The following is a 144,179-nucleotide window of genomic DNA, read 5'->3' as shown; positions in this document are numbered from 1 at the left end:
TGTTTAAGGCCATAGAGCGCCTTGTTGAGTTTGTATACATGATTGGGGAGCTTGGGATGTTCGAACCCCGGGGGTTGTTTGACATATACCAACTCGTATAAAGGACCATTAAGAAATGCACTCTTCACATCCATTTGTTGTAATTTGAAATCATGATGAGAGGCAAATGCAAGAAGCATGCGAATAGATTCAAGACGAGCAACAGGGGTAGAGGTTTCACCGTAGTCGATACCCTCGATTTGGGAGTAGCCTTGAGCCACCAGTCTTGCCTTGTTTCGAACCACAATCCCATTGGCGTCTTGCTTGTTTTTGAATATCCATTTGGTCCCAATGACATTATGTTCCTCCTTTGGTCTTGACACTAACTCCCAGACTTGATTGCGCTCGAAGTTGTTCAGTTCTTCATGCATGGCCATAAGCCAATCCTCGTCATCGAGCGCTTCATGTACCTGTTGAGGTTCATAATACGAATCAAACTCGTGATGCTCACAATAATTTGAAATTTGTTGACGAGTGGATACTCCCCTTTTTAAGCTTCCAAGCACATTCTTCATAAGATTTTATTTAACCCTGATCTTGGATGCTATCTTGGTTGCGTGACGCTCTAGGAGTTCCGCGCTAGTTAATTGAGGAGCATCAACTTGATCATGCTGTTTGGGCTTGTTATTGGGTTTTGACTCTGCCTTGACACCGCGACCCCTTTTAGGTGCCGCAGTAGGAAATTGAGGAACAACCACCTGATCAACTTGATCTTCATCTTGAGCAAGCTCACTGGTTTGTTCTTTATCTTGTGGCTGCTCTTGATCTTGATCTTGGAGCTGCACTTGATCTTGAGCTTGAGCATATTCGGAACCTTGTGTTAGAACTCGGACATCATTTGGTGCATCATCATCTTCGTGTGGTTGATCTCGTCCTTGATTCCGTTCAACTGGTTGAGGGTCTTCACTTTGTTCATCGAAAGCATGTGGGGCTAGCGAGGGTGATGGCTCCACTTGAGTAGAGCATTGTCCTTCTCCTTCAGCCACAAGGGGTTCCTCAATGGGGAGTATTCGACCAATCCACATTCTTCTTATGGCTTGGGGAGGAATTTCATCACCTACATCACAAAGACCACTTTGCTCCACCTGGGAGCCATTATTTTCATCAAAATCTACATTGCATGTCTCCTCAATGAGTTTGGTGGACTTGTTGAGAACACGGTAAGCATGAGAGTTTGTAGCATAACCAACAAATATGCCCTCTTGAGCTCTAGAATCAAATTTAGCTAGACGAGCACCTTTCTTGAGAATGAAACACTTACACCCGAAAACCCCAAAGTACTTGAGGTTGGGCTTGTTTTCGGTGAGGATCTCATAAGGAGTCTTGTTCAAGCCTTTGCGGATATAGAGCCGATTGGATGCATGACATGCTGTGTTCATGGCTTCGGCCCAAAAGTTGTATGGAGATTTGAATTCTGCCATCATTGTTCTTGCAGGGTCCATCAACGTCCGGTTCTTCCTTTCCGCCACACCATTTTGTTGAGGGGTGTATGGTGCTGAATATTGATGCTTGATCCCCTCATTACTGAGAAACTCATCCAGGGTGTAGTTCTTGAACTCGGTGTCGTTGTCACTTCTAATCATCAAAATCTTTGCTTCATGTTGACGTTGAGCTTCATTTGCAAAGTTGATGACAGTGTGTCGAGTCTCGCTCTGCCTTTTGAATAAATACACCCAAGTGTATCTTGAGGAATCATCAACAATCACCAAGCAGTACTTTCTGCCCCCAAGACTATCAAAAGATGGAGGACCAAAGAGATCCATGTGAAGGAGCTCCAAGAGCCTCTTAGTGTAAATGAGAGTCGTGGGACGATGATCGGTTTCATGAATCTTCCCTTCAATACAAGCATTGCAAGCACGATCTCTGGCAAAACTCACATTTGTTAGTCCACGAACATGGTTCCCTTTGAGAAGACTTTGCAAAGATCTCATATTGACATGGGCTAGTCGGCAATGCCAAAGCCAGCCCACGTCAACTTTAGCCATTAGACAAGTCGCAATCTTAGTGGGTCGCTGTGAAAAGTTCACCACATAGAGACCATTTTCAACATATCCAATATAGGCTACTTTAAGAGTCTTGCTCCACAAAAGGGCCACGATATCAAGATTAAAGAATGTGTCAAAGCCTATAATTGCAAGTTGACGAACACAAAGTAAATTATAAGCAAGGGACTCAACAAGCGTGACCTTCTCAATAGATAAATCTTGAGAGATGACCACCTTACCAAATCCCAGTACCTTAGACGTTGAAGCATCAACAAATTGGACATGGGTGGGCATAGATGGGGTAGGATGCACGTCCACCACGAAGTCCTTGCTTCCGGTCATATGATTTGTTGCTCCACTATCGAGCAACCATGACACCCCACCGGAAGCAAACTCTTGCAATAGGTCAAGGCTTGGTTTTAGGTACCCATTTTTGAATGGGTCCTTTGATGTTAGAAACAAGGGTCTTAGGAACCCAAATAGCCCATTCAATGGACTCATAATAAGAACCAACAAATCTGGCATAGACATGCCCATCACCAGCACGACATAAAACATAAGAAGGATTAAATTTTCCAGCTCTGTTGGTAGGGATGGTTTTGCCCTTCTTGGCATTACTATCCCTACCTTATTCTTGTTCTCCTTCTGAGTCGCCTCACCCTCTTTGACAAATATGTCCTTGAGAGTAAGCGATCACTTGTTCCTGTTCTTCCTTTTTCTTTTCGACTTGGATGTAAGTCCAAGTCCCTCCTTTCCTACAACTTCCTTTTGATTACGCAAAAGGTCGTTTAGGTTCTTCTCACCTTGGATGCATGACACAAGGCCCTTCTCAAGTTGATCCTTCAACTTAGCATTTTCCTACACAAGATGTACATGCTCACAACAAGGGTTAGTTGCACAAGCATTATCAATTAAAACAAAAGGAGGACAGGTAGAGATCTCCTTGGTAAGCTTTGCTTGGAGTTGATCATGAGACTCCTTCAAGGAGAAATGTGCACCTTTCAAGACCTTGTGGGCCTTGTCAAGTGTATCAAAGTCTCCCTTGAGTCTTTCATGGCCAACCCCAAGTGCAGCCTTTTCAAACTTAAGCACACGGGTAAGAACAATTGCGTGATCTAACTCTTCTTGTAATTTAGCACAATCATCGCTGTGTGACTCCTCAAGAGCCAAACAAAGACTGTGCTCTTCTTCTAGAGCAATAGATAGTTCAGCAATCTCATCGGCATAGTCACGACTATGTCCTTGCAACTCGAAGATAGTCTCCTCATGAGACTCAATGAGGTCATTAGCCTCACCCAGTTGTTCCAAAAGAGCAACAAAATGCTTCTTGGACTCTCCTTTGATTTTACACAGAAATTTGTCAAAATCATGCTCGTTAAGTTCGACAACATCACTATTATCAACACAGTTTGACAATGAGGGAGCAGTAGTGATGGTGGTCTTAATGCTGGGTGTTACCTGATCGATACATTTGGCCATAAGGCACTTGGCGATGCGGTTGTCGTTGGGGGCGTCGAAGAGAGACACCTTGGGAGAGGAGGTGGCAATGACTACAGTAGCCGTTGCCACCGTATCATCATCATCATCATCGGAGGTGTACTCTTAAAATGCCACCATACCCTTTGGATGAGGTTTCTTGACAAAATCGTTCTTGTTTGGGAAAGACTTGGCTTTGTCTTTGCGAATGAGCTTGCCACCGTTGTCTTCCCTCTTCTCATAAGGACAATCTGCCATGAAGTGACTCACATTGCTGCAGTTATAGCATGTCCTCACACACTGCTTGGTCTTGGACCCACTCGAGTTATTCTTGGAGAAGTTAGGCCTTGAGTTTCTCCTGTTGCCCCAGAATTGCCTTGACGCAAGAGCCATGTGCTCGTGATAAGCATACTTAGTGTCTTCAGGACAGCCATCCTCTTCCTCTTCTTCTTCTTCATCAGAAACAACCTTGGCTTTTAATGCAAGATTGGGTGAAGCTGTCTTTGACCGAACACGAGCAAGAGCATTATCAACAGTCTTGTTCATGACATTCATTGCAATGAATTCATCCAACACTTCACCGGAGAACAAGGAGTGAAAATCTGGCCTTTGACGAATGACAGATGACATGGATTTGTTGAATGGCATGATGGCCTTGAGAAACTCACGCTTGATCCATGTGTCATCCACATCCTTGCTCCCGTGATCCTAGAGAGCAATAGCCAGAGCAGTCACCCTTTTATAGAGATCTCGAGGGTCCTCATCTTCCTTCATCACAAACTCATCAGCCGCATCAAGAACCACTTCATAGTTGGACCGTTGAATGCTTGAGCTTCCCTTGTACATCACCATGATGTGCTCCCAACAGTCCTTGGCACGAGTGAAAGGACGCAAGTGAGGAAGATCTTCAGGAGGCACTGAGGACTGAAGAATGAACAATGCGGAATGAGTATATTGATTGTACGCTTCTTCTCTTGGCGTGAGGTTGCCTGGGTCATGCAGGTAGAAGCCTTGCTCAATGATTCGTCATAAAATTGTTGAGCTGTGATTCAAATGAGACTTAATGCAAAACACCCAGTTAGCAAACTCCCCCTTAACAAGCTTAGGAGGAGGACCAAGATTATTAATATGCGGTGTAGTAACCGGTCCTCCATAGACCGGGGGAGGTGGAACCGAGGCAAAGGTTCCTATCCCATTCTTGTTGAGAGGGGAAGAAGGTTGCATACCTTTAGCCGCTTCCTTGGTGGAATTGGCCTCCGATTCCGAGTTGGTAGGTTTAACCACCAATGCCAGTTCGGGAGAAATTTTTAACCCCTCAAGCAACTCTTTAAACAGGGACTTGACTTCGTTCGTCAAGGATGACCTGAGGGAGGCCATAGCCTCATTCAAGTCGTCCCTTTTGACCGAATTCAAGTCCACGGCCTCGGGTGGTCCACTGACTCCCTCTTCATCGTCAACCATACTCTTCGGGTGGTAAAACCCTTAATAAAGAGACGTGGATCTGATACCAATTGAAAGGATCGATATGGTTGACTAGAGGGGGGGGGGGGTGAATAGGCAACTAGCAATTTTTAGCTCTACTTACCAAGTTAGAGAAAGCAACATAAATGTTCTCTAACTTAGCTACTAGATGAGCAACCTATATGATGATAACTACCATGACAACTAGTGCAAGCAAGAAATACATAGCAACAATAATATACGCAAAGTAAAGGTAAAAGATCACCGCAAGTGGAACCGAGGAAGACGAGGATGTGTTACCGAAGTTCCTTCCCTTTGACATGAAGTACGTCTTCGTTGGAGCGGTGTGGAGGCACAATGCTCCCCAATAAGCCACTAGGGCTACCGTATTCTCCTCACGCCCTCACACAATGCGAGGTGCCGTGATTCCACTATTGGTGCCCTTGAAGGCGGCGACCGGACCTTTACACACAAGGTTGGGGCTATCTCCACACAATGCTCGGAGGCTCCCAACAAGACCACGGAGCTTCACCACAATGGATATGGCTCCGAGGTGACCTCAACCGTCTAGGGTGATCAAACACCCAAGAGTAACAAGATCTGCAAGGGATTAGGGGGGGATCAAATATCTCTTGGTGGAAGTGTAGATCTGGGCCTTCTCAACCAATCCCTACAAAATCAACAAGTTTGATTAGCTAGGGAGAGAGATCGGGCCAAAATGAGCTTAGGAGCAACAATTAAGTCTTGGAAGGTCAAAGGTAAGGTTCTTGGAGTGGAAGAACCCTTTATATAGTGAGGTAACAAATCCAACCGTTACCCTCACTTACAACACCCTCAACACGGTACTATCGCTTGGAGGGAAGCGGTACTACCGCCAGCCCCAGCGGTACTACCGCTAGGCCTCGAGCGGTACTACTGCTAGGTAAGCATAAAGCCAATGTAGTAAAAATACTACTACGGGGTCTACCACCGTTGGAAAAGTACTCGCAAAAAGTCTGACGAAGTAGAACCGCTCAGAGAAAGCGGTACTACCGCTCAACTGGAGTGGTACTACCGCTCAGTGAGCGGTACTACCACTGGAACTTTTTGCAGAGGCTGGCAGAGACCAAACGGGATCTCCATTGTTGCAAATAAAAGGTGGTAGAAAGAAAAAGTGTGTGTGTGTGAGTTGATTCCACCAAAACCTTTCCGACGCGGACCCCCTCTTAATAGTATGGCTTTCCTACGACTCAAAACCACCAAAGAGAACCGTAGAATACACCATGCTTCAAAACCACTGAGGGGCGACTAATCATCTTGTGCCTTGCCATGTATAATTTTAAATGCTTAATGCACACGATTAGTCCACATTAGTACTGTCATCAATCACCAAAATTACTTAGGACAGAATATGCCCTAACATACTTCTCCAACGTATCTATAGTTTTTGATCGTTCCATGTTGTTATATTATCATTCTTGGATGTTTTACAATCTATTTATAGCAACTTTATATCATTTTTTGGGACTAACCTATTGACATAGTGCCCAGTGCAAGTTGCTATTGTTTGTTTTTTTACTTTGCATAAAATCAATATCAAATGGAGTACAAATGTCACGAAACCTTTTGGAGATTTTTTTCTGCCCAGAAGACATCGAGAGGAGCAAAGAACCACCGGAGAGGAGGCCCAGGCTGCCTACTAGGCACCAGGGTGCGCGTGCCCCCATGGCGTGGCCTCGTACCTAGTGGGAACCTCGTGGCCCATCTTAGAGTGATTCGAACACCAAAAATTCCTATAAATAGAGAAACCTCCAGAAATAACCCTAGATGAGAAGTTCCGTCACCGCAAGCCTCTGAAGCCATGAAAAATCAATCGGGAGCCCATTCCGGAACACTGTCGGAGGGGTAGATCATCTCCGGTGGCCATCTTCATCATCCCGACGGAGGCCATGACGAGGAGGGAGTAGTCCACCCTCGGGGTTGAGGGTTTGTACCAGTAGCTATCTGTTCAATCCCTCTCTCTCTCTCTCATGTTCTTGAGATGTCACTATCTTGATATATCACGGGCCTTGTTAATATAGTTGGATCATATGGTGTTTGTCCCATGATATTGTTGTGATGAATTGAGTTTTTCACTTTAAGATATCGTTATGTTGGATTAAATATTCAGGTTCGAGAGAACATGATGTATGTCTTGCATGCAGATACCCATAGTGACATTGGGGTATTCAAGGGATTCACTTGATATATGTTTTGGCACTGAACTCGGGGAATCCTCAGGTGACATTGGGGTAATATATGCATAGGGGTTGATGGATGTTTTCATACTATGTTCTCCGGTAGAAATCTTGGTGTGCTCCTTGAAGTTCTTTGTGTTGGATTGAATATGAAGAATATGGAATTGTTTGATGCATGTCATATAATTATCCCACGAATACTTGAGGTGACATTGGAGTATCTAGGTGGCATTAGGGTTGATTGATATGTATCAATGGTGTTGTTTTAGTACGAACTCTTGAATAGATCGATTGGAAAGGATAACTTGTTATTCTAGTACGAACTCTTGGAAAGAATAACTTTGAGGTGGTTTCGTACCCTACAAACAATTTCTTCTTATGTTCTCTGCTAGATAGGAACTTTGGAGTGATTCTTTATTGCATGTTGAGGGATTCTTATGTGGTCCAATTATATTAGCATTGTTGAGAGATTTCACTAGCGAAAGTACGGACCCTAGGCCTCACTTTCAAGCATTGAAATATCGTTTATGCTCACTTTTGTTACTTGCTACCTTGCTATTTTTATTGTTTCTATTACAAAAATCAATATCTACTATCATTACTACACTTGTATCACCATATCTTTGCCGAACTAGTGCACCTATACAATTTAGCATTATATTTGGTGTGTTGGAGACACAAGAGTCTTTTTATTATTTGGTTGCAGGGTTGTTTGAGAGAGACCATCTTCATCCTACGCCTCCCACAGATTGATAAGCCTTAGGTCATCCACTTGAGTGAAATTTGCTAGTGTCGTACAAAACTCTACGCTTGGAGGCCCAACACGAGTCTACAAGAACAAGTTGTGTAGTAGACATCATGAGACACCCCTCTGATCACCCCATCGAGCGGCTGGACTGTGTTGTCCCACACTGCATCACCACCGCTCCCTGCATTAGCCCCGCCAGCCCAACTGCATCGCCAACGCCAAGACATGCAATTGTTGGCGTCGTTGTTCTCCCCTTACAGAAGGCCGAACATGCCGGTGCCTCCTTGCAGCCCCTGCCGTTGGTGACCTCTACGGCTGGAGCAAGCTCGATGCCACGAGAGACCTTCGCTGGGCCCTTGTTGCCTCCTCAAGTAGTGCTGCTCCACCGCCTCGACCGAGCCATCGTCTGTTGCTGCCCTTCACCATGCACTGCCAACCTGAGCCATGTGTTGCATGTCCACTACCATTGCCATCAGCCTCGTTAAACTAGGGTTGCTCAAGTCATCTTGTTTCCTGTGTGTTCTTTTTATCACGACCACTGAATCGAGGCATCTTGTGTTGCTTTGTTTTGGATCGCCAAGTGTCACAGCCGCCAAGTTTGACTACATGAGCGCCAAGTACCACTACCTTCGCCCCCAAGACCTAGGAGTCATCAAGTTCCACTTCCACAAGTGTATGACTACCGGCGCCGAAGATCCATGTATAACTACTTGGTCTACCCTCGTGTGTACCACTACTTCAACAACGCCCATGAATGCCCGTGAATGACTACTTCTACGACGACCACGTGAACATCTACCACGCATCAAACCGTTTTGCCTCGCCCGCCCGCTTTGAAGGTATAACCGACCGGACGACCGCCCATGAACGAATGTTTGTGATGTATGGAATACTTGTGGTTGCACCCTATGATACACTCACACCCGCAATTCTTTTGAATCGATATCTCAACTGAGTTACCGGAACCATAATGTTGTTGTGGCACCGATTCCATTTTCGTTGTCGTGGCACCCAATTCTTTCCGCCATGGCGACAAATGCTCTATATCATGATATATGTCAACATTTTCACAAAATTGAATATAAATTGAATATGTCATCCTCATGCATGTTAAAAACAATTAACATGATGTTTGCACTAAAATTGCCTAATGCCATGTCGAAACGGTTTAATCCATAACCGGATAACTGTATTTTCAAATTAAATGAATTATATATGTAACTTGCCTAGAAAAATGTGTAGAATCACATGGTGAACTTTATTTCCATGTTTAAAAAGATACAAAATATGGTTAGGAAACACCATACCAAATTCATAATATGCATATGCGGTCATTTTGGAAATGCTTTATGTTGTTTTTGGCCTCATTTAAATTGAATAGATAGATAGTGTATTTATGCTCCACCTCTTTCGATGTTTAACAACATTTAATATTGTCATATAAATAAACGAGAGTGAACTAAACAATTCAAATGTGGAGTTTCGTTATTATGCAACTCGTTGCATATTGAGCTTGACTTACTATCTAGTATTTGTTGGAAATATGCCCTAGAGGCAATAATAAATTAGTTATTATTATATTTCTTTGTTCATGATAATCGTTTATTATCCATGCTATAATTGTATTGATTGGAAACACAGTGCATGTGTGGATACATAGACAAAACACTGTCCCTAGTAAGCCTCTAGTTGACTAGCTCGTTGATCAAAGATGGTCAAGGTTTCCTGACCATAGGCAAGTGTTGTCACTTGATAACGGGATCACATCATTAGGAGAATCATGTGATGGACTAGACCCAAACTAATAGACGTAGCATGTTGATCGTGTCATTTTGTTGCTACTATTTTTTGCGTGTCAAGTATTTGTTCCTATGACCATGAGATCATATAACTCACTGACACCGGAGGAATGCTTTGTATGTATCAAACGTTGCAACGTAACTGGGTGACTATAAAGATGCTCTACAGGTATCTCCGAAGGTGTTCGTTGAGTTAGTATGGATCGGGACTGGGATTTGTCACTCCGTGTGACGGAGAGGTATCTCGGGGCCCACTCGGTAATACAACATCACACACAAGCCTTGCAAGCAATGTGACTTAGTGTAAGTTGCGGGATCTTGTATTACGGAACGAGTAAAGAGACTTGTCGGTAAACGAGATTGAAATAGGTATGCGGATACTGACAATCGAATCTCGGGCAAGTAACATACCGAAGGACAAAGGGAATGACATACGTGATTATATGAATCCTTGGCACCGAGGTTCAAACGATAAGATCTTCGTAGAATATGTAGGATCCAATATGGGCATCCAGGTCCCGCTATTGGATATTGACTGAGGAGTCTCTCGGGTCATGTCTACATAGTTCTTGAACCCGCAGGGTCTGCACACTTAAGGTTCGACGTTGTTTTATGCGTATTTGAGTTATATGGTTGGTTACCGAATGTTGTTCGGAGTCCCGGATGAGATCACGGACGTCACGAGGATTTCCGGAATGGTCCGGAAACAAAGATTGATATATAGGATGACCTCATTTGGTTACCGGAAGGTTTTCGTGCATTACCAGAAAAGTTTCGGGCTCATCGGTAGTGTACTGGGAGTGCCGGGGACCATCAGGAGGGGTGTCACGCCCCAAGGGGTCTCATGGGCTATGGGAAGAGATAAATCAGCCCCTAGTGGGCTGTAATAAGTTCCCACTAAGGCCCATAAGGTTTGAGAAGGAAAAAACACAAGGTGGAAAGAGTTTCCAAGTGGGAAGGTGGAATCCTACTCCAAGTAGGATTGGAGTAGGACTCCTCCACCTCCAATTTCGGCCAAACCTTTAGGTTTTGGGGCTGCCTCCTCCCCTCCCTCCCTCCCTCCTATATATAGTGGGGTTTTAGGGCTGATTTGAGACAACTTTTGCCACGGCAGCCCGACCACATACCTCCACGGTTTTACCTCTAGATCGCGTTTCTGCGGAGCTCGGGCGGAGCCCTGCTGAGATTAGATCACCACCAACCTCCGGAGCGCCGTCACGCTGCCGGAGAACTCATCTACCTCTCCGTATCTCTTGCTGGATCAAGAAGGCCGAGATCATCGTCGAGTTGTACGTGTGCTGAACGCGGAGGTGCCGTCCGTTCGGCACTAGATCGGAGCGGATCGTGGGACGGATCGCGGGACGGTTCATGGGACGGTTCGCGGGGCGGATCGAGGGACGTGAGGACGTTCCACTACATCAACCGCGTTTCTTAACGCTTCTGCTATGTGATCTACAAGGGTACGTAGATCGGAAATCCCCTCTCGTAGATGGACATCACCATGATAGGTCTTCGTGCGCGTAGGAAAATTTTTGTTTTCCATGCGACGTTCCCCAACAGTGGCATCATGAGCTAGGTTCATGTGTAGATGTCTTCTCGAGTAGAACACAAAAGTTTTTGTGGGCGGTGATGTGCGTTTTGCTGCCCTCCTTAGTCTTTTCTTGATTCCGCGGTATTGTTGGATCGAAGCGGCTCGGACCGACATTACTCGTACGCTTACGAGAGACTGGTTTCATCGCTACGAGTAACTCCGTTGCTCAAAGATGACCGGCGAGTGTCGGTTTCTCCAACTTTAGTTGAATCGGATTTGACCGAGGAGGTCCTTGGATGAGGTTAAATAGCAATTCATATATCTCTGTTGTGGTGTTTGCGTAAGTAAGATGCGATCCTACTAGATACCCATGGTCACCACGTAAAACATGCAACAACAATTAGAGGACGTCTAACTTGTTTTTACAGGGTATGCTTGTGATGTGATATGGCCAACGATGTGATGTGATATATTGGATGTATGAGATGATCATGTTGTAATAGTTAATATCGACTTGCACGTCGATGGTACGGCAACCGGCAGGAGCCATAGGGTTGTCTTTAAACTAACGTTTGTGCTTGCAGATGTGTTTACTATATTGCTAGGACGTAGCTTTAGTAGTAATAGCATGAGTAGCACGACAACCCCGATGGCGACACGTTGATGGAGATCATGATGATGGAGATCATGGTGTGACGTTGGTGACAAGAAGATCGTGCCGGTGCTTTGGTGATGGAGATCAAGAAGCACATGATGATGGCCATATTATGTCACTTATGAATTGCATGTGATGTTAATCCTTTATGCACCTTATCTTGCTTTGAACGACGGTAGCATTATGAGGTGATCTCTCACTAAAATTTCAAGACGAAATTGTGTTCTCCCTGACTGTGCACCGTTGCGACAGTTCTTCGTTTCGAGACACCACGTGATGATCGGGTGTGATAGACTCAACGTTCACATACAACGGGTGCAAAACAGTTGCACACGCGGAACACTCGGGTTAAGCTTCACGAGCCTAGCATGTGCAGACATGACCTCAGAACACATGAGACCGAAAGGTCGAGCATGAATCGTATAGTTGATATGATTAGCATAGAGATGCTTACCACTAAAACTATTCTCGACTCACGTGATGATCGGACTTGAGATAGTGGATTTGGATCATGTACCACTCAAATGACTAGAGAGATGTACTTTTTGAGTGGGAGTTCTTAAGTAATATGATTAATTGAACTAATTGTCATGAACATAGTCTAATGGTCTTTGCGAATTACGATGTAGCTTGTGCTATAGCTCTACTGTTTTTAATATGTTCCTAGAGAAAATTTAGTTGAAAGTTGATAGTAGCAAACTTTGTGGACTGAGTCTGTAAAACTAAGGATTGTCCTCGTTGCTGCGCAGAAGGCTTATGTCCTTAATGCACCACTCAGTGTGCTGCACCTCGAGCGTCGTGTGTGGATGTTGTGAACATCCGACATACACGTTTCTGATGACTACGCGATAGTTCGGTGCAAAATACTTAATGGCTTAGAAGCGTGGCGCCGAAGACGTTTTGAAACGTCACGGAACATGAGTGATGTTCTAAAGAGATGAAATTGTGATTTCATGCTTGTGCCCTTGTTAAGAGGTATGAGACCTCCGACAAGATTCTTTGTCCATGAAGTAAAGGAGAAAAACTCAATCGTTGAGCGTTTGCTCAGATTGTCTAAGTACGACAATCACTTGAATCAAGTGGGAGTTAATCCTCCAGATGAGATAGTGATGGTTCTCCAAACTCACTGCCACCAAGCTGTGAGAGCTTCATGATGAACTATAACATATCAAGGATAGATACAATGATCCTTGAGAGATTCGTGATGTATGACACTGCGAAAGTAGAAATCAAGTAGGAGCATCAATGGTTGATGGTTAGTAAAACCACTAAGTTTCATGAAAGGCAAGGGCTAGAAGGGATACTTCGTGAAACAACAAAACAGTTGCTGCACTAATGAAGAGACCCAAGTCTAAACCCAAACCCGAGACTAAGTGCTTCTGTTATGAGGGGAACGGTCACTGAGGCGGAGCTACCCTAGATGCTTGGTAGATAAGTAGACTGGCAAAGTCGAAAGTAGTATATTTGATATACATGATGTTGATGTGTGCTTTACTAGTACTCCTAGTAGCGCGAGGGTATTGGATACCGGTTCAGTTGCTAAGTGATTGGTAACACGAAATGAAAGCTACGGAATAAACAGAGACTAGCTAAAGGCGAGGCGACTATACGTGTTGGAAGTGTTTCCAAGGTTGATATGATCAAACGTCGCACGCTCCCTCTATCATCGGGATTGGTGGTGAAACCCAAATAATTGTTATTTGGTGTTTGCGTTGAGCATGAACATGATTGGATCGTGTTTGTTGCAATACGATTATTCATTTAAAATAATAATAGTTATTCTATTTGCGTGAATAATTACCCTCAATGGTTTATTGAATCTCGATCGTAGTGTTACACATGTTCATAATATTAGTGCCAAAAGATAAAAAGTAATAATGATAGTACCACTTAGTTGTGGCACTGCCACTTGAGTCATGTTGGTGTAAAATGCATGAAGAAGCTCCATGCTGATGGATCGTTTGGACTCACTTGATTTTGAATCACTTGAGACATGCAAAACATGACACATGAAACAAGTAGAGTAACTTGTTGGGAGTAATGCATTTTTGATGTGTGCAGTCCAATAAGTGCTAAGGCACGTAGTGGATATCATTATGTTCTTACTTCACTGACGATTTGAGTACATACAGGAGTATTTACTTGATGAATCACAAGTCTGAAATGTTGGAAAGTTCAAAGCTATTTTAGAGTGAAGATCGTCGTGACAAGAGGATAAACAGTCTACGATATGATCATAGAGATGAATATCTGAGTTACGAGTTTTGGTACGCAGTTAAGACAATGTGGAAATTGTTTCGCAGTTCATGCCACCTGGAACACCATAGTGTGATGATGTGTCTGAACGTCTTAGCCACGCCCTATTTGATATGGTGCATACTATGATGTCTCTTATCGAATTACCACTATCGTTTATGGGTTACACATTAGAGACAACCGCATTCACTTTAAATAGGGCACCGCGTATTTCCATTGAGATGACACAATATAGACTAAGGTTTAGAGAAATCTAAGCTGTCGTTTCTTGAAAGTTTGGAGGTGCGATGCTTATGTGAAAAAGTTTCAGTCTGATAAGCTCGAACCCAAAACGGATAAATGCATCTTCATAAGATATCCAAAACAGTTGGATACATCTCCTATCTCAGATCCGGAAGCAAAGTGTTTGTTTCTAGAAACGGGTTCTTTCTCGAGGAAAGGTTTCTCTCGAAAGAATTGAGTCGGAGGGTGATATAACTTGATGAGGTTATTGAACCATCACTTAGACTAGTGTGTAGCAGGGCACAGGAAGTTGTTCCTGTGGCGCCTACACCAATTGAAGTGGAAGCTGATGATGGTGATCATTGAGCTTCGGATCAAGTTACTACAAACCTCGTAGGTCGACAAGGTCGCGTACTACTATAGAGTGGTATGGTAACCCTGTCTTGGAGGTCATGTTGTTGAACAATAATAAACCTACGAGCTATGGAGAAGCGATGGTGGGCCCGGATTCCGACAAATGGCCGGAGGCCATGAAATCCGAGAGGGGATCCATGTATGAAAACAAAGTGTAGACTTTGGAAGAACTACTTGATGGTCGTAGGACTATTGAGTAAAGATGGATCTTTAAAAGGAAGACAGACGACGATGGTGATAAGTCACTATTAAGAAAAGCTCGACTTGTCGCAAAGATGTTTCTGACATGATCAAACAGTTGACTATGGTGAGACTTTCTCACTCGTAGCGATGCTAAAAGTCTGTTAGAATTATGTTAGTAGTTGTTGCATTATTTTTGAAATATTGCACATAGGATGTCAAAACATTGTTTCCTCGACGGTTTCGTTGAGCAAACATTGTATGCGATACAACCAGAAGGTTTTGTCGATCCTAAAGATACTAACAAGTATGCAAGCTCCAGCGATCCTTCAATGGACTGGTGCAAGCATCTCGGAGTTGGAATATACACTTTGATGAGATGATCAAAGATTTTGGGTTTGTACAAGGTTTATGAGAAACTTGTATTTCCAAAGAAGTGAGTGGGAGCACTATAGAATTTCTGATAAGTATATGTGGTTGACATGTTGTTGATCAGAAGTAATGTAGAATTTCTATGAAGCATAAAAGGTTGTTTGAAAGGAGTTTTTCAAAGGAATACCTGGATTGAGCTACTTGAACGTTGAGCATCAAGATCTATGGAGATAGATCAAAACGCTTAATAGAAGTTTCAACAAGATGCATGCCTTGACAAGTTTTTGAAGGAATTCGAAATAGATCAGCAAAGAAGGAGTTCTTGACTGTGTTGTAAGGTGTGAATTTGAGTAAGACTCAAAACATGACCACAGTAGAATAAAGAGAATAGACGAAGGTCGTCTTCTATGCCTTAGCCGTAGACTCTAAAGTATGCCATGCTGAGTACCGCACCTGATGTGTGCCTTGCAGCAAGTCTGTTAAGAGGTACACAGAGTGATCCAGGATTGAATCACTGATCAGCGGTCAAAGTTATCCTTAGTAACTAAATAGACTAAGGATTTTTTCTCGATTATGGAGGTGGTTAAAGAGTTCGTCGTAAAGGGTTACGTCGATGCAAGCTTTGACACTAATCCGAATAACTATGAGTAGTGAAACGGATTCGTATAGTAGAGTAGATATTTGGAGCATTTCCGAATAACACGTAGTAGCAGCATCTATAAGATGACATAAAGATTTGTAAAGAACGCACGGATCTGAAAGTTTCAGAACCGTTGACTAAAACCTCTCTCACGAGCAAGACGTGATCAGACCCCATAACTATATGGGTCTTGGATTCGTTGGAATCACATGGTGATGTGAACTAGATTATTGACTCTAGTGCAAGTGGGAGACTGTTGGAAATATGCCCTAGAGGCAATAATAAATTAGTTATTATTATATTTCTTTGTTCATGATAATCGTTTATTATCCATGCTATAATTGTATTGATTGGAAACACAGTGCATGTGTGGATACATAGACAAAACACTGTCCCTAGTAAGCCTCTAGTTGACTAGCTCGTTGATCAAAGATGGTCAAGGTTTCCTGACCATAGGCAAGTGTTGTCACTTGATAACGGGATCACATCATTAGGAGAATCATGTGATGGACTAGACCCAAACTAATAGACGTAGCATGTTGATCGTGTCATTTTGTTGTTACTATTTTTTGCGTGTCAAGTATTTGTTCCTATGACCATGAGATCATATAACTCACTGACACCGGAGGATGTCTTTGTGTGTATCAAACGTCGCAACGTAACTGGGTGACTATAAAGATGCTCTACAGGTATCTCCGAAGGTGTTCATTGAGTTAGTATGGATCGAGACTGGGATTTGTCACTCCGTGTGACGAAGAGGTATCTCGGGGCCCACTCGGTAATACAACATCACACACAAGCCTTGCAAGCAATGTGACTTAGTGTAAGTTGCGGGATCTTGTATTACGGAACGAGTAAAGAGACTTTCCAGTAAACGAGATTGAAATAGGTATGCGGATACTGATGATCGAATCTCGGGCAAGTAACATACCGAAGGACAAAGGGAATGACATACGGGATTATATGAATCCTTGGCACTGAGGTTCAAACGATAAGATCTTCGTAGAATATGTAGGATCCAATATGGGCATCCAGGTCCCGCTATTGGATATTGACTGAGGAGTCTCCCGGGTCATGTCTACATAGTTCTCGAACCCGCAGGGTCTGCACACTTAAGGTTCGACGTTGTTTTATGCGTATTTGAGTTATATGGTTGGTTACCGAATGTTGTTCGGAGTCCCGTATAAGATCACGGACGTCACGAGGATTTCCGGAATGGTCCGGAAACGAAGATTGATATATAGGATGACCTCATTTGGTTACCGGCAGGTTTTCGTGCATTACCGGAAAAGTTTCGGGCTCATCGGTAGTGTACTGGGAGTGCCGGGAGGGGTGCCGGGGACCATCAGGAGGGGTGTCACGCCCCAAGGGGTATCATGGGCTATGGGAAGAGATAAATCAGCCCCTAGTGGGCTGGAATAAGTTCCCACTAAGGCCCATAAGGTTTGAGAAGGAAAAAACACAAGGTGGAAAGAGTTTCCAAGTGGGAAGGTGGAATCCTACTCCAAGTAGGATTGGAGTAGGACTCCTCCTCCTCCAGTTTTGGCCAAACCTTTAGGTTTTGAGGTTGCCTCCTCTCCTCCCTCCCTCCTATATATAGTGGGGTTTTAGGGCTGATTTGAGACAACTTTTGCCACGGTAGCCCGACCACATACCTCCACGGTTTTACCTCTAGATCGCGTTTCTGTGGAGCTCGGGCGGAGCACTGCTGAGATTAGATCACCACCAATCTCCGGAGCGCCGTCACGCTGCCGGAGAACTCATCTACCTCTCCGTCTCTCTTTCTGGATCAAGAAGGCCGAGATCATCGTCGAGCTGTACGTGTGCTGAACGCGGAGGTGCCGTCCGTTCGGCACTAGATCGGAGCGGATCGTGGGACGGATCGCGGGACGGTTCATGGGACGGTTCGCGGGGCGGATCGAGGGACGTGACGACATTCCACTACATCAACCGCGTTTCTTAACGCTTCTGCTGTGCGATCTACAAGGGTACGTAGATCGGAAATCCCCTCTCGTAGATGGACATCACCATGATAGGTCTTCGTGCGCGTAGGAAATTTTTTGTTTCCCATGCGACGTTCCCCAACAGTATTTGAATGTTGCACTTCACCATGCCTTGCATATCTAAGCTGGACATGCACCATCCTTGTTTGTGCATCATGTCATGAATATGTTGTGGTGTTTACCGTGTCATTTATTTGTTTCCGGTTTTCCTTCTTTCAATAGAGTTCCGAAACTGATTCCGGGTGTGAGGATTCGTTCGACTACGCCTGTTCGTCTACTTCATGGATCCGTTCTTCTCCCAAGCAGGATCTCGGGCAAGATAACCATTTTCATGGATACCACTACTATCATTGCTATGCTAGTTGTCTCGTTTCTATCGCTATGTCTCGTTGCCTACCACTTGTTTTTCAAGCCTCCCAAAACTGACATGATAAGCCTATAACCCTTCACATCCCAGCAAACCATTGTTTGGCTAAGTTACCACTTGCTCAACCTTCTTATAACATTGCTAGTTGCCGGTGTAGGTTGTTCCATGTGAAAACATGGATATCTTTGGGATATCACAATATTATTGTTGTTTAATTTAATGCACATATATACTTGGTAAAAGGTGTAATGTTTGACCTTTTGCTCGGTATTTTGTTCCACCTTTTCCGCCCTAGTTACTTGTGTTCTGGCGTTATGTTCCATATTGAGCGCTCCTAACATGCTTGGGATTGTCATGGGGACCCCCTTGATTATTCATTTTGGGATAAAACTCTTCTGGCAAGGCCCAACATTGGTAGTACATTTGCCTATTAACTAATAAACTGCATAGGGAGTAACTAACCTGAGGATATTAATCAAAAACCCGGGCGAGTGCTCCTCATGAGTGTTGGTACAAAACTGGCTGCCTACGGGGCTGCCTCGAGGAAACTTGGGGATTGGTTTTCCTCGTAGCTAGTCCCATCCGGTCGTGTCCCGAGGACGAGATACGCGGCTCCTATCGGGTTCATCGACATGTTGGGCGGCCTTGGTGGATTTGTTTTACCTTTCTCAAATAACTTGTGCACTCGGACTCCATGGATACTTTAGGATCGAAAGTATTTATGAAGGTGGGATGATTAGACTACTTGACAAGATAATTTGTTTGCATTTTCCCAATTTTACTTGAGAGGCAGCTACGACAGTTATAACAAGTCAAGTACACCCTACACATGCAGTTCTAATAGTATATCAGCGGAAAGTAAACATGCAAGTGTAAATAAAGGAGTAAGGTAGGGAGATCAAACGCATGAGGTTGACACAACGATTTTTGGCATGGTTCCGATAGGTGGCGCTATCGTACGACCATGTTAGTGGATATTTCAACCCCTGAAGGGTAATGGCTGCGAGAGTCCACAGAGGCCTCGACCCACGGAGGGTCCACCAAGAAGCGGCCTTGTCTATCCCACCACGTCTTCCGTCCATGGAGGACTAGCCTTACTCACGGTAGATCTTCAGGAAGTAGGCGATCTCCTTGCCCTTACAAACATCTTTGTTCAACTCCACAACACGAAGTAGGAGGCTCCCAAGCAACACCTAACCAAACTAGGAGGCACCACCCCCCAAATGTAATAGATGGTGTAGATCAATGAAATCCTTGCTCTTGTGCTTCTAAAGATAGTCTCCTCAATACAAATCACTCTCTCACAGAATATGCATGGGTAGGAGAGGTTGATTTGGTGGAAAGTAGTTTGGGGAGGCTAGAGATCAAGTTTCAAATAATTGGATTGGAATATCTTGGTCTCAACACATGAGTAGGTGGTTCTCTCTCTCAGAAAATGGATCTGGAAATGAAGTGTGTGTTCAGAGTGCTTCTCCCACGAATGAGAGGTGGGTGAAGGGGTATATATAGGTGGCACCCAAAATTCAACCGTTACACACAAAAGAGCAAACTCGGTGACACCGAAGTTGGAAACTCGGTGGTACCGACTAGCACTAAAGGTGTGAACTTTTGAATCTCGGTGAGACCAATATATACAACTCGGTGGCATCGAAAAGGTGACTAACGGTCAGATGGCCGAACTCGGTGGCACCAATACTCAAACTCGGAAATTCCGTTTTTGTGTATCTTGGCAACAGAATGTTGGTCATCCAAACTCGGTAGCACCGATGCAGTTTTGGTTGCACCGATTTGGTGGGAATGACTAGGTTTTGTGTGAGGTTCAAACTTGGTGGGTCCGATGTGGAAATGTTGGCGACACCAAATTTGTGAATGTGGAACTTGACACAGAGGATATGCGGGGAAAATGACTGAGTGTTTCAGTGGCTAACTTTGAGCATTTGAGCAATGAGTTTATTTTACTACCTCACCCCCTTTTAATAGTATTGGCTTTCCTATGGACTCAAAAGTGATTTCTCACAAATATAAAATGAAGAGTCTTCTAGCTTGAAGCTTGATCCAATATTATTCCTTTCTTGCATCAAGGGGCATCTCCACAAAAACCTTAAGCCATAGAATCTTTTGAACTTTTCTAAAATATACTTGGAAAACACATTAGTCCAATGATGCATATGTTGTGATCAATTATCAAAACCACCCTAGGGATAAATTGTGACAACATGTCAAAGCTTCGACAAAAGATATAATCAATGATTAGCATGGACGCTTTGAGAAGTATGTGAAAAGCAAGATCTCCCCCTAAATTTGTGCATTATTTAAAATTTGCGTTTGAATGCAAATGCACAATCGATTAGGATCATGGGTTACTCTTCCATGTCACATACATCTTGGTGGTGCGTAAAAATAATAGCAATGCACATGACACCAACAAGATAAGTGAGTGATCATCACAAGGATAGCTAAGAGATGATGTCGTAGCATCACACAGGATAAAGCGTATGATCAATCACACAGATAGGATAAAGTCATCCAACAACCAAAGTTTTCAAACCAAATGAGAGCAAATAAAGTCAAAATCTCTCTCACGCGAAGTCTATGATCTATACATTTCTCCCCCTTTGGCAACAAGTTACCAAAAAGTTCAAAAGTACAAAACTAATCGTCTCTCTGGGCAGCTGATGATGGAGTCGATAGAATAGCGTCTGCGAAGTCGTCTGCTCATGTCCCTGGAGCTGGAGGAGTTGATACTGGAGGTGCTTGAGCTGGAGCTAGTGCTGGAGGTGTTGAAGCTTGTGCTGAAGATGTCTGACCTGTCTCCTGAGCTGGAACGGCAAATGACCGAGGCCTGGTGATGAACCTAATAGTAGTGGGAGGAGGAGACTCATCCTCTTCATCATAATCATCTTCATCTTCATCTTCATCCTCTGAGCGTGGAATCTGCACACAGTCAACTTCATGTTGAAGTTGTTTGACAATGGTGGTCAACTCAGTTACCTTCACATCCATGTTGTGGAATTTTGTCTCCACAACTCTCTCAAGACTCTTCTGATTTTGTATGATCTCTTGGATGTTCTTATCCATGCCTTGGACTGTGCTCACTAGAAATGCCATTTGCTCAGCTGGGGTTCTGAGCTATGGAACAGGAGGTGGCCTATTTCTAGCAGCTTCAGCCTCTGTTGCCATTCTTGCTGCAGCTGAGTTGGGATCATTTTCATCCATCACAACCTCATTATCTTCAAATTCAGGCTGAAGAGGTAGATGGGAACAAGTAGATATGCATGCTTGCCTAGCTTGGCATTGATGAGCATATGAATGTAAGGTGCATATCCACATGATCTCTTCCGATCCGCAACAGTTCTCCGGATAGTCTCAACTATCAAGTCCATCACTCTAAATCTGGTATGTGTGTCTATCAGGTGCAGCGGGTTGATAGAATATCCTCTGATCATCTTATCATCACCTGACTTAGGAATGAGGGTGTATCACAGTATAGTGTTCATCGTGGGAATGTCAGCTTGAAGAAAATACACTTAACCAAGCTTGTGACTGGCCAAGTACTGACGTGGAATGGTCTTGTACATATTGTCCATGGAGTTGTGATCCTTCTTAGCGTTTGCATACACATCTACATCTGATTCTTCCTGCTCGGGAGCACCAATGATAGCAGCCCATTCAGCAATTGTAGCTTCGTACCTGTGTCCATCGGTCATCTAGACTAAAGAATCTATATAAAAGTGCACATATGCATAGAATTGCATGATCACCTCGTGATACGTCTCAAACGTATCTATAATTTTTGATGGTTTCATGTTGTTATCTTGTCAACTTTGGATGTTTTATGTACCTTTTATATCTTTTTTGGGACTAACTTATTAATTCAGTGCCAAGTGCCAGTTCCTGTTTTTTCTGTGTTTTTGACTCTTTTCAGATCTGATTTTAGAACGGAGTCCAAACGGAATAAAATCCCCGAAATAATTTTTTCCAGAATGGAAGAAGATCAGGGGACTTGAGGGCCAAGGCAGGAGAGCCACACGGGCCCCACAAGCCCAGTAGCCGCCACCGGGGGGGGGGGGGGTGGCGGCTACCAGGCTTGTGGCCTCCCTCGTGCCCCTTGACCTAGCTCCTTCGCCTATATATTCCCTAAAATCCAGAAAAAATAAGGGCATCCACGAAAACACTTTTCCGCCGCCGCAAGCTTCCGTTTCCGCGAGATCTCATCTAGAGACCCTTCCCGGTGTCCTGTCGGAGGGGACTTTGGAGTTGGAGGGCTTCTACATAAACATCATCGCCTCTCCAATGACTCGTGAGTAGTTCACTTCAGACCTACGGGTCCGTAGTTAGTAGCTAGATGTCTTCTTCTCTCTCTTGGATCTCCAATACAAAGTTCTCCATGATCTTCATGGAGATCTATCCGATGTAGTCCTCTTTGGCGGTGTGTTTGTCAAGATCCGATAAATTGTGGATTTGTAATCAGATTATCTATTAATTATATTTGAGTCTTTGCTGATTTCTTATATGCATGATTTGATATACTTGTAAGTCTCTCCGAGTCTTGGGTTTTGTTTGGCCAACTAGACCTATGATTCTTGCAATGGGAGAAGTGCTTGGTTTTGGGTTCATACCGTGTGGTGACCTTTCCCAGTGACAGAAGGGGTAGCAAGGCACGCAGCGTGTTGTTGCCATCAAGGGTAACAAGATGGGCTTTTATCGTAGATATGAGATTGTCCATCTACATCATGTCATCTTGCTTAAGGCATTACTCTGTTCTCATGAACTTAATACACTAGATGCATGCTGGATAGCGGTCGACGTGTGGAGTAATAGTAGTAGATGCAGAAAGTATCAGTCTACTTGTTTTGGACATGATGCCTATAGATATAATCATTGCCTTAGATAATGTCACGACTTTGCGCGGTTCTACGAATTGCTCGACAGTAATTCGTTCACCCACCGTCTACTTGCTTTCATGAGAGAAGCCACTAGTGAACACTACGACCCCCGGGTCTATTCACAACTATCGTTTCCACTTTCGCTTTTACTTTGCTTTGTTTCTTTTTGCTTTCAGTTCTCACTTGGCAAACAATCTATAAGGGATTGACAATCCCTTCATAGAGTTGGGTGCAAGCTCTTTGTGTTTGTGTAGGTACTTGCGACAATCCTTCACTGGATCGATACCTTGGTTCTCAAAACTAAGGGAAATACTTACCGCCACTGTGCTACATCAGCCTTTCCGCTTTGAGGGAACACCAACGCAAGGCTCCAAGGACACGGGGGAATCCTTTGCATATTTGCCAAGGAAGTCCCTAAAGGCGTAGCCGGAGAAGAAGGATTCCTGGTGCCGTTGCCGAGGAGTAAATAGTCTCCCGTCAGCACGCTTGTTTCTGGCGCCGTTGGAAGGTCTTTTGTTGCAGTAGCAGAAGTATTTCTGGCGCCGTTGCCGAGGAAGGAGAGATCAAGTCAAGATCTATCCAAGTAGGTGTCACAAACTCATCTCTTGCATTTACCTTTTTTGCCAGTTGCCTCTCGTTTTCCTCTCCCCCACTTCACATCTGCCTTTTTTGTTTGCCTTTTCCGTTTTCCTTTTCGTTCGCCCTTTTCTCTCGCTTGCTTTCTGTTCGCTTGTGCGCCTTGTGCCTTAAATTTTCTTGCATCTTTGCTTGCTAAAAATCTAGTGATATGGATCCTCACCCACTTGCTAATCTCTTTAAGAGATCCACTCATGTGGAACCAATTGCTAGTGAGTCGAGTGCAGTTGACTTCCTCTATGGAGTTTTGCTTGAGATGCGTGAATTTGAAAATCATGATGAAGAAATTTATGAAGTGATTCATGAGGGCTCCTTGAATGAAAAGCATGATTGCAATGCTTACACTATAAATTCTATTAGTGACAATCATGCTAAAAATATGCAAAACCCTAAGCTTGGGGATGCTAGTTTTGCTATGTCCACTACTTGTTGCAATGATCATGAGTGGGGCGATGATTTTTCTTATGATCTTGAAAATTTGTTCAAGCCTCATGATGAGTATGATATTTGCAATATTATTGAAAGTGGGTTTGGAGAAGTCATGACTTTAGATGATAATCCCACTATTTTTGAAGAGCGTCAACTTTGCATGCATGTGGATCATGAAAAGAATATCCTATGGGATAGCTATATTGTTGAATTTGATTTTGATCCCACATGTAATTGCTATGAGAGAGGAAAATATTGTGGTAGAAACTTTCATGTTACCCAATCACCTTTCGTTATGTCGAGATTGCTCTTGTCTCTTTCTTCTTCCTTGCATTTGGCAGTTATTGGTTGTCTTGACAATCTGTTTTCCTATAAAATGCCAATGCATAGGAAGTATGTTAGACTTAGATGTGATTTGCACATGCTTTATGTAGCGACCCGACTCAAGACGAGTCAAGCCTCTGTGTTTCTGTGCAGTCCCTGGATCGGTATGCTGGCACACACAGTACATCAATGTATATATCAAAGTGCAATCACATGTAAATAGCTTAAAACTGATATATACCTTAATTATTTCAGCGGAAGCAGTCAAGGGAGTGGAGTCCCAATAAACACCAACGGCAAGTTGAGTGTAGACCGTAACCCTGAATCATACTCTTACTCATCGAAGAAAATATCTGCAACATAAGACGTTGCAGCCGTGTAGGTCAGCATATTGAATATGCCGGCAAGTCACATAAGAGAGGGGTGAAAAGCAATCATCTATACTATATGCATATATGGCAGGTGGGGCTATAAGTTTTTAGCGAAAAGCAAGTTTTCTCCGACATCAAGAGAGGGCTAAAAGCAAAATGTTACTACATAGTTGGTTGTTAACGAGATGGTTCCGCCAACCAATTCTCGTACCCGAGTTGTCAATAATTACCCTCATCAAATATATTTAATGGTGTTGAGAAATCCAGATAACTTCAGTTCCTTTGGCTGAAGTTGTCCATGACCGTGGACACGGCTAATCGATTAGGTTTGAGTACTCTGCAGAGTTTTGCACACGTTCCCCACAAGATTTGATCGCCTCCGTGTATGTCCTCGCACTTCAGGGTGTTTGAAGACCGGATGATCAAAACACGGTCTTTCAACGGGTCCCTCTGAATCCCTGTCGGTGCCCATCCAATCCTACCGTTCTTCTACATCTGCTAGCACCGCCTGTCCAGAGTCGCCGCGTTGTCCAACCAAGCTAGAGCCCATAATGACTTGTGGCTGTGCAGGTAAGCCTTGGGTCTTGAAAATATCCGTCCGTCTCTTTGAGCCTGGGTGAAGCTTTCCGCAGGATGTCATGGCCTCTCCAGCATCCCGGGTCATCCACTGGGTTCTCCAGGAAGCCGATCAACCGTCCTTCACCCAGAGTTGCATTGCGTCTGAGGTCTTGAAAATCTTGTCTTAACCGGTCTTGATTATTTAATCAACCTCGCATCACTCGTGTTATGCACTGAACCGAAATCCCGTCTACTCAAGCATAGCAATATGAAATTTGTCATCCCGGGGCCAAGTAACGGGATTGTTGTGTGCCTACCACATGATACTACAATCTATACTAAAATTTCCAAGTACCTAAGCAGCATGCAATTGGGCGTAGGATGGTAGAACTACGATGCATAAAACATAGGTGATAGTATGATCAAAGTGACTTGCCTGGCGATGTTGACGAAGAAGAATTTCTCGAGAATTAACTTGATAGACTACTCGCCACTCTCCGATGAAATCTATATAACAAACATATCATTCACATAAGCACTCATACTAGCAATCATTCTAGCAATCAAAACAAAAGAGAGAGCGAAAAAGAATCCGAAAGAAACTTCAAATAAAACTAGGGAGTCTTCTACTACATCAACACTAAATAGTTTTTGTCTAACAGAAAATAAAATACTTAAATAACAGGGAACTAAGATATAAATTTAACTAAGATAAAATAAAGTATTTTTTTCACAAAACTATTTGAAAGTATTTCCAAACGGGATTTGAAACCGTGGAGAAACCAATTGCAAGTTATTAGAGAACTAGAATTGATTTCATGACAACATATAAAAATAAAAATCAAAACTTGTTGCAAACCTACTGTTATCTAACAGAAAACCAAATATAAACTTTCTCAAATATAAAAGAAACTAATTTAAAAACAAATATACAAAAAGAAATAGCTATAATCCTAAAAGAACTAAAACATAATCTGTTTTGGTAAACAACCCAATTAAAAATATTTTAAAACAATTGAAACTTAAACTACTGAAAGATATGATCAATAGGAAGCAGCAGCAAAAAGAATCAAATTAAAAGCTATTTTTAAACTCCCGGAATAAGCAAAACAAGCTTTAATTCAAATCTGATCTAACTCAATTTTTATAAATCCAAACATAGACAAGTTATATATCTACAGAAACTAAATAAAATTTGTGATCCAACGCAAAAAGAATCACCTAATTCAGAGTTATAGACTAATAGATATGAATTTTCTAAGATTGCAATTTTCTGAAAAAACGGCAATACGGGATTTTGTGAATCTCACCATGGGTGACAGAGAGGAAGAACTCCGACGAGGTAGCTGCTCCGGCGAGGTGGGGAGGTCGCCGGCAGGGAGGGGGAACGGCGGAGGGGGTCCCGGAGGCGAGGAAGGGGGCGTTAGGTGCTCCTGGGCGTTCTTTTGTTCGGCTCCTTGCAGGAACAACAATGGTGGGGGCGTCGTGGCTACGGGCAGGGAGAGGGCAAGCTGATGGGGAAAATGGAACGAGGAGAGGAGGGGCATTCTTATAGGGGTGGTGGGAGGCTCGGGAAGGAAGTGTAGCCCGCAAATCGGGGGAGGGAAGCTTCCTGGGAAGCTTCTGCCATGGCCACAGAAGGAAGCTCGTGAGGAGGAAGAAGAAGGTGGGATTGGGCGAGATTGGTTTCCTAACGTGGCCCAAGTACATTCCTAAAATAAGAGATCTCTTTTCCTTTTTATTAAAACAGGAATTAATATGATTAAAAGGAAATAGAATATCCTCGGAATATAGGGGTATAATATATTAAAATTTTCAGAAAAATAAATCCAAATAGATGGGCATTTTTCCACTACCAAAATAAATAGTTGAAAACAAATGTTTTTTCAGGAAATCCCTAAATGCTTTATTTATTTTTGCAAATATTTTCTCAAATAAATCTTGGGTTTCATAGCTCCAATATTTCAAAGAATATCCCCGGGTTTTGGAGGGTCATGTTTCTCCTCTCTTTTTCTTGCTTGACAAGATATGGTTCCGACATTCCGTGAGTGTGGAAGAAACAAAATGCAAAGCAAAATCGAAAGGAATTCCAATGCCACCTTGATTGAAATTATTTATAGTTGAAGAAGTCATGCTATCTCCTCTCGCTGATTTTTAAAAAAAGATGAATTTGAATTCACAGGAAAAAGGGGAAAGTCATTTTATTCCCTCTCATTCAAAAGTTTTGAAAAGTTTCAAATTTCACTCAAGTTTCAATCACTCAAGCAAACAAACAAACAATCCTATAATTTTATTAACATTCCAAAATTTGGGATCTTACAAACCTACCACACTGAAAATGAATCTCGTCCTCGAGATTCTAAGAGGCTAGAAAGAAAGGTTAGGGTTTGGTGGTCTTCTAACAAATCCAACCTCCGGCAAAGTGGGATGCTACCACATTTCAAAATAAGGATTACTGGTCCCTCAAAATGTTTTAACGATCCTCTGGGGTTTTGGCAACTGACTTCTCACAGTCTTCATACTAAATCCTTTGGTGATGCTCTCCCGTTATATTCATAACGTTTCCATCAAAATCGAGGGTTCCTCTGTTGATATAAGCTTCTTCCGTTACTGGGTCTTCTTTAACTCACAGTCTCGTGGCCAATTCTAAATAACATATCGATGGTTCTCATGGTGGTCTACCATTTGTGTTTATCCTGCAGAGAGAGAGAGGTCTTGTCTTCATCCTCACCGTAAAATTTACTACGCGTGACAACAAATGCCATGTACATGGGGCTTTCATCATACCATTCTAAGGCTTAAACAAAAGCTTCAAAGAACGTCTTCTCTCACTATGGGTTAGTCTCTCAATTTTACCATTCCGAATAGCAAGATAAATGATAAGAGTAAGTCGTCATGGTGATCAATCCATTCCGCACCCAAATCATTTCTCTGTATAAGGTTTAGCGAATCTCGCATTCTAACACTCGGGCATCCTCACAAGCATTGCATAATTTTTCTTGTACACGAACAAAGTTCGTACGAATCCATTGGTTCTGCAAGCTGAATAAAAATCTATCGCATTCTTCACCACTCTCAGGTTTTCGTATGCTCCTAAGAAAACGTTTGCTGATCCACCATAGCTTATCCCTTCATTCTCTTAGGATAACCTTCATGAAAATCTTGAGATGCTTCCTTGGTACGGGTTGTATTCCTTGAACTTATTTTCCTTGCCATTGGATTGTGTACCAACAAAAGTGTTTTTTCCTCATATTAAATCTCTCCTCAAATTTTCAATTCCAAGGTACACTATTCTTCTGTTGTCATCCCCATAATTTGATATGATCCAACATTTCCTTCGACTGTATTCAGTGGGTTTGGCTTCTTGGTACGCATGGTATATTCCTACTCCTTGGGTCCTGTGGGTTTACCGATTACTACCACACTTAAAATGAAATATACTCATGTCTGCATAGACCATATTTTCTCATATCCTCGAAATGGTCAGAGATATTTGTTCGAAGAGAAACAACGCATACCGTTTCAACATAGGCAATCATGAGACAATAAATTCCATTTATTCATGATGTTATTACAATCTCAGGGACTTCTGTTACAAATTTTTTCACTCCATGATCTCATGCAAAACAAGAGTTCTTCAGATTACACTAATTGCCGCGGTCAAAACTTAACTACTCCTTTTTAGCTTTCTTCCTTTGTGGACAATCGCTAGCAAAATGTCCTGCTTCCTTGCAACGAAAGCAAATGAGTTCTGACAAGTCTCGAGGCGTCTTAGTGTTTGCTTTTGCTCCTTGGGTTTCCGGCTTCCTTCCTGAGCACATGTATTTGTGGTGGCCAAATTCCATACACTTGTAACATCTCACATGACTCAGGTCTATGTCTGCAGAGATTTGGCTCTTCCGAGGGTAATTTTTCTTCTTTCCGGACTCCTTTATTTTGGCCAGTTCTTCTATTTCAAGTGGATCAAACTCCACTTCTTCCGTCGGGAAGTTTCCCAGATACTCTTGGCTTTCCTTCGTGCAATCCTGTGAATAATGTCCTTCTTCTCCACATGAGTAGCTTGCATTGGAGAAGAATCTGGTCAGACCTTGTCCATCAGGGTCTTCAATATTTTCGTTCATCACCGGCTCTTCTAGAATCTTCTTCTTGAGGGTTTCCTTCACTACATCTTTCTGCTGCTTGACAACTTGTTGCACCTTGGGGTAAATGTGACACTGAGCTGGGTAGTGGGTGGTTCCTTCACAAAGGAAACAAGTCACCTGACTACTTGGGCACTCCTCAGCTGGGTGATTTTCTTCACAATGAGTGCATCCATCCTTGTGTTCTTCCTGGGTGTGTCCTATTTCTCCACAGATCTTGCATGCACAAGTCCTCTCCTTCGGATTATCATAGCACTTCTGAATAAGTCGGGACCTTAACAGAGTGTTCTTGAATTCGTCCCAACTTTCTGCTCCACTAAATCCTTGTATGGCATGGTGCATTTTCCACCAGATTGCAGCACCTTGTGTAAAGTACTGAAGAGCGTGTTCCACTTCATGCTTCCTTGAGACCAAGTTGCTCCCGAAGTGGTTCTCCATGTTCTGAATCCATATTTCAGCCTCCAGCTGGGTCATTGGTCCAGAGACTACAAGTCCAGCTTCATACTCCATCTGGTAGGGTTGAGGTTTTAGGGATGAGACGGGTAAGAGAGGGAGGGAGATACACACAATACAACAATATTTTTTTGAGATAGGTTTTATTTGTTGCCGTCGGAAAACACACACCAATGACGGCTCACAAATCATCATAACTAACGTGGGTATATAACAGGGGTTTGGACTTCTAATGGTCATATAAATATTCGAACGCTTCAGGGTCTTTGAATTCTTTGGGTCTTGAGAGTCTTCAATGGGTGTAGCTTCAATTCTTCAAATGCATGGTGAAATCCTGTTTACTTTGAAGTAGAACTCCGTTGATTCTTCATGAGGTCGAAGGGGTAAGGGGATTGTCTAACTATTGGAGGTGAGAGGGAACAGTCGATGAAATCAGAAGAGATGAGAAGTAAAAGGTGTTCTTGAAAAATAGAAATTTTGAGAGATCCTATCCTAAGAAATTTCCAGTTTCTAGGGTCACGTCCTACAGTCAACATGTGCTCTGATACCATCTCTGTAGCGACCCGACTCAAGACGAGTCAAGCCTCTGTGTTTCTGTGCCATCCCTGGATTAGTATGCTGGCACACATAGTACATCAATGTATATATCAAAGTGCAATCACATGTAAATAGCGTAAAACTGATATATACCTTAATTATTTCAGCGGAAGCAGTCAAGGGAGTGGAGTCCCAATAAACACCAACGGCAAGTTGAGTGTAGACCGTAACCCTGAATCATACTCTTACTCATCGAAGAAAATATCTGCAACATAAGACGTTGCAGCCGTGTAGGTCAGCATATTGAATATGCCGGCAAGTCACATAAGAGAGGGGTGAAAAGCAATCATCTATACTATATGCATATATGGCAGGTGGGGCCATAAGTTTTTAGCGAAAAGCAAGTTTTCTCCGACATCAAGAGAGGGCTAAAAGCAAAATGTTACTACATAGTTGGTTGTTAACGAGATGGTTCCGCCAACCAATTCTCGTACCCGAGTTGTCAATAATTACCCTCATCAAATATATTTAATGGTGTTGAGAAATCCAGATAACTTCAGTTCCTTTGGCTGAAGTTGTCCATGACCGTGGACACGGCTAATCGATTAGGTTTGAGTACTCTGCAGAGTTTTGCACACGTTCCCCACAAGATTTGATCGCCTCCGTGTATGTCCTCGCACTTCAGGGTGTTTGAAGACCGGATGATCAAAACACGGTCTTTCAACGGGTCCCTCTGAATCCCTGTCGGTGCCCATCCAATCCTACCGTTCTTCTACATCTGCTAGCACCGCCTGTCCAGAGTCGCCGCGTTGTCCAACCAAGCCAGAGCCCATAATGACTTGTGGCTGTGCAGGTAAGCCTTGGGTCTTGAAAATATCCGTCCGTCTCTTTGAGCCTGGGTGAAGCTTTCCGCAGGATGTCATGGCCTCTCCAGCATCCCGGGTCATCCACTGGGTTCTCCAGGAAGCCGATCAACCGTCCTTCACCCAGAGTTGCATTGCGTCTGAGGTCTTGAAAATCTTGTCTTAACCGGTCTTGATTATTTAATCAACCTCGCATCACTCGTGTTATGCACTGAACCGAAATCCCGTCTACTCAAGCATAGCAATATGAAATTTGTCATCCCGGGGCCAAGTAACGGGATTGTTGTGTGCCTACCACATGATACTACAATCTATACTAAAATTTCCAAGTACCTAAGCAGCATGCAATTGGGCATAGGATGGTAGAACTACGATGCATAAAACATAGGTGATAGTATGATCAAAGTGACTTGCCTGGCGATGTTGACGAAGAAGAATTTCTCGAGAATTAACTTGATAGACTACTCGTCACTCTCCGATGAAATCTATATAACAAACATATCATTCACATAAGCACTCATACTAGCAATCATTCTAGCAATCAAAACAAAAGAGAGAGCGAAAAAGAATCCGAAAGAAACTTCAAATAAAACTAGGGAGTCTTCTACTACATCAACACTAAATAGTTTTTGTCTAACAGAAAATAAAATACTTAAATAACAGGGAACTAAGATATAAATTTAACTAAGATAAAATAAAGTATTTTTTTCACAAAACTATTTGAAAGTATTTCCAAACGGGATTTGAAACCGTGGAGAAACCAATTGCAAGTTATTAGAGAACTAGAATTGATTTCATGACAACATATAAAAATAAAAATCAAAACTTGTTGCAAACCTACTGTTATCTAACAGAAAACCAAATATAAACTTTCTCAAATATAAAAGAAACTAATTTAAAAACAAATATACAAAAAGAAATAGCTATAATCCTAAAAGAACTAAAACATAATCTGTTTTGGTAAACAACCCAATTAAAAATATTTTAAAACAATTGAAACTTAAACTACTGAAAGATATGATCAATAGGAAGCAGCAGCAAAAAGAATCAAATTAAAAGCTATTTTTAAACTCCCGGAATAAGCAAAACAAGCTTTAATTCAAATCTGATCTAACTCAATTTTTATAAATCCAAACATAGACAAATTATATATCTACAGAAACTAAATAAAATTTGTGATCCAACGCAAAAAGAATCACCTAATTCAGAGTTATAGACTAATGGATATGAATTTTCTAAGATTGCAATTTTCTGAAAAAACGGCAATACGGGATTTCGTGAATCTCACCATGGGTGACAGAGAGGAAGAACTCCGGCGAGGTAGCTGCTCCGGCGAGGTGGGGAGGTCGCCGACAGGGAGGGGGAACGGCGGAGGGGGTCCCGGAGGCGAGGAAGGGGGCGTCAGGTGCTCCTGGGCGTTCTTCTGTTCGGCTCCTTGCAGGAACAACAATGGTGGGGGCGTCATGGCTACGGGCAGGGAGAGGGCGAGGTGATGGGGAAAATGGAACGAGGAGAGGAGGGGTGTTCTTATAGGGGTGGTGGGAGGCTCGGGAAGGAAGGTAGCCCGCAAATCGGGGGAGGGAAGCTTCCTGGGAAGCTTCTGCCATGGCCACAGAAGGAAGCTCGTGAGGAGGAAGAAGAAGGTGGGATTGGGCGAGATTGGTTTCCTAACGTGGCCCAAGTACATTCCTAAAATAAGAGATCTCTTTCCCTTTTTATTAAAACAGGAATTAATACGATTAAAAGGAAATAGAATATCCTCGGAATATAGGGGTATAATATATTAAAATTTTCAGAAAAATAAATCCAAAAAGATGGGCATTTTTCCACTACCAAAATAAATACTTGAAAAAATGTTTTTTTTGGAAATCCCTAAATGCTTTATTTCTTTCTGCAAATATTTTCTCAAATAAATCTTGGGTTTCATAGCTCAAATATTTCAAAGAATATACCCGGGTTTTGGAGGGTCATGTTTCTCCTCTCTTTTTCTTGCTTGACAAGATATGGTTCCGGCATTCCGTGAGTGTGGAAGAAACAAAATGCAAAGCAAAATCGAAAGGAATTCCAATGCCACCTTGATTCAAATTCTTTATAGTTGAAGAAGTCATGCTATCTCCTCTCGCTGATTTTTAAAAAAAGATGAATTTGAATTCACAGGAAAAAGGGGAAAGTCATTTTATTCCCTCTCATTCAAAAGTTTTGAAAAGTTTCAAATTTCACTCAAGTTTCAATCACTCAAGAAAACAAACAAACAATCCTATAATTTTATTAACATTCCAAAATTTGGGTTCTTACACTTTATGATGCCCTCGATGTGCTTCAACTCTTGTCTTTTGTGTGAGCATCATTGATGCCTAGCTAAGGGCGTTAAACAATAGCGCTTGTTGGGAGGCAACCCAACGAATCTATCCTTTTTCTTTATGTTTTGTGTTTTCCACACTTTCATAATTCTGTTATGATTGTGTTTTTTGTGTTTTTTTTGTGTTTGTGCCAAGTAAAACCGTTATGATTAGTCTTGGGGATGATCGTTTGGTCATGCTGGAAAAGACAGAAACTTTCTGCTCACGAAAAGAATTTTCGTTTTTTTTCTGTAAGAGATTTTGAGTTGATTCTTTTTTCTGCTAATGGCTACGCAAAGTGTTCAGGCTGTCGTAAAATTTCAGAATTTTTGAAGTACCAGAAGTATACGAAGTATACAGATTGCTACAGACTTGTGTGCTGTTAACAGATTCTGTTTTTGTTGAGTTGGTTGCTTATTTTGATGAAACTATGAATAGTATCGGGGGGTATTAGCCATGGAAGATTGAAAATACATTAATCCAACATCAACATAAGTAGAACTTAAGTTTGCTACAGTACCTAAGGAAGTGGTGGTTTGCTTTCTTATACTAATGTTTTCACGAGTTTCTGTTTAAGTTTCATGTTGTGAAGTTTTCAAGTTTTGGGTGAAGTTCTTATGGACAAAGAGATAAAGAGTGGCCAGAGCTCAAGCTTGGGGATGGCCAAGGCACCCCAAGTTGATTCAAGGATGCCGTAAAAGCCTAAGCTTGGGGATGCCCCGGGAAGGCATCCCCTCTTTCGTCTTCAATCCATCGGTAACGTTACTTGGGGCTATATTTTTATTCACCACATGTTATGTGTTTTGCTTGGAGCGTCTTGTATCATAGGAGTCTTTTATTTTTGTTGTGTCACAATCTTCCTTGCTGCACACCTAGAGAGATAGAGAGACATGCACTCACCGTGATTTTGTCGAGCTTCACTTATATCCTTTGGGTAGACAATTCAGCTCACATGTGCTTCGCTTATATCTTTTGAGCTAGTTGATCTTGCTCTATGTGCTTCACTTATATCTTTTAAAGCACGGAAGCGCGTGGCTTGGTAGTTGATCTATGCTATGATAGTAGTCTCAAAAGGGGTAGTTATCCAAAGGGATATGAAAACTTCCACCTTCATGTGCATTGAATAGTTAGAGAAGTTTGATTCATGTCAATTTGTTTTGAGTTGTGGTTGTGGTAATATTGAAGTTATATTAGTAAGGTGTTGTGGATCTAGAAATACTTGTGTTGAAGTTAGTGATTCCCGTAGCATGCACGTATGGTGAACCGCTATGTGATGAAGTCCGAGCATGATTAGTATATTGATTGTCATCCTTTGTTTGGCGGTCGGGATCGCGCGATGGTTTATACCAACCAACCCTTCCCCTAGGAGTATGCGTTGAATGCTTTGTTTCGATTACTACTAAAACTTTTGCAACAAGTATATGAGTTCTTCATGACTAATGTTGAGTCCATGGTTTAGATGCACTTTCACCTTCCACCATCACTATCTTCTTTAGTGTCGTGCAACTTTCGCCGGTGCACAAAACCCACCATATAGCCTCCCCCAAAACAGCCACCATACCTACCTACTATGGCTTTTTCAAAGCTACTCCGAGATATATTGCCATGCAACTACCACCATGACATGTGCCACCACTTCTACATTGCCGTTGCATGATCGTAAGATAGCTAGCATGATGTTTCCATTGATGTCTATGCCATGCTAGATCATTGCCACGGTACACTACCGAAGGCATTCCATATAGAGTCATCATTGCTCCAAGTTTTGAGTTGTAAGTGTGATGATCATCATTGATGGAGCATTGTCCCATGTGAGGAAATAAAAGAGGCCAGCGAAGCCCATTTACAAAAAGAGGCCAAAGATGCCCACCAAAATAAAGAGAAATTATAAAAAAATAAATAAATAAGGAGGCCAAAGAGCCCACCAAAAAAAATGAGAGAAAAAGAGAGAAGGGAGAATGCTACTATCCTTCCACACTTGTGCTTATTAAGCACCATGATCTTCATGATTGAGAGTCTCTCGTTTTGTCACCACCATATAGCTAGTGGGAAATTTTCATTATACAACTTGGCTTGTATATTCCAATGATAGGCTTCCTCAAAATTGCCTTAGGTCTTCATGAGCAAGCAAGTTGGATGCACACCCACTAGTTTTCTTTAAGAGCTTTCACATACTCTTAGCTCTAGTGCATCATTTGTATGGAAATCCCTACTCACTCACATTGATATCTATTGATGAGCATCTCCACGGCTCATCGATATGCCTAGTTAATGTGACCATCTTCTCCGTGTTTGTCTTGCAACCTCCACCACACTCCATTCCACTTATAGTGCTAAAACCATGGCTCACACTCATGTATTGCGTGAGAGTTGAAAAGGTTTGAGAAAGTAAAAGTGTGAAAAAAATTACTTGGCCAATACTGGGGTTGTGCATGATTTTAATTCGTTGTGCAAGGATGATAGAGCATAGCCAGACTATATGATTTGTAGGGATAACTTTCTTTTGGCCTTGTTATTTTGAAAGTTCATGATTACCTTGCTAGTTTGCTTGAAGTATTATTGTCTCCACGTCAATAGCAAACTATTGTTTTGAATCTAATGGATCTGAACATTCACGTCACATAAGAGGAGTTACAAAGGACATCTATGCTAAGTAGCATGAAAGCATCAAAAATTCATTCTTTATCACTTCCCTACTCGAGGACGAGCAGGAGTTAAGCTTGGGGATGCTTGATACGTCTCAAACGTATCTATAATTTTTGATGGTTTCATGCTGTTATCTTGTCAACTTTGGATGTTTTATGTACCTTCTATATCTTTTTTGGGACTAACTTATTAATTCAGTGCCAAGTGCCAGTTCTTGTTTTTTCTGTGTTTTTGACTCTTTTCAGATCTGATTTTGGAACGGAGTCCAAACGAAATAAAATCCCCGAAATAAAATTATCCAGAATGGAAGAAGATCAGGGGACTTGAGGGCCAAGGCAGGAGAGCCACAGGGGGCCCACAAGCCCTATAGCCGCCACCAGGGGGGCGGCGGCTACCAGGCTTGTGGCCTCCCTGGCGCCCCCCCTGACCTAGCTCCTTCGCCTATATATTCCCTAAAATCCAGAAAAAATAAGGGAATCCACGAAAACACTTTTCCGCCGCCGCAAGCTTTCGTTTCCGCGAGATCTCATCTGGAGACCCTTCCCGGTGTCCTGTCGGAGGGGACTTTGGAGTTGGAGGGCTTATACATCAACATCATCGACTCTCCAATGACTCGTGAGTAGTTCACTTCAGACCTACGGGTCCGTAGATAGTAGCTAGATGGCTTCTTCTCTCTCTTGGATCTTCAATACAAAGTTCTCCATGATCTTCATGGAGATTCATCCGATGTAATCCTCTTTGGCGGTGTGTTTGTCGAGATCCGATGAATTGTGGATTTGTGATCAGATTACTATGAATTATATGTGAGTCTTTGCTGATTTCTTATATGCATGATTTTATATCCTTGTAAGTCTCTCCAAGTCTTGGGTTTTGTCTGGCCAACTAGATCTATGATTCTTGCAATGGGAGAAGTGCTTGGTTTTGGGTTCATACCGTGTGGTGACCTTTCCCAGTGACAGAAGGGGCAGCAAGGCACGCATCGTGTTGTTGCCATCAAGGGTAACAAGATGTGCTTTTATCGTAGATATGAGATTGTCCATCTACATCATGTCATCTTGCTTAAGGCGTTACTCTGTTCTCATGAACTTAATACACTAGATGCATGCTGGATAGCGGTCGACGTGTGGAGTAATAGTAGTAGATGCAGAAAGTATCGGTCTACTTGTTTTGGATGTGATGCCTATAGATATAATCATTGCCTTAGATAACGTCACGACTTTGCGTGGTTCTATCAATTTGCTCGACAATAATTCGTTCACCCACCGTCTACTTGCTTTCATGAGAGAAGCCACTAGTGAACACTACGACCCCCGGATCTATTCACAACTATCGTTTCCACTTTCGCTTTTACTTTGCTTTGTTTCTTTTTGCTTTCAGTTTTCACTTGGCAAACAACCTATAAGGGATTGACAACCCCTTCATAGTGTTGGGTGCAAGCTCTTTGTGTTTGTGCAGGTACTTGGGACAATCCTTCACTGGATCGATACCTTGGTTCTCAAAACTGAGGGAAATACTTACCGCCGCTGTGCTACATCACCCTTTCCGCTTCGAGGGAACACCAACGCAAGGCTCCAAGGCCACGGGGGAATCCTTTGCATATTTGCCAAGGAAGTCCCTAAAGGCATAGCCGTAGCAGAAGGATTCCTGGTGCCGTTGCCGAGGAGTAAATAGTCTCCCGTTAGCATGCTTGTTTCTGGCGCCGTTGGAAGGTCTTTTGTTGCAGTAGCAGCTCGTCATTCCATGGGGTCATCATCTTCCCTACAAATTTCTCAATGTCCACTCCCTTGAAGTTCTCTCGGACATGTGGATAGAAATCTTCATTATCCTTTATGTATGCCCAATCGACATACCTCATATCACTGACAGCAAGATGATAACCCACAAGTATAGGGGATCGCAACAGTTTTCGAGGGTAGAGTATTCAACCCAAATTTGTTGATTCGACACAAGGGGAAGCAAAAGAATATTATCGAGTATTAGCAGTTGAGTTGTCAATTCAACCACACCTGAAAGACTTAGTATCTGCAGCAAAGTATGAGTAGCAAAGTAGTGTGATAATAATAGTAGCAACGGTAACAGTAGTAACAGTGATAGCAGTAGCAGTAACAGTGCAGCAGCGACAGTAGTAGCAGTAACAATAGCAAAAATGACAGCAGTAGCGGCAAAGTAACGTAGCAAGGACTAGTAGGAAAAGACTCGTAGGCATTGGATCGATGATGGATAATTATGCGGATGACATTCATCATGTAACAGTTATAACATGGAGAGATATGTAACTAGCTCCAGTTCGTCAATGTAATGTAGGCATGTATTCTGTATATAGTCATACGTGCTTAAGAAAAAGAACTTGCATGACATATATTATCCATCCCTCCCGTGGCAGCGGGGTCCTAATGGAAACTACGGGATATTAAGGTTCTCCTTTTAATAGAGAACCGGAACAACGCATTAGCACTTAGTGAATACATGAACTCCTCATACTATGGTCATCTCTGGGAGTGGTTCCGGCTATTGTCACTCCGGGGTTGCCGGGTCATAACACATAGTAGGTGACTACAACTTGCAAGATAGGATCTAGAACACACATATATTGACGAGAACATAATAGGTTCAGATCTGAAATCATGGCACTCGGGCCCTAGTGACAAGCATTAAGCATGGCAAAGTAGTAGCAACATCAATCTCAGAACATAGTAGATACTAGGGATCAATCCCCATCAAGACTAACTTGATTACGTGATAGATCTCATCCAACCCATCACCGTCCAGAAAGCCTACGATGAGATTACTCACGAACGGTGAAGAGCATCATGGAATTGGCAATGAAGGAAGGTTGGTGATGACGATGGTGACGATCTCCCCTCTCTGGAGCCCAGAACGGACTCCAGATCTGCCCTCTAGAGAAAGGACAGGTGGTGGCGGCGCCTCCGTATCGTAAAACGCGATGAACTCTTCTCTCTGATTTTTTTCCGGATGGAAGGGACTAAATAGAGCTGGAGTTGGAAGCGGTGGAGCCCTGAGGGCCCCACAAGCCTGCTAGGCGCGACTAGGGGGGCCTGCGCCTCCTGGGCTTGTGGGCTCCTCGCTTCACGCCTCCGGTTGATTCTTGCGCTAGTATTTTTTATATATTCCACAAAAAATCCTCGTAAATTTCCAGGTCATTCCGAGAACTTTTATTTCTGCGCAAAAACAACACCATGGCAATTCTGCTGAAAACAGCGTTAGTCTGGGTTAGTTCCATTCAAATGATGCAAATTAGAGTCCAAAACAAGGGCAAAAGAGTTTGGAAAAGTAGATACGATGGAGACATATCAACTCCCCCAAGCTTAAAGCCTTGCTTGTCCTCAAGCAATTCAGTTGACAAACTAAAAGAGATAGAAGAAAAACTTTTACGAACTCTCTTTGATCTTGTTGCGGTAATTATGTCTAACTCATATTCAGATTTTCAGCAAGATCATAAGGTAAGCATATAAGCAATGACATTTAGGTCTCAAGAGGAACTCATATCAATGGCATAATCAACTAGCGAGCAATAATAATGAGTTTCGAACGTCAACACTTCAATCAAAACAATCATGAAGCAATATGAACAGATGGTATCTCGCTAGCTCTTTCTCAGACCGCAAAACATAAATGTAGAGCACCTTCAAAGACCAAGGGCTGACTGAACATTGTAATTCATGGCAAAGAAGATCCAGTCACAGTCATACTCAATAACAATTAAAAGCAAAGCATAAAAATGACTGAGGTGCTCTCTAATTGGTGCTTTTTGAAAGAAGAGGATGACTCAACAGAAACATAAATAGATAGACCCTTCGCAGAGAGAAGCATTGATTTGCAGAGGTGCCAAAGCTCAAGCTTTGAAGACAGAGATAAATAATTTTGGGTGGCATGCTTTCATTGTCAACGCAATGACCAAGAGTTTTCACCATCTTCCATGCTACACATGCTATAGGCGGTTCCCAAACAGAAAAGTAAAGTTTTGACTCCCCTACCACCGATCAATCACACTCCACGACTAGCCGAATACTCGGGTGCCGTCCATACCAACAACAATCCAGGGGGAGTTTTGTTTGCAATTATCTTTTCGATTTCAGCATGGAACTGGGCATTCCAATTACCATCCCCTTTCCCGTGAATGATAGTGAATAAACACATATTGAGGATAACACGCCTAGCATGGAAGATACTGATCGCCCCTTGTCACCACATGAGCAGTTCGGGCATGCAAAATAGATTATTCTTGAAGGTTTAGAGAGTGGCACATGCAAATTTACTTGGAACGGCAAATAGATACCACATATAGGTAGGTATGGTGGACTCATATGGAACAACTTTGGGTTTAGGGAAGTGGATGCACAAGCAGTATTCCCGCTTAGTACAAGTGAAGGCTAGCAAAAGACTGGGAAGCGACCAACTAGAGAGCGACAACAGTCATCAATATGCATTGAAATTAACCAACATTGAGTGCAAGCATGAGTAGGACATAAATCACCATAAACATGAATATCATAGAGGCTATGTTGATTTTGTTTCAACTACATGTGTAAACATGCGCCAAGTCAAGCCACTTGAATCATTCAAAGGAGGATACCATCCTATCATACTAGATCATAATCATCTCGAAATTCATGTTGGCAACCAAGACAAACCATTATAAGCTCCTAGCTAATTAAGCATGGCATCAGAAACTATGATCTCTAAGTTGTCATTGCAAACATGTTTCCCTCACAACAAAGCTGAATTAGGAACGATGAGCTAGTCATATTTACAAAAACAAAATAGATCAAGTTCATACCAGCTTTTCCAGGCTCAGTCACTTCATCATATATCGTCATTATTGCCTTTCACTTGCACGATAAAATGATGTGAACAATAATAAGAGTGTTCGTGCATTGGACTAAGCTGGAATCTGCAAGCAAACACAAAGGAGAAGACAAAGTAATATGGCTCTTTGACAGATAAACAGATATGCATGCGAGAGCCAAACATTGTAACCATGGTCTTGTACCTTGACCCAAAGAAAAAGAAAACTATTTACACGGGAAAGCTCCCAACAAGCAAAATAAGAAAAGGAAATCTTTTTGGGTTTTCTCAAACTAGACAAACACACGAGAAGAAAGCGAGAAAAAGAAATAAACTAGCATGGATGATACAGTGGCAAGGTGTGAACACCGACTAACAAAGTGAAAGCGTAAGCAAGAATATAAAGTCGGTGAGAAACACATACTCCCCCAAGCTTAGGCTTTTCGCCTAAGTTGGTCTACTCCCATGGCTGGTCCGGGCGATATTCAAAATCATAATGGGGGTTGTACGGGATCGCGGCAGCTACCGCCTGAATAGCCGCCTCACGGAGGCGAGCAGCCTTTGCCTCCCTCTCATACTCCTCTGCCTCTCCTCTGGTTATGTAATATCTCCGTTTTACCTGAAAGTCAAAGAAGGCAGGAGCAGGAAGGGTAATATGGAAAACACGCTGTCGGTTAAATATTAACCGGTATAGGAGGGATTTATTATCCCTCTCAAGGAACTGATAACGTGTCATAGCGACACGATCAAGGAAAGATGTATGGAGCGGGGGATCTCCTTCGCGGATGGGTACTCCAAGAAAATTTGCTATGCGAGTGGCATAGATCCCACCAAAGAAATCCCCTTCATTAGCATTATTATTTAGCCTCCTCGCTATTATAGCTCCCATGTTGAAACTTCTATCACCCGTTACTGCGCTCTTAAGAATACTAAGGTCAGGTGTACAAAGGTGACAATGCTCAATCTTGCCGTTAATGCATCTACCTATGAAGAGGGCAAAGTAATGCAAGGCAGGAAAATGAATGCTCCCCATGGTAGCCTACGTAATATCTCTAGTTTCCCCAACAATTATACTAGAGACAAAATCTCTAACCGAAGATTTAGGAGGATCATTGAGACTACCCCAATCAGGTATCTTGAAAATTCTATTGAAATCCTCTAAATCCATGGTATACGATTTGTCATAGAGATCAAACAGTACGAATGTGTCACGACCAGCTGAAAATTTGAATCTACGAATAAAAGAGGCAGTGAGAGTAGTATACTGTTCACATTTATCGAAGATGAATTCTTCAAGTCCAATGTTGTGAACAAGTGTATCAAACTCGTCTTGAAACCTGCATCAATCATGAATTCATCAGAAGGCGATTCACATGGTTGTACCTGTGCGTTCCTCGGTTGGTAAGGATCGGGTTCCCGAATCGCGAGACGGGGACCCCTCTTGCTTGAGGAACCACCATGATAGTTTCTCCTGAACATCTTCCTTTTCTGAAATTTTTAGTAACTCAAAGGAAAAGTGAACAAGGCTCAACAAAACTCATAGCAACTACTCCTTCAAGTGCCTAGAGGCCATATCATGCATCAAAACTACTTGGGACCAGCTAAAATTAGCATGCAAAGCTCAAGAACAGGGTCACCAAGGCAGCAAAAATATGCAACGAATAAGGCACTAGAGCAAAAACTAATTGGACCAATGGAGGAGTCAGATACCAAGGAACAATTTCCCCAAAACAGTTTGGTGAATGGGGCTTTGCACAAGGAGATCGAAAATTGCAGCAAGAAGAGCAAGAACACGGGTTTGAGCAGTAGAATGAATTTTTCTGGAGGTAGGAGAAGGAGATGGGAGCTGGAATACGTGGAGGGGGGACAAGTGGGCCCCACAAGCCTAGTAGGCACGGCCAGGGGGGCCCGCGCCTCCTGGGCTTGTGGCCCACTGGTGCATCCCCCTGACTAGCTCTCCGTCTCAGAATTTTTCAAAAATTCCAGAAAAAATCATACTTGATTTTCAGGGCATTTGAAGAACTTTTATTTTCGGGACATTTTTCTACGAGACGCAAAAAGGAGAAAATAGGAAAACCTAAAGCTAAATCTATCAATTTTCTTCTAAACAACCGAAGGTAAAGGTTTGGAACAGAGGGTTGTGACTCCTAGATTCATCCATCTCATGTTCATCAAAAGAAATCTGTCAATGAGGTTGATCAAGTCTCCTCGACAAACTTTTTTTTCTTCGAATCGCATAAAACCGGAGATTTTCGAATAGTCACTAGGTTACCTCAATGGGGATGTGCATATCCCCAACACGCAAATCGTACTTCATCTTAACAGTAGGTATAGGGCATTCAAAGCTCCCAATAATAATCGATGAAATTTTTTCAATAGCATTGACGCAATGTACTCGATATTGTTTCTTCGGAAAGTTCATCGTATGCTCATTACCATTGACATGGAAAGTGACATTGCCTTTGTTGCAATAAATAACAACCCCTGCAGTGTTTAAAAAGGGTCTTCCAAGGATGACCGCCATGGCATCATCCTCGGGAATATCCAGAATAACAAAGTCTGTTAAGATAGTGACGTTAGCAACCACAACAGGCACATCCTCGCAAATGCCGATAGGGAAAGCAGTTGATTTGTCGGCCATTTGCAAAGAGATTTCAGTGGGTGTCAACTTGTCCAATTCAACTCTACGATAAAGAGAAAAAGGCATAACACTAACACCAGCTCCAAGGTCGCATAAAGCAGTTCTAACGTAGTTTCCTTTAATGGAGCAAGGTATAATGGGCACTCCGGGATCACCTAGTTTCTTAGGAGTTCCACCCTTGAAGGTGTAATTGGCAAGCATGGTGGAAATCTCAACCTCAGGTATCCTCCTCTTATTAGTCACAATATTCTTCATGTACTTAGCATAAGGACACATTTTGAGCATATCTATCAAACACATTTGCAGAAAGACAGGTCTAATCATTTCAACAAATCGCTCAAAATCCTCATCATCCTTTTTATTGGATGTTTTGGGAGGAAAGGGCATGGGTTTTTGAACCCATGGTTCCCTTTCTTTACCATGCTTCCTAGTAGTGAAGTCGTTCTTATCGTATCTCCTATTCTTAGGTTGTGGGTTATCAAGATCCACACTAGGTTCTATCTCCACATCCTTACCATTGCTAGGTTGAGCATCTCTATCGATATTATCATTAGGCTCATGTTCATCACCAGATTGTGTTTCGGCATCAGAAACGGAGACATCGTTTGGATTCTTAGGTGTAACAGCAACAGGGTTGCTAGCATGCAAGTTCCTATCATCTTTCTTTTTCTTCCTAGGATGACTAGGTGCATCGGTGCTAACTCCTTTAGAATCTTGTTCAATTCTCTTAGGATGACCCTCAAGATACAAAGGTTCCTGGGTCATTCTACCACCTCTAGTGACGACTCTGACAGAATTGTCATTCATCTCATTGAGTAAGTCATTTTGAGCCTTAAGTACTTGTTCTACTTGAGTAGTAACCATAGAGGCATGTTTACTCAAAAGCTTAAGATCATTGACGTTTGTGTCCACACAAGCACTTAAATGACTAAGCATACGAGCATTCTGTTCCAATTGTCTGCTAACATAATCATTGAAACTTTGTTGTTTGGCAACAAAGTTATCAAATTCATCCAGGCATAAGCTAGCAGGTTTATCAAAAGGGATATCACTCTCATTGAATCCATGAAGAGAATTTACCTCTACTACCTGTGTCGGGTTATCAAGACCATGGATCTCTTCGATAGGTGGTAGATTTTTGACATCTTCAGATTTAATGCCTTTCTCTTTCATAGATTTCTTAGCTTCTTGCATATCTTCAGGACTGAGTAATAGAATACCTCTTTTCTCAGGAGTTGGCTTCGGAGGTGGTTCGGGAATAGTCCAAGCATTCTCATTGCACAATATATTATTCAATAGGATCTCAGCTTGTTCCACAGTTCGTTCCCTGAAAACACAACCAGCACAATTATGTAGGTGGTCCCTAGAAGCATCGGTTAGTCCATTATAGAAGATATCAAGTATTTCATTCTTCTCAAGAGGGTGATCAGGCAAAGCATTCAGTAGCTGGACAAGCCTCCCCCAAGCTTGTGGGAGACTCTCTTCTTCAACTTGCACAAAGTTATATATTTCCTGCAAGGCAACTTGCTTCTTATGGGTAGGAAAATATTTCTCAGAGAAGTAGTAGATCATATCCTGGGGACTACACACACAACCAGGAGCAAGAGAAGTGAACCAAGTCTTAGCATCATCCTTTAGCGAGAAAGGAAACATCTTAAGGATATAGTAGTGGCGGATCTTTTCCTCACTCGTGAATAGGGTGGCTATATCGTGCAGCTTAGTAAGATGTGCTACAACCGTTTCGGATTCATAACCATGAAAAGGATCAGATTCGACCAGAGTGATTAACTCAGGGTGGACAGAGAATTCATAATCCTTATCGGTCACAAAGATAGGCGAAGTAGCAAACTTTGGGTCATATTTCATCCTAGCGTTCAAAGATTTTTCTTTCCACTTGCACAGTAATTTCTCAAGATCATAGCTATCCTTACAAGCAATAAAGTCCTCAACTATCTCTCCCTCCATAACATAACCCTCAGGCATATCAGGCAATTCATATCTAGGAGAGCTAGTTCTAACAGGTGAAATAGCAGGTTCTATTTCAATAATCTCAGCAGTTTCAGAAGTATCATCACATTCAGCAGCAACTCTAGCAATTTGTGCATCAAGGAATGCACCTAGTGGCAAAGAAGTATCAAGAAAAGCATCATCGCAAGCATCATGGATAGAATAAGTAGCATCATCAAGCACAAGCGACATATCAGAATTTCTAGCAGGAGGTGGTGTCGCAAACTTACTCATAACTGAAGGTGAATCAAGTGCAGAGCTAGATGGCAGTTCCTTACCTGTCCTCGTAGTTGAGGGCAAAACTTTAGTTTTTGGATCTTTCGGATTCCTCATAGTGATCAACATACGTAAATCCCAAGTTAATCAGAGAATAGTGCTAGGCCTCCCCGGCAACGGCGCCAGAAAATAGTCTTGATAATCCACAAGTATAGGGGCTCGCAACAGTTTTCGAGGGTAGAGTATTCAACCCAAATTTGTTGATTCGACACAAGGGGAAGCAAAAGAATATTCTCGAGTATTAGCAGTTGAGTTGTCAATTAAACCACACCTGAAAGACTTAGTATCTCCAGCAAACTATCAATAGCAAAGTAGTGTGATAGCAACAGTAGCAACAGTAACAGTAGCAGCAGTGACAGCAGTAGCAGTAACAGTAGCAACAGCGACAACAGTAGCAGTAACAGTAGCAATAGTGACAGCAGTAGCGGCAAAGTAATGTAGCAAGGACCAGTAGGAGAAGACTCGTAGGCATTGGATCGGTGATGGATAATTATGCCGGATGACATTCATCATGTAACAGTTATAACATGGAGAGATATGTAACTAGCTCCAGTTCGTCAATGTAATGTAGGCATGTATTCCGTATATAGTCATACGTGCTTAGGGAAAAGAACTTGCATGACATCTATTGTCCACCCCTCCCGTGGCAACGGGGTCCTAATGGAAACTACGGGATATTAAGGTTCTCCTTTTAATAGAGAACCGGAACAACGCATTAGCACTTAGTGAATACATGAAATCCTCATACTACGGTTATCTCCGGGAGTGGTTCCGGCTATTGTCACTCCGGGGTTACCGGGTCATAACACATAGTAGGTGACTACAACTTGCAAGATAGGATCTAGAACACACATATATTGACGAGAACATAATAGGTTCAGATCTGAAATCATGGCACTCGGGCCCTAGTGACAAGCATTAAGCATGGCAAAGTAGTAGCAACATCAATCTCACAACATAGTGGATACTAGGGATGAATCCCCATCAAAACTAACTCGATTACATGATAGATCTCATCCAACCCATCACCGTACAGAAAGCCTACGATGAGATTACTCACGAACGGTGAAGAGCATCATGGAATTGGCGATGAAGGAAGGTTGGTGATGACGATGGCGACGATCTCCTCTCTCCGGAGCCCAGAACGGACTCTAGATCCGCCCTCCAGAGGAAGAACAGGTGGTGGCGGCGCCTCCGTATCGTAAAACGCGATGAACTCTTCTCTTTGATTTTTTCCGGACGGAAGGGACTAAATAGAGCTGGAGTTGGAGGCGGCGGAGCCCCGAGGGCCCCACAAGCCGGATAGGCGCGGCCAGGGGGGCCCCGCGCCTCCTGGGATTGTGGGCTCCTCGCTCCACGCCTCCGGTTGATTCTTGCGCCTGTATTTTTTATATATTCCACAAAAAATCCTCGTAAATTTCCAGGTCATTCCGAGAACTTTTATTTCTGCGCAAAAACAACACCATGGCAATTCTGGTGTAAACAACGTTAGTCCGGGTTAGTTCCATTCAAATCATGCAAATTAGAGTCCAAAACAAGGGCAAAAGAGTTTGGAAAAGTAGTTACGAGGGAGACGTATCACATTACTCTTGTGAAATAAGACAGCCTCATAAAAGTCTTGTTGTTCCTTGTTATGGAACCTTGGATCAACAATAGTTCTTCTTGTGACAACATATGGATCAAGCGATCTTCACTTTCTTAGCGTGGCATCCTTGCTCTTCTTCATAGCCTCTGCTATAGGATGAGCAACATTGTGGAGTTGTCGGTGAATACTCACAACATATGCCATGGGTAGGCTAAAGAAGGTAGGAACCAAAGTGGCAACGGAGGGCGCTGGGGGCGAGGTTGGTACAAGCATGGAACACGCGATGTACCCAGGTTCAGGGCTCTCTGTAGAGATAATACCCCTAGTCCGTCCGGAGTGTATGATATGTATGGATGGGATTACAAGGTTGCTCGTGGAGCTGTATTGTGGAGGAGGAAGAAGGAGCAGCCGGCTCGTCTCTACCTCTCCTATGTGGTTGGTGTGTGTGTGTGTGATCAGTTGACCGACCCTCTGCATGGAGGGGGGGGGTTTATAGACGAGCCCACCGGCCTACAATATGGATAAAGGGTACAAGAGTGGGACCCGGCCGGTAGCCTCGCCGGCTGGCCAGGGGGCCCACGAGGGTCTTGTCTTGTCGCTTGAGGGGCCCGTCGGCTGCGAGGTCCAGTCTGGATGCGGGACCCGCCGGCTAGCCAATGAGGCTCCTGCGTAAGGTTGACGCAGGACACGTATGGTACGTCCGGCATCGTCCAGCGAGATTAATCATGGGTAGATGGTACGGCCGCCTCCACTGTTCCCACGCCGAGTGCAGTAATGGAGTGGGAGTTTGACGGCCAACACTGTGCTGGGTGATGGATCAGAGCCGGGGGAGGTCAGCGGCGTGGCCGCCGACGCTGGTACCCGCCGTGCACTCCGATCGAGTACCTTTGGTGACGCGTAGCCACCTTTAATCGTAGGGTCTCGTCATGACCTACAATATGATGTGACTTGAGATCCCCGGCCGGCTAGCGTGCTTGGCTAGCCGGCTTGGGTACGACCGCCTCGTCCCTAGCCGGCTATTGGATATTGACCAAGGAGTCACTCGGGTCATGTCTACATAGTTCTCGAACCCGCACGGTCTGCACACTTAAGGTTCGACGTTGTTTTATGCGTATTTGAGTTATATGGTTGGTTACCGAATGCTGTTCAGAGTCCCGGATGAGATCACGGACGTCACGAGGATTTCCGGAATGGTCCGGAGATGAAGATTGATATATAGGATGACCTCATTTGATTACCGGAAGGTTTTCGGAGTTACCGGGAATGTACCGGGAATGACGAATGGGTTCCGGATGTTCACCGGGGGGGGGGGGGGGGGGGCAGCCCACCCCGGGGAAGCCATAGGCCTTGGGGGTGGCGCACCAGCCCTTGGTGGGCTGGTGGGATAGCCCAAGAAGGCCCTATGCGCCATAGATAGAAAATCAAAGAGAAAAGAAAAAAGGAGGTGGGAAGGAAGAGAAGGACTCCACCTTCCAATCCTAGTTGGACTAGGATTGGAGGAGGACTCCTCCTCCCCTTGGTGGCGCAGCCCTTGGGGCTCCTTGAGCCTCAAGGCAAGCCTCCCCTCCCCTGCTCCTATATATATGGAGCTATTAGGGTTGATTTGAGACAAGTTTTGCCACGGCAGCCCGACCACATACCTCCACGGTTTTTCCTCTAGATCGCGTTTCTGCGGAGCTCGGGCGGAGCCCTGCTGAGATTAGATCACCACCAACCTCCAGAGCGCCATCACGCTGCCGGAGAACTCATCTACCTCTCCGTCTCTCTTGCTGGATCAAGAAGGCCGAGATCATCGTCGAGCTGTACGTGTGCTGAACGCGGAGGTGCCGTCCGTTCGGCACTAGATCGGATCGGATCGTGGGACGGATCGCGGGATGGTTCGTGGGACGGTTCGCGGGGCGGATCGAGGGACGTGAGGACGTTCCACTACATCAACCGAGTTTCTTAACGCTTCTGCTGTGCGATGTACAAGGGTACGTAGATCTGAAATCCCCTCTCATAGATGGACATCACCATGATAGGTCTTCGTGCGCGTAGGAAAATTTTTGTTTCCCATGCGACGTTCCCCAACAGTGGCATCATGAGCTAGGTTCATGCGTAGATGTAATCTCGAGTAGAACACAAAAGTTTTTGTGGGCGGTGATGTGCGTTTTGCTGCCCTCCTTAGTCTTTTCTTGATCCGCGGTATTGTTGAATCGAAGCGGCTCGGACCGACATTACTCGTACGCTTACGAGAGTCTGGTTTCATCGCTACGAGTAACTCTGTTGCTCAAAGATGACCGGCGAGTGTCGGTTTCTCCAACTTTAGTTGAATCGGATTTGACCGAGGAGGTCCTTGGATGAGGTTAAATAGCAATTCATATATCTTCGTTGTGGTGTTTGCGTAAGTAAGATGCGATCCTACTAGATACCCATGGTCACCACGTAAAACATGCAACAACAATTAGAGGACGTCTAACTTGTTTTTGCAGGGTATGCTTGTGATGTGATATGGCCAACGATGTGATGTGATATATTGGATGTATGAGATGATCATGTTGTAATAGTTAATATCGACTTGCACGTCGATGGTACGGCAACCGGCAGGAGCCATAGGGTTGTCTTTAAACTAACGTTTGTGCTTGCAGATGCGTTTACTATATTGCTAGGACGTAGCTTTAGTAGTAATAGCATGAGTAGCACGACAACCCCCGATGGCGACACGTTGATGGAGATCATGATGATGGAGATCATGGTGTGACGCCGGTGACAAGAAGATCGTGTCGGTGCTTTGGTGATGGAGATCAAGAAGCACATGATGATGGCCATATCATGTCACTTATGAATTGCATGTGATGTTAATCCTTTATGCACCTTATCTTGCTTAGAACGACGGTAGCATTATGAGTTGATCTCTCACTAAAATTTCATGATGAAATTGTGTTCTCCCCGACTGTGCACCGTTGCGACAGTTCTTGGTTTCGAGACACCACGTGATGATCGGGTGTGATAGACTCAACGTTCAAATACAACGGGTGCAAAATAGTTGCACACGCGGAACACTCGGGTTAAGCTTGACGAGCCTAGCATGTGCAGACATGGCCTCGGAACACATGAGACCGAAAGGTCGAGCATGAATCGTATAGTTGATATGATTAGCATAGAGATGCTTACCACTGAAACTATTCTCGACTCACGTGATGATCGGACTTGAGATAGTGGATTTGCATCATGTACCACTCAAATGACTAGAGAGATGTACTTTTTGAGTGGGAGTTCTTAAGTAATATGATTAATTGAACTAATTGTCATGAACATAGTCTAATGGTCTTTGCGAATTACGATGTAGCTTGCGCTCTACTGTTTTTATATGTTCCTAGAGAAAATTTAGTTGAAAGTTGATAGTAGCAAACTTTGCAGAGGATTGTCCTCGTTGCTGCACAGAAGGCTTATGTCCTTAATGCACCACTCGGTGTGCTGCACCTCGAGCATCGTCTGTGGATGCTATGAACATCCGACATACACGTTTCCGATGACTACACGATAGTTCAATGCAAAATACTTAATGGCTTAGAAGCAAGGCGCCGAAGACATTTTGAAACGTCACGGAACATAAGTGATGTTCTAAAGAGATGAAATTGTGATTTCATGCTTGTGCCCTTGTTAAGAGGTACGAGACCTCCGACAAGATTCTTTGTCCAGAAAGTAAAGGAGAAAAGCTCAATCATTGAGCGTGTGCTCAGATTGTCTGAGTACGACAATCGCTTGAATCAAGTGGGAGTTAATCTTCCAGATGAGATAGTGATGGTTCTCCAAAGTCACTACCACCAAGCTGTGAGAGCTTCGTGATGAACTATAACATATCAAGGATAGATACAATGATCCTTGAGCGATTCGCGATGTTTGACACTGCGAAAGTAGAAATCAAGAAGGAGCATCAATAGTTGATGGTTAGTAAAACCACTAAGTTTCAAGAAAGGCAAGGGCTAGAAGGGATACTTCGTGAAACGGCAAAACAGTTGCTGCACTAATGAAGAGACCCAAGATTAAACCCAAACCCGAGACTAAGTGCTTCTGTAATGAGGGGAACAGTCACTGAGGCGGAGCAACTCTAGATACTTGGTAGATAAGAAGGCTGGCAAAAGTCGAAAGAAGTATATTTGATATACATGATGTTGATGTGTACTTTACTAGTACTCCTAGTAGCACGAGGGTATTGGATACCGGTTCGGTTGCTAAGTGATTAGTAACACGAAATGATAGCTACGACATAAACGGAGACTAGCTAAAGGCAAGGTGACGATACGTGTTGGAAGTGTTTCCAAGGTTGATGTGATCAAAGCGTCGCACGCTCCCTCTACCATCGGGATTGGTGTTAAACCGAAATAATTGTTATTTGGTGCTTGCGTTAAGCATGAACATGATTGGATCGTGTTTATTGCAATACGATTATTCATTTAAAGAGAATAATGGTTACTCTATTTGCTTGAATAATCACCTTCAATGGTTTATTGAATCTCAATCGTAGTGTTACACATGTTCATGATATTGGTGCCAAAAGAGACGAGGTAATGATGATAGTACCACTTACTTGTGGCACTGCCGCTTGAGTCATGTTGGTATAAATTGCATGAATAGGATCCATGCTGATGGATCTTTATACTCACTTGATTTTGAATCACTAATGGCATGCAAATCATACCACATGAGCAAGGCCTTGTTTTCATTGAGATGAAACAAGATAGTAACTTGTTGGAAGTGATACATTTTGATGTATGCAGTCTAATGGGTGCTGAGGCACGCAGTGGATATCATTATGTTCTTACTTCAATGACGATTTGAGTAGATACAAGAGTATTTACTTAATGAATCACAAGTCTGAAATACTGAAAAGTTCAATTCTGTTTCGGATTGAAGTTCGTCGTAACAAGAGGATAAACTATCTACGATATGATCGTAGAAATGAATATCTGAGTTACGAGTTTTGGTACGCAGTTAAGACAATGTGGAAATTGTTTCGCAGTTCATGCCACCTGGAACATCATAGTGTGATGATGTGTCTGAACGTCATAGCCACACACTATTTGGTATGGTGCATGCTATGATGTCTCTTATCGAATTACCACTATCGTTTATGGGTTATGCATTAGAGGCAACCGCATTCACTTTAAATAGGGCACCGCGTATTTCCATTGAGATGGCACAATATAGACTGAGGTTTAGAAAAATCTAAACTGTCGTTTCTTGAAAGTTTGGGGCTTCAACACTTATGTGAAAAAGTTTCATTCTGATAAGCTCGAATCCAAAGCGGATAAACGCATCTTCATAGGATATCCTAAGCAGTTGGGTACATCTCCTATCTCAGATCCGAAAGCAAAGTGTTTGTTTCTAGAAACGGATCCTTTCTCGAGGAAAGGTTTCTCTTGAAAGAATTGAGTGGGAGGGTGGTAGAACTTGATGAGGTTATTGAACCATCACTTAGACTAGTGTGTAGCAGGGCACAGGAAGTTGTTCCTGTGGCGCCTACACCAATTGAAGTGAAAGATGATGATGGTGATCATCGAGCATCGGATGAAGTTACTACAAGCCTCGTAGGTTGACAAGGTCGCGTACTACTGCAGAGTGGTACGGTAACCCTGTCTTGGAGGTCATGTTGTTGAGCAACAGTGAACCTACGAGTTATGGAGAAAGCAATGGTGGGCCCAGATTCCGACAAATGGCTGGAAGCCATGAAATCCGAGAGAGGATCCATGTATGAAAACAAAGTATAGACTTTGGAAGAACTACTTGATAGTCATAGGACTATTGAGTAAACATGGATCTTTAAAAGGAAGACAGACGATGATGGTGATAAGTCACTATTAAGAAAAGCTCGACTTGTCGCAAAGATGTTTCCGACAAGATCAAATAGTTGACTATGATGAGACTTTCTCACTCGTAGCAATGCTAAAAGTCTGTTAGAATTATGTTAGTAGTTGATCCATTATTTATGAAATATTGCACATAGGATGTCAAAACATTGTTTCCTCGACGGTTTCCTTGAGCAAACATTGTATGTGATACAACCAGGAGGTTTTGTCGATCCTAAAGATACTACCAAGTATGCAAGCTCTAGCGATCCTTCAATGGACAGGTGCAAGCATCTCGGAGTTGGAATATACACTTTGATGAGGTGATCAAAGATTTTGGGTTTGTACAAGGTTTATGAGAAACTTGTATTTCCAAAGAAGTGAGTGGGAGCACTATAGAATTTCTGATAAGTATATGTGGTTGACATATTGTGGATCAGAAGTAATGTAGAATTTCTGTAAAGCATACAAGGTTGTTTGAAAGGAGTTTTCAAAGGAGTATCTGGATTGCGCTACTTGAACGTTGAGCATCAAAGATCTATGGAGATAGATCAAAAGTGCTTAATAGAAGTTTCAACAAGATGCATGCCTTGACAAGTTTTTTGAAGGAGTTCAAAATAGATCAGCAAGGAAGGAGTTCTTGGTTGCGTTGTGAGGTGTGAATTTGAGTAAGACTCAAAACCCGACCCCAGCAGAATAAAGAGAATAGACGAAGGTCGTCTTCTATGCCTTGGGCGTAGAATCTGAAGTATGCCATGCTGGGTACCGCACCTGATGTGTGCCTTGACTCAAAGTCTGTTGAGAGGTACAAAGAGTGATCCGTGATTGAATCACTAGCATCGGTCAAAATTTATCCTTAGTAACTGATGGATTAAGGAATTTTTCTCGATTATGGAGGTGGTTAAAGAGTTTGTCGTAAAGGGTTACGTCGATGCAAGCTTTGGCACTAATCCGAATAACTATGAGTAGTGAAACGGATTCGTATAGTAGAGTAGATGTTTGGAGTATTTCCGAATAGCACATAGTAGCAGCATCTATAAGATGACATAAAGATTTGTAAAGAACACACGGGTCTGAAAGTTTCAGAACCGTTGACTAAAACCTCTCTCACGAGCAAGACGTGATCAGACCCCATAACTATATGGGTGTTGGATTCGTTGGAATGACATGGTGATGTGAACTAGCTTATTGACTCTAGTGCAAGTGGGAGACTGTTGGAAATATGCCCTATAGGCAATAATAAATTAGTTATTATTATATTTCTTTGTTCATGATAATCGTTTATTATCCATGCTATAATTGTATTGATTGGAAACACAATGCATGTGTGGATACATAGACAAAACACTGTCCCTAGTAAGCCTCTAGTTGACTAGCTCGTTGATCAAAGATGGTCAAGGTTTCCTGACCATAGGCAAGTGTTGTCACTTGATAACGGGATCACATCATTAGGAGAATCATGTGATGGACTAGACCCAAACTAATAGACGTAGCATGTTGATCGTGTCATTTTGTTTCTACTGTTTTCTGTGTGTCAAGTATTCGTTCCGATGACCATGAGATCATATAACTCACTGACACCGGAGGAATGCTTTGTGTGTATCAAACATCGCAACGTAACTGGGTGACTATAAAGATGCTCTACAGGTATCTCCGAAGGTGTTCGTTGAGTTAGTATGGATCGAGACTGGGATTTGTCACTCCGTGTGATGGAGAGGTATCTCGGGGCCCACTCGGTAATACAACATCACACACAAGCCTTGCAAGCAATGTGACTTAGTGTAAGTTGCGGGATCTTGTATTACGGAACGAGTAAAGAGACTTGCCGGTAAAGGAGATTGAAATAGGTATGCGGATACTAACGATCGAATCTCGGGCAAGTAACATACCGAAGGACAAAGGGAATGACATACGGGATTATATGAATCCTTGGGACTGAGGTTCAAACGATAAGATCTTCGTAGAATATGTAGGATCCAATATGGGCATCCAGGTCCCGCTATTGGATATTGGCCAAGGAGTCACTCGGGGGTCATGTCTACATAGTTCTCGAACCCGCAGGGTTTGCACACTTAAGGTTCGACGTTGTTTTATGCGTATTTGAGTTATATGGTTGGTTACCGAATGTTGTTCGGAGTCCCGGATGAGATCACGGACGTCACGAGGGTTTCCGGAATGGTCCAGAAACGAAGATTGATATATAGGATGACCTCATTTGATTACCGGAAGGTTTTCGGAGTTACCGAGAATGACGAATGGGTTCCGGATGTTCATCGGGGGGGGGGGGGGGCAGCCCACCCCGGGGAAGCCATAGGCCTTGGGGGTGGTGCACCAGCCCTTGGTGGCCTGGTGGGACAGCCCAAGAAGGCCCTATGCGCCATAGATAGAAAATCAAAGAGAAAAGAAAAAAAGGAGGTGGGAAGGAAGAGAAGGACTCCACCTTCCAATCCTAGTTGGACTAGGATTGGAGGAGGACTCCTCCTCCCCTTGGTGGCGCAGCCCTTGGGGCTCCTTGAGCCTCAAGGCAAGCCTCCCCTCCCCTCCTCCTATATATATGGAGCTATTAGGGCTGATTTGAGACAAATTTTGCCACGGCAGCCCGACCACATACCTCCACGGTTTTTGTTGGGGATATTACCTGTGACTGACCCACCCTAGTTGGGCCGGGTTAGTCATTAGGCGATTCATCCAAGAAGGTAGTTGGGCCTTGTCCTGGTCGAATCAAGGTCATATCACGGTTTGTGAATCGTGGAAAGTCTCCAAGCTTCGGAAGATAGCGACTTAGAGACCACCGGGGTCACGATTCGTAGGAAGGAAAGTATCCTTGTAAACCCTAGGGGATTTGACCTGTATATAAAGGCGAGTCCCAGGGGACGAGAGGTTAGGTTAGAAATCATCAAGTGCTAGGTTTGGCGAATTACGCCCCCCTTGTAATCGAATCCACATCAATACACACAAAAGCATGACGTAGGCTATTACCTCCTCTCGAGGGGCCGAACCTGGGTAAATCGCCGTGTCTCTCCTGCTTAACCCCTTTGAGTCGCCACCAAGGTGCGATGGCTCCGGTATTAAGTCCTTTCACGAGGACATCTGCCGTGACAAAACCACGACAGTTGGCGCCCACCGTGGGGCCTACGCATGGTGGAGTTGAGTTCTCAAAGGGAGCCCTACCAGGGTTTGGGAGTTATGCGACGCGGCTCATGACTCGGAGCCGCCGCGGGATAACCTACATCGACAACCTGCAATGGTGACCTAAAGCGGATTCGATTGAATCTGGTTACAGGGTCCCCTTCGGCAAGATCAACGTCTTCATCGGCATGATCGGATCATCCGCGCCTGAACCGGACGTCTCCACCGACATCGTCGAGCCGGCCAGGTATGTCCGCCAAGTCATAACGCCAAATCTGACTCGCCCGGTCTTTGTGGGGTTCACGCAGGGATTGGAGGAGCCAGAACGCTCGGCGACTCAGGAAACTACACCGGTCAACTCCGATGACGAATCATCCATGGGTGACTCAGATTCAATCCGCTCTCTGCATGGGGATTGTCTTGGGAGCTTGTCGCTGGCCATGGACCCGGAAATCCTTGACCGAACTGGCCGCCAAATCGCCATCTACATGGGTGGGGCGACTCAGCCCACACAAAACCCTACTGGGGGCGATGGAACCGGCGTGACATCCAGGAGCCCGGCCGCAGTCCTAGTGGATTTAGCGGCGGAGGTCACAAGGCTAATGGCGACTCCCCTCACACCAGAGAACCAAGAGGAGATAAACACGGAGCTGGCGAAACTCAGAGAGGCAGTGGCAAAAGCTCATCGGGACGCCGAGGTGGAGTCCGCCAGGATCGAGACTCGGCAAGCTCAAATTACGGCCGAAAGGATGCGTTTAAACACTGACAATTGGCGGCTCGAGAGACATCAACGCGCGTCCGACGCCGTCCATCAGCGGAGACACCAGGGTCGCCTGCCCCATGATCTCAACCCGACCCGCCTGTTCGACACTCCACGAACCCCTGGGGCGGGAGCCGCCCCGGGGGGAGGACCGAGCCGCCCACCTAACCTGCCGGCTCAGCCGGTTGAGGATCACATTCCCCGATTCCGGATGCCTCAAGGCCACTTTTCCAACCCGGTGGATAACGTGCTTGCCGCAACTCGCCATCTGGAGTCTCTTCCGATTCACGGCAACACCCCTGCGGAGATAGAAGCAAGGAACGCCATCGAGATGTTGAAGACGGCGGTGGTTCAAAACACCCAGTTCTCACATAGCCTCGAGAGATTGCATTCCACCCCCCAGGCAAGTTACACCAGGAGTCGGCCAGAGGACCAGCCCGCCGTAAACAGCGGGCCGCGACATGTCCCACAGGACAACCCGCCTGAACGCAACCCGCCGGGCCGGGATCTCCCGAACACCCAAGACGCCTCGGCCCCCCTCGTCGGGGGCGGAGGGCGAGTTGCGGTACCATGCTTGTCCCCCGCCCTTCGTAACGAAAGGATGCCCAAAGACTTCAAAGGGCCAAGGAAAGTGCCTAATTATACCCCGGACCTCGAGCCGGCATCATGGATCGAAAGTTATGAAATCGCCATGGACATGCTCGACGTAAACGAGGCGGTTTGCGCCAGATACTTCACAATGATGCTCGAGGGGTCGACACGCACTTGGTTGAAAAACTTGCCTCCCAATTCCATCCAGTCCTGGGTCGAGTTAAAGGAACGTTTCATCAAAACTTCCGAGGAACCTGCAAACGTCCGATGACGCACTGTGTTCAGCGCCCGGATGAGTCGGCCCACCATTGGTCACGGCGGGTTGCAGAAATTATTCATTCGTCGGATGGTATTACGGCGGCTCAAGCTGTGCTCATCCTCGAGCACAATTGTCATTAGGAACCCTTGGTGCAGAAATTAGGGCGGCTCAAACGAAAGGTCCAAGACATGGGCGAGCTGATGGACACCCTCACTAGATATGCCGAGGCCGATGATACCAAAGATCCCGGCGAGGATGGCAAGGCTAATTCGCCTAAGAAGGGCGAGTCATCCAAAAATCATACCCGGTTCCAGGGGCGTAACCGTCACAATCAAGGGACCAATGGCAAGCGGAGACCACAGGAGGAGCCCTCGGACTTAGTAGCCAATACCAATGCTAATAACGGCAAAAAGAAGAATCGAGGTTTTAATGGGAAGAGGCCGCGTAACTATGAAGAGCTACTCAAGGGCCCTTGCCCGCACCACGCCACGGCTGACGGCCCGGCGAGCCACTCTTGGGAAAACTGCTTCGTGATGCGAGAGTTTCGGGCGGAGGCAATCAAGAAGAGTCAAAACGAAGACCCGGACCAGCGCCAGGAGCAAAGACAGAACCCCTTCGGCGGATTTCCCGAACAGGGGGCTCAGGGAGGCCCGCAGCCAGGCGGCGGCCAATACCCGGTGCACCACCAGCGGCGGTACAACCCGCTAGGGGTCTTCCAGCAGCCACCCCCACAGGGGGCTCCGCAGTGTCAGGACGATAATGGGGGTTTCCGTAGCAACCCCAAACAGTTAAGTAATGGGCAGCACCATGTTTTCACCACTAATGCTTGCAGGCGTGATAAGAAGGTGAGTCACCGGGCGTACAGTGTATTTGAACCGGCGATTCCCAGGTACCTCCATTGGTCTGAGCAGACCATAAGATGGAGCAGGGAGGATCACCCGCCGAGAGTAGATAACCCGGGCGATCTGGCGTTGGTCGTGGCTCCCCAAGCGGGGGGTTACACCCTATCAAAGGTACTAATGGATGGTGGCAGCAGCATCAGTATCCTATACTTCGACACCTTCCAAAGGATGAATCTATTGGAGAAAGACCTGATGCCTTCAACCACAGTTTTCCACGGAATTGTCCCAGGCAAGTCGGCTTATCCCATAGGCCGGGTCAGGCTCACAGTGGCATTTGGAACTGCACAGAATTATAGGTCGGAGTCTCTAATCTTCGAGGTGGTCAAATTGAAAAGCCCCTACCATGCGCTGTTCGGGCGACCGGCTTACGCCCGCTTCATGGCTCGCCCGTGCTATGTCTACCTCAAGCTCAAAATGCCTGGTCCCAAAGGACCCATCACAGTTGATGGAGATAGAAGGATCGCAAAGGAATGTGAAGAAGGGGATGCGGCTTATGCGGAAGTCGCCTGTGCTGCGGAAGAGCTCAAACACCATCGGGCCAATGTTGACCCGGCGGACATGTCACCCCTGAAGAAGCCAACTACAGACTCTGAGTCGCCCCTCAAGTTCAAACCAACGGATGACACTAAGACAGTCGATTTCGTGCCTGGCGATTCATCCAAGCAGTTCACCATTGGGACGGGTCTGGACCCCAAATAGGAAAGCGCGCTCATCAAATTCATCCGTGAGAATCGGGACATCTTTGCATGGAAACCTTCTGACATGCCTGGTGTGCCGAGAGAATTCGCTGAGCACCATCTTAATGTTGACCCAAAGTGCAAATCCGTCCAGCAGTACCTTCGCAGATTCAACGAGGAGCGATGCAAGGCGATTGGGGAAGAAGTCGCCCGTCTTTTAGCCGCCGGATTCATCGTGGAAGTTTTTCACCCCAAATGGCTGGCTAACCCGGTTTTGGTACTCAAGAAGAATGGTACTTTTCGTATGTGTATTGACTATACAGACCTCAACAGAGCCTGTCCAAAAGATCCCTTCGCTCTTCCCCGCATCGACCAAATCATTGACTCGGTGGCGGGATGCGAACGATTGTGCTTTCTGGACGCCTATTCAGGATATCACCAGATCAAGATGGCCGTGGAGTATCAGGAGAAAACGGCCTTCATAACCCCCTTTGGGGCCTTTTGTTATGTGTCCATGCCCTTCGGACTCAAGAGTGCGGGGCGACTTATCAACGCTGCATCTAGGATTGTCTTCGTAATCAAATTGGTCGCAACGTCCATGCCTATGTCAACGATATTGTGATCAAGACCCGCCAGGGGGAGACACTACTGGAAGACCTCAAGGAAACGTTCGATAATCTACGGGTATATCAGATGAAACTAAATCCTACCAAGTGTGTTTTTGGTGTGCCTGCAGGAAAATTGCTGGGTTTCCTGGTACCGGAGCGCGGCATCGAAGCTAACCCGGACAAAATCGAAGCGGTTACCTCCCTCGGAAAGCCGGCGAACGTTAATCAAGTTCAACGACTGGCGGGTCGCATTGCGGCTTTAAGTCGTTTTGTGAGTCGCCTCGGGGAGAAGGCGATCCCTCTTTATCAATTGTTGAGGAAATCCGATCGATTTGTTTGGACAAATGAGGCAGATGAGGCGCTCGAGGCCCTGAAACGGCAATTGGTTAACCCGCCGGTCCTGGCAGCCCCAACTGAAAAGGAGCCCATGCTTCTGTATATCGCGGCAAATTCCAAAGCAGTAAGTGTGGCAGTGGTCGTTGAGAGAAAAGAAGAAGGAAAGGAATACCCAGTGCAGCGCCCGGTATATTTTATCAGCGAGGTGCTAACTCTTTCCAAGCAGCGGTACCCACATTGGCGGAAGTTGGTATATGGGGTGTTTATGGCAAGTCGAAAATTTAAGCATTATTTCCAGGAGCACCCTATCACAGTGGTTAGCTCTGCCCCCCTTGGGGATATCATCCAGAATCGGGAGGCAACAGGGCGAATCGCCAAGTGGGCAGTAGATCTTGGGCCTCATCACATACAATATACTCCTCGCACAGCTATCAAGTCTCAGGCACTAGTTGATTTCGTTAACGACTGGACGGAGCTACAGGCTCCGGAAGACCGGCCTGATCTCACTTACTGGACTATTTACTTTGATGGATCCAGGCAGCTGGAAGGCTCGGGGGCTGGTGTGGTGTTGGTATCCCCTCAAGGAGATAAGTTCTGTTATGTTCTCCGACTCATGTTTCCGTGCACTAACAATGCGGTGGAATACGAAGCTTTGCTTCACGGCTTGCGACTCGCCAAGGAGATGAACCTAACACGAGTCAGATGTTTCGGTGACTCCGATTTCGTGGCACAACAAGTTTCAGGTACCTGGGATTCTCGAGACCCCATGATGGCGGCTTACAGGCGAGCCGTGTCTGATGTGGCGGGTCATTTTCATGGTTATCAGGTGGACCATATTGATCGGCGCCTCAACGAGGCAGGGGATGCCCTCTCGCGACTTGGCTCCCAGAGAAAGCCGGTTCCCCCTAATGTTTTTCTGGATATCTTACATAAACCATCCGTGATTTTACCGTCAGAGGAGGAATTGGCGATACCAGATCCCGAGTCTCAGCTCGTGGCGGCTCTCCATGTCACTCCAGATTGGGTTCTCCCTTATCTGGCTTATCTCGCTCGGGGCGAGTTACCGGCCGACGAAGTTTCGGCTCGCCAGATCGTTCGGCGCAGCAAATCCATGGTCATCATTAATGGCGAGTTATATAAACGGAGCGCCTCTGGAGTTTTTCAGCGATGTGTTTCCCCCGAAGAAGGATGCGTAATCCTAAATGACATTCATTCCGGAGACTGTGGGCATCACGCCGGGTCACGTTCTTTGGTATCAAAGGCTTTTCGTCCTGGTTTCTTTTGGCTGACGGCTCATGCAGATGCGGAAGACATAGTTCGTCGGTGCGAGGGGTGCCAGCGTTATGGGAGACAGGCTCATGTGCCGGCTCAAGAATTAAGAATGATTCCCATTACTTGGCCTTTTGCGGTCTCGGGGCTGGACATGGTTGGCCCCTTTAAGATGTCTTCCAACAAGAAGACCCACCTGCTGGTGGCGGTTGATAAGTTCACCAAGTGGGTTGAGGCGGAACCTGTTGGGGCTTGCGATGCGGAAACAACGGTCAAATTTTTGAAGAAGCTGATTTTCCGGTTTGGATATCCGCATAGTATCATCACTGATAATGGTACTAACTTGTCCCAAGGGGCGATGCAGGAGTTTTGTCATCGAGAACATATCTGACTTGATGTTTCTGCAGTCGCTCACCCACAATCTAACAGGCAGGCAGAGCGGGCGAATCAGGAGGTTTTGCGAGGGATTAAGCCCCGACTCATGGTTCCCCTGGAAAAAACCCCAGGGTGTTGGGTTGAAGAGTTACCTTCAGTACTGTGGAGTATTCGGACTACCCCGAACCGATCCACGGGATTCACCCGTTTCTTTTTGGTCTACGGAGCAGGGGCTGTTCTCCCTACTGACATAAGGCATGACTCGCTTAGAGTCGCCGCATATGTGGAACAAGACAATGAGCTGGCGCGTCAAGACTCTTTGGATGCCTTAGAGGAGGCGCGTGACCTGGCTGCGGCCCGTTCGGCTATCTACCAGCAGGATCTGCGGCGTTATCATAGTCGCCGGGTTAAGAGTCGGACCTTTCAGGAAGGCGACTTGGTTCTTCGGCTGATACAAGATCGAGCAGGCATGCACAAGCTGTCACCACCTTGGGAAGGGCCGTTCGTCGTCAGCAAGAACTTCCGCAATGGCTCTTATTATTTGGTGGATCTCCGGCCTAATCGGCCGACCACGGAGGCTGAGTCGACTCGCCCCTGGAATATTGCCCATCTGCGGCCTTATTACACTTGAGCTCTTAAAGCTCTACACTATGTAAGTTTTTCAGTTTCATTATGAAGTAATAAAATACTCCCTGACTTGGGCGCTTCTTCATTAAAAAGCAATTGTGTCATCCTGTTGCGGCCTTATGAGCCGACAGAATCTGCATTTAGGGTGTGTGCTCGAGCTTTCTGACTCGCCTCATCCTGTCGGGACCTTATGAGCCGACGAAACCTGCATTTAGGGTGTGTGCTCGAGCTTTCTGACTCGCCTCATCCTGTCGCGACCTTATGAGCTGACGAAACCTGCATTTAGGGTGCGTGCTTGAGTTTTCTGACTCGCCTCATCCTGTCGCGACCTTATGAGCCGACGAAACCTGCATTTAGGGTGTGTGCTTGAGTTTTCTGACTCGCCTCATCCTGTCGCGACCTTATGAGCCGACAAAATCTGCATTTAGGGTGTGTGCTCGAGCTTTCTGACTCGCCTCATCCTGTCGCGACCTTATGAGCCGACGAAATCTGCATTTAGGGTGTGTGCTCGAGCTTTCTGACTCGCCTCATCCTGTCGCGACCTTATGAGCCGACGAAACCTGCATTCAGGGTGTGTGCACGAGCTTTCTGACTCGCCTCATCCTGTCGCGACCTTATGAGCCGACGAAATCTGCATTTAGGGTGTGTGCTCGAGCTTTCTGACTCGCCTCATCCTGTCGCGACCTTATGAGCCGACAAAACCTGCATTTAGGGTGTGTGCACGAGCTTTCTGACTTGCCTCATCCTGTCGCGACCTTATGAGCCGACGAAATCTGCATTTATGGGTGCATGCTTGAGTTTTCTGACTCGCCTCATCCTGTCGCGACCTTATGAGCCGACGAAACTTGCATTTATGGGTGCATGCTTGAGTTTTCTGACTCGCCTCATCCTGTCGCGACCTTATGAGCCGACGAAATTGATGTTTTTGTTTAAAGGCATAGCCTTGAGGGTTTTGTACCTTTCTTTCTGATCCCTCTGGGAAATATTTGTTGTCACTTATTTGTTTGGTTTCACGTATGCTATTTTCACAAGCTTAAGTCAGGATAATGATCAAAATTACTTCGTCCATGGCGAATTAAGCATCATAAAGGATTCTCAAAAGACAGGTCAAATATTTCAAATCACCTTAAGGGCGATATAAAGTTTCCTTCGAAAGGGTATCACAAAAACAGTACCGACTTATGAAAAGGACCTATTACATGGCTCTGAGGCCAAAATCAGTAAGGTTCATTCTGTTGGTGCCTTAGGATCATTCTGCTGTGAGCTTTGGCCAACTTCAAGTTGCAAGTCGCCCAGTACCCAATTGCATTTAGCCAAGGCTGCGAAGTCATCGTCATCAGTCAGGATCGATGACAGGTTTGCGTCCAAGTCAAAAGGGTTCTTGGGTCGCCGAGGAGTTAAACTGGTCTTTGCAAAGGCTGGTGGGTTGACCCTCTTGTTTTTATTATCATAAGCCGCCTGGTACCTTGATAAATCAAGGCTTGCTGCAAGCTGGGTTGCTGCCAGTCGGGAGTCTTTGATGACACGTTGATATTCCTCTTCAACAAATTTTGACCCATCATCTTTAAGCTGAGGAAAGCCTGCTGCTACCTCTTCCGGGTTGATTTCTGGAGCATACGCCAAGCAGCGACTCAGGGCAGTCAGAGCACCTTTTCGAGCGGCTGACCGAGTTAGCTCGCCAATTTGAGGGGGAAGTGTGGATAAGCAGCCGAGCACCTTCTTTATGGAAGTGATAGGCTCTTTGGCACCCATCACGACTTTAACGTTCAAGACACTACCGGTGTACAACTGCTCTGTCAGTGTGTAAATCGCCTTCAGCATCAGCATGCAGTCTTCTTGAAGGTTGGCGGCTCTCGGACCTGAGTAAGGGGTCATGATGATCAGCGACTTACGATAAGAATTATTTATAAAAAAGAAGAGGAGATCAAAAGTTTGAGTAAGCTTACCAAAGACGGCTTGCGTCATGTTGGAGATATGACGCTTCAAGCCGGACAATTCCTGTTGCACGGTTGCCAGCCTCGCTTCAGCTTTCTCTGCTCTTTTTATGACAGCATCTTCGTCAGCCTGAGCTCTTTTCAACTCGGCTTTGAGTTTTTCCAGCTCAGCCAAGGCCAATTGATATTTCTCCTCCGATTTAGCTCAGGCGTCTTGCTGACCAGATAGGTTTTTCTTTAAGTCGCCAAGCTCCGATTCGGTCTGAGCAAGAGTTTCCTGTTGAAAGTACAAAGCAAGGGCAAGTCTCAGAACTATTGCAAGCAATATCCCTGACACTTGGGGGCTAATCTATACTTTTTTTCTTTCCAGATGAAATTATACAATATCAAGACCCGACTCATCTTTTTACTGATGACCCGGCCCTTGGGGGTTACTGGTCGCAAAGTTCTTTCTAAATTTTCTTAAGACCCGGCTCATCTTTTTATTGGATAAACCCGGCCCTTGGGGGTTAATGAGAGTAATACAATATAACAAGTTTACCTCATGTTCGTTTTTTAACATTCGCAGCAGGCTCTTTTCCATCTCATAGCTCGCCTCCAGGCGACTTGAAAAACCAGAGCAGAGTTCCTCGAACTCGAGGTTTTCATACTCAGAAAGCTTGGCCTTGGAGAGTCCCGATTCAGGAACGGCTTGGGAGGAGGATGCCACATGTTTTTACAAAACCGTCGCCGCCGGCTTCGAGAAGCCAGTACCAGTAATAATCACAGCATCTGGGTCTTCTGTTGTCGTCAATGGACTTGGAGGCTTAGGGATATCCGTTGCTTCCTTCGGGGATTCAGGAAGATCCATCTGATTTTCAGGCTCGGCTTGATCCGGTTCAACCTAATTCGGTGCTGAGTCTTCGATGGTTTCTGAAGTTGGGACAGGAGTTGACCCACTGGTTTTCCTTTTCTTGGCCTGTGCCCTAAAAAGAAGGGAGAAGCGTATTAAGGAATTGAAAGGTTCATTACTCTCAGAATTCAAAACAAGATTATCAAAAGATTTACCCTGGAACTCGAATCATTGGTGGAAGTGTCAACATCACTGAGTCGCCAGATGTAGGAGGAGAGTTCTGCAAGAATTATACGTCAACGATATAGGCGGGTTATAGGCGTGATTCAAGGAGAACATGAAGAATTGTCATTCACAAAATACCTCATTTGGTTTCCTCTTGTTCGTTGCTGGTAAGCCGGACACCAGATCACCGGAATGACTTCGCCTCTTCCGATTTGAAGTGTGTTGTGCTTTCTTCAGTAGGAAATTTGGGTCCAAACAAGCATTTGGGTGTGAGAAGGGAACTTTCCCACAAACTCGCCTGGCCGGCTTAGGTGGAGAAGGAGATGAATCGGAGGAAACATAAATTACCTCAGAGAGTCCTCCTGGCTTTCGTTGTCTTCGTTCTATTACAAGGAAAGGGAAAGACATAAATATAAAGATTACCAGTAGTGGATGGCGAGTGAAAAGGGGATGAATTTTTACCTCCGAAAGTGCATCGCCGACTTGAGATTCATCGACTTCGGATGGCTCAGCCACAGCAGCTTTGCCCTTACCCTTGGTTTTCTTTGGGGGCGGCTTAATATTTTTCATGGCTGGCCTTTTGGGTTTTTTGGACCAGAACTTATCGCCTTTCTGAAATAGTATATGTTACAAAAACACAATACAAATGAAGCATAAGGAGTAAAACCAAAGGCGGGTTAGATTTGTTCACCTTGGGCGCCGGGTTAATTTTGCAGAAAGGCTTGAGGCCGATTTGGCCGCATTTTCCCGCAGGCTCACCAGTCAGTTTCTTGATAATGGTGACAATGTCCTTTTCTGTTAAAGCCGTATGGAAATAACATTGAGGATGATCTAGGGTGCCATCAAACTCGCACATCAGACCGTCCCGGCGACTCAGAGGGAGGATACGCCATTCGACCCAGCAGCGGATTAGGTCAACTCCAGTGAGGCCATTATTCGTCAAGGACTTTAATTCGGACAGTACTGGGATGAACTCCGATTCTTCTTCCTCGGTGAGTTTGTTTGGGAGCTTGAAGTTTGTTCGAAGGCGAGTTGGCCGGTAGCCCGGAAGTTTGTTTTCGCCTGCAGGAGAAGTCTCTTGACAGTAGAACCAAGACTCGCCCCAACCTTTGGGATGGCTGGGCATGGCGAGTGAGGGAAACGGGCTATCCCTGCGGCGTTGGACATTGACACCGCCGAGTTCCAGGCTGGGACCGTTGTGGAATTCCGTTTGGCGATTCAGATGGAAAAAGTGCCAGAATAGAGGAACAGAGGGCTCAATCCGCAGATAAGCTTCACAGAAAACTTGGAATTGGCATAAGTTGCTTATGGAATTGGGTCCCAAATCCTGGAGGCGGACGTTCCTGAAAGCCATGGCATCTCTAAGAAACTTCGATCCAGGCGGCTTAAAACCTCGCTCCAGGTGTTCAACAAAGACGACTATTTCCCCTTCCCTGGGGTTAGGAAGATCCTCTCCAAACCCGGTGCGCCAGCCGATAACATTCTGGGGCTCCAGGTTGCCCGTTTTCATGTAATCAGCCAATATGGTATCGTCAACCTTAGTAGGAAGCCAGTCACTTTTGAAGACGGCGTCCATGCTACAAAGAGGTAAGGTGTGAACTTACATGCCTCGAACATCTACTGTAAGGGATGAAATAAGTTCATTTAAATCGCCAAGTACTTTGTCCACGGACTAAGGGAAGGACTTGACTCGCCATATCAAAGGGCCGAGTCGGTTTATTATGGCGACTTACAGGGTGTGGCTATTTACAAGAGCTGCGCTCTAGAGATGACGGGGACGTTCGTTCGAAATGTCAAAGTGTGAAGACTACAAACAGCTTTCCGCAAACAGTAGGTAAATGGTGGATCTATGAGGCAGGTAAAAAAAACCCTGAGAAAAACGATTGGATGCGGCCATTTCTTACCAGGGCAAGATGATGCCCCTCATTTGATGGAACATTATACTAAAAGATCCACGATTAAAGATGGATAAGTAAAGGTATTCAAGGGCATTGGATATCTCATCAATGTTCGTGTTAATCGGTTCAGGGTATGCGACGTCTGCTCGCGAGGAATATCAAGAACTTAACAATGGCAGGAACATGGCAATGGCCGGAACTCTGAGCAGGGATTGGATCTCTTCCTAAAAAGGGGGCGAAGGCCTAACCTGATGCTCTCACACGAAGAAGGCCGACGATGACGAAGGTTGTTGGAGAAGCACGGAGTTTTCGTCGGGCGACGAGGTCTTCGGCGGCGGCGTAGTTCGTAGCAGATGGCAAGATGGTCGGCGATGATGTGGTGGTCGACGGCGGTGGACAGATCGGCCGCGGCGCGAAGCTGGACGACGGCGAAGTCCTAGGGGCGGCGCCAAAGCCTCTCGCGTGAAGGTGGGAAGGACGGCGGCGGCGAAGTCCTCGGAAGGCGATGAGGTTTTTCTCGCTGCAGTGATGGGGAAGAGATTGATGAGACTGGTAGGTGGGGAGCCCCAGTCCTATCCCCCCCGTCTATTTATCAGAGCCGGCGCTGGAATCGAGGCGCCGTGAGCGGGAACCGCCAGGGAATAAAAAGATTCGCTATAAATGCGCGCCGAAGACTTCGGGATAACGATGTGCTAAGATCCGTTGGGGTTGTGTCAATCTTCCCGAAAATCGAGGGATAAGAAGAGGCCAACAAGAAATGGTTTGGCGACTTAAAGAATTTTTGGTGCCCGATGGCGGGTTACAATTTCTGACATATGAAGGAAAATGAGGAATGAATCGCCTTCAACCGAGCAGATGTATTGGCATGAAAAAGAAGTTCAAGTCAATTTGGGGCCTAATGTTGGGGATATTACCTGTGACTGACCCGCCCTAGTTGGGCCGGGTTAGTCATTAGGCGATTCATCCGAGCAGGTATTTGGGCCTTGTCCTGGTCAAATCAAGATCATATCACGGTTTGTGAATCGTGGAAAGTCTCCAAGCTTCGGAAGATAGCGACTTAGAGACTACCGGGGTCACGATTCGTAGGAAGGAAAGTATCCTTGTAAACCCTAGGGGATTTGACCTGTATATAAAGGCGAGTCCCAGGGGACGAGAGGTTAGGTTAGAAATCATCGAGTGCTAGGTTTGGTGAATTACACCCCCTTGTAATCGAATCCACATCAATACACACAAAAGCAGGACGTAGGCTATTACCTCCTCTCGAGGGGCCGAACCTGGGTAAATCGCCGTGTCTCTCCCACTTAACCCCTTTGAGTGGCCACCAAGGTGCGATGGCTCCAGTATTAAGTCCTTTCACGAGGACATCTGCCGTGACAAAACCACGACAATGTTTCCTCTAGATCGCGTTTCTGCGGAGCTCGGGCGGAGCCCTGCTGAGATTAGATCACCACCAACCTCCGGAGCGCCGTCACGCTGCCGGAGAACTCATCTACCTCTCCGTTTCTCTTGCTGGATCAAGAAGGCCGAGATCATCGTCGAGCTGTACGTGTGCTGAATGCGGAGGTGCCATCCGTTCGGCACTAGATCGGATTGGATCGTGGGACGGATCGCGGGACGGTTCGTGGGACGGTTCGCGGGGCGGATCGAGGGACATGAGGACGCTCCACTACATCAACCGAGTTTCTTAACACTTCTGCTGTGTGATCTACAAGGGTACGTAGATCTGAAATCCCCTCTCGTAGATGGACATCACCATGATAGGTCTTCGTGCGCGTAGGAAAATTTTTGTTTCCCATGCGACGTTCCCCAACAGCAAACACTCAAGCCGCCTGCCCCCGACGTGGTAATGTCTGATGCCTCGGAGATCGAGGATGAGGGCATGATCGAGTCCCGCTCTACCGCCTCCGAAGGTTCGGAGGATGCGCTGGAGTCGAAGGGGACAGAGCCGTCTGGTGAGCATCTGAAGCCCTCCATTGTAGATTGGACGGTTGATGACGAGACTCCATCCTCCCTATCTGATGCAGCCTTCGAGTAAGACTCCGATGGGGTGGAGGAGGTCACGAGCCCGCCTCTGACGCGCGGACGGCGTCATAAGGCCGAGGCGGCCGGTCTTGGCGAGGCGGCCCGGAAGAAGGGCAAGGGTGCCATAGCTTCCAGGCCGGCTCCTAAGCGAGACTCGACGGGTCCTCTAGCCGGAGCACGAGCAGGCGGCGCTAAGAAGCGCCGTGCTGGTGGCGGTAGGAGGCAGGTGCCCATCGTCGCGGGGTAAGGGTTCCATTTCATGCTTTTTTACTTTGTCTTGCGCGAAGACTTGTTCCTCAAAGTGTGCTTGGCAGGGAGGCGGAGGATGTAGAGGAAGACACCGCCTCCGCCGCCGAGCAAGCCGGCTGACGCTGCCTAGAAGGAGCTCGAGGAGCAATCCGCCCGCCGTTGGGATGCGGCCGCGGAGAAGACGACCGAGGGCCAGTCTCGGCCCAACCAGGCCGAGAAGCCTGCGGAGAGGCACACGAAGGCTAGACATGACCCCTCCCCACGTGCTCGCGTGGAGGAGCCAGCTAGCGAGGCGGCCCCGAGGCGCGCCCCGAGGACCGAAGAGGCCCAACCGTCCGAGCCGGACGTCTCTGCGCTGGTGGATCTCGAGGTGATCCCTAATTCACCGGAGACCGAGGCAGCCGCCGATGCGCCGGAACTGAACCTGGATGCGCTAAACGTGGCCCTGGACGCGCCAGAGGTGAACATGGATGCGCCGGACGCAGCCCATCCTCCTCCAGCTGTGGAGACAGTGCCGGTTGGGACGTCGGCGGAGCCGACCGCCATACAAGCGCCTGGAGACGTCACCATCGTCGTCTCCAACTGTGGCCCGGTTGCTCCAGGAGCCGGCCCCAGAGCCGGGAGCCGGCCCATGAAGGCTTGGCGAGCGGCCAATCTTGAGCGCCAGAAGCTTCCCGTAGGCACCATGCTCCAAGGTGTCCCAGAGCTAGTATCGCTGTTTGCCAGTAGCTGATACAAGGTGGAGCAGGCGGCCCACATGGTGGGCAGCGATCTGAAGCGTTTGGAGGAGCGCACCAGGGTAAGTGTCTCGCCTTTGTCTTCAATTTTTTCTTCTTCTAGAATCTGTGGGGGCGCGCCAGCGCACTCACTGGGTGTAGCCCCCGAGAATCGGGCCGGCCGATCATCGGCCGGGCCGAATCTTTTCGAGCTTCATCTCTTGCTTTGCTTTTTTAGTGGGGGTGCGAGATACGTCCATTTTGCATCATGCTTTCATGTTGATATTTATTGCTTTTTGGGCTGTTATTTCACTTCACGGTACAATAGTTATGCCTTTTCTATCTTATTTTGCAAGGTTTACATGAAGAGGGAGAATACCGGCAGCTGGAATTCTGGCCTGAAAAAGGAGCAAGTTTGAGATGCCTATTTTGCGCAACTCCAAAAGTTGTGAAAATCAACGTGGAATTTTTTGGGAATATATAAAAAATACTAGGCGGAAGAAGTACCAGAGGGGCGCCACCTGGAGGCCACAAGCCTGCCAGCCCCGGCCTACCCCCCTGGCCGGGGCTGGAGGGCTTGTGGGCCCCCTGTTGCCCCTCTGACGCTCATCTTTGGCTATATGAAGGGTTTCGTCCGGGAAAAAATAAATCAGAAGCGAGCTTTTTCGTGGATTCGCCGCCGCCATGAGGCGGAACTTGAGCAGAACCAATCTAGAGCTCCGGCAGGACGATCCTGCCGGGGAAACTTCCCTCCCGGAGTTAATCATAACTGGGATGCTTGTCCAAGTAAGGGTAGTACCCAAGCGCCGGTCCACCCACATATCAAACTATCAAAGTAACGAACGTGAATCATATGAACATGATGAAAACTAGCATGACAGAAATTCCCGTGTGTCCTCGGGAGTGTTTTTCCTCCTATAAGACTTTGTCCAGGCTTGTCCCTTGCTACAAAAGGGATTGGGCCACTTTGCAGCACCGTTGCTACTTTTGTTTCTTGTTGCTTCCTATGAATCACCTCACCATACAATCACTTGTTACCGATAATTTTAGTGCTTCATATATTACCTTGCTGAAAACCACTTGTCAGATCCTTCTGCTCCTCATTGGGTTCGACACTCTTAGTTATTGAAGGGACTATAATTGATCCCCTATACTTGTGGGTCATCAAGACTCTTTTCTGGCACCGTTGCCGGGGAGTGAAGCGCCTTTGGTAAGTGGAACTTTGTAAGCAAACATTCACATAGTGTGTTGAAATTTATTGTCACTTGTCACTATGGATACTAATCCTTTGAGGGGCTTGTTCGGGGTATCTTCACCTCGAACGGACGCACAAAGAGTTGCTCCTCAACCTACTGCACCTACTGAAAATATTTGCTTTGAATTTCCTTCGGGTATCCTTGAGAAACTGCTGGCTAATCCTTTTACACGAGACGGAACATCACATCCAGACTTGCATCTAATCTATGTAGATGAAGTTTGTGGTTTATTTAAGCTTGCAGGTTTGCCCGAGGATGAGGTCAAGAAGAAGGTCTTTCCTTTATCTTTGAAGGATAAGGCGTTGACATGGTATAGGCTATGTGATGATACTAGATCATGGGACTACAATCTGTTGAAATTGGAATTTCATCAAAAGTTTTATCCTATGCATTTAGTACATCGTGATCGGAATTATATTTATAATTTTTGGCCTCGTGACAGAGAAAGCATCGGTCAAGCTTGGGGGAGGCTTAAATCAATGTTATATTCATGCCCCAACCATGAGCTTTCGAGAGAAATTATCATTCAAAACTTCTATGCTCGACTTTCTCATGATGATCGCACCATGCTTGATACTTCTTGTACCACTTCTTTTATGAAGAGAGATATTGACTTCAAATGGAATTTATTGGAGAGAAATAAACGCAACTATGAAGATTGGGAGCTTGAAGAAGGTAGGGAGTCAGGTATGAATTTCCAGTTTGATTGCGTTAAATCCTTTGCTGAAACAAATACTTTTTGTGACTTTAGCGCTAAGTATGGACTTGTCTCTGAGATAGTACCTTCATTGTGTGAATCATTTGCTGCTCATGTTGATCTCCCCAAAGAGAAGTGGTTTAAATATCATCCTCCTTTAGAAGTCAATGTAGTTAAACCCAATCTAGTTGAAGAGAGAGTCATTGCCTATAATGATCCTGTTGTTCCCAGTGCTTACATTGAGAAACCACCTTTCCCTGTTAGGATAAAGGATCATTCTAAAGCTTCAACTGTGATACGTAGAGGCTACATTAGAACACCTACACCCCCTGAGAAAATTAGAGTTGAACCTAGCATTGCTATAATCAAAGATCTTCTGTCTGACGATGTTGAGGGACATAATATTCACTTCTGTGAAGATGCTGCTAGAATTGGTAAACCTCACGCTAGAGACAAACATAGGCCTGTTGTCGGCACGCCTGTTGTTTCTATTAAGATAGGAGATCATTGCTATCATGGCTTATGTGACGTGGGTGCTAGTGTTAGTGCAATACCTCAATCCTTATATGATGAAATCAAAGACGAGATTGCACCTATTGAGATATAACCTATTGATGTCATTATTCAGCTTGCCAATAGAGATACTATCTGCCCTGTGGGAATTGTTTGGGATGTTGAAGTCTTGTGTGGTGAAACGAAGTATCCTGCTCATTTCCTCGTTCTTGCTACCACCCAAGATAGCTTTTGTCCCATCATATTTGGCAGACCTTTTCTCAATACCGTCAAAGCTCATATTGATTGTGAGAAGCAAACCGTCATTGTTGGCTTTGAAGGTGTGTCACATGAGTTAAATTTCTCCAAGTTTGGTAGACAACCTCATGAAAAAGAGTTGCCTGGTAGGGATGAAACTATTGCCTTAGCTTCTATTGTCGTGCCTCCTACTGATCCCTTAAAGCAATACTTGCTTGAGCATGAAAATGATATGCATATGGATGAAAGGAATGAGATAGATAGAGCTGTCTTAGAACAATATCCTATCCTTAAGAATAACTTTCCTGTTGAATGATGTCAGTTGTGCTTCCCTCGCAACGGCGCCAAGAATAGTCGTGTCGACGACACCAGGAATCCTTCTGCTGCGGCTACGCCTTAAGGGACTTCCTAGGCAAATATGCAAAGGATTTCCCCCGTGGCCTTGGAGCCTTGCGTTGGTGTTCCCTCGAAGCGGAAAGGGTGATGTAGCACAGCGGTGGTAAGTATTTCCCTCAGTTTGAGAACCAAGGTATCAATCCAGTGGAGGAGCATCACAAGATCCTGCACAAACACAAAGAACCTCCTCCCAACGCTATGAAGGGGTTGTCAATCCCTTATAGATTGTTCGCCAAGTGAGAACTGAAAGCAACAAACTAACAAAGCAAAGTAAAAGTGGAGGTGTAAATGATAGATGTGAATAGACCCGGGGGCCGTAGTGTTTACTAGTGGCTTCTCTCATGAAAGCAAGTAGACGGTGGGTGAACAAATTACTGTCGAGCAATTGATAGAACCGCGCAAAGTCGTGACGTCATCTATGGCAACGATTATATCTATAGGCATCACGTCCAAAACAAGTAGACCGATACTGTCTGCATCTACTACTATTACTCCACACGTCGACCGCTATCCAACATGCATCTAGTGTATTTAGTCCAAAAGAACAGAGTAACGCCTTAAGCAAGATGACATGATGTAGATGGACAATCTCATATCAACGACAGAGCCCACCTTGTTACCCTTGATGGCAACTACTTAATGTGTGCCTTGTTGCCCCTACTGTCACTGGGAAAGGTCACCACATGGTAGAACCCAAAACCAAGCACTTCTCCCATTGCAAGAATCATAGATCTAGTTGGCCAGACAAAACCCAAGACTCGGAGAGACTTACAAGGATATCAAATCATGCATATAAGAAATCAGCAAAGACTCAAATATATATCATAGATAATCTGATCACAAATCCACAATTCATCGGATCTCGACAAACACACTGCCAAAGAAGATTACATCGGATAGATCTCCATGAAGATCATGGAGAACTTTGTATTGAAGATCCAAGAGAGCGAAGAAGCCATCTAGCTACTAACTACGGACCCGTAGGTCTGAAGTGAACTACTCATGAGTCATTGGAGGGGCGATGATGATGATGAAGAAGCCCTCCAACTCCAAAGTCCCCTCCAGCAGGGCGCCGGGAAGGATCTCCAGATGAGATCTCGCGGAAACGGAAGCTTGCGGCGGCGGAAAAGTATTTTCGAGGCTCCCCTCATTTTTTGCTGTATTTTAGGGATTATATAGGCCAAAGATCTAGGTCAGGGGGCGGTCAAGGAGGCCACAAGCCCTGCCACCGCCGCCTCCCCCTGGTGGCGGAGTGGGGGCTTGTGGGCTCCCTGGAGCCCTCCTGGCTTGGCCCACAGGCCCCCTGATCTTCTTCCGTTCGGGAAAAAATCATTTCGGGGATTTTATTCCGTTTGGACTCCGTTCCAAAATCAGATCTGAAAAGAGCCAAAAACACACACAAAAACAGGAACTGGCACTTGGCACTGAATTAATAAGTTAGTCCCAAAAAAGATATAAAAGGTACATAAAACATCCAAAGATGACAAGATAACAACATGAAACCATCAAAAATTATAGATACGTTTGAGACGTATCAAGCATCCCCAAGCTTAACTCCTGCTCGTCCTCGAGTAGGGAAGTGATAAAGAATGAATTTTTGATGCTTTCATGCTACCTAGCATAGATGTCCTTTGTAACTCCTCTTATGTGACGTGAATGTTCAGATCCATTAGATTCAAAACAATAGTTTTCTATTGACGTGGAAACAATAATAATTCGAGCAAACTAGCAAGGTAATCATGAACTTTCAAAATAACAAGGCCAAAAGAAAGTTATCCGTACAAAAGATTATAGTCTGGCTATGCTCTATCATCATTGCACAACGAATTTAAATCATGCACAAACCCGGTATTGGCCAAGTAATTGTTTCACACCTTTACTTTCTCAAACCTTTTCAACTCTCACGCAATACATGAGTGTGAGCCATGGTTTTAGCACTATAGATGGTGTGGAGTGTGGTGGAGGTTGCAAGACAAAAAAGGAGAAGATGGTCACATTAACTAGGCATATCAATGAGCTATGGAGATGCTCATCAATAGATATCAATGTGAATGAGTAGGGATTGCCATACAAATGATGCACTAGAGCTACAAGTATGTGAAAGCTCTGAAAGAAAACTAGTGGGTGTGCATCCAACTTGCTTGCTCACGAAGACCTAAGGCAATTTTGAGGAAGCCTATCATTGGAATATACAAGCCAAGTTATATAATGAAAATTTCCCACTAGCTATATGGTGGTGACAAAACGAGAGACTCTCAATCATGAAGATCATGGTGCTTAATATGCACAAGTGTGGAAAAAGTGGTAGCATTGTCCCTTCTCTCTTTTTCTCTCATTTTATTTTTATTTTTGGTGGGCTCTTTGGCCTCTTTTTTTTGGTTGGCTTCTTTGGCCTCTTTTATTTCCTCACATTGGAAAATGCTCCATTAATGATGATCATCACACTTTCAACTCAAAACTTAGAGCAACTATGACTCTAGATGGAATGCCTTCGGTAGTGTACCGTGAAAATGATCTAGCATGTCATAGACATCAATGGAAACATCATGCTAGCTATCTTACGATCATGCAATGGCAATGTAGACGTGGTGGCACATGTCATGGTGGTAGTTGCATGGCAATATATCTCGGAATGACTTTGAAAAAGCCATAGTAGGTAGGTATGGTGGCTGTTTTGAGGGAGGCTAATGGTGGGTTTTGTGCACCGGCGAAAGTTGCACGACACTAAGAAGATAGTGATGGTGGAAGGTGAAAGTGCATCTAAACCATGGACTCAACATTAGTCATGAAGAACTCATATACTTGTTGCAATAGTTTTATTAGTAATCGAAACAAAGCATTCAACGCATACTCCTAGGGGAAGGGTTGGTAGGTATAAACCATCGCGTGATCCCGACCGCCATGCATAGGATGACAATCTATATACTAATCATGCGCAGATTTCATCACATAGTGGTTCACCATACATGCATGCTACGGGAATCACTAACTTCAACACAAGTATCTCTAGATCCACAACACCTTACTAGCATGACTTCAATATTACCATAACCACAACTCAAAACTAATTGAGATGAATCAAACTTCTCTAACTATTAAATGCACATGAAGGTGGAAGTTTTCGTATCCCTTTGGATAACTACCCCTTTTGAGACTACTTTCAAAGCATATATCAACTACCAAGACACGCACCTCTGTGCTCTAAAAGATATAAGTGAAGCACATAGAGCAAAAGTATCTAGCTCAAAAGATATAAGTGAAGCACATGTGAGCTGAATTGTCTACCAAAGGATATAAGTGAAGCTCGACAAAATCACGGTGAGTGCATGTCTCTCTCTCTAGGTGTGCAGCAAGGATGATTGTGACACAACAAAAATAAAAGACTCCTACAATACAAGACGCTCCAAGCAAAAACACATAACATGTGGTGAATTAAAATATAGCCCCAAGTAACCTTACCGATGGATTGAAGACGAGAGAGGGGATGCCTTCCCGGGGCATCCCCAAGCTTAGGCTTTTACGGCATCCTTGAATCTCTTGGGGTGCCTTCGGAATCCCCAAGCTTGATCTCTTGCCACTCTTTATCTCTTTGTCCATAAGAACTTCACCCAAAACTTGAAAACTTCACAACACGAAACTTAAACAGAAACTCGTGATAACATTAGTATGAGAAAGCAAACCACCACTTCCTTAGGTACTGTAGAAAAATTAAATTCTACTTGTTCTGATGTTGGGTTAATGTATTTTCAATCTTCCATGGCTAATACCCCCCGATACTATCCATAGTTTCATCATGATAAGCAACCAACACAACAAAAACATAATCTGTTAACAGCAGACCAGTCTGTATCAATCTATATATTTCGTATACTTATGGTACTTCAAAAATTCTGGAAACTTACGACAGTCTGAAGAATTCCGTAGCAATCAGCAGCAAAAAGAATCAACTCAAAAGCTCTTACAGAAAAAAATGAAAATTCTTTTCGTGAGCAGAAAGTTTCTGTCTTTTCCAACATGACCAAACGATCATCCCCAAGACTAATCATAACGGTTTTTCTTGGCACAAACGCAAAAAGAAACACAAAAAACACAATCATAACAAAATTATGAAAGTATGGAAAACACAAAACAGAAAGAAAAAGGATAGATTCGTTGGGTTGCCTCCCAACAAGCGCTATTGTTTAACGCCCTTAGCTAGGCATTCGATGATGCTCTCACAAAAGACAATAATTGAGGCACAACGAGAGCATCCTAAAGCATGTGAAAATCACATCTAAGTCTGACATACTTCCTATGCATAGGTATTTTATAGGAAAACAAATTGTCAAGACAACCAATAGCTTCCATATGCAAGCAAGAAGAAAGAGACAAGAGCAATATCAACATCACGGGAGGTGATTTAGTAACATTAAAGTTTCTACCACAATATTTTCCTCTCTCATTACATGTGGGATCATATTCGAATTCAACGATATAGCTATCACATAGGATATTCTTTTCATGATCCACATGCATGCAAAGTTGACGCTCTTCAAAAATAGTGGGACTATCATCTAAAGTCATGACTTCTCCAAACCCACTTTCAATAATATTGCAAAGATCATATTCATCTTGAGGCTTGAACAAATTTTCAAGATCATAAGAGAGATCATCACCCCAATCATGATTATTGCAACAAGTAGTGGACAAAGCAAAACTAGCATCCCCAAGCTTAGGGTTTTGCATATTTTTAGCATGATTGTCACTAATAGAATTTATAGTGAAACCATTGCAATCATGCTTTTCATCCAAGGAGCTCTCGTGAATCACTTCATAAGTTTCTTCATCACGATTTTCAGAATCACGCATCTCAAGCAAAACTCCATAAAGATAGTCAAGTGCCCTCAACTCACTAGCAATTCGTTCCACATAAGTGGGTCTCTTAAAGAGATTAGCTAGTGGATGAGGATCCATATCAATAGATTTTCAGCAAGAGAAGATGCAAGCATAATGAAGGCACATGGCACACAAGCGAACAGAAAGCAAGCGAGAGAAAAGGGCGAACGAAAAGGCGAAGGAGAAAGGAAAATAAAAACGGCAAATGTGAAGTGGGGGAGAGGAAAACGAAAGGCAATTGGCAAAAAAAGTAAATGCAGGAGATGAGTTTGTGAGACCTACTTGGATAGATCTTGATCTCTCCTCCCCGGCAACAGCGCGAGAAATACTTCTGATGTCAGTTGTGCTTCTTTGGCAACGGCGCCAGGAATAGTCGTGTCGATGGCACCAGGAATCCTTCTCCTGCGGCTACGCCTTAAGGGACTTCCTAGGCAAATATGCAAAGGATTTCCCCCGTGGCCTTGGAGCCTTGCGTTGGTGTTCCCTCAAAGCGGAAAGGGTGATGTAGCACAGCGGTGGTAAGTATTTCCCTCAGTTTGAGAACCAAGGTATCAATCCAGTGGAGGAGTATCACAAGATCCTGCACAAACACAAAGAACATGCTCCCAACGCTATGAAGGGGTTGTCAATCCCTTATAGATTGTTCGCCAAGTGAGAACTCAAAGCAACAAAGTAAAAAAGCAAAGTAAAAGCGGAGGTGTAAACAAAAGATGTGAATAGACCCGGGGGCCGTAGTGTTTACTAGTGGCTTCTCTCATGAAAGCAAGTAGACGGTGGGTGAACAAATTACTGTCGAGCAATTGATAGAATCGCGCAAAGTCGTGACGTCATCCATGGCAATGATTATATCTATAGGCATCACGTCCAAAACAAGTAGACCGATACTGTCTGCATCTACTACTATTACTCCACACGTCGACCGCTATCCAGCATGCATCTAGTGTATTAAGTCCAAAAGAATAGAGTAACGCCTTAAGCAAGATGACATGATGTAGATGGACAATCTCATATCAACGACAGAGCCCACCTTGTTACCCTTGATGGCAACTACTTAATGTGTGCCTTGTTGCCCCTACTGTCACTAGGAAAGGTCACCACATGGTAGAACCCAAAACCAAGCACTTCTCCCATTGCAAGAATCATAGATCTAGTTGGCAAAACAAAACCCAAGACTCGGAGAGACTTACAAGGATATCAAATCATGCATATAAGAAATCAGCAAATACTCAAATATATATCATAGATAATCTGATCACAAATCCACAATTCATCGGATCTCGACAAACACACCGCCAAAGAAGATTACATCGGATAGATCTCCATGAAGATCATGGAGAACTTTGTATTGAAGATCCAAGAGAGAGAAGAAGCCATCTAGCTACTAACTACGGACCCATAGGTCTGAAGTGAACTACTCACGAGTCATTGGAGGGGCGATGATGAAGATGAAGAAGCCCTCCAACTCCAAAGTCCCCTCCGACAGGGCGTCGGGAAGGATCTCCAGATGAGATCCCGCGGAAACGGAAGCTTGCGGCGGCGGAAAAGTATTTTCGAGGCTCCCCTCATTTTTTGCTGTATTTTAGTGAATATATAGGCCAAAGATCTAGGTCAGGGGGCGCCCAGGGAGTCCACAAGCCCTGCGACCGCCGCCTCCCCCTGGTGGCGGAGTGGGGGCTTGTGGGCTCCCTGGAGCCCTCCTGGCTTGTCCCACAGGCCTCGTGATCTTCTTCTGTTCGGGAAAAAAATCATTTCGGGGATTTTATTCCGTTTGGACCCCGTCCCAAAATTAGATCTGAAAAGATCCAAAAACACGGAAAAAACAGGAACTGGCACTTGGCACTGAATTAATAAGTTAGTCCCAAAAAAGATATAAAAGGTACATAAAACATCCAAAGATGACAAGATAACAGCATGAAACCATAAAAAATTATAGATACATTTGAGACGTATCATTGAACTGCTTGGGGATCCACCCCCACCAAAGGGTGATCCTGTGTTCGAGCTTAAACAGTTGCCTGATACTCTTAAGTATGCTTATCTTGATGAAAAATAGATATATCATGTTATTATTAGTGCTAGCCTCTCACAACATGAAGAAAAGAAGTTACTAAAAACTGTGAGGAAGCACCGTGCTGCTATTGGATATACTCTTGATGATCTTAAGGGCATTAGTCGCACTCTATGCCAGGACAAAATCAAAACTGGTCCTGATTCCAAACCAATTGCTGATCATCAAAGGAGATTAAATCCTAAGATGAAAGAAGTAGTGAGAAAATAAATACTAAAGCTTCTAGAAGCTGGTATTATATATCCTGTTGTTCATAGCGATTGGATGAGTCCGGTGCATTGCGTCCCTAAGAAGGGAGGCATTACCGTTGTCCCTAATGACAAGGATGAATTGACCCCGCAGAGGATTATTACTGGCTATAGGATGGTGATCGATTTTAGGAAATTGAATAAAGCCACTAGGAAAGAACATTACCCTTTGCCTTTTATCGACCAAATGCTAGAAAGACTGTCTAAACACACACACTTCTGCTTTCTAGACGGTTATTCTGGTTTCTCCCAAATACCAGTTGCACAATCTGATCAGGAGAAAACCACTTTCACCTGCCCTTTCGGTACCTTTGCTTATAGACATATGCCTTCTGGCTTATGTAATGCACCTGCCACCTTTCAAAGATGTATTATGGCTATATTCTCTGACTTTTGTGAAAAGATTGTTGAGGTTTTCATGGATGACTTTTCCGTTTATGTGTCTTCTTTTGATGATTGCCTCAGCAACCTTGATCGAGTCTTGTAGAGATGTAAAGACACCAATCTTGTCTTGAATTGGGAGAAGTGCCACTTTATGGTTAATGAAGTCATCGTCTTAGGACATAAAATTTCTGAAAGAGGTATTGAAGTCGATAAGGCTAAGGTTGATGCAATCGAGAAAATGCCATACCCCACAGATATCAAAGGTATAAGAAGTTTCCTTGGTCATGATGGTTTCTATAGAAGGTTCATTAAAGATTTATCTAAGATTTCTAGGCCTCTTACCAATCTCCTGCAAAAGGAGGAAGCCTTCGAAATACTTAAGAGGGCTTTGATAACTGCACCTATTGTTCAACCACCTGATTGGAACTTACCCTTTGAAATCATGTGTGACGCTAGTGATTACGCTGTTGGTGCTGTTCTAGGGCAAAGAGTTGATAAGAAGTTCAATGTTATTCACTACGCTAGTAAAACTCTAGACAGTGCCCAAAGAAACTATGCTACTACAGAAAAGGAATTTTTAGCAGTCGTGTTTGCATGTGAAAAGTTCAGGTCTTACATAGTTGATTCCAAAGTCACTATTCACACTGATCATGCTGCTATCAAGTACCTCATGGAGAAGAAGGATGCTAAACCTAGACTTATCAGATGGGTTCTCTTGCTACAAGAATTTGATTTGCACGTTGTCGACAGGAAGGGTGCTGATAACCCTGTAGCAGATAACTTGTCTAGGTTGGAGAACGTTCTTGATGACCCACAACCTATTGATGATAGCTTTCCCGGTGAGCAATTGAATGTCATTAGTGCTTCACGTAGTGCATCGTGGTATGCTGATTATGCAAACTATATCGTTGCCAAATATATACCACCTAGTTTCACATATCAGCAAAAGAAGAAATTCTTCTTTGACTTGAGACATTACTTTTGGGATGATCCTCACCTTTATAAGGAAGGAGTAGATGGTGTTATTAGACATTGTGTACCTAAACATGAACAGGGACAGATCCTACGGAAGTGTCACTCCGAGGCCTACGGAGGACACCATGCGGGAGACAGAACTGCACACAAGTTATTGCAATCAGGTTTCTATTGGCCCACTCTCTTCAAGGATGCCCGTAAGTTTGTCTTGTCTTGTGACGAATGTCAAAGAATAGATAATATTAGTAAACGTCAGGAAATGCCTATGAACTATTCACTTGTCATTGAACCATTTGATGTTTGGGGCTTTGATTATATGGGACCTTTTCCAAAATCCAACGGGTATACTCATATCCTAGTTGCTGTTGATTATGTCACTAATTGGGTAGAAGCTATCCCACTAGTAGTGCTGAGCACAACACCTCTATCAAGATGCTTAAGGAAGTTATCTTCCCTAGATTTGGAGTCCCTAGATATCTAATGACCGACGGTGGTTCACATTTCATTCAAGGTGCTTTTCGTAAAACGCTTGCTAAGCACGATGTCAACCATATAATTGTGTCTCCTTATCACCCCCAGTCCAGTGGTCAAGTAGAGCTAAGCAATAGAGAGATTGAATTGATTCTGCAAAAGACTGTCAACAGGTCTAGAAAGAATTGGTCTAAGAAGCTCGATGATGCAACGTGGGCTTATAGAACTGCCTATAAGAATCCCATGGGCATGTCTCCATACAAAATGGTGTACGGTTAAGCATGTCATTTACCTCTTGAGCTAGAGCACGAAGCTTATTGGGCAACCAAAGAGCTAAACTTTGATTTCAAACTTGCCGGTGAGAAGAGGTTATTTGACATTAGCTCGCTTGATGAATGGAGAACTCAGGCATATGAAAATGCCAAGTTGTTCAAAGAAAAGGTTAAGAGGTGGCATGACAAGAGGATACAAAAGCGTGAGTTCAATGTAGGTGATTATGTCTCGCTATATAATTCTCGTTTAAGATTTTTTGCAGGCAAGCTTCTCTCTAAATGGGAAGGTCCCTATATTGTTGAGGAAGTATATCGTTCTGGTGCTATCAAGATTAACAACACGGAAGGTAATTGTCCGAGAGTGGTAAACGGGCAGAGAATCAAGCATTATATATCAGGTACTCCCATAAATGTTGAGAGCAACATTATCAATACCATAACCCCGGAGGAGTACATAAGGGATATTTATCAGCCTGTTTCAGACTCCGAAAACGAGGAGGTATGTGATTCGGTAAGTAAACCGACTCCAAAACTTTTCCCGTAGCAATTTTCCTCCGTTTTGGAATATTTGAAAAAAATAGAAAAATTTAAAGCAGTCCGGAAAGTGCGCGAGGAGGCGACAAGCCTCCTAGCCCCAGCCTACCCCCCTAGCCGGGGCTGGAAGGCTTGTGGCCACCTCATGCGCTTCCCGGACTCCGCTTTCGTGCGGAGTACTCCTTCTGGTCTGGAAAAAATCAATATATATTCTCCCGAAAGGTCTGACCCTCGTATCACGCACATTCCCTCTGTTTTCGTTTTGAGCTTGTTTTCTGCCGCAGATTTGGAGCAAGATGTCTTCTCAAGAATCTGTGGGGGAGAACAATCTCCCTCAAGTCTATGGAGAAGTATATGCTGATCTGAAAAGGATGGAAGTCATGGAGGCCAAGGAAAGGCTACCTAAAGAAACCAAGGGCAAAACTAGGGAGAAGAGTCAGGCATGGGACGAAGTGCAATCTGTGCTCAACAAGGAAGAAGTTGAAGAAGTGGATTTCCTCCAACCCTACCTCTACCTACTATCTCCATCCTTGATTGAACTCTTGATGTTTTGTGAAACAACTCGTGCTCGCAATACTTATCTCACTCGTGAAGTTGTTTTGCTGGAGAAACATATCACAGATCTCCAAGGTATAAATCAAATATTAATGGCCCTCTTGGAATCAAAGATTGCAACAACTCCACCACCATCACCTCCAAAGGAAGACAACTAAGTGTGGGTATGGGCAATCCCCTTGGCTTGTGCCAAGCTTGGGGGAGTTGATCTGGTATCGTATCACCATCATATCTTTTGCCTTTACCTTTGTTTTAGTTTGTTTCTTTTCAGTTTTCTCTTTCTCTAGTAGAATAAAAGTCTTAGTGTTTTAGTCTTGAGTTTTGCTTTGTGTCACTCCCCCGATGAATTCGAGCTCGTGAGCCTTATAATAAAGAGTATCTTAGTTGAAGGGCTTTGACTCTTGCCATGATCAAAATATCGAGAAAGAACAAAAGCATGAAAGATCATATAGTGATCTTATGGGAAGTGATGGCTTCACATATAAAAAGGATGATGACTGAAACTTGTTGAGGGTAGACAAACGTAGACCTTGGTCATTGTTACAATTAATAAGAAGTGATAAAGAAGGAGAGGTTCACATATAAATATATCATCCTTGACACCATCTATGTTTGTGAACACTCACTAAACTATTACATGCCTACAAGTAGATGTTGGACAAGGAAGACAACATAATGAATTGTGTTTGCTTGGTTCCGAACAATGTTATATGATTAGAGATCCCTTAGCATGTGACGATTGCTTCCACCTCATATCAGCCAAAACTCCCGCACAAAGTAGAGACACTACTTGTGCATCCATAAACCTTCAACCTAGTTTTGCCATGAGAGTCCACCATACCTACCTATGGATTGAATAAGATCCCTCAAGTAAGTTGTCATCGTTGCAAGCAATAAAAATTGCTCCCTAATATGTATGATCTATTAGTGTGTGGAAAATAAGCTTTGTACGAACCTGTGATGAGGAAGACATAAAAGCGACAGACTGCATAATAAAGTTCTTTATCACAGGAGGCAATATAAAGTGACATTCCTACGCACTAAGAGGACACGCATCCAAACCTCAAAAGTGCATGACAACCTCTGCTTCCCTCTGCGAAGGGCCTATCTTGTACCTTTACTTTTTGCCCTTGAAAGAGTCATGGTGATCTTCACCAATTCCTTGTTTTGCCTTTATCTTGGCTAACGTCACATGCTAGGGAAAGATCTACATTCATATGTCAACTTGGGGGTAAGTATTCATGAATTATTATTGTTGACATTACTCTTGAGGTAAGCAGTTGGGAGGCAAAACTATAAGCCCCTATCTTTCTCTGTGTCCAGCTGAAAACTTTGATCTCATGAGTACTACGTGAGTAGTAGCAATTGTAGAGAATGAAAAGATGATCGAGTATGTGTATTTGCTTTACAAGCTCTTATTTGACTCCTTCTGATGTTGTGATAAATTGCAATTGCTTCCATGACTAAAGGCTATCGGTTTTTACTTCTCGGTAAGGTTCTTGATTCGTGCTTTACTTTGTGAAGAATTTATCACTTTAGCATGAGAGATTATATGTTGGTATTGTTGTTCTAATCTTGGTCATGATGCCTTCATGTTCGTATCTTGTTTTGTCAACACCTCTCTCCCTAAACATGTGGTCATGTTTATTGAGCTAGGCTTTCGCTTGGGGACAAGCGAGGTCTAAGCTTGGGGGAGTTGATACGTCCATTTTGCATCATGCTTTCATGTTGATATTTATTGCTTTTTGGGCTGTTATTTCACTTCACGGTACAATACTTATGCCTTTTCTCTCTTATTTTGCAAGGTTTACATGAAGAGGGAGAATACCGGCAGCTGGAATTCTAGCCTGAAAAAGGGGCAAGTTTGAGATGCCTATTCTGCGCAACTCCAAAAGCCGTGAAAATCAACGTGGAATTTTTTGGGAATATATAAAAAATACTGGGCGGAAGAAGTACCAGAGGGGCGCCACCTGGAGGCCACAAGCCTGCCAGCCCCGGCCTACCCCCCGTGGCCGGGGCTGGAGGGCTTGTGGGCCTCCTGTTACCCCTCCGGCGCTCATCTTTGGCTATATGAAGGGTTTCGTTCGGAAAAAAAATCAGAAGGGAGCTTTTTCGTGGATTCGCCGCCGCCACGAGGCGGAACTTGAGCAGAACCAATCTAGAGCTCCGATAGGACGATCCTGCCGGGGAAACTTCCCTCCCGGAGGGGGAAATCGTCGCCATGGTCATCACAAACACTCCTCCCATCGGAGGGGACTCATCACCATCAACATCTTCATCAACACCATCTCATCTCGAAACTCTAGTTCATCACTTGTAACCAATCTCCGTCTCGCGACTCCGATTGGTACTTGTAAGGTTGCTAGTAGTGTTAATTACTCTTTGTAGTTGATGCTAGTTGGATCACTTGGTGGAAGAATTTATGTTCAGATCCTTGATGCTACTCATTACCACTCTGGTCATGAATATGATTATGCTTTGTGAGTAGTTACTTTTTTTCCTGAGGACATGGGATAAGTCATGCTAATAGTAGTCATGTGAATTTGGTATTCGTTCGATATTTTGATGTGTTGTATGTTGTTTTTCCTCTAGTGCTGTTATATGAACGTCAACTACATAACACTTCACCATTATTTGGACCTAGAGGAAGGCATTGGGAAGTAGTAAGTAGATGATGGGTTGCTAGAGTGACAGAAGCTTAAACCCTAGTTTATGCGTTGCTTCATAAGGGGCTGATTTGGATCCACTAGTTTAATGCTATGGTTAGACTTTGTCTTAATTCTTCTTTCGTAGTTGCGGATGCTTGCGAGAGGGGTTAATCATAAGTGGGATGCTTGTCCAAGTAAGGGCAGTACCCAAGCGCCGGTCCACCCACATATCAAACTATCAAAGTAACGAACGCGAATCATATGAACATGATGAAAACTAGCATGACAGAAATTCCCGTGTGTCCTCGGGAGCATTTTTCCTCCTATAAGACTTTGTCCAGGTTTGCCCCTTGCTACAAAAGGATTGGACCACTTTGCTTCACCGTTGCTACTTTTGTTACTTGTTGCTTGCTACGAATCACCTCACCGTACAATCACTTGTTACCGATAATTTCAGTGCTTGCAGATATTACCTTGCTGAAAACCACTTGTGAGATCCTTCTACTCCTCGTTGGGTTCGACACTCTTACTTATCGAAAGGACTACGATTGATCCCCTATACATGTGGGTCATCTGCGCGCTAGCGCACCCACTCGGTGTAGCTCCCGAGAATCGGGCTGGTTATGAATTAACCAGGCCGAATCTTACTTTTGCTTCTTCATTGCTTGTAAGATCTTTATGATGCCCAGGTGCAAGCCTACAACACACTACGAGCTCAAAACCTGGCGGCTGATGGCCAGGTCACCGAACTTCAGGGCCGGCTGGGCGAGGTTGCCGTGGAGCGGGACGCCCTGCGCGAGGCGGACGGGCGGCTCCAGCAGCAGCTGACTCTTCTCCAGGCGGAGAAGAAGGAGCTTGACGTGGCCCGCCAGGCCGAGCAGGAGCAGCTGCGCGCCTCCCTGCTGTTAGAGCATATATCTCCATATGTGGTTTTGGTAATTGATGACAATTCCTATGGACTAATGGTTGCCTTAAGTTACATTTATAGGATTTGTCCATAGGCACTTCTTGAAGTCCATCTGTTGGGTTCAAGGAGTTTATATGATGACCAAGATGGTATTCAAGGTATTATCCAAAGAATGGTCATAGAGACACATGGTTGATCAAGATCTCAGACAAAGAGTAAATCAAGATGATCAACACACAAAGCATACAAGATGTACCGAGAGGGATCAAGTGATCCCATGGTATGGTAAGCATTGTCCATTACGTGTTTGTGTACTAACCCATGGTCTTTGTGAGAGTTCTATGTGGGGGTTAGGTGTGTTTTCATGGGCTTGCGTCTAGAGGAAGATCTCATACAACCCATGATGGATGACGTCAAGTGGTGATCGTCATCAAGATGGCGGTGTGCAAGTTCAAGTGGATCAACACGAAGATATCTTGCTTGAAGCCTGTTGTTCATTGTGGTGGCAATGGACTTGTGAAGATATGCTGAAGAGTGGCTCACCCATAGTGAGTATGGGGGAGCAATCAACTAGTCTTCGTCAAGCCAACGCAATCAAGAAAGGTGGTCCATCTTGAGGAAGCCAAGATCATCATCATCTAGCTCAAGAGGACGAGGTGCAAGGTATAGGTTTGCCCTTGATAGGTTTTCTGTTTAGGATAGATTGATGTACTATCAAGGGGGGCTCTCAAGTGAGTAGCTTGATCGTATCGTTCGTTGAGAGCTCAAACCATTTGCATCCTTGCATCATACTTCTTGGTTCTTATTTGGTGTTTCTCTTTGTGAGTTTTAGAGCTTATGGTCATCTTCATGACAAGCTCGAGTTCATCGAAAACGGAGTCCATATGCAATTACTATGATGTTTTTGATGTTGGAGTTTTTGCCGGTTCTTCATTCTTAGAGGACTCACATCTTTATATCATTGGCATTTTCATAACCGCATGGTCTTAAGATTTCCAACAAGCTTGGGTTTGCTCGATTCGGAGCTCGTATGCGAAAGTTATGGCTGTTTCAGTGGCGAGCGGTAGTACCGCTGGACCTAGCGGTAGTACCGCTAGAGTTGGCGGTAGTACCGCTGGCTGGCGGTAGTACCGCTCCAGGAGCTTAGTACCGCCTGCCTAGCGGTTGTTCGTGGACGGACCTTTTTGCGAAGACTTTCTTGGCGGTGGTAGTGCCGTTGCACTACCAGGGGCCCAGCGGTAGTACCGCTGGGGCCAGCGGTAGTACCGCTAGTTGGCGGTAGTACCGCTGCAGCCAGCGGTAGTACCGCTGGAGCTCGGGCAGAAAGTGGGGGTAACGGTCTGATTCCTTCCCCCACTATATAAAGGGGGTCTTCTTCCCCCTTGGTCTTATCCATCCGTTGAGCTCTTGTTCTACCTCCATTGTTGACATTCTTAGAGCTTGCTTACTCTCAATCCCTCCAATGATTCTTGCTTGTTCTTGAGGGAGAAGAGAGACGAGATCTAGATCCACATCTCCACCAATCACTTTCTCCTCTATGTGAGGGGAACCCCTTGGATCTTGATCTTGGAGTTCTTTGTGAGCTCCTTGTTCTTCCTCTCATATTTCTCCATAGCTTTTGTTGTTGTGGAGGGATTTGAGTGTGAGGGACTTGACCACTTCGTGTGTTCTTGCCATTGCATTAGTTGCATCGGTTTGAGTTCTCCACGGTGATACGTGGAAGTGAGAAGTTGAGAAGCTTACTACCTTTGGTACTTATTACCCTTGATATTGTTCTTCGTGGATGCTTTGGCGTCCTAGAAGCTTGGTGGTGTCTCGGAGCTCAATCATTGTGGTGTGAAGCTCCGAGAAGCGTCGGGGTCTCCAATTAGGTTGTGGAGATTGTCCCGAGCAATTTGTACGGGTACCGGTAACCGCCCCCAAGGGTTGCCACGTGTACGGGTTCGGTGACCGCCCCCAAGGGTTGCCATTTGTACGGGTTCGGTGACCACCCTCAAGGGTCCCTTAGTGGAATCACGACATCTTGCATTGTGCGAGGGCGTGAGGAGATTACGGTGGCCTTAGTGGCATCTTGGGGAGCATTGTGCCTCCACACCGCTCTAACGGAGATTAGCATCCGCAAGGGTGTGAACTTCGGGATACATCATCGTCTCCCCGTGCCTCGGTTATCTCTTACCCGAACCCTTTACTTATGCACGTTACTTTGTGATAGACATATTGTTTATTGTAATATATCTTGCTATCACTTAGTTGTTTATCTTGCTTAGCATAAGTTGTTGGTGCACATAGGTGATCCTAGTTGTTTGTAGGTTTTGTGCTTGACATATTAAACGTTAGTTTTATTCCGCATTTGTTCAAGCCTAAACCTTAACTATTTTAAAGCGCCTATTCACCCCCCCTCTAGGCGACATCCACGTCCTTTTCACCTGCAGGAGAAGGACGCCTCCCATGCTGCCGACGTGGAGCGTCTTGAGACGGTTCATCTCGAGGAGATGAAGCTCAAGGACGCTGCCTTGAAGGAGAAGGAGGAACCCCTGATCCAGAAGCAGGCGTAGCTGACCAAGGCGCTGGACGCAGTCGCGACCCTCCAGGAAGAAGTCACCCGCATCACTCAAGCGATCAAGGTGCAGGAGCTTGAGGCCCTCGAGAGCACTCACGAGACTGACAACCACTTCGACCGTGAGTCCTCTTTGTTTTGTCTTGAATTTTCTTCTTTGCCGCCTCCTCTTCTTACTCTTCTTTGCGCCCCTTCCCCTATCTCAGGTCTCTTCCCTGAGACACGAGACGCAGCCGACACGGTCGTCGAGGTGAGCCGCGAGGAGCGCCACGCCACCGGGCAGGAGGTAGACGTTGCCTCCGGCTGGAGCGTGGAGGAGATCGGGGTGGGCCTCAGAGCGCGCCTGCGTGCCTTGGGCGAGTCCATGGCTCGGCTCCAGGTTGCAGGCTCGTCGATGGTGAAGGCCCTGTGGCCTGGTGGCATGGAGCCGACGTCGATGAGCCGGCTCTCCCGCTGGCTTGCGGCTGGCGAAGACCGCCTTGATGCCTGGCGTGCTTCGGTTGCGCGTGCTGGAGCCTACATGGCCCTGCGCTTGGCCAAGTCCTGGTACCGAAACCTGGACTTGGGCAAGCTCGTCGCTAAGCGTGACGGCTCGGAGGGGGAGCTGCAGGCCGTGTAGGAGGAGCTGCGCATGAGGGACAGCGACATCTCGTCGTACGCCGCCTGGGATGAGCTCAACTTAGAGCGGGGTGAAGGCGGCAATGTGATCCCTCAGGATCTGCATGGCCTTCTGCCCTATGACGCCGATGGCAGCTCCGACGAGGCGGCCCATGAAGTGGAAAATGCCGCCTCCGGCGGAATGCCGACTCCGCCTTGGACAGAGCCCAAAACCCTCGCGGAGGAGACGGTGCCACCACCTCGGGAGGAGCCGGCAATGGTGAAGCCACCACTTCAGGAACAGCAGCCGGGACGACAGACGAGGCCGCCGCCCGTTAGCCGATCCTGTTTTTCTTTTCGTTGTCTGCAATTATTTTGTCAGTCCAACAGTTCCACCCATTGGGGGTGTAATGAACTTCGGCCGTGGGCCAATGCTTTTGAATGTATGGATTCAACATTATATTCGTAATGCCATGCGTGCTGTATTGTATCTTCATCTTTTGATTCCTGCTTGACTTCTTTTTCTCCAACCCTTCTACCTCCTAGTTTCCACCCGCCAGACCGACAGCCGGGAGCCGGTCTGTGACTGGGTCGAGGTTTCTGACTTCGAGAATATAGGACTTAGATTTTTTGCAGCCATCAAGACTTAAAGATTCATACATAAACCAGCAGTGGCCGGCTAGAATGAGATCGTAAAAAGATTAAACCAACCCGAGCCGGCAACCTTTTTGTAGTCAAACTTTCCATGTATCCAGCCTTACCTGGCATCGCCTCGCTAACCGGACAGCCGAGAGCCGGTCTATAGCTGTTATGAGGTGACCAGGGATCGGTCCGGCGTACACTATGTGTTTTTGTACAACATAAGGAAGTCGTCCGGGCGGCTAGCGAGCCCCCGAGCTTATTAGAGCCGGCAAGGGACTCACAGAGTGAGCACTCTAAGTATGAATCTAAAAAGAAGCATATGAGCATGCTCTTTTCATTGCATTCATTAGAAATCCCTGAAGAGGGAGAAAGATACATATGTGCATGCTCTTTCCATGTTTGATACTTGCCTTCTAGCAATAGAACGGGCGAAGCAACACCGTGTTCCATGGATGCTCTGTTTCCTGGCCGGAGTCGTCCCTCTTGCGCTTCCTTGGCTTCTGGGCATCGGTCAAGTAGTATGCGTTGTTGTGCAATGCCCTACTGATGATGAAGGGTCCCTCCCATGGGGATGAGAGCTTGTGTTGGCCGGTTGTGCGCTGGATTCTTCTGAGCACCAAGTCTCCTTGCTGTGGTAGTACCTAAGCTTCTGTTGATAGATGGCCGTCCGTCTCAAGGCTAGGTCCCTTGCTTCCTCGAGGAGATCAACACCGTATTCTCTTGCCTCCTTCGCCTCCGTTTCTGTGTACAGGGTGACCCGAGGCGAGTCGAACTCGATATCCGTAGGGATGATGGCCTCAGACACGTATACCAGAAAGAACGGATTGAAGTGGGTTGACCAGTTAGGCGTGGTGCGGAGACTCCACAGTACTACCGGCAATTATTCGATCCAGCAGCCGGCTGACCTGACAAGTGGTGCCACCAGTCTTGGCTTGATGACGGCCAGGATTAGGCCGTTGGCCCTCTCCACCTGTCCATTGGACTGGGATGTGTCACTGACGCCGAGTCAAGCCGGATGCCTACCTTGGAGTAGTAGAGCGCCAAAGCGCCCTTGGCGAAGTTAGTGTCGTTGTCGGTGATGATGCTGTAGGGGACGCCGTATCGGACATAGATGTCCGTGATGAACTTGACAACCGTGAGGCCATCAAGCTTCTTGATGGGCCTAGCCTTGATCCACTTGGTAAATTTGTCGATGGCCACCAAGAGGTGAGTCATGTCACCACGAGCCGTCTTGAAAGGCCCCACCATGTCCAACCCCCAGACGGCGAAAGGCCATGACAAGGGGATGGTTTTGAGGGCCGAAGGCGGCATGTAGCTCTGCGCGCCAAAGCGTTGGCAGCCCTCGCACTTGTTGACCATGTCCACAGCCTCCTCAAGGGCCGTGGGCTAGTAGAATCCATGGCGGAATGCCTTGGCCACCAGGGTTCTAGAGGCGGCATGATGCCCGCACTCCCCCTGGTAAATGTCTCTAAGGATCTCCTGTCCCTTTTCTGATTCGACGCAGCGCTCGAACACGCCAGTCATGCTACACGAACCAGCTCGCGATTGATGATGGCGTAGGCTGCAGATCTGCGCTGGATCTGCCTCGCCTCCGCCTCCTCTTGAGGAAGTTCGCCACGAAGGAGGAAGGCCAGGATGGGTTGAGCCCATGACGGAGCCGACACAGGGGCTGGCTCCGTCTCGACCTAACTGTCGGGGGCTTCTGCAGCCCCCGTGCTTGATGAAGCACTAGTTGCGGGCTCGAGACATGGTGTCTCTGATGCCGTCGTGGCAGCCGTCTCGCCGTCTACCTCCATGACGTCCACCCACTGGGTGTCGAGACGATAGGATTCGAGGGAGGGCGGAGCCGGATTTGTTGTTGTAGCCGGCGAAGTAGTCGTAGCCGGCGAAGTGGTTGTAGCCGGCGAAGTAGTCGTAGCCGGCGAAGTGGTTGTAGCCGGTGCCGCAATTGGAGTCGGCAGAGCCAGCGCAGCCGACACAGGAGTTGTAGCCGGTGTAGCTGGTGGAGCCGACGGCGCTTGCACTGAAGAATCAGCCGACACGAAAATTGATGCCGACTCTGGAGACGGCCTGATAGACGGCTTGTGCAGCTACTCGAGGGAGACGCCGGCTGGGATAGCCTGTCTCATGGAGCCAATCTTGGCCAATGTATCGGCTGCCTCGTTGTCTGCCCTAGGAACATGGTGGAACTCACAACCCTCGAAGGGGTCGCTGAGATGCTGGATGAGGAAGCGGTAGCTTGCCATGTTGGCGTCCCTGGCGTCCCATTCGCCAGAAACTTGCTGCACCACGAGGTCTGAGTCGCCGAAGCAGATGAGCCGCGAGATGCCAATCTCCTTGGCGAGCCGGAGGCCGTGAGCGAGTGCTTCGTACTCGGTGACGTTGTTGGAGGTGGCGAAGTGAATCTGGAGAGCATACATGAGATGGTCTCCTTTCGGAGACGTCAAGACGATGCCGGCTCCCAGACCAGTCCGCATCTTCGAGCCGTCGAAGTGCATCCGCCAATGCGTGGAGTCCGGAGGTGGTGGCTCGAACTGGGTTTCAGCACAGTCGACGAGGAAGTCGGCCACCACCTGAGATTTGATGGCGGTGCGAGGCTCGTAGCGGATATCGTGGTCCGCCGTGGTGATGGACCACTTGGCGATCCTGTCAGTTGCATCACGGTTACTCATGATTTCTGAAAGTGGAGCAGTGCTCACCACGGTGATGGCATGCTCTTGGAAGTATTGCTTCAACTTCTTTGCAGCAAGGTAAACGCCATAACATATTTTTTGGTAGTGGGGATAGTTTTGCTTGGAGGCGGACAAGACCTCGCTGAGGTAGTAGATAGGGCGCCGCATTAACAGTACCTTGCCCTCCTCCTTGCGTTCAACTACCATCACTACACTAACCACACGAGTGGTCGCTGCAATGTATATGAGTATGGGTTCCCTTTCAGCCGGCGCTGCCAAGATTGGCAGGCTCGAGATGACCCGCTTGAGGTCGCAGAAGGCTTCGTCCGCCTGGTCGTTCCACTCGAATTTCATTGTCTTCTTCATGAGCTGGTAGAGTGGAAGGGCCTTCTCGACGAGCCAGCTAACGAACCGGCTAAGGGACGCCAAGCAGCCGACGAACTTCTGGACGTCTAGGATCCGAGCCGGCTTCACCATCCTTCGATGGTGCCGATCTTCTCAGGGTTCGCCTCGATGCCATGAGTGGACACAAAGAACCCCAAGAGCTTGCCGCCTGGAACCCCAAAGACGCACTTCTCCGGGTTGAGCCGGATCTTGTACTCGCGCAGGTTGGCGAACGTCTCCCGCAAGTCGTGGAGGAGGCTGAAGTGCTGCTTGGTCTTGACGACGATGTCATCCACATAGACATGGATGTTTCTGCCAATCTGTGGCAGTAGGCACTGCTGCATGCAGCATTGGAATGTCGCACCAGCGTTCTCAGACCGAATGTCATGGTGGTGTAGCAGTAGGCCCCGAAGGGCGTGATGAAGGAGGTCTTCAGGCGATCAACTGGATCCAGCTTGATTTGATGGTAGCCTGAATAAGCATCCAGAAATGACAGCATTTCACAGCCTGCAGTGGAGTCGATCACTTGATCTATCCTAGGCAACGCGAATGGGTCTTTCGGACAGGCATTATTCAGGCTTGTGTAGTCGATACACATTCGCCATGTGTTGTTTTTCTTCAGCACCAGGACTGGATTAGCTAACCAGTCCGTGTGGAAAACCTCCATGATGAAGCCGGCTGCAAGGAGCCGGGTAATCTCTTCTCCAATGGTGCGCCGCTTCCCCTTGGTGAAGCGACGCAAAGGTTGTTTTACCAGCTTTGCATCCGGTCGCACGTGAAGTTTGTGCTCGGCGTACTTCCTCGGAACACCTGGCATGTCCTTGGGGGACCATGCAAAGATGTCCCGATTCTCACGGAGGAAGTCGACGAGCTCGCCTTCCTATTTGGGGCTGAGGCCGGCCCCGATGGTGACGCACTGCTTGGGGTTTGCAGGGTCGAGTGGCACCTGCTTGGTTTCTTTAGCCGGCTTGAAGGAGCCTTTGCCGGCCGACTAGGACGGAGGAGAAGGCATCGCCGACTACTCGGTAGCCTGAGCCACGAGCCGGTCGATCTGTCTCTTCTCCTCAACAATCACCATGGCGTCGGCCAGGCGACTGTTGTCCTGTGCACACTCGAGCGACTTCTTGTAGTCGCCAGCAATGGTGATGATGCCCTTTGGACCCGGCATCTTCATCTTCAGGTAGGCTTAGTGGGGGATAGCCATGAACTTGGCCAGAGCCGGTCTGCCCAGCAGCGCGTGATACACGCTGCTTAGGTCCACTACCTCGAACCATATGGACCCGCGGCGGAAGTGAGCCTTGTCGCCAAAGAGGACGTCCAGCTGGATTTTGCAGATAGGCGAGCAGGACTCCCCCGGCACGATGCTGTGGAAGATAGTGTTGGTCGGCAGGACGCCCGTCTCCTTGAGCCCGAGCTTCAGGTGAGTGTCGAGGTAGAGGATGTTGATGCCACCGCCACCGGCGACCAGCACCCGGGAGAAACAGCAGGTGAGCCTCTTGGAGGCGAATGTGGGGTCGAGGACGAGCGCGTATGAGCCCGGGTTGGGCATCACCGCAGGATGGTCCACCCGGCTCCATGTGATGGGTTTTTCAGACCAATGCATGTGTTGGGGAACCGGGGGGACCGTGGCATTCACCTCACGCCGTCGCTGGCGCAGGCTATGCTTGTCGTCGCCTTCACTGGTGAAAACGACGAATGCTACGTCATGATTGGGGTAGTCGTCATGGAGGCGGCCGTCGTCGTGAGGCGGCGGCGGTGGAGTCGGAGCAGGACCAGGAGCCGGGGCTTGAGGCGCAGCCTGTGCACCTGGGGCAGCCGGTAGGCCCTCCCCTTGCGACAGCCGTCGTGCAAAGCTGCACTGTCGAAGGGTGTGGGTAGAAGGCTGTGCCCTAGAGTGTATTTTGCAAGGGGCGTTGTCGGGGATATACCCCGCAGTGTAACCCGGCTTGGAGTATGACCCGCCAAAAGACTTGGCGACTCACCGGCGACTCAGCAGTGACCTGGCGGACGACTCATACTTGTCCCCACAGGCGACTTAGATAAATGACGAAGGCCCAAGGCCCAGTGTGCACCCTGGCATAAGGCGACTCATAAAGGGGCCAGGAGGGCCGACTCACAAGAGAAGGCCCAAGAAGAGGAGAGACTCCCTCACAAAGGAAACAAGACCGGGATTAGGATTCAAGAGAGACTAGTCCTATTCCTACTTCTAGTAGGACTCTACATGTAAACCTACCTCTTCCACCTATATAAGGAGGGGTAAGGCTCCCCAAGGAGGGACAAGACACACAACTTAGGTCTAGACAAGACATATCATGAGATAGACAGATTAGACACCCACGAGATTAGAGGTGGCGAATCTGCACCCTTGTAATCAAGATCATCATCTCCATCAATGGAACGTAAGCAGGACGTAGGCTTTTACCTCCATCAGAGGGGCCGAACCTGGGTAAACTCGCGTCTCTCGATTCCGACCAACCCCTTCAAGCCGCCACATGGTTGCGATGGCCTCACACCTAAGTTCTCCCGCGAGGACATCTGCCGTGACAAAACCACGACAGTTGGCGCCCACCGTGGGGCTGATCGTACGGTGAAATTGTGTTTTTGAAGGGAATTCTTTAGGGACCGGGAAGCTCGCGATTGTTGAGATGAAGAAAAGCCGGGACTTGTCAATTTTGAATTAGGGTTTGCTATTCTACACGCTCGGATGCGACGAGATTTTTTGAGTCTGAATAGAGGATCTATTTCTACTAGTTCTACCACGTGTCGCGGAGTTCGTGAGCTTTCCTGCAGAGCCACCATATGCTGCGCTGCCGCATCGTCACCTGAGATCGATTCTATGGTGCAGCTGTCACGCGTAATTACCTCTGCTACACCCAATGCACGTCTGGTTGCGTTGCTGTTGAACCATCAAATCCCAAAGCTACAAAGAACTACAGCGTCCCGACAAGATAAGGCGACTGTTCCCTCATATCAAATTAAAAGCAAAAACAGCGTCCAGTATCAAACATCGCGTACATGAAGCTATTGGAAGAAAGACCACTATTCAGAGGCAGACTCGGTCTCGTCGCGACTGCTGCTGGCTTCGTCGCAAGCTGCCCTACCATGCTGGTGATGCGCCTCCGCCTCGCTCCGAGTTCATCTCGGTCTGGGACGGTGTCGCCCTGTATTAAGCCGACCCCGAGCCACAACATCCTCTGAGCCGCCGCTCTTACGGTCGACTCAACCCGCTGTATAGCGATGAGCTCCGGCCATCCGCTCGCCTGCCCCGCGCAGTCTGCGCTCAAACACACCCACCAAGCCGCCGGCCGCCTTGCCGTCTCCTCCCCTACTGGTCTTCTCCACAACTGCAGTTTTCGCTTCAACTCGCCCGGCTGCATCGGTCGCGCCATGCCTTCGCCTTCGTCTCCGCATGCTCCAACCTGCCGCACCTCCGCCTTCAGCCGCAGATCTGGCTGCTGCGCGGCGCTGCGCCTGCCGTGCCCGTCGCCGTGCGCCTCGCTCCACCACCTGCCTCAATGCGCGCCACGGCCGCACACCTCTTGCCGATGTTGGAATCCCTAGCCCGCCGCACGCTCCTCCTGCATGCCCGTAAATCGTCGTCACACCTTACTGCCGAGGCCTTGGGCCTTGCCGCTGACGCCTCTCCTGCCATCAGCACCAGAAGTGGCATAACAGTGTTGGACATTAAAACCGCTTTGGACAAATCCTCCGCTGACTTTTCGTGGACAAAGAGCGGCCAGAGAAGTACCTTCATCAACGAATCCGACTAGAGTCTGAAAACCAATTTGCTGCAAACTACCTCATCGAGAATAATCTCACCGTAGCCTAGAGGAGCAAACGAGTTTGCTCGGTGTAATTGCTATACTCCGTCGTTCGTCCGGGAGGAAACACACCTACTGACTGGGAAACAGAAGCAAAAAAGGAGACCTGCTCCACTAGCAGCGGGCTCATCAAAAGAAAAGGAGGGATGGAGCTCACGGCCACCAAGTGCCAAGGCATCATTCACGTGCATGTGTTGCCGTGGAGAAGATAAAACTACTATTTCTAGTGCTCCGGTCCAGAGAAAACCATCCAAGCTCTGCGCAAGGTCACACCATTAAAATGAAAAGACGTGGGAGACTAGTTGGTGAGAAGATACTCCCTCCGTTCCTAAATACTTGTTGTTGGAAAGAACTAGATTAGTTCTCTCCAACAACAAATATTATGATACACAGAGAGTAAAATAAAGGATATCACGTGATGGAGGATGGATCAATTAGTGCTCTATACAGCGCTAGTAACCCTGGTTCAGCAAAAGAACAAGTGTAACTACGCGGGTTATAATTCTCATCCGCATCCTGCAGCCATGTCTTCGTTCATCCGCGAAAAGATCAGGTGCTATCTATCTAATTTATTTTTATTACCACATATTAATTTCTTTGTGAACAATTACTTTGACATGTAATTTTTTATGTAGGACAATTATTTGTTACAAAGTGGCGTTATATTACGAGTATTAAGTTCGTGTCAATCAACGACATGGGCGACTCACCGCCTACGCCTGCTTACAATGACACGGCCAATTCTCACGTCCGCATGATCAAAGGCGGTTTACAATGTCGCGGCCGATTCTCGAGTCCATGCCAAAACGCCAGACAACTCTGGCATTCAAATCGCCGCCCCTATGGTCCGGTTTATATCAACATACCGGTGCAGTGCTTGCCTGTACGAGCCGCCCAACGAAAGGACGCAAGTCGCCACCCTCACGGCCCGGATTACATCAACCTGCCGTTGCAGTGCTCGCCTGTACGAGCCGCCCAACAGAAGGACGCAAGTCGCCACCCTCACGGTCTGGACAACATCAACTTGCCGGTGCAGTGGTTTTATATCTCGGAGATGGAGCGAGTACGAGTATCTTTTCTCTGCCGGTTTATGCCACGATCAAGTATGGAGACTCTCAAGCCGCCTCCTTGAGTCGACTTAAGACTCGGGGGCTACATGGACATGGCTCGGCAGGCTCAACTGGGATGAATAATTCAAGAACCTCGGGTCAATACAGAAAAATTAAGCCGGTCTTGGGTGGCGCTTGAGCTTTCTGACTCGCCCTATCCTGTCGCGACCGTATGAGCCGACGAAATCATTATCTTGGGTGGCGCTTGAGCTTTCTGACTCGCCCTATCCTGTCGCGACCTTATGAGCCGACGAAATCATTATCTTGGGTGGCGCTTGAGCTTTCTGACTCGCCCTATCCTGTCGCAACCGTATGAGCCGACGAAATCATTATCTTGGGTGGCGCTTGAGCTTTCAAACTCGCCCCATCCTGTCGCGACCTTATGAGCCGACGAAACCATCATTTAGGATGCGTGCTTGAGCTTTGTGACTCGCCCCATCCTGTCGCGACCTTATGAGCCGACGAAACCATCATTTAGGGTGCGCGCTTGAGCTTCCTGACTCGCCCCATCCTGTCGCGACCTTATGAGCCGACGAAACCATCATTTAGGGTGCGCGCTTGAGCTTTCTGACTCGCCCCATCCTGTCACGACCTTATCAGCCGACGAAACCATCATCTAGGGTGGCGCTTGAGCTTTCTGACTCGCCCCATCCTGTCGCGACCTTATGAGCCGACGAAACCATCATCTAGGGTGGCGCTTGAGCTTTCTGACTGGCCCCATCCTGTCGCGACCTTATGAGCCGACGAAACCATCATTTAGGGTGCGCGCTTGAGCTTTCTGACTCGCCCCATCCTGTCACGACCTTATGACCCGACGAAACCATCATCTAGGGTGGCGCTTGAGCTTTCTAACTCGCCCCATCCTGTCGCGACCTTATGAGCCGACGAAACCATCATCTAGGGTGGCACTTGAGCTTTCTGACTCGCCCCGTCCTGTCGCGACCTTATGAGCCGACGAAACCATCATCTAGGGTGGTGCTTGAGCTTTCTGACTCGCCCCATCCTATCGCGACCTTATGAGCCGACAAAACCATCATCTAGGGTGGCGCTTGAGCTTTCTGACTCGCCCCATCCTGTCGTGACCTTATGAGCCGACGAAACCATCATCTAGGGTGGCGCTTGAGCTTTCTGACTCGCCCCATCCTTTCGCGACCTTATGAGCCGACGAAACCATCATCTAGGGTGGTGCTTGAGTTTTCTGACTCACCCCATCCTGTCGCGACCTTATGAGCCGACAAAACCATCATTTAGGGTGCGCGCTTGAGCTTTATGACTCGCCCCATCCTGTCGCGACCTTATGAGCCGACGAAACCATCATCTAGGGTTGCGCTTGAGCTTTCTGACTCACCCCATCCTGTCGCGACCTTATGAGCCGACGAAACCATCATTTAGGGTGCGCGCTTGAGCTTTCTGACTCGCCCCATCCTATCGCGACCTTATGAGCCGACGAAACCATCATCTAGGGTTGCGCTTGAGCTTTCTGACTCGCCCCATCCTGTCGCGACCTTATGAGCCGACGAAACCATCATCTAGGGTGGCGCTTGAACTTTCTGACTCGCCCCATCCTGTCGCGACCTTATGAGCCGGCGAAACCAACATCTAGGGTGGCGTTTGAGCTTTCTGACTCACCCCATCCCGTCGCGACATTATGAGCCGATGAAACCATCATTTAGGGTGCGCGCTTGAGCTTTATGACTCGCCCCATCCTTATCGCGACCTTACAAGCCGACAAAACCATCATCTATGGTGGCGCTTGAGCTTTCTGAATCGCCCCATCCTGTCGCGACCTTATGAGCCGACGAAACCATCATTTAGGGTGCACGCTTGAGCTTTCTGACTCGCCCCATCCTGTCGCGACCTTATGAGCCGACGAAACCATCATTTAGTGTGCGCGCTTGAGCTTTCTGACTCGCCCCATCCTGTCGTGACCTTATGAGCCGACGAAACCATCATTTAGGGTGCGCGCTTGAGCTTTCTGACTCGCCCCATCCTGTCGCGACCTTATGAGCCGACGAAACCATCATTTAGGGTGCGCGCTTGAGCTTTCTGACTCGCCCCATCCTGTCGCGGCCTCATGAGCTGACGAAACCATCATCTAGGGTGCGCGCTTGAGCTATTCTGACTCGCCCCATCCTGTCGCGACCTTATGAGCCGATGAAATCATTCTTGGCTGCCGTTTGAGCTTTCTGACTCGCTCCATCCTATCGCGACCTGATGAGCCGACGAAATTGCTATTTTTTACCTTCCTGGCACTGCCGCAAGGTTTTTCAGGCTTTTTTTTGACTCGCCTCAAAATATCTTGGGCCGATTACTATTTATTATCACCCATTACTTACTGAGGTGCTAGCCACCGTGACTCACTGATCCGGCTTATTTAAAATAGCTTGATGCCATACTTATCATATCATATACATGCATCATATTGCATTGCATCATACATCATACATACATATCATGCCGGTCTTCAAACCGGGTCAAAGCGTAAAATCTTGGAGATGCAAATAAATCTTTGAATAGCCAATTTGGCTGGATTTTTATCATGGTTTATCATAACCAGTGTTAAATGATTGGGGTTTTTAAGCCAACTCGGAATAATTGTCTATTGTCGAAGAGCCGCCCTATCATATATAATGCCGAGTCATCTAATTGATCGGCCCTTGGATTTCTTCAACTTGTGCTCTGTAGTAAACTACAACACTTATGGATTTCTCAAACATATGGATTTCTCAAGGATATATTTACCGGGTTACATTGCAACAACGGTAAAGGATTTCTTTTATCACAAAGGCATCATCAACTCACAGAGTGGATATGATTTTATTTTACAATGGAAGGAATAGTCCCGAGTCGCTGCAGGCACACAACTCGGCACTTTGGGACTACATTATTCAAATCAAGATTACATCAAAGTATGCAAGTCCCATGTCGCTGCAAGCATGCACCATGACACTTGGGGGCTAATGCAAACTGCTCTTTCAAATCATCACATCATCAATAGACCCGGCTATTTCAAGGAGATATTGCATAGTCAGATCTACAAAGTCCCTACTCAATATTGCATAGTGACCCGACCCTAGGGGGCTACATCATATGATGTTTTATTTTCAAAGGAGAAGAACGTGGAAGTCCCAAGTCGCCGCAAGCGGCCGACTCGGCACTTGGGGGCTACACTATTCAGATCATAATTTCTAAAGTCCCAGGTTGCTGCAGGCAAGACAACCCGGCCCTTGGGGGCTACATCACTAAGTTGTTCCATCTATCATGAGGTTCAAATTGAAGACCCGGCCCATCATACACTAATGACCCCGCCCTTGGGGGCTACAGGTAATATGGATATATCAAAAAATTGAAGAGCACATTTTATTCTGTCATGGAGGTTAAGTATTGGGAGACCGGTTCAGCATATTTTTATCTAGTTGAAGCACTGAAAGACCGGCTCAACATCACACGGATTTGTCAATTGGAGTTCAGTTGTTTGACGGGGCATTACTAATAATGATGACCCGCCATTGTCAATCATGACCCGCCATTGTCAATCATAACCCGCCGAAGCAAGAGAAGCTAGTTCAACATTGTCTGGATTCTTTATTTCCCAAATTTTCATCAAGCCAAATCATTGGAGGCCGACTCAATGGCATATGTATTTTATTACAAAGGACACGGACCAACAAGATGATTGTGAAGACGGCTCGAAGAAACCCGGATTTTTCAAGGAGCCACTTCAGTAAATTAAGCCGGCCAGAGGAGCAAGCCGGTCCCTTATCTTATTTATTATTCTTATTTCATGAGCTTACCATGAATAAATTCAAGCTAACCTTGGGGGCTAATGTCGGGGATATACCCCGCAGTGTAACCCGGCTTGGAGTATGACCCGCCAAAATACTTGGCGACTCACCGGCGACTCAGCAGTGACCTGGCGGACGACTCATACTTGTCCCTACATGTGACTTAGATAAATGACGAAGGCCCAAGGCCCAGTGTGCACCCTGGCACAAGGCGACTCATAAAGGGGCCAGGAGGGCCGACTCACAAGAGAAGGCCCAAGAAGAGGAGAGACTCCCTCACAAAGGAAACAAGACCCGGATTAGGATTCAAGAGAGACTAGTCCTATTCCTACTTCTAGTAGGACTCTAGATGTAAACCTACCCCTTCCACCTATATAAGGAGGGGTAAGGCTCCCCAAGGAGGGACAAGACACACAGCTTAGGTCTAGACAAGACAGATCATGAGATAGACAGATTAGACACCCACGAGATTAGAGGTGGCGAATCTGCACCCTTGTAATCAAGATCATCATCTCCATCAATGGAACGCAAGCAGGACATAGGATTTTACCTCCATCAGAGGGCCCGAACCTGGGTAAACTCGCGTCTCTCGATTCCGACCAACCCCTTCAAGCCGCCACATGGTTGCGATGGCCTCACACGTAAGTTCTCTCGCGAGGAGATCTGCCGTGACAAAACCACGACAGGCATCAAGCAGCTGCTCAAAAGTCTGCTTGGGCAACCAGTTGCTCCTGTTGGGCCGCTTTCATTGAGAGCCAGCTTGAGACGCCGACACCTCACCCTCCATGCTGGCTACCAACTTGTTGTTGGAGAGCGGATCTAGCTGATCTGCCTTGCGCTTGTTGTTGTTCTGGCCGCCTCGATTGTCCCCAGCCGGCTTGGGAGTAGCCGGCGTGGCGACAACCTTGTCCGAGGCGGTCACCTTGACTCGCATTGCGGAGTCGGCCTTGGCGTACTTGTCCTCCTTGGCCATGAGCACCGCTAGAGAGGTGGACTCGGAGCACATGAGCTTGTGCTTGAGGAGTGCCGTCTTGGCAACCTTTGATGAAGTACTGGATGGCCTATACCTCATGCACTCCCTCGCAGGAGTTGCGGAGCTCCGTGCAGCGAGTGACGTAGTCACGAAGGGGTTCGTCGGGCCTCTGGACGCACATGGCCAGCTCGCGAGGCCGGCCAAGGCGCTTGTAGGTGCCAGTGAAGTTCTGGACGAACGCCTCCTCAAAGTCCACCCATGAGTTGACGCTGCCGGCTGGAAGGCTGTTAAGCCACGTCCGAGCCGAGCCTGCCAACATGAGTGGCATGTAGCGGACTGCTACGCGTTTGTTGCCCCTCGCAATGCCAAAGGCAGTGGTGTAGTCGATAAGCCAGTCCTCTGGCTTGGCGGTGCCGTTGTACTTGGGAGTATCTCGAGGCAAAGTGAAGCCTCGGGGAAATGGCTCCCCTCGGATCCGGGGGCCAAAGCAGGCCGGACCGATGGGGTTGTCTTCCTCTAGGAGGGCTGACTGGGCCAGGGTGTTGAGACGCCTGCGAGCATCCTGATCGCCCTGGGGAACACGAGTGCCGATCCGAGCCGCGATTGGAAGGGCGCCTTGCGAACCGGTGGCATGGGTCCTCCTCGGACGAGGAACCTCATACACCGAGTCGCTCTCGTCACCTCCACGACGACGGCTTGAAGTATGCTCGCTTTGGCGCTGGGAGCGCCTGTCTTGGCTTCCCTCGCCCTTCCGGCCGGAAGTGCGATGCGAGGAAGATCCCTCCGCGTGCTGATGACCGCTAGGGTTGCGGCGTGCTCCGGGGTTGGGTCCCGGAGACTCTGATTTGGCTTGACCGGGGTCAAGCCGTGTCTGCTGCTCGTTGGCGGTGTCAAGGAGATCCTTGACCCGCTTCTCCTGGAAGGTGCGCTCCTCGCCCTCCAAGCTTGGCATTTCTTCCATGGCCGCCTGCGCCGCCCGCAAGTTGGCTGCAGGAGTCTCGTAGACGGGCTGTTTGCCGCCTAGAATCTCGGCAATGAACCGGCCGCGGCCGCGGACCGAACCAAGCCGGCTAGGGGCCTCGGAAACCGCAGTGAGGTTGTATGCGGAGTTATACTCGCGCTGCGTGGCCTCCATCCGGCGCTTCGCCGAAGCGATGGCGATGCCCTCCTCGAAGATCTTCTTGCGAGCCTCCTCCAGCGAGGCTCGCGCGTTATTAGGGTTTGTGGAGGCGACGATGGGCGTCTTTAGGTCGGTAAGCGCAGCCTGAAGAGTGTCAGCGGCGACAGCCGCAGGATCAACAACGTCTGCTGACGCTTTGCCCTAAGCCGTGCTGGTGCCGGCGCCGATGACCATCACCTCCACGACGTTGGAGACGCTGGCGACATGGTATGGGGTGAAGAACCCCACAGACGGCGGAGGTCCGTTGAAGACAAGTACGTTGCTGGGGTACACGTCATGCGTAGCCGTCTCAGCGATAGAGAGCCTACTGAAGCTGGCGCATAATGCCTTGACATCGAAGTCCTCGCCAAAGTAATGATGACCGTTGTTGAGGCGCAGGTCGCTAAAGAGAACGCTGAGGTTCTCCATAGAAGCGACGACGATGCTAGGAGGCGCCTTGTCATCGGACTCCTCGTCCGAATCCGCATGGCGGACCGGGACGTCGATCATCATCGGTGTTGCCTCATCGAAGGTAGGCTCCACGGGCATGCAGATCGGTCCGGACGCGATGCATCCGGTGGTGTAGGTGCGGGGCCCCGCCCAACACGTAAAGCCAGCTGATGCAGTGATCGGCCCCATGGTGGGTGCCAAATGTCGGTGAATACTCACAACATATGCCATGGGTAGGCTAAAGAAGGTAGGAACCAAAGTGGCAACGGAGGGCGCTGGGGGCGAGGTTGGTACAAGCATGGAACACACGATGTACCCAGGTTCAGGGCTCTCCGTAGAGATAATACCCCTAGTCCTGCCGGAGTGTATGATATGTATGGATGGGATTACAAGGTTGCTCCTTGAGATGTATTGCGGAGGAGGAAGAAGAAGCAGCCGACTCGTCTCTGCATCTCCTATGTGGTTGGTGTGTGTGTGTGTGATCAGTTGACCGACCCTCTGCATGGCGGGGGCCGGGGGGTTTTATAGACGAACTCACCAACCTACAATATGGATAAAGGGTACAAGAGCGGGACCCGGCTGGCCAGGGGGCCCACGAGGGTCTTGTGTTGTCGCTTGAGGGGCCCACCAGCTGCGACGTCCCGTCTGGCTGTGGGACGCGTCGGCTAGCCAATGAGGCTCCTGCGTAAGGTTGACGCTAAACACGTATGGTATGTCCGGCGTCGTCCAACGAGATTCGTCATGGGCAGACGGTGCGGCCGCCTCCACTGTTCCCACGCCGAGTGCAGTAATGGAGTGGGAGTTTGACATCCAACACTGTGCTGGGTGATGGATCAGAGCCGGGGGATGTCAGCGGCGTGGCCGCCGACGCTGGTACCCCCTATGCACTCCGATCCAGTACCCTTGCTGACGCGTAGACACCTTTAATCGTAGGGTCTCGTCATGACCTACGATCTGATGTGACTTGAGATCCCCGGCCGGCTAGCGTGCTTGGCTAGCTGGCTTGGGCACGGCCGCCTCGTCCTTAGCCGGCTGGCTTGGCCTAGGCGGCCAGGAAGAGGTAGCCGTCTTGCTTTTAGCTGGCAGGTGGTTACTAGCCGGCCAGAGAGTTGGCCGTCTCGCCCCCTAGCCGGTAGGTGTAGCCTAGCCGACCAGAGGACTTGGGCCTTGGGGAGCTGTTCCTGGTCATTCCTTTTGGGCTGGAGATAAAGGAGCAGGCTCGTTGAGCCTACCCTGGGGTTATCCCCCCGACAGGAGTTGAAGGAATGGTGTGAGCTTCCTAAGAACTGGAGCATTCTGATCTGCTTCTTCCTCTACAACACGGGCACTAGATGCAGGGCCTTTTGCTTTGGCAGCTGCATGTATGTCTTTGGTGGTCTTCCTGGAAGGTGGAGCCTTCTTTGCTTTAGCAACATGCTTAGGAGCAGACTTCATGGCGTCAGCCATCAACTTCTTCTTCTTGGGAGGAATTGGGATCTACTTAGGAGCTTCTTCCTTAACAGCTTCTGGATCTTCATACATGGAACTTTTTCTACCAACAAGATGGACAGTTCTCTTCCTGGGCCTCTTCACACCAGCTTTCTTTGCAGGTGCATCCTTGGAAAGCTTAGTGCTCTTCCTGGCATACTCAGGTGCTCTTACATCAGTTGTAGTAGCAGTGAATTTCCTGACAACCTTCTTAGGAGGGGCCTTCGAAGGAGTTAAAGTCCCTTCACGCACAAAGTCTGAATCCTCCTCGTCAGAATTTAGCTTCCTTCCGTGCCTAGTGGCTGCCTTGGGCAAGCCATGTGAGCTATATGATCCAGGGTTAGAGTCTGTCCTCTCTAGACTAGTGCCAGCATCCAAGTCAACACTTGGTTCCCTGAAATCATTCTGACTATCATCTGAACCTGACATACTAACAGACATGCTCACAACGAACAACAGAACCTGTGAAGTGGATATAGGAAAGACAGAATGGATGAGCATCACAAAATTCAGATATTTTTGAAAATTTGGAGTCTGAAACTTAGGGTATGATCTTTTGCAGGATGTAAATAGGTGGCACCGAGTTGGCATTTTTGGAGTCACCGAGAAAGCTTACTCGCTTAACGGAAACTTGGTAGTCATTTTCGGTGGCACCGAAAAGAGCTGCTCGGTCTCACCGAGTTGCTTCTCACGAACCCTACAACAAGAATCGGTGGAACCTATTTGACAACTCGGTCTCATCGAGTTGCATACTGCGGCAGATCAGATCCGAAATTTCCTACTTCTACTAATCTAAGGATTCATCTGGTGCACAGGAGGTTTGCACACGGTGGTATGAAGAATAACAATTCCAATGCGCGAGAATCATACGGGCAAACACAAAGGCGATCAAACCGTACCCTAGCTTGGTGGCGGTTCGGCTACGGCGATGACGGCGGAGTAGATTGTGTCGACGACGGTGAATCCCAGAGGTGGCGGCGCTCGGGGAGACAAAGGCGATGACCTGGGGTCTTGGGGGGCAACGAGGGTTTGTCGAACGAACCATTCTGACAAAGTGAAATCAAAGGATTCGGTCCGCGGATATATATACCCATGCGCTGTCGGTGTCACCGAGATGGCAAAATCGGTGTCACAGAGTTCTTCAACTGTTAGTAGACACGGAAACTCGGCGTAACCGAGTTGGCAATTTCGGTGGTATCGAGATAGGAAAAACTGATCAACTTTAAAAAATCGGTGGCGCCAAGTTTGTGGAGTTGGTCACACCGAGTTTTTCAAAGAGGTTTTGGAAGGCAGCCTTTGACGATACGGAACTCCGAATGCACCTTCACATAGAGGGATCGACAAGTGCTTGTTCAAGTTTTGTGATGAAGCATGAATAGAACTTGAGATGATATAGCATAGATAGCTAGAGAAGGGCCCTAAGCAGTCTTATCCATTCAATTGGCCAAAGATAAATCAAAAGCCAAATAACAACAATTTGATGTCCTTGAATGATCAAACACATGCAGACAACATGCTCACACAATAAGAATGATGAATAAAACATGGTGAACATGCACAAACATCCTAGCAGCCATCAAGCACTTGGGCGATGACAAAGTCATCTATATATGAGTATATTGACATAAGATCCAAGTAAGAATACTTGATCATAGGTCATACTCATTGTTAAGCACAAGTGGGGTTACCACTTTTACATAAGCATTAATGTGTTCATATCCTTAAGAGATGCTTATACTCAAGTCTTAGAGTAAAGCTCCCCCTTGATATGATATCCCCACTAAGAGGGATCAACTAACCATGGGTTTTGTCGTAGAAGACTTCAAGTAGGTGAAGTAGTGGTGGATGCCTAATGTTGATGAAGATCATCTTGAGTTGGGAGCAATCCTTGTTGTTTTCATACTCCTTTCACCTAAATGGGTTAGTTCCAAAGCAAAAGGAACATATGCAAGGATATCTATGGACATGGAGTGAAGCACACATGGGATAATGTCCAAAGATGCATTAATTACCTTGTTCCTTGCTTACCTTTGAGGGAATGTGTGACTCCTTGAACTAATGCATATGGTTGAGGTTGATTGCACATAGTTCTTGCCAAAATGAATAAGAGTGAATTTCATTGGCAGAGTCACCCCTCAAGAACTTCTAGTTCTTCCTCTTGGGAATCCACACCAAATTGATGGGAATCCTTGGAGTTGTGGTATCATTTGTTGAGGTAGAGCTAGTAGTATCCTTGCGAATCCACTTGACCTTGGCTTGGGGTTCTTATTAAAATAGGTCAATGTCATCTTGAAGCGTTACCTTGCCTTTGTGGTCTTGTGGTAGAAGGCCATCTTGTGAGCTCGTTGCTTCGGAAGGAGTGGAATCTCACTTCTCTTTTTGTAGAACAAACTTGGGAGTGGGATATGGACCTTCTTCCCAAACATCTCCTTTGACGTTGAAGTAGCCAACACCTTGTTTCTTCTGATGTCCTCCTTGCTTGCGCACAATTTCCTCAAATTGCTTACTTCTGGCAAGACTCTTGAAGACACCTCTCTCTATAATCCCTTTCAATAGATCATTTTATTACTCAAGTGTAACTTGGCTAAGATAATCGTTAGTGGAATCAATAGAGTTACTAGCAACAACATTATTGGATTTAGCTTTAGCATTGTTGTTACTAGATGAAGAAACCTTCTTGCCTTTGTTACTAGTGTTCCTAGGTTTAACTTGTGGAATAAAGTTAGACAAGAGTAATTGTTTGGATAGATAAGAAGAACTCTTCTTCTGAAGATCATCATTTATTCTTTCAAGAACTCATTCTCTTGCTCCAAATTGAGCTTCTCGAAGCGTAGCTTCTCATGGGTTCTTGCAAGCTCCCTATGATCTTCTTGATTAGTCTCATGAGCTAACTTAAGAGTTTTTAATTCTTGAGTTAGTCGTTCAATTTCTTTCTTATCATCATCATTCAATTTCTCTTGACTAGCATGAAAAATAGCAAGTTCATTTTCACCGCATTCAATAGTTTTATCTAGAAGCAAGTCATCTTCTCCTAACAAGTCATCCAGACCCCGCTGTTGGTTATTGACCGGAGAGGTGTCTCGGTCATGTCTGCATGGTTCCCGAACCCGTAGGGTCTACACACTTAAGGTTCGATGACGCTAGAGTTGTAATGGGAATAGTATGTCGTTACCAAAAGTTGTTCGGAGTCCCGGAAGAGATCTCGGACGTCACGAGGAGCTCCTGAATGATTCGGAGGTAAAAATTCATATATAGGAAGTGGAGATTTGATCGTCGGAAATGTTTTGGGGATTGTCGGTATTGTATCGGGACCACCGGAAGGGTTTCGGGGGTCCACCGGGAGGGGCCGCCAGCCCCGAAGGGCTACGTGGGCCAAAAGTGGATGGGAACGAACCCCTAGATGGGCTGGTGCGCCACTCACCAAGGCCCAAGTCGCACAAGGAGGAAAGGGAGGCCAAACCCTAGGCGTGGGGGCTGCCTTGGGTGGCAAGCCACCCCCTAGGTTGCCGCCCCCACCTCCATCTTGGCCGTCGCACCTCCTAGTGTTTCCCTATGGGTGGACGACCCCCTCTCCCTCCCCCCTATATATAGAGACGGTTTTGGGAGGGCTGCATACACCTTTCACACCTCCCCAAGGCGCAGCCCTACTTCTCCCTCTTCTCCTCTGTGGTGCTTGGCGAAGCCCTCCTGAAGAATTGCATAGCTCCACAGTCACCATGTCGTCGTGCCGCCGGAGCTCTCCCTCAACTTCTCCTCTCTCCTTGCTGGATCAAGGTGAAGGAGACGTCACCGGCGTGCACGTGTGTTGAACGCGGAGGCGACTTTATTCAGCTCTTAGATTAGAAGTTTCCGCGATCTGAATGTTGTGAGTACGACTCCATCAACCGTGTTCATAGTAACGCTTCCGCTTAGCGATCTTCAAAGGTATGAAGATGCTCTACAACCTCTCTCGTTGCTGGTTTCTCCTAGATTGATCTTGGTATGAAGTAGGATTTTTTTTGAATTACTTCTACGTTACCCAACAGTCCCTAGCCGGCTGGTGTACGTACGACGTCGGGGCGGCGCAGACAACCAGAAGCTGGTCGGCGCCTGCCCCGTCTACGACAACCCCGTCAATAACATGCGAGCTACGCAGGCCGCCTTCAGCGAGCTGAAGGGGCCGACCCGTGACGTGTAGGAAGAGCGCATTCGTATCCCCGTGGAGGCTGCCAACGCGCAACAGGGCCAACCGGCGAAGTCGCACCGCGACTCGACTAACTGCCGTTCGAGGACTTACGATGACCCAGGCCGGCCCGTAACCGGCTGGCGAGAGAAGAACTACACATCTTCACCCACCAACGCCCACCACCGTCGCAACAGCCGAGAAGCGGGCTGCCATAGCCGCCGGGAACACAGTTCGTTGATTGTCGACAGATGCGTGCGGGTGCCGGTAGGCCAGGCCGACTGCCAGTAGGCACGAAACGGTCGGCACAAGGAGCGTGATCGCTCGGTGGCAGCCCCGCCGCCCCGTGCGCTGGTGTCCGAACGAATCGGTGCTCGCCATCTTCTCGACTAGGACGCTCATTTCCGCCTCGAGCGTCTCGCAAAATCCCGTGCCGCCGAGGAGGAGAGCACTGCCCTCCCATCGAGCTTTGGGCCGCGCATCCTCAAGGAGCCTTTCCCCAAAGGCTTCACTTTGGCGCGCGGCACCCCCAAGTACAACGGCTCAACCAAGCGAGAGGATTGGTTGACCGACTACAGCATCGCCGTCGACATCGTCGGCGGCAACAAGCGCATAGCAGTATGCTACGCGCCCCTCTTGCTGCTTGGCTCGGCCCGAACTTGACTTAACAGCCTGCCGGCTGGTAGTGTGAACAGCTGGCTAGACTTCTAGGAGGAGTTTGTGTGCAACTTCACTGGCACATACAAATGCTCTGGCCGGCCCAGACAACTCGCCCTATGCGTACAGGGCCCCACCGAGCTGGTCTGCGACTACCTCACGCAGTGGATCGAGCTCCGCAACTCTTGCGAGGGCATCCATGAAGTACATGTGATCCAGTAATTCGTAGACGGTTGCCGAGATGGCACCCTCCTCAAACACAAGCTCATGTGCCGGGGACCTTCAACCCTCAGGCAACTGATGGATGTCGTCAATCAGTACGTCGTGGCCGAGTCTTCCATGAAGCTCCCGATACTCGTGGACGCGGCCGGCAAGCCGATCATGGGCAAACCGGCTGCCGCTCCGGCAGCCGGACGATCGTAGACGTACCAACGCAAGCGCAAGGTCGACCAACCAGACACCCGCCGGAGGGCCGGACAGGCCGCAACCGTCGAGGACGGCCTCTTGGCCGACAACCAAGGTTCAAGCCGGCGCCAAGCGCACCAACGAAGGGAAGCGGCATGGCGGGCTAAGTATACCTTCGAGGCCATGCTCGACGGCCCCTGCAAATTCCACAGCGGGGCCAAGCCAGCAACACACATCACCCGCGAGGGCAGCTGGTTCACCACGATTGCGCGTGGCTAGGCTCTGCCGCCTGCGCCGCCGCCACCACCTCCTCTCGCTCTGGGAGCCGGCGGTGCCTGCGACGACTACACCCATTAGGACGTGACCTACATCATCTTCACCAGTGAGGATGACGACAAGCACAACCAACGCAAACACGTTGTGGAGGTCAAGGCTATCGTCCCGCCGGTTCCCCAGTACATGCACTGGTCGGATAAGCCAATCACTTGGGCCCACCAGGACCATCCGGTTGTAATGCCGACGCCAGGAGGCTACGCATTTGTAATCGACCCCACCTTCGTCTCCCGGGGCGCCACATACCATTTTACGTGGGTGCTCGTCGACAGCGGTAGCAGCATCAACATCCTCCACCGCGATACAACGGAGAAACTCGACATTCTAGAGTCCGAGCTCCAGCCGACGCGGACGGTGTTTCACGACATCGTCCCCGGCCACTCCTACTCGTCGATCGGCAAGGTTCGGCTGGACATGATGTTCGGCTCGTCGAAGAACTTCCACCGCGAGACAATCTGGTTCGAGGTCGTCAACCTCACCAGCGCCTACCAGGCCACTTGGGCCGGCCGGCCCTGGACAACTTCATGGCGGTCCCACACTACTCCTATGTGAAGATGAAGTTGTTGGGTCCGCACAAGATCACAATCGTCGCCGGCAACTATAAAAAATCGTCTGAGTGTGCTTTGGCTGGATCCAAGTTAGCCAAGTCGCTCGTCATTGCCGAGGAGCGGTGACAGATCGAACGGCTCGTGGCTCTCACTCGTGAGCCGGTGGCCATGCCTGAGCCCAAGCTGAAGCAGCCAGCTTCATAGGCCCAGTTCCTGCCAGCCATCGGCAAGGACACCAAGAGGGTCCCCTGGACCCGGCCGACCCCATCGGCAAGTATGTTCTGGTGGGGGCCGGCCTCAGTGACAAATAGGAAAGCGAGCTCATCAACTTCCTCCATGAAAATCGGGATATCTTTGCATGGTCCCCAAAGGACATGCCGGGAGTTTCAAGGAAGTTTGCCGAGCACTTTCTTCATGCCCGGTCAGATGCGAAACCGATCAGGCAACCCTTGCGTCGGTTCTCCGAGGAGAAGCAGAAGACCATTGGTGAAGAAGTCACCCGGCTGCTGGAAGCCGGCTTCATCATGGAAGTCTTCTCCCCGGACTTGTTGTCGAACGTAGTCCTAGTGGTGAAGAAGAACAAAACTTGGCACATGTGTATCGATCACACGAGCCTAAACAAGGCATGCACCGCTACCAAGAGGAGGCGCGCGAGCTGGCGCTATCCAGAACAGACATCTACCAGCAGGCCATGCGCCCCTACCACAGCCGGCGGGTCAAGCCACTCTCATTCTGAGAGGGAGATCTGGTGCTCCGGCTGATCCAATGAACAACCGGCCATCACAAGATGTCCGCCCCATGGGAGGATCCATTCATCCTCACCAAGGCTCTGAGAAATAACGCCTACTGTTTGATCGATGCTCACAAGGCAAGAAAAAACAAGAAGGACGCCTCCGGCTCTGAGACACATCAGTCGTGGAACGCAGAGCTCCTCTGTCCATTTTACAGTTGAACAAGTGTATGGATGTATCTGCCCTACTTTCTCTTGGAAATATGCCCTAGAGGCAATAATAAAATAGTTATTATTATATTTCTTGTTTCAAGATAATCGTTTATTATCCATGCTATAATTGTATCGAATGGAAACATAAATGCATGTGTGGATATATAGACAAAACAATGTCCCTAGTGAGTCTCTAGTTGACTAGCGTGTTGGTCAAGGATGGTTAATGTTTCCTAGCCATAGACAAGTGTTGTCACTTGATGACGGGGGTCACATCATTAGGAGAATGATTTGATGGACAATACCCAAACTATAAACGTATCATATGATCGTGTCATTTTGTTGCTATTGTTTTCTGCATGTCAAGTATACATTCCTATGACCATGAGATCATGTAACTCACTGACACCGGAGGAATGCCTTGTGTGTATCAAACGTCGCAACGTTACTGGGTGACTATAAATGTACTCTACAGGCATCTCCGAAGGTGTTCGGTGAGTTAGCATGGATCAAGACCGGGATTTGTCACTCCGTGTGACGAGAGGTATCTTTGGGCCCACTCGGTAATACAACATCACAAACAAGCCGTGCAAGCAACGTGACTAAAGAGTTAGCCACAAGATATTGTATTATGGAACGAGTAAAGAGACTTGCTGGCAACGAGATTGAAATAGGTATGGCAATACCGACGATCGAATCTCGGGCAAGTAACATACTTAAGGATAAAGGGAATGATGTACGGGATTGTGTGAATCCTTGACATAGAGGTTCAACCGATAAGATCTTCGTAGAATATGTAGGGTCCAATATGGATGTCCAGGTTCCGCAATTGGATATTGGCCACATAGTGTCTCGTCATGTCTACATAGTTCTCGAACCCGCAGGGTCTGCACACTTAAGGTTCGATGATGTTTTCGGTATAGTTGTATTATTGATGTTGGTAACCGAATATGGTTCGGAGTCCCGGATTAGATCCCGGACGTCACGAGTGTGTACGGAATGGTCCGGAAACAAACATTGATATATAGGATTGTTGCATTTGGCTTCCGGAAAGATTTGTGGAATTACCGGTAAAGTACCGGGAGTGACGAATGGGTTCCTCGGTTTTACCGGGAGGGGACACCCACCCGGGAGAGGACCTAATAGGCCCATGGGTGGTGCACCAGCCGTAAGTGGGCTGGTGAGGCCAGCCCACTAAGCGTATTTAGGCCAAGGCAAAAAAAGGAAAAAAGGAAGGAGGTGGACAAGAAGGAAAGACTCCTCCACCAAACTGAATTGGAGGAGACGTTCCTCCTTGGCTCACCCGAACCCTCCTACTTGGAGTAGGAGGCAAGGAAACCTCCCTCTTGTTCCTCCTATATATAGTGGAGATTTGAGAGGGCTTTTTCACCTCAAGACTTTGTGCAAACCTCTCTCCCTCGACTACTTCGTGACACCTCGTAGCTAGATCGGCACGGCGCGGGGAAGCCCTGTCGGAGTAGCTACACCTTCATCACCGCTACGCCGTCGTGCTACCAGAGAATTCAGCTACCTCTTCGTCTCTCTTGGTGGATCAAGAAGGCGGAGATGGTCATCGAGTTGTACGTGTGTTGAACGCGGAGGTGCCTTTCATTCAGTGCTAGATCAGGACGGATCATGGGATGGCGGCGATTTGGATCACGTAGATGTTCCACTACATCAACCGCGTTTCTTAACGCTTCCCACTTAGCGATCTACAAGGGTATGTGGATCCGATATCCCTCTCGTAGATGGTCATCACCATGATAGGTCTTTGTGTGCGTAGGAAACTTTTTGTTTCCCATGCAACATTCCCCTATAGTGGCATCATGAGCTAGGTTCATGCGTAGATGATATCTTGAGTAGAACACAAAAGAGTTTGTGGGCATTGATGTTCAATTTGCTGCCCTCCTTAGTCGTTTTTTGATTCGGCGGTATTGTTGGACTGAAGCGGCCCGCACCAACCTTACCCGTACGCTTAGGAGAGACCGGTTTCATCGACTGACATGCAACTTGTTGCATAAAGATGACCGGCGGGTGTCTATTTCTTCAACTTTAGTTGAATCGGATTTGACCGAGGCGGTCCTTGGAGAAGGTTAAATAGCAATTTGCATCTCACCGTTGTGGCTTTGCATAAGTAAGATGTGATTATACTAGATACCCATAGCAGCCACGTAAAACATGCAACAACAAATTAGAGGACGTCTAACTTGTTTTTGTAGGGTATGCATGTGATGTGATATGGCCAGAGGCATGATATGATATATTGGATGTATGAGATGATCATGTTGTAATAGTTAAATATTGACTTGCACGTCGATGCTATGGCAACCGGCAGGAGCCATAGGGTTGTCTTTAAACTAACGTTTGTGCTTGCAGATGCTTTTACTATATCGCTAGGTTGTAGCTTTAGTAGTAATAGCATCGATAGTGCGATAACCTCGATGGCGGCACAATGATGGAGATCATGGTGCAGCCCCGGTGACGATAGAGATCATGTCGGTGCTTTGGTGATGAAGATCAAGAAGCACAAGTTCATGGACATATCATGTCACTTATGATTTGTATGTGATGTTAATCCTTTTATGCACCTTATTTTGCTTCGAACGATGGTAGCATTATAAGACGATTCCTCACTAAAATTTCAAGATAAATTGTGTTCTCCCTGACTGTGCACCATTGCGACAGTTCGTCGTTTCGAGACACCACGTGATGATCGGGTGTGATAGACTCAACGTTCACATACAACGGGTGCAAAAATATTGCACACGCGGAACACTCGGGTTAAACTTGGTGAGCCTAGCATGTATAGACATGGCCCCGGAACACAAGAGACCGAAAGATCGAGCATGAATCATATAATTGATATGATCAACATGGAGATGTTCACCACTGAAACTAGACTCAACTCAGTGATGATCGAACTTGAGTTAGTGAATTTGGATCATGAGACACTCGAATGACTAGAGAGATGTCTATTTGAGTGGGAGTTTATTAGTACCATGATTAGCTAAACTCAATTGTCTTGAACATAGTCTAAGTAATCTTTGCAAAAATTTGGAGATCAATGGTTCACAAAGTAGCAACCCTGAATTTTAATACGTTCCTAGAGAAAGCTAAGCTGAAAGATGATGGAAGCAACTTTGTTGACTGGGCTCGAAATCTGAGGCTTATCCTCCAAGCTGGCCAAAAGCAATATGTGCTTGATGTAGCGCTAGGCAATGCACCACCCGCTACGGCAGACCAAGATGTTTTGAACGCTTGGGAAGCGTGTAAGGATGACTACTCACTAGTTCCATGTGCAGTTTTGTATGGCTTAGAACCGGGACTGCAAAGTCGTTTTGAACGTCACGGAGCATACGAGATGTTCCAGGAGTTGAAGTTTATCTTTGAGAATAATGCCCGGATTGAGAGGTATGAGACCTACGGTAAGTTCTATGCTTGCAAAATGGAGGAGAATTCGTTTGTCAGTGAACACATGCTCAGAATGTCTGGGTACTCTAACCGTCTAGCTGAGCTGGGGATTAAACTCCCGCAAGAAGCTATCACTGACAGAATTCTTCAGTCACTACCACCTAGCTATAAGAGCTTCGTGTTGAACAATAACATACAAGGGATGAATAAGTCACTCTACGAGTTATTTGCGATCCTGAAATTCGCTGAGTTAGAAATCTAGAAAGAACATGAAGTGTTGATGGTCAATAAGACCACTAGTTTCAATAAAAATGGCAAAGGCAAGAAGGGTAACTCCAAGAAGAGTGGCAAAGTTGTTGCCCCTCCGATGAAGAAACCCAAGGCTGGACCTAAGCCGGAAACTGAGTGCTATTATTGCAAGGGGACTGGTCATTGGAAGCGCAACTGCCCCAAGTATCTGGCCGATAAGAAGGCGGCCAACGCCAAACAAGGTATATATGATATACATGTTATTGATGTGTACCTCACCAGCTCTCGTAGTAGTGCGTGGGTGTTTGATACCGGTTCTCTTGCTTACATTTGCAACTCGAAACAGGAACTGCGAAATAAACGAAGGCTGGCGAAGGATGAAGTGACGATGCACGTGTGAAATGGTTCCAAGGTTGATGCGATCGTCATCGGCATGGTCTCACTTTAGTTACCATCGAGATTAGTGATGAACTTAATTAATTGTTATTTAGTACCTGCGTTGAGCATGAACATTATATCTGGATCTTGTTTATTGCGAGACGTTACTCATTTTAGTCAGAGAATAATGGTTGTTCTATTTATATGAGTAATATCTTTTATGGTCATGCACCCAATGTGAGGGGTTTGTTCATATTGAATCTCAATTGTGATGACACTCATATCCATAACATTGAGACCAAAAGATGTAGAGTTAACAATGATAGGCCACTTTCTTGTGGCACTGCCGCTTAGGTCATATTGGTGTTAAGAGCATGAAGAAACTCCATGCTGATGGACTTCTGGAGTCACTTGATTTTGAATCACTTGACACATGCGAAACATGTATCATGTGCAAGATTGCTAAGACTCCATTCTCTGGAACAATGGAGCGTGCAAGTGGCTTGTTGGAGATCATACATACAGATGTCTGCGGACCAATGAACATAGAGGCATGCGGCGGATATCGTTATTTTCTCACCTTCACTAACGATTTGAATAGGTATGGCTATATCTACTTGATGAAGCACAAGTCTGAAACGTTTGAAAAGTTCAAACAATTTTAGAGTGAAGTTGAAAATCATCATAGCAAGAAGATCAAGTTCCTATGATCTAATCGAGGAGGTGAATATCTGAGTTACGAGTTTGGTGCTCATTTAAGACAATGTGGAATTGTTTCACAATTGACACCGCATGGAACGCTCATGACCCACAAGTATATGGGATCAATCGTAGTCCTTTCGATAAGTAAGAGTGTCGAACCCAACGAGGAGGAGAAGGCTCTGATAAACGGTTTTCAGCAAGGTAATAACTGCAAACACTGAAAGTAGCGGTAACAAGTGATGGAGTAGTGAGGTGAAACGTAGCAAGTGTAAAGTAACAAGTAACAAGTAGTAGCAACGGCGCAGCAAGTGGCCCAATCCCTTTTGTAGCAAGGGACAAGCCTGGAAAAAGTCTTATAAGAGGAAAAGCGCTCCCGAGGACACACGGGAATTTCTGTCATGCTAGTTTCATCATGTTCATATGATTCACGCTCGTTACTTTGATAGTTTGATATGTGGGTGGACCGGTGCTTGGGTACTGCCCTTACTTGGACAAGCATCCCACTTATGATTAACCCCTCTCGCAAGCATACGCAACTACGAAAGAAGAATTAAGACAACGTCTAACCATAGCATTAAACTAGTGGATCCAAATCAGCCCCTTACGAAGCAACACATAGACTGGGGTTTAAGCTTCTGTCACTCCAGCAACCCATCATCTACTTACTACTCCCTAATGCCTTCCTCTAGGTCCAAATAGGGTGAAGTGTTATGTAGTCGACGTTCACATAACACCACTAGAGGAAAAACAACATATATCATATCAAAATACCGAACGAATACCAAACTCACATGTCCTCAGGAACAAAAGTGACTACTCACAAAGCATAATCATAATCATGATCAGAAGTGTAATGAATAGCATCAAGGATCTGAACATAAACTCTTCCACCAAGTAATCCAACTAGCATCAACTACAAAGAGTAATCAACACTACTAGCAACCTTACAAGTATCAATCGGAGTCGCGAGACAGAGATTGGTTACAAGAGATGAACTAGGGATTGGAGAGGAGATGGTGCTGATGAAGATGTTGGTGGAGATGCCTCCCCTCCGACGAGAGGAGTGTTGGTGATGACGATGGCGACGATTTCCCCCTCCGGGAGGGAAGTTTCCCCGGCAGGATCGTCCTGCCGGAGCTCTAGATTGGATCTGCTCAAGTTCCGCCTCGTGGCGGCGGCAAAACCACGAAAAAGCTCCCGAATGATTTTTTCTGGAACAAAACCCTTCATATAGCAAAAGAGGGGGCCAGTGGGCCGCTAGGGTACCGACAAGCCCTGTTGCCGCGGCCAGGGGGGTAGGCCGCGGCAACCAGGCTTGTGGGCCCCTGGTTGCTCCCCTTTGACACTTCTTTCGCCCAGTATTTTTTGTAAAATCCAAAAAAAATCCACGTTGATTTTCAGGACATTTGGATTTGCGCATAATAGAGAACTCAGACTTGCTCCTTTTCCAGTCCAGAATTCTAGCTGACGGTATTCTCCCTCTTCAAATAAACCTTGCAAAATAAGAAAGAAAAGGCATAAGTAAGGTTCCACAAAGTATAATAACAGTCCATAAAGCGATAAATATCAACATGAAATCATGATGCAAAATGGACGTATCAAACGCCACAGTGTAACGGTGTGTCCAAACGTCGTAATCGTACTTTATTAGATATGGTGCATTCTATGATGTCTCTTACCGATTTGCCATTATCATTTTGGGGCTATGCATTGGAGACAGCTACATTCACTTTAAATAGGGCACCATCAAAATCCGTTGAGACGACACCACATGAGCTATGGTATGGCAAGAAGCCAAAGTTGTCGTTTCTAAAGTTTGGGGGTGTGATGCTTATGTCAAAAAGCTTCAGGCTGAAAAGCTGGAACCCAAAGCGGAAAAGTGTGTTTTCATAGGTTACCCAAAAGAGACAGTTGGGTATACCTTCTATCTCATATCCGAGGGCAAAATGTTTGTCGCTAAGAACAAAGCTTTTCTTGAGAAAGAGTTCCTCTCGAAAGAATTGAGTGGGAGGAAGATAGAACTTGATGAGGTTGTGGAACCTCTGCTTCAACAAGATGGTGGCGCAGGGCAGAAAGAAATTTATGTCAAGCCAACACCAGTTGAAGAGGAAGCCAACGATGATGATCATGAAGCTTCAGATCAAGTTACTGTCGGACCTCGTAGGTCGACAAGAGCACGTACTACTCCGAAGTGGTATGGGAATCTTCTCTTGTCAATCATGTTGTTGGACAACAATGAGCCTGTGAGTTATGGAGAAGCAATGGTGGGCCTAGATTCAAACAGATGGTTAGAAGCCATGAAATCCAAGATAGGATCTAATTATGAAAACAAAGTATGGACTTTGAAAGTATTACCTAAAGGTCGCAAGGCTATTCAGAACAAATGGATCTTTAAGAAGAAGACGCACGCAGACGGTAATGTGTCCGTTTATAAAGCTCGACTCGTGGCAAAGGGTTTTTCACAAGTTCATGGAGTTGACTACGATGAGCCGTTCTCACCCGAAGTGATGCTTAAGTCCGGCCAAATCATGTTAGCAATAGATGCATTTTTCGATTATGAAATCTAGCAGATGGATGTCAAAACGGCGTTCCTTAACGGGTTTCTTAAGGAAGAGTTGTATATGATGCGACCCGAAGGTTTTGTCGATCCAGAGAATGCTGACAAAGTATAAAAGCTCCAGCGATCCATTTATGGACTGGTGCAAACATCTTAGAGTTGGAATCAATGCTTTGATGAGGTGATTAAGGTGTTTGGGTTTATACAATTTTTTGGAGAAGCTTGTATTTACAAGAAAGTGAGTGGGAGCTCTATAGCGTTTCTAATATTATATGTGGATGACATATTGCTTGTTGGAAACAATGTAGAGTTACTAGAAAGCATAAAGGATTACTTGAATAAAAGTTTTTCATTGAAGGACTTAGGAGAAGCTGCTTACATATTGGGCATAAAGATCTATAGAGATAGGTCAAGGATCCTAATAGCTCTTTAACAAAGCACATACCTTGATAAAGTTTCGAAGAAGTCCAAAGTGGAACAATCCAAGAAGGGGTTATTTCCTTTGTTACAAGGTATAAAGTTGAGTAAGACTCAATGTCCAGTAACTGCAGAAGATAGAGAAAAGATGAGTGGCGTCTCCTATGCTTCAACCATAGGGTCTATCATGTATGCAATGTTGTGCACAAGACTGGATGTCAGCCTGGCCATAAGTATGGCAGGCAGGTTTCAAAGTGATCCAGGAGTGGAACACTGGGTGGCTGTCAAGAATATTCCAAAGTACCTGAAAAGGACTAAGGAAATGTTTCTTATTTATGGAGGTGACAAAGAGCTCGTCGTAATGGGTTACGTCGATGCAAGCTTTGCCACTGATCCGGATGACTCTAATTCTCAAACCGGATACGTATTTATTCTTAACGGGGGTGCGGTAAGCTAGTGGAGTTCCAAGCAAAACGTCGTAGCTGATTCTACATGCGAAGTGGAGTACATACCTGCCTCAAAGGCGGGTTAGGAGGGTGTCTGGATGAAGTAGTTCAAGTCAGATCTTGGAGTAGTGCCAAGTGCACTGGATCCAATCAATCTGTTCTGTGACAACACTGGTGCCATTGCTCTAGCCAAGGAACCAAGGTTTCACAAGAGGACCAGACACATAAAGAGACGCTTCAATGCCATCCTCTATTACATCAAGGAGGAGGACATAAATATTTGCAAAGTGCACATGGATCTGAATGTTGCAGATCCATTGCCTAAACCTCTTCCACGAGCAAACCATGATCAACACCAGAACTGTATGGGTGTTAGATTCATTACATTGTAAATCACATAGAGATGTGAGGCTAGATTATTAACTCTAGTGCAAGTGGGAAACTGTTGGAAATATGCCCTAGAGGCAATAATAAAATAGTTATTATTATATTTCCTGTTTCCAGATAATCATTTATTATCCATGCTATAATTGTATTGAATGGAAACATAAATGCATGTGTGGATATATAGACAAAACAATGTCCCTAGTGAGTCTCTAATTGACTAGCCTGTTGGTTAAGGATGGTTAAGGTTTCCTAGCCATAGACAAGTGTTGTCACTTGATGACATAATCACATCATTAGGAGAATGATGTTATGGACAAGACCCAAACTATAAACGTAGCATATGATCGTGTCTTTTTGTAGCTATTGTTTTCTGCATGTCAAGTATACATTCCTATGACCATGAGATCATGTAACTCACTGACACCGGAGGAATGCCTTATGTGTATCAAACGTCGCAACGTTACTGGGTGACTATAAAGGTACTCTAGATGCATCTCCGAAGGTGTCTGTTGAGTTAGCATGGATCAAGGCTGGGATTTGTCACTCCGTTTGACAGAGAGGTATCTTCGGGTCCACTCGGTAAAACAACATCACAAACAAGCCTTGCAAGCAATGTGACTAAAGTGATAGCCACGGGATCTTGTATTATGGAACGAGTAAGGAGACTTGCCGGTAACGAGATTGAAATAGGTATGGTGATACCGACGATCGAATCTCGGACAAGTAACATACTGAAGGACAAAGGGAATGATGTACGGGATTGTGTGAATCCTTGACATAGAGGTTCAACCGATAAGATCTTCGTAGAATATGTAGGATCCAATATGGACATCCAGGTCCCGCTATTGGATATTGGACGGAGAGTGTCTTAGTCATGTCTACATAGTTCTCAAACCCGCAGGGTCTGCACACTTAAGGATCAGTGACGTTTTCGGTATAGTTGAATTATTGATGTTGGTAACCGAATGTTGTTCAAAATCCCGGATGAGATCCCGAACATCATGAGTGTCTATGGAATGGTCCAGAAACGAAGATTGATATATAGGATTGTTGCATTTGGCTTCCGGAAAGATTTCGGGCATTACCGGTAAAGTACCGGGAGTGACGAATGGGTTCGTGGGTTTTACCGGGAGCGGACACCCACCTGGGAGAGGACCTAATAAGCCCATGGGTGGTGCACCAGCCCACAGTGGGCTGGTGAGGCCAGCCTTTAGTGGGCCTATTTCGGCCAAGGCAAAAATAAAGGAAAAAAAGAAGAAAAAAAGGAAGGAGGTGGACAATAAGGAAAGGACTCCTCCAGAAACCGAATTGGAGGAGGAGACCTTCCTCCTTGGCTCGGCTGAGCCCTCCTACTTGGAGTAGGAGGCAAGGCAGCCTCCCTCTTGTTCCTCCTATATATAGTGGAGATTTTAGAGGGTTTTTGCACCTCAAGCCTTTGTGCAAATCTCTCTCCCTTCACTACTTCGTGACACCTTGTAGCTAGATCGGTACGACACGGCGAAGCCCTATCGGAGTAGCTCCACCATCATCACCGCCAGGTCGTCGTGCTACCAAAGAATTAAGCTACCTCTTCGTCTCTCTTGCTGGATCAAAAAGGTGGAGATCATCATCGAGCTGTACGTGTACTGAACGCGGAGGTGCCGTCCGTTCGGTGCTAGATCGGGACGGATCCTGGGATGACGATGATTTGGACCGCGAAGATGTTCCACTACATCAATCACGTTTCTTAACACTTCCCGCTTAGCGATCTACAAGGGTATGTGGATCTGATCTCCCTCTCATAGATGATCATCACCACGATAGGTCTTCGTGTGCGTAGGAATTTTCTTTGTTTCCCATGCAATGTTTCCCTACACTTTCAATCAATGAACAACCGGCACCCCAGAGCAGGACTCGGGGACTGCCCTTCCCATCCTAGCTAGGGCCCAATTGTTCTTCCTAGCTCGGGGACTGCCGGATCACCCAAGCCCCACCGTGGCTCGGCAAAGTACCATGACTCTTACTCCTCGGTGGCTTATCCCTTGCCGGCTACAGACCACAACTTGGTTGTCCGGCCGACAGGCGCACAGGCGAAAGGGGAGGAATACATGGGAAATATTGATAAGGGGCGGTCCAGGTCCGGCCATGCTGCCCGTTTCGTTCAAAAACCGAACTTGCGAAAAGCCAAAGTACCAACACCCCGCCTCTGCGAGCCCACTCCTCGCCTGGCCACAGTTTGCAAGCCAGCTGACCGGCAGGAGAAAAGGCAAATGAGCATGGCACATGGGAAAAAGACTAAAGCAAAAAAAGGTACCAAACAAAATAGCCGTGCAAGGCCGAGAGTGCATTACAATAAAATTCACACCTAGTGGGTGGACTTGTCCATAACAAATTTGAAAAAAAAGTAAACCGGAAGATAACAGGCGGCTCCAGCAGTGCCGCCTCCTTGTCCTAGCCGGCAGGGTCGGCGGACTCGTCTAAGCTTCGGGGGCCCGCGTTGCATCCCGATTGGTCTCTGGATCACCAGTCGGCAGCATCTCCACGTCGCTAATCGGCGGCACCTCCATGTCGTCAGTCAGCGGCACGTTGCCACCTCTAGTCGGAGGCACCTCCATGTCGCGAGTGTGCGGCACGTCTCCACCTCCAGCCGGCGGCACCTCAGCGTCTCCAACAACAGGCCACGTCCCTTGCATAGAGAATTCAGCCACACCCTAGGCGACCGCCTCGGCGGCTCCATCATCATCTTCACGCTCCTCCAAGCTAGACCCTACTTCCTCCTTGCTGGAGACGTTGGGGACATCATAGTCATCCTCCACGAGGGGCACACTGTCCTCACCAAGCTCAGGGTAGTAGGTGTCCAGCACCGCGTAGCACGAAAGCTTGTGGGCTCGAAAGCCGATGGCCTCCTCGCACTGCGCCAGGTCTATCTGCGACGCTGCCCGCATGGTGGCCAGCTGGTCCAATTTGATGCCTGAGTACCAGGAGAGGGCAAAGGTCAGGGTGACCCTGGCTCCGCCCCTCACAACTGACACCCTCCATGTGTTGAAGCGATCCACGGAATGCCCCGTCCATGTCGCGACCCGGCTGGCAGGAATCCCCTCCGCCTGGTCAGGCCAAAGGGCCCGAACAATGTTCTAACCCGCCACCTGGAGCCGGTCGTAAAGAACCCATAGGAAGTCTATGCGGGTCTCATAGCCTTGGGCCACCTCCTCCACCGACCAACTGACATCGATGTCTGGCTCGCAGCCGGCCCGACGTTGGTCCTCCCTACGGGCCTCCACAACCCACTTCGCCCGCGCCTACGTCTACGGGAAGCGTGCTAGCCCATGAAAAGAAGAGAAGAAAAAGAGGAGTCGGCGAAGTACAACAAGCACAAGCTACGATGCTTACTGGCAAAAGTGTTTTTGGCCTCGATAAAAAGCTTACGCACGCTCGCCGCCTCCCGCTCGGCTCTCTTCTTGAGCCCCATCGCCCGACGTGCCTCCTCCCCGAGCCAAGAAACATCGGCCCGGAGAGATGTGACCGCCTCGTCGCTGGCGGCGAACGCCTGCTGTGCTGCCTCCTTCGCTACCTTCTCGTCCTGAAGCGCTCCGGCAAGCCGCTCTACCTCCACCTTCAGTGACTCCGTATCCGGCTGCTCGGTGCCCAGATCCTTCTCAAGCCGGTTGCACTCCCCGGCGATCTCGTCACGCTTGTCCCGAATGTCGGCAAGTGAGTGATGCAACTCCTCCACCTCGTCCAAGGATATGGCCACCATTGCACCAAAATCAAAGTGAGGGGTTGGCTCGACTACAGCAACACGAAGTAGATAAGATTCGACCCGGCTGCCGCGGAGTCGTGCAGTCGACCCGAACCTCGGGACTACACCCAATGGGTGTGCTCGCGCGCACCCACCTTTACAAAAACTTACTCTTGGCTGCCTCCAGCTCGGCCGTCCGAGCCTCTAGGTCCGCGCCGGTCTTGAAGTAGTAGTTCTTGCCGTAGCGGCACACAGCTACCACCTCCTGGAAGAGCGCCCGCACTTCGCCTGGTCGGCCTGAAGAAAGAAAGTAGATCAAAAATAGATAAGATTTGGCCCGGCTACCATGAAGCCGCGCAACCGTCTTGAATCTCGGGGACTACACCCAGTGTGTGCGCTCGTGCGCATCCACCATGGAACAAACGAAAAGGAAGGCTCCGCGAAAAAAATTACCTGGAGCGCCATCTCCACCAGCGTGAGGTTGCTCACCTCCGATTGGGCAAAGGCGACAACTCCATCTTTGTAAAAGGCCATCACGGCCGTGGACGTCGGCAGCACCATGGCCTCCTCGATGGGCGAGGAGCCCGCTCCGGTTGCAGCCGGCGCGCGCCTCAGTTGCCCCCACTCCTCTGTCACCCGCGACAGCAACCGGGTCCCTCGGCCGCCTCCAGTGGCGCGACCGGATTTGCTGGATCGCCAAGACGACCATGGTTTGGCCGTCGCCACCCTCGGCATCATGCCCGACCCGACGCCCTTGGTCACACGCCGAGCAAGCACCTCCTGGGCTGTCGGCTCCCCAGCCGGCAGTACTACCATCTCCGGGGGTGGCTCCTGGTGCACCTCCATGCGCGTCGGCGAGGCCCCCGTGGTAGGAGACTCGAGGGCTGTCAATGCAGTGGCGTCGCTCGCCGCCTCAACCAAGGGGCCAGTAGTGCGGGCCGCCGCGGTCGACGTGTCCTTAGTCTTGGTTGCACGAAGTTCCCGCTCAAGCCACGCCGTTGTCGCGTGCTCCGCGGCAATCGGCGGAGCTATACGGCCCCAAGGGCCGACGCCTCCGGTGCCGGCAGCTGAATGGCCTCGCTGCCAAAACAAAATGAGCAAGAGCTCAAATGCCACACGACAATAAAGGAAGAAAACAAGGGGGCATGAGCCTCAAAAAGAACTTACCCAACGCCAAGGGGGATGTCGCTCAGTCCCTGCCTGAGCCTCCTCCAAATTGGTGGAGGGTCACCCGCCAGCCCGACCGAACCTTCTTGGCGGCTGGGGTGCCGGCCGAGCAATCGGCAGACCAGTTATCCCTCCAGCGCTCCTCCGTCGTCTGGCGACTGACTGGCTGGCTGGCAGACAGCCAACCCCAGCCGTCACCTTCGCCCTCCTGCCTCGGTGATGGCCCCGAGGCAGCCCGTGATAGTCGGTGACACCTCCAGCACCTGCAGATCATCGTCGTCATCGTGTGTCAAGTCCTTCAGGGACCCGTCGGGAGGGTTACACGATGACCCTGCCCCGCCGATCGCGGCACCAGCTGGATCCTCGTCCTCCTCGTTCGCCTCTGGTTCGTCCGAGTCCTCAGGGTCCTCGGGGCCGTCCCCGTACGACTGAAAGTCCTCGGGGTCGAACTCATCCCAATCTGGGATGAAACGCTTCAAATTCGGGCCGTCCGACATGTTCTGCCGAACAAAGAACCGAGGAGGGTCACGACCACGCATCAAATACCGCCATAGAGGAGAAAGGAACGGTTCCAGTGAGACGAAAACTTACCGCCAGTGCATGATTGCCACGATGGAACAACGGAATGACGAAGCTCCACGTCTCCTTGTCCAGCTGGAAGTTGGTGATTCTATTCACCCGGACGGCGACCTTGATCAACGGTAGGTCCACCATCGACAGACGGCTCGGGTCCTTGCGTCCGCTCATGTCCCACATCCGGTGCGACCTCGCCTGCAGCGGCAGCACCCGGCGGGAGATAAAAGCCGCCACCAGGTCTGAGGCCACCAGCCCTGGGAAGCTTTAAGCTCCTGCAGCCGGCCGACCATCCCCATCAGCTCATTGTTGCACATGTCGAGGTCCCAGAGCTCCATCGATGGTGGCACATCGGCGAATGGAGGGAGGTTGACCCAATCTCGCCCCAGGCCAATGTCGCGGACGTAGAAGAAGGTGCGCTGCCATTTCTTCAATGACTCCTTCCACTTCGTCTGCGGGGACGGCCTGCCATGCCGCCTATACACCACCACGCTGCCGCAAGAGTACGACACGTTGTCGTGTACCTAGGCACGGAAATGAAAAAAGTGACGGAAGAAGGAAGGAAAAGGCTATAAGCCCAGATATGCCTCACACAGAGTGGCGAAGCACGCAAGCCACAAGATGGAGTTAGGCCTGAGATGATGCATCTGGAGCCCTAGAAGGCGAGGAACTGCCGGAGGAAGAGGCTCGCCGGCAGCCCGAAGCCGAAGAGGAAATGTGTGCTGAAGATGACACGCTCGCCGGTGCGGGGCTCCAGCACGCACTCATCATTGGGTGCGCGGGCCTCGACGAGCTCCGCGAACGAAAGCTTTCGCATCCGCCGGATGTATTCGATATGCTCCTAACCCTCCCACGAGCCGAAAGGAAACCCGACCATCATGTTGGACGTCAGCTGGGAGGTGGAGAACACGAGACGAGAGAGACATCTCCCCAGCGGATCGACAGCGGGGAGGCACTGCGCTCGTAGGAGGGAGGAATGGCGGTGGTGTGCGCTACGGGCGCGAGGAGGGGTTACGACAGTGGCGAGCGCTGCGGGCGCGTGGGTGAAGGACGACCACGGAGAGCTCTGGCGCGAGGACGAACTGGGGCGAAGGTGAGGGGAGGCAATGGCGAAACAGGCCTCGCCCATCCCCTTTTAAAGCCTCGGGGGAGACGTGGGGGTGTGGGATATGTTGCGCCCATGTCCCCCACTAACCCTGCGCGCGGGGAAACCCAACCGGCGACCTGCGACCATAATAAATTCGTGCATGGGCCGAGGCATGTCAGACCGGGCCTGAGGCGATGTCCCATCGTGCGGGTAGTGGTGGGCCCGCCGTTCGCCTCCAGCCCACACGAGGCGTACCCCGGCCGACCTCAAGACCAAAACGACGCCGCGACACCCGAGGCGCAGCGGGAACTGACTGGGCCACGCCTGGCTGCCGTTCCAGCCGGCCTGAAGGCATATCGCCGCCTGGTCGGCTCCGATGCCAACTCCCGGTGTAGGGGAAAACCGCTGTCCCCATGCCCGGAGGCCTTCGGACCCCAACGATTTCGGGGGATATTGACAGGAATATTACCCCTGGGTATATCAAAGGCAGAGATAAGCCGTCTCCAAGACATTTGGGGGCCGCCTGCCCCCTGATAAGTCTCAAACGTATCTATAATTTTTGATGGTTTCATGCTGTTATCTTGTCTTCTTTGGATGTTTTGTGTAACTTTTATATCTTTTTTGGGACTAACTTATTAATTCAGTGCCAAGTGCCAGTTCCTGTTTTTTCTGTGTTTTTGACTCTTCTCAGATCTGATTTTGGAACGGAGTCCAAACGGAATAAAAACCCAGAAATGATTTTTTCCGGAACGGAAGAAGATCAGGGGGCCTTTGGGCCAAGCCAGGTGGGCTCCAGGGAGCCCACAAGCCCCCACTCCTCCACCAGGGGGAGGCGGTGGTGGGCAGGCTTGTGGCCTCCCTGGCCGCCCCCTGACCTAGATCCTTGGCCTATATATTCCCAAATATTCCGCAAAAAATCAGGGGAGCCTCGAAAATACTTTTCCGCCGCCTCAAGCTTCCGTTTCCGCGAGATCTCATCTGGAGACCCTTCCCGGCGCCCTGCCGGAGGGGACTTTGGAGTTGGAGGGCTTCTTGATCATCATCATCGCCCCTCCAATGACTCGTGAGTAGTTCAGTTCAGACCTACGTGTCCGTAGTTAGTAGCTAGATGGCTTCTTCTGTCTCTTGGATGTTCAATACAAAGTTCTCCATGATCTTCATGGAGCTCTATCCAATGTAAACTTCTTTGGCGGTGTGTGATTTATGATCAGATTATCTATGACATATATTTGAGTCTTTGCTGGTTTCTTATATGCATGATTTGATATCCTTGTAAGTCTCTACGAGTCTTGGGTTTTGTTTGGCCAACTAGATCTATGATTCTTGCAATGGGAGAAGTGCTTTGTTTTGGGTTCTACCATGTGGTGACCTTTCCTAGTGACAGTAGGGGCAGCAAGGCACACATCAAGTAGTTGCCATCAAGGGTAAAAAGATGGGGTTTTTATCATTGGTTTAAGATTATCCCTCCACATCATGTCATCTTGCTTAAGGCATTACTCTGTTCTTATGGACTTAATAACCTAGATGCATGCTGGATAGCGGTCGACATGTGGAGTAATAGTAGTAGATGCAGAAAGTATCGGTCTACTTGTTTTGGACGTGATGCCTATAGAAATAATCATTGCATAGATATCGTCACGACTTTACGCGGTTTTATCAATTTCTCGACAATAATTTGTTCACCCACCGTCTACTTGCTTTCATGAGAGAAGCCACTAGTAAACACTACGGCCCCCGGGTCTATTCACGTCCATCGTTTACACTTCCGCTTTTACTTTGCTTCGTTACTTTTTTGCTTTCAGTTCTCACTTGGCAAACAATCTATAAGGGATTGACAACCCCTTCATAGCGTTGGGAGCAAGCTTTTGTGTTTGTGCAGGATCTTGAGATACTCCTCCACTGGATTGATACCTTGGTTCTCAAACTGAGGGAAATACTTACCACCGCTACGCTACATCACCCTTTCCGCTTCGAGGGAACACCAATGCAAGGCTCCAAGGCCACGGGGGAAATCCTTTGCATACTTGCCTAGGAAGTCCCTTAAGGCGTAGCCGAAGTAGAAGGATCAAGCCAAGTATTCTCCCGTCGACGTGCCTATTTCTGGAACCATTGGAAGGTCTTTTGTTACAGTAGCAGAATTATTTCTGGCGCCGTTGTCGGGGATTGCAATCAGAAGTATTTCTGGCGCCGTTGCCGGGGAGGAGAAATCAAGATCTATCCAAGTAGGTCTCACAAACTCTTCTCTTGCATGTACTTTTGTTGCCAGTTGCCTCTTGTTTTCCTCTCCCCCACTTCACATTTGCCGTTTTCATTTGCCTTTCTCCTTTGCCGTTTTCTTTTGCCTTTTGCCTTTTTCGTTCGCCCTTTTTCTCTCGCTTGCTTTTTGTTCGCTTGTGTGCCATGTGCCTTCAATATGCTTGCATCTTTGTTTGTTAATATCTTTAAGAGACCCACTCTTTTGGAACGAATTGCTAGTGAGTTGAGGACACTTGACTATCTTCATGGAGTTTTGATTGAGAGGCATGAATCTGAAAATTGTGTGGAAGAAAATTATGAAGTGATTCACGAGGGTTCCTTGGATGAAAAGCATGATTGCAATGGTTTCATTATAAATTTTATTAGTGACAATCATGCTAAAAATATGCAAAACCCTAAGCTTGGGGATGCTAGTTTTGCTATGTCCCCTACTTGATGCAATAATCATGATTGGGGTGATGATCTTTCTTATGATCTTGAAAATTTGTTCAAACCTCATGATGAATATGATATTTGCAATAATATTGAAAGTGGGATTGGATAAGTCATGACTTTAGATGATAATCCCACTATTTTTGAAGAGCGTCAACTTTGCATGCGTGTGGATCATGAAAAGAATATCCTTTGTGATACTTACGTTGTTGAATTCATTAATGATGCTACTTAAAATTACTATGAGAGAGGATCATATGCTTCTACTTATTGCAATAGTATCAAGCTTCCTCTCCATATGTTGAAATTTTTGAAGCTATGCTTGTTTTGCCGTCCTATGCTAGTTGATTCTTGCTCCAATAAATTGTTTGATCACAAAATCCCTATGCATAGGAAGTGGGTTAGACTTAAATGTGCTAGCCATTTGCTCCATGATGCTCTCGTTGTGTTTATATCCTTACCTTTTATGTGAGCATGATTGAAATCAATGCCTAGCTAAGGGCGTTAAACAAAAGCGCTTGTTGGGAGGCAACCCAATGAATCTATCCTTTTTCTTTCTGTTTTGTGTTTTCCACACTTTCATAATTCTGTTATGATTGTGTTTTTTGTGTTTCTTTTTGCGTTTGTGCCAAGCAAAACCGTTATGATTAGTCTTGGGGATGATCGTTTGGTAATGCTGGAAAAGGCAGAAACTTTCTGCTCACGAAAAGAATTTTCATTTTTTTTCTGTAAGAGATTTTGAGTTGATTCTTTTTGCTGCCGATTTCTACGCAAATTCTTCAGACTGTCGTAATTTTTCAGAATTTTTGATGTACCAGAGGTATACGAAATATACAGATTGCTACAGACTGGTCTGCTGTTAACAGATTCTGTTTTTGTTGTGTTGGTTGCTTATTTTGATGAAACTATGGATAGTATCGGGGGGTATTAGCTATGGAAGACTTAAAGTACAGTAACCCAACATCAGAAAAAGTAGAATTTAAGTTTGCTACAGTACCTAAGGAAGTGGTGGTTTGCTTTCTTGTACTAATGTTATCACGAGTTTCTGTTTAAGTTTTGTGTTGTGAAGTTTTCAAGTTTTGGGTGAAGTTCTTATGGACAAAAAGATAAAGAGTGGCAAGAGCTCAAGCTTGGGGATGTCCAAGGCACCCCAAGAGATTAAAGGATGCCGTCAAATCCTAAGCTTGAGGATGCCCTGGGAAGGCATCCCCCCTTTCGTCTTCAATCCATCGGTAACGTTACATGGGGCTATATTTTTATTCACCACATGATATGTGTTTTTGCTTGGAGCGTATTGTATCGTAAGAGTCTTCTATTTTTTGTTGTGTCACAGTCATCCTTTCTGCACACCTAGAGAGAGAGACATGCACACACCGTGATTCTGTAGAGCTTCACTTATATCTTTTGGTAGACAATTCAGCTCACATGTGCTTCACTTATACCTTTTGAGCTAGATAATTTTGCTCTATGTGCTTCACTTATATCTTTTAGAGCACAGCGGTGCGTGGCTTGGTAGTTGATCTATGCTTTGAAAGTAGTCTCAAAAGGGGTAGTTATCCAAACGGATACGAAAACTTCCACCTTCATGTGCATTGAATAGTTAGAGAAGTTTGATTCATCTCAATTAGTTTTGAGTTGTGGTTATGGTAATATTGAAGTCATGCTAGTAAGGTGTTGTGGATCTAGAAATACTTGTGTTGAAGTTAGTGATTCCCGTGGCATGCACGTATGGTGAACCGCTATGTGATGAAATCCGAGCATGATTAGTATATTGATTGTCATCCTTTGCGTGGCGGTCGGGATCGCGCGGTGGTTTATACCTACCAACCCTTCCCCTAGGAGTATGCGTTGAATGCTTTGTTTCTATTACTAATAAAAATTTAGCAACAAGTATATGAGTTCTTCGTGACTAATGTTGAGTCCATGGTTTAGATGCACTTTCACCTTCCACCATTACTATCTTCTTAGTGCTGTGCAACTTTCGCCGGTGTACAAAACCCACCATTAGCCTCCCTCAAAATAGCCACCATACCTACCTCTATGGCTTTTTCAAAGTCATTCCGAGATATATTGCCATGCAACTACCACCATAACATGTGCCACCACGTCTACATTGACATTGCATGATCGTAAGATAGCTAGCATGATGTTTCCATCGATGTCTATGCCATGCTAGATCATTGCCACGGTACACTACCGAAGGCATTCCATATAGAGTCATAGTTGCTCTAAGTTTTGAGTTGAAAAGTGTGATGATCATCATTAATGGAGCATTGTCCCATGTGAGGAAATAAAATAGGCCAAAGAAGCCCACCAAAAAAAGAGGCCAAAGAGCCCACCAAAAAAATGAGATAAAAAGAGAGAAGGGACAATGCTACCACTTTTTCCACACTTGTGCATATTAAGCACCATGATCTTCATGATTGAGAGTCTCTCGTTTTGTCACCACCATATAGCTAGTGGGAAATTTTCATTATATAACTTGGCTTGTATATTCCAGTGATAGGCTTCCTCAAAATTTCCTGAGGTCTTCGTGAGCAAGCAAGTTGGATGCACACCCACTAGTTTTCTTTAAGAGCTTTCACATACTCGTAGCTCTAGTGCATCATTTGTATGGCAATCCCTACTCATTCACATTGATATCTATTGATGAGCATCTCCACAGCTCATTGATATGCCTAGTTAATGTGACTATCTTCTACCTTTTTGTCTTGCAACCTCCACCACATTCCACACCATCTATAGTGCTATAACCATGGCTCACGCTCATGTATTGCGTGAGAGTTGAAAAGGTTTGAGAAAGTAAAGGTGTGAAACAATTACTTGGCCAATACCGGGGTTGTGCATGATTTAAATTCGTTGTGCAATGATGATAGAGCATAGCCAGACTATATGCTTTTGTAGGGATACATTTCTTTTGGCCTTGTTATTTTGAAAGTTCGTGATTACTTTGCTAGTTTGCTTGAATTATTATTGTTTCCACGTCAATAGAAAACTATTGTTTTGAATCAAATGGATCTGAACATTCACGTCACATAAGAGGAATTACAAAGGACATCTATGCTAGGTAGCACGAAAGCATCAAAAATTCATTCTTTATCACTTCCCTACTCAAGGACGAGCAGGAGTTAAGCTTGGGGATGCTTGATACGTCTCAAACGTATCTATAATTTTTTATGGTTTCATGCTGTTATCTTGTCTTCTTTGGATGTTTTGTGTACCTTTTATATTTTTTTGGGACTAACTTATTAATTCAGTGCCAAATGCCAGTTCCTGTTTTTCTGTGTTTTTGACTCTTTTCAGATCTGATTTTGGAACGGAGTCCAAACGGAATAAAAACCCTGAAATGATTTTTTCCCGAACGGAAGAAGATCAGGGGGCCTTTGGGCCAAGCCAGGTGGGCTCCAGGGAGCCCACAAGCCCCCACTCCGCCACCAGGGGGGAGGCGGCGGTGGGCAGGCTTGTGGCCTCCCTGGCCGCCCCCTGACCTAGATCCTTGGCCTATATATTCCCAAATATTCCGCAAAAAATCAGGGGAGCCTCGAAAATACTTTTCCGCCACCGCAAGCTTCCGTTTCCGCGAGATCTCATCTGGAGACCCTTCCCAGCGCCCTGCCGGAGGGGACTTTGGAGTTGGAGGGCTTCTTCATCATCATCATCATCGCCCCTCCAATGACTCGTGAGTAGTTCACTTCAGACCTACGGGTCCGTAGTTAGTAGCTAGATGGCTTCTTCTCTCTCTTGGATCTTCAATACAAAGTTCTCCATGATCTTCATGGAGATCTATCCGGTGTAATCTTCTTTGGCGGTGTGTTTGTCGAGATCCGATGAATTGTGGATTTGTGATCAGATTATCTATGATATATATTTGAGTCTTTGCTGATTTCTTATATGCATGATTTGATATCCTTGTAAGTCTATCCGAGTCTTGGGTTTTGTTTGGCCAACTAGATCTATGATTCTTGCAATGGGAGAAGTGCTTGGTTTTGGGTTCTACCATGTGGTGACCTTTCCCAGTGACAGTAGGGGCAGCAAGGCACACATCAAGTAGTTGCCATCAAGGGTAAAAAGATGGGGGTTTTATCATTGGTTTGAGATTATCCCTCTACATCATGTCATCTTGCTTAAGGCGTTACTCTGTTCTTATGGACTTAATACACTAGATGCATGCTGGATAGCAGTCGACGTGTGGAGTAAGAGTAGTAGATGCAGAAAGTATCAGTCTACTTGTTTTGGAAGTGATGCCTATATAAATAATCATTGCATAGGTACCGTCATGACTTTGCGCGGTTCTATCAATTGCTCGACAGTAATTTGTTCACCCACTGTCTACTTGCTTTCATGAGAGAAGCCACTAGTAAACACTACGGCCCCCGGGTCTATTCATATCCATCGTTTACACCTCCGCTTTTACTTTGCTTTGTTACTTTGTTGCTTTCAGTTCTCACTTGGCAAACAATCTATAAGGGATTGACAACCCCTTCATAGCGTTGGGAGCAAGCTTTTGTGTTTGTGCAGGATCTTGAGATACTCCTCCACTGGATTGATACCTTGGTTCTCAAACTGAGGGAAATACTTACCACCGCTACGCTACATCACCCTTTCCGCTTCGAGGGAATACCAACGCAGGGCTCCAAGGCCTCGGGGGGGAATCCTTTGCATACTTGCCTAGGAAGTCCCTTAAGGCGTAGCCGCAGCAGAAGGATCAAGCCAAGTATTCTCCCATCGATGTGCCTATTTCTGGCACCATTGGTAGGTCTTTTGTTGCAGTAGCAGAATTATTTCTGGCATCGTGGCCGGGGATTGCAATCACCCCCCGGGCTGGCTAGCCACAGCCGGTCCACCTGGCCGACGTGCACCAGGCCGACTGGCGGGATTCAGCCTGGCCGGCTGGTCCGCCGCTAGCCGGAAGGCCGGCTCCTGCCCCATCCGACCGTACCCTCGTACAACGACAAGACAAGACGAATGATGCGGAGGCGCCCGTGGCAGCAGTACGTGCTGACATGTTCGGCGTGGCCACGAGCGCAATGAGGAAGGGGTCAGCGCGGCTATAGGACCCCACTCGCCACCGAGGATGACCAGGCGAGACGGACGTGTAGCCACGCTACCCCTGATGAGCCGGCGCTTCGGCCGCTGATCCACACAGCCGACGGGCCCCTCGACAAGACAAGACCCGACAAATGGTGGGCCTTGCAGCCAGCCGTTGAGGCTCGTAGTCGGGTCCCACTCCTGTCGTACCCCTACTACTGTATGCGCCGACCTGCACTATAAAGCCCAGCCTCGGCCCCCACAGAAAAGGAGTTCGCTCCCCGAGAGAGGCACACACGAGAAAGATACACTAGACACACCACATACCATCGAGGTAGCGAGACCAGCAACCAGAGCTCTATCTCCCTCCTCATGAATAGCTCCAGGAGCACCATTTGTACCGTGATTCCCATATAGTCACACTAGCAGGACTAGGGGTTTTACCTCACCGGAGGGCTTCTAACCTGGGTAAATTGGCGCCATGTGTGTTGCGCCCACACCCGTTCCCAGATGCCATCGGTGCCCGTCGTCCCCATACCACGAACTAAGCCACCCCCTGGCATCTGCTGTGGAAATACCACGATAGATACTTTGGGCTATCTCGAGGTTGATGTTTTCCAGGACCTTGTGACTAGTTTGTGATAGATGAGTTGGAGCACCCCTACAGGGTTAAACCTTTTTTAGAGCCATGCTCGTGGTTATGTGGCAACTTGGAAATATGTTTAACTCCTGGTTATAGCAAACTTGAAGTAAACTCAAATAAAGTACACCAACCGTGTGCGTAACTGTTGCCATTGCTTCTTGTGAGGTTTGAACCAAGAAGGGAACATGGTAAGATTATGATTGACTCATTAGTAGGTGTTTAAGATCACTTCTTGATCATGACTAGTTCACGTCCATTTATGCCTAGAATACTCCTATTATTCTTGTACTCGTAAGTTAGCCAGATATCAAAAGCTTAGTGCTTGTTGTGGCCTCACCACTTAACTATACCTCATCCATTATGCTCTGCTAGTCTTGATACCCTTGGAAATGAGATTGCTGTGTCCCGGTGGCTCACAGATTACTACAATAATAGTTGCAGGTATAGGTAATGCCTTGCTTTGACGTGATAGTAATGTTTGTTTGATTCGGGGTCCTTCTGCTTCTGCTTCTTCTTCTACTTCAACAATCATAGGATGGGTTCCAGGATGGCAACCACGGATTAGCAAGGATGGATGTCGATTTTATCGTTTTATTTCATCCATAGTCGGACCTTGCTTTTATGTATAATGATTGCTATGGATAATTGTATTGAGATGTTCATGATTTAGCTTGTGGCGAGTGTAAGCCAATTCCATATACTCATGTCCTGTTTACATGTACTTGTAATGATATCCACTCTTGCTAAACGACGAGATGCGCTTCTATCCCTATGAAGGACCTCGAGTCCGAATGAGGTTAGTACCACATCTTGGGCGTGACAAGTTCGTATCAGAGCAACACCGACCTAGGATCCGCCTTGATTGATTGAACTTGGCCGTTGTCGAGTCTACAAAAAACTATTTGGAGTTTAGTTATATATTGGAGAGTGTGATTCTTTTTACTCCTCTTCTATGCTCTAGTGAGGAATCCTGATGTAGGAATTTTAATTCTATCCGTCTTCTCACGCGAATTGTTTTAGGAACACACGTGTATTTTGGAACCTCTACGATGTCGTTGTGACCAGGATTTTGTTCCTGGTGCCTCCTGTCAATTTGGGGTAGAGGTGTCCCTGGGAATTGAGCTCCACGGGATTCTTGTCACACTTGATATCGTTCAGTTTCCTTAGTATCTCGGTATGAAGATGTTCGAAATTGCTTCAATATTCTTTGTGGTGAGAGGAGTTTGGTGTCACCCAGTACCGAGGAGAGCGTCCAGATGTACTACCATGTTTAGTATCATTGTCATTACGAGGGTTTGAGGTAGATGAGTTCTCGAGATATCTCATTATGTGTTGATGGATGAGGTACAGTTCGAGTGTAGTATCATGTTAGGAGTTGTGTGAGGTATTGATCCTTGTATCCGTGGACCCAATTGCATAACCGGAAGATTTCAGGAGTTATCAGGTGGGAATTCAAGTAGTTACCTAGGATTATAGATAGTCTCCAACATATCGATAATTAGTGAAGTATTCATGCCATATTTACCTATGTTTACAATACTTTTTATGGTTTGGATGCACCTTATACGATTTATTTAGATCTAACCCAGACTGACACTCTTTTCGGCAGAACTACCATGGTATTGTTTTTATGATTTTTGATGGATAAAATAATAAATACCACAATGAAGAAACATAGTAGGGGAGCCACATGTGGGCCACGAGGCAACATGGTGCACCCCTCCCCCCGTGGGCGCACCATGTTGTGTGGTGGGGCCCACGTGGCTCTGTCTGGCGTAATTCCAACACTGAAAATTCTTATATATACAGAAATCTCCAAAAGTTAACCTGGCACTTCTGCTCCGCTGCTGTAATGCGATGTATCAACGAAAAACCCATCTAGAGGCTTTCGAGTACCCTGCTGGAGAGGGGAAATCATCATCGATGACCATCTACATCAGCCCGACGGTGTCCGTGACGAGGAGGGAGTATTTCAGCCTCGGGGCTGTGGGTATATACCAGTAGCTATGTGTTTGATCTCTCTCTCTCTCTCTCATGTTCTAGAGATGTCCCGATCTTGATGTATCACTGGCTTTGTAAATATAGTTGGATCATATGGTGTTTGTCCCTTGCTATCTTATTGTAATAAATTGTATCCTCCCCTTTGAGATCTCGTTATGTTGGATTGAATATCGGTTTTGAGAACACTTGATGTATGTCTTGCATGTGGATATCTGTGGTGACAATAGGGTATTTTATTGATTCAGTTGACATATGTTATGGCATCAACTTGCGGATTCCGGTGACCTTGGGGGGTCTATGCATAGCGGTTGATTGCTCGTTTTCATACTACATTCTATGATAGAAATCTTGGGGTACCCTTTGAAGTTCTTTGTGTTGGATTGAATATGATGAATCTGAAATTGTTTGGTGCATGTCATATAATTAACCCACGGATACTTGAGGTTACATTGGAGTATCTAGGTCACATTAGGGTTGATTGATATGTATCATATGTGTTATTTTACTTCCAACTCTAGGGTTGTTTGTGACACTTAAAGGAATACACCAATAGATTGATCAGAAATAATAACTTTGAGGTGGTTCTACTACCTACGAAAATTTCATTGTCATGGTATTTCCGAGACAAATGCCATAGGGTGGCTTAACTCATGGATTGCGGCCGATGGGCACCGATGGCGTCTAGGAACGGGTTTGGGCGAAAGACACATGACGCCGGTGTATCCAGGTTTAGGGCCCTCCGGTGAGGTAATACCCCTATGTCCTGTATGTGCGACTATATGGAATCACAGTACAATGGTGCTCCTGGAGCTGTATCGGTGTGGTGTATGTGTGTGCTAATGCGAAGGGAGCCAGCCCCTCTCTCGGGGGGTTGGGGGAGGCTTTATAGTGCAGCCCAAGTTATACAATATTGAGGATAAGAACGCTGATGGGACCCGGCCGTCAGCCTCTGGCTGACCTGGGGGGACCCATCGGTTGTCGGGTCTTGTCATGGGACCCGCCGCCCTATACAACCAGCAGTTTATGCATCGGGACGCCAAGACGCGTGCGCGCGAGGAACAAGGGCTAGAGGGCCGCGCCGTCTAGCTGGCGTCGGTGTCGTCTAGACCCCGTGTAGCCATGCTGACGGCACCATCATCCTGCTACGGCCCTAGCCGGGTACTGTTGCCATGACTAGGCTCACGAGTTGTCTTGTCTAAGTACCATTGTACGACCTGATGGGATGGGGCAATCTGTCCGGCTGGCGACCAGCTAGCCGGCCGGACGTACCGCATCCGACCATTGGAGAGGTGCTGGAGGGAAGGGCCGGCTACCGCCAGCCGGCCTCCATAAGGCTCAATGGGACCGGCTACCGCCAGCCGACCATGCAGGAGGGCCGGCTATCGCCCCCCGACAGGCGGCCCCCTTAATTGTCTTGGAGAAAGATAATCTCCGCCTTTGGTACACCCCGGGGTAGTATCCCCGAAAGTAGCCCGTGAAACTGTTGGGGTCCGGAGGTTTCAGGCGAGGGGGCCAGCGGTTTCATCCCCTGACCTCAAGGAACTTCTCAACTAGCCGGCGTGCCGCGCAGGCGGCCTCGGACCTTCGTTCGGCCCGGGCGATGCTTGCCCTCGGAGTAGCCGGCCGGGACCGTAGCTGGCCGGGACGCAGCCGGCCCACACGCCTCGGCTTCTGCGTGGGCTAGTCAGGCCACGTGGCAGCCGGAGGTGAGTGGCGGGCCCACCAGTACCCGCATGACAGGACAGCTTCCGAGGCCGAGCCAGACATGCCTCGGCCCACGCGCTGATTTATTGCAGCCGTTTCTGTCTGTTGGGGTCGTGTGCGCGGTTATTGCGCGTAGATCGTGGGGGGAGTGGAGGAGATCGTGGCGCAGTCGATCCACTCGCCCCCTGGTCTCCCTCTAGCTTTAAAAGGGGGTGAGGGGGAGGTAGTTGCAGCTATTGCCTCGCCCGCTCCCCCATCTCCCTCGGCCTCTCCTCCTTCTTCCTCCTCACGCCTGAAGCGCCTCTTCGTCTCCAACCTCCCTCTGCACGCCCGCAGCGCTCGTCCTCCTCCGTTCCTCAGGCCCGTCGCCGGTGCCATCGGAGATGCCGGACCTGCCCTCCAGCTCGTGGGAGGGCTTGCTCATCAACCAGGACCACATGGAGTACCTCCGCCGGACGGGGAGGCTTCCTGCGGAGGACCTGGTCAAGGCCCGCGTATCGTAAGGCGAGGTCTCGCCGCAGCCATGTGATGGCGAGCACATGGTCTTTGGGGCGCACTTCATCATCGACTTCAGGCTGCCGGTGAGTCCCTTCTTCCGCAACTCCCTGGCTTTCGCCCCTGCCCCTCCTTCTTCTGGTACTCCTTTTTATTTTCGTGCCCAGAAGCACAAGAACGACGGCTCGCCCTACTCCTATGGCGGGGTGGTGGTTTACCGACGGAACGGTCCGCCGTTCCCGAGGATAACCTTCAAAGATTCCTGCAAGAAGTGGCAGCGGACGTTCTTCTATGTCCGCAACCTTGACGAGAAGCGCGACTGGGTCGGCCTCCAGCCCTTCGCCGATCAGCCGTTAGTTGAGCCGAACTGGAAGATCGAGACCAACTTCGAGGAGTTGCCGGCAATGATCAGCCGTCTGGACAGCTTCATCGCGGCCGGCCTGACAAGCACAGACGTGATTGCCGCCTTCATTGCGTGCTGGGTGGCAGCTCTGAAGGCGCGGGTGCGCCGGATCTGCGACATGGGTGGCCACAGAGACCCGTGTCGGCTATCGATGGTGGTGCTGCCAATGCGCAAGGTGGCCGCGCATGTGAACAACATCACCAACTTCTAGCTGAATGAAGACAGCTGGCAGTTTGGCGTGGTGCCATATGACCGCAACAACCCGTCACCAAAGGTGAGCTTGTTAGCCGTGTGCTCCTGCTTTTCTTCTCTGCTACAAGATTTCTGACATGAGGCCGCGTTTATCCTCAGCTCTTCACCCGGTAGAACACCCAAGATGGCCCGCTCCTGCAGGTGTTCCGCCCGGACCGCTCAAAGTCTGACACCGCCGACTATGAGTCGGATAGTGGGGGACCCGTCGCCCCCCGAGAATTCAGGGGTGCCGACGGCCACGGGGGGGGGGCACAAAGGTGAAAACGACGAGGAGGACAGTCGGCCCGCCGAAGCCCCAAGGGACTCAAGGACTGGACGGACGATGATGACGATGATGAACTGGTGGTGCTGGACGAGGCTCCTCCCTCCATGGTGGCTCCCCCAGGCCGTCGCTTCGCGAGGGGCGGGGATGCACCAACTGGGAGCTGGCTGACGATTACCCACCCGGCCCGCTGCCAGATGGTGGAGGAACGCCGCCGAGACAAGCGACCGGCTGGTGGCTCGGCCGGCAGCCCAGTGGCGAAGAAGGAGTTGTCTTCTGTCCTGCCGCCGAGTGCCAACCCGCCAGCGCGCAGTCGGCTGAAACACGGAGACCGCCAGCTTCCCCTTGTAGACAGGTAAGTACTCCTTCGAGGCTCGGGCTTCATATTTTTCTTCCTGGTGGCCTTGTGGACTCTGAGCTTCCCGATGCAGAGCGGTCGGTCTTTGAAGCCGCCGCGCGGGTCCCCTTGGCCCCGAGCATGCGCATACGGCGCGGCTCGAGCGAGAGCGCCGCACGAGGATGGCCTCTTAGGGTGGGAGAGCCGGCGCTAGTGGCCCCTTGGGCGAGGCGGTGGAATACGCCGCGACATCGGTGCCGCCTGCGGCCCCTTCGACGAGGTCCCCGCCTGCGCCGACTGGCGCACACGTCGAGCCGTCGCCGACGGTAACGACTCCGCCGGCTGTCAAGCTGGCATCGACTCCGCCGGCTGTCGAGCCGGTTATCATGGAGACCGCCATGTCGGCTGCCAACGAGGCAGCCCGCCCCATGTCCGACCAAGGGTCGCGAGCCGGAGCGACCCCTGAGGCCCTGGGGA

At 47.0% G+C, this 144,179-nt stretch overlaps 1 long non-coding RNA gene across 1 annotated transcript; it reads right to left on the bottom strand.

The window, feature by feature from the left end:
• Positions 1–97,934: 97,934 nt before the first annotated feature.
• Positions 97,935–98,944, bottom strand: LOC123412367. Its single transcript, XR_006613485.1, has 2 exons — positions 98,734–98,944; positions 97,935–98,630 (listed from the first exon to the last, which is right to left on the bottom strand). It is a non-coding gene; the product is annotated as an uncharacterized LOC123412367 (long non-coding RNA).
• Positions 98,945–144,179: the final 45,235 nt, after the last annotated feature.

This window comes from Hordeum vulgare, chromosome 7H, assembly GCF_904849725.1.
Source record: "Hordeum vulgare subsp. vulgare chromosome 7H, MorexV3_pseudomolecules_assembly, whole genome shotgun sequence".
Taxonomy (NCBI): domain Eukaryota; kingdom Viridiplantae; phylum Streptophyta; class Magnoliopsida; order Poales; family Poaceae; genus Hordeum; species Hordeum vulgare.
The sequence above is the reverse complement of the archived record's forward strand: the minus strand, read 5'-3'. Positions and strand labels throughout refer to the sequence as shown.